The following is a 144,179-nucleotide window of genomic DNA, read 5'->3' as shown; positions in this document are numbered from 1 at the left end:
CAGGGAAGTCCCCTAAAGTGACGTATCTTGAGTCAAATCTTCTAGAGCGCAGAGATGGGTCCTATAGCCCCATGTCTGTGGTACATCAATATATTTGTGCTAACCCAGCCTGAAAGCCCTCTCGACAAGTTTCTTTTTGAAGCTGTATTTGTCTCAATGGGGTAGTTTTATTAGCTGAGAACTGAAATTTGCAGTATCCTTCGTGATTTGACATTTATGCGGTCCTTATATTATTACAGTGCTTTAAAATTACTTGCTGTCTCAGTACCCTTGAGACAAAACTGCCACCTGCTCTCTTTTTTTGACAGGTAAAGAACTGAAACAAAAGATGAAAAGTATCTTTGTAAGGTCTTATAACAATAAAGAGTTAGCAAAAGCTAGTAATTGTTTTTGATTTCAGGTTCTTTGTGATATGTTGCTTTTCCAAAAGTATTTTGTGTGTGTTAGTCACTCAGTCATGTCTGATTCTTTGCAATCCCATGGACTATAACCGGCCAGGCTCCTCTGTCCATGGAATTCTCCAGGCAAGAATACTGGAGTGGGTTGCCATTCCCTTCTCCAGGGGATCTTCCCAACACAGGGATCGACCCCAGGTCTCCTGTATTTCAGGCAGATTCTTTATTGTCTGAGCCACCAGGGAAGCCCTTTCCAAAAGTCTTTAGTGTTGTAAACTCTGATGGGATCTGGGTAAGTCTTCACTTTCCTAAATGTTCAATAATCTAAAGTAAAACCTCTTCACTAGTCAGGACTGGGGACAGAGACATGAAAAATCGGGTTCTTCTTCTAGGGCCTTCACAGAAAGATTCCCTGTGATTTCCTCTGGGTTCCTTACTGGAGACTGACTCAGGGGCCCCAGTGTCATGGCCACAGGGTGGTATTAGGGTCTTGGGTAAGCATTTGCCGTTACATATTGTGTGGACACAGTGCCAGATGCAGAAACAACTTCCACTGTGGGGAATATTAGAGAGAACCTGTTGAATTTTTGAGGGGCAAATTCACATGGCTCATTTCTTGTCAATGTGGACTTCGCTTCCTCTCTCTCCTGCCCAGCTCAAATCTGGAATTTATGTTCCAAGAGTAGCCAACAATGTCTTATAAAGTTGAAAGAAATTGAGTTGTTATCTTCCCCCCCGTCAACCAACTAAGTGGTCTATGTTTTCTTTTACGAATTAGAGTTTGCAATAATAGAACAGCAATGGTAATACTGTTGTTATTCAGTTGCTAAGTCATGCCCCACTGTTTGCAACCCCATGGCCTGTAGTGCACCAGGCTTTCTCGTCCTTCACTATCTCCTGAAGTTTGCTCAAATTCATGTCCGTTGAGTCGGTGATACCATCCAACCATCTCATCCTCTGTTGCCCTCTTCTCCTCCTGCCCTCAATCTTTCCCAGCAATGGTAATATACAGGGGAGGTTATGCCAGTCCAGTGAAGAGGATACATTTTCTTCTTTTTCTTTTTTTTGTTGCTCCACTGGAGAAGGAGAGAGGATCTCAGTGGAGAGAGGCTTTGACAGGTACAGTATAACTTATCAGGCTTTCAAGTAACTGGCTGAGGTTAGCCTCAGTTCAGATATGTCAGAGCTGTCAGAGGCCAGGCCTGAAATCTGTAAGGCATTACAGACTGAAAACCCAGCGAGGACGGCTGAAGGTCTCAGTGGGAATTCCAAGACACAGAAAGAGTCTGGAGTGTCTCCATGCTTGGGCCTGACCCTTGATAATACTTGGAGTTTGCTTTTTTTGTTGTTGTTGCAGGATTACTAAGTTCCCTGGGTTTTTGTTCTTTTGGCTCCTGAAATTGGTCCATTGCACCTCTGGGACAATTCATCATTGTGTGGGGAGAGGCGAGGGATCACCTCCACAGGGTCCACCCCCACCCCCCAGAGCTGGGGGAAGCTTTTCTATTAGAGATTAGCAGGCAGAGCTGACACAATCCTCCACGTTAGCTGGGGAGAGAATGGATGCATGTGAGCAGAGAGAAAGTTTTCAGACGCCTTCTGTTGTTAGTACTGGTTTCAGAGATGCTAGTGGAAGCCAACAATGGTAACGAAATGCGCTGCCTGAATCGCGGCTTCTTTTTCTAACCCGCTCACCAAAGTGAGTGAATGAAATGCTCCCCCAAACAGGCAAGAAAAAATACTTGAGTAGAAAGAAGTGGGATTTGAATTGAAACTTTGGGCCAAATTGACCAGCGGTCCTCAGCCATCCACATAACCTCTTTGACCCTCAGTCTTCCCACAGGTGCAATGGTGATGATGAGGATACTTTGTCAGCTTGATGAAAGACCATGTAGTGATGTTGTCGTCTGTGAGGTGAAATTCCAATGTTGGTTATTAATAGAGGCTTTAGAGTAATTATGAATCAGCACAAACTTTGTGAAATCAACAAAGGATTGGACTGCCATTGGGCTACTCTAATCAAAGTGAGATGGGGGAAAAATGCAGGCTGCAGGAGAAAATGGCCAAAGGAATAGAAATCCCCAACTGAAAGAGTATCTCACAGGGACGTAAGCTGGTCTCCTTCTTTCCACCCCTTGCCTTATTGGAGGGTCTTATAATCGAAGGAGGCTGGAAAATAAATATCCAACAAAATGAGAAATGCCTGTCTAATCCAGCCTTGTGTGTGTGGAGGAGGGGGAGGGAGATTTGAATTTCCCTGGAATAAAGCTTAATGAAGAAATTTTATTTTAAAAATCCTCTGGTGTGACAGGATGGGTGTATTTCCTACCTTTGTAATCTTGGCTTTTTCACAGTCATTCCGTCTCTAAGTAACACCGCAGTTCGGTTCTCTCTGAGAGAGAGAGCCTGCATTGCACGGAGTCATGTTTTGATTTTATTCTGTAACTGAAAATCTGATTATCGCTCTGTCTCTGTCTCTCTGATTGTTGTTCTTTTATTCTTGTTTATCCCGAAGTCAAATTGAAGACTCCAAAGTGCTGCTTCCAGGCTGATCCCTGAGAACTCCATGCTGGTTCTGTATGGAACGCAGCAGAGGTCAGGATGAAGGGAAGGCACGGTGAAAGGAATTAACTCAGATCCACTCTTGTTTCATTTCCCATGGAGTTTCACTGAAGTTTGTGTTTTGAATATAGTCAGTTACACAAAGCCCCATGAAGTGAGAACGTAGGTGGGCCTGCTTGTTTGTGCCTTGAAGCCACGCGTTTTTCAGTTCAAGATATAAATGGTCTCTTTTTTGGGTGAATATCCCTTTCATTAGAGCTTCCCAGGTGGCACAGTGGTAAAGAATCTGCCTGCTGATGCAGAAGATGCAAGCAACACGGGACAGACTTGTATGCTACACATAAAACAAAAACAATTTGCTTTACTTTTAAATTTCTTCACTGTTTTACTTATCTTTGATCTGAAAATGCACACTCCGTGTCCAGTACTGAAATTCTCTCTTTTGTATCATGGAAAGCCTGGCTTCTTTCTCTCTCTGAATACTACCATCCTTCACAGTGAAGCTGTTTTGGACCAAACCAAAACTCATGGAGCTCTTGATAAAATACTCAGGACATAACAAAAACTCAAAAGACCTTCACTGCTGCTCTGCTACTGGGTATTGCAAAAGCGTCACAGCTTATTCATGTACCATTCACTGACAGGTGAGACAGTTCTTTTATCAGTATTCTATGTTCCTTCCCCTAGAAAGTCTCATTTAGTTGGTAAGTGGTAAACTCCAATACTTTGGCCACCTCATGCAAAGAGTTGACTCACTGGAAAAGACTCTGATGCTGGGAAGGATTGGGGGCGGGAGGAGAAGGGACGACAGAGAATGAGATGGCTGGATGGCATCACCGACTCAATGGACATGAGTTTGAGTGAACTCCGGGAGTTGGTGATGGACAGGGAGGCCTGGCGTGCTGTGATTCATGGGGTTGCAAAGAGTCGGACATGACTGAGCGACTGAACTGAACTGAACTGAACCGAAGGTCCCTGCTGTTTAAAATTTAAAAAAAATTGATTATTTGATTATGTTGGGTCTTAGTTTTGTCATGTGGGATCTTTCATTGCAGCCCATAAACTCTCTAGTTGTGGAGCCAGCTTAGTTGCCCCATGGCCTGTGGGATCTTGGGTCCCCCACCAGGAATCGAATCTGTGTGCCCTGCCATGAAAGGTGGATTTCTTTTTCTTTTTTTTTTACTTAATTATTTGGTTGCAGCAGGTGTTAGTTGTGGCCTGCGGAACCTCTAGTTCCATCATGCAGGATTTAGTTCCCTGACCAGGGATCAAACTCAGGCCCCCTGCATTGGGAGCACAGAGTCTCAACCACTGGACCACCAGGGAAGTCTCAGGCCCCTGCTTTTTCCCGGAAGGTTTTTACATGGTTCTGATATGTGGTCAGAGTTAGGAAGCACTGATTTTGTAATACTAGTATGGTTCTTTCATTTCCGTCCACGAACACCTTCCATCCTCCACTTACTGTGACATCCCCGAGAGGCGGAGGTTTCTGTGCTTCTTGCTTTCTTGTGTCTTCCCCAGGGTCTCACATCCAGGGGCCACGCAGTGAGCTGAATGAATGAGGTGAGTGTGTTGTGAACTGAGCTACAACTATACTGAGAAAATCACTCTAAACGAAATGGTTATGTCAGAAACACGTGGCTTTTGTGGATTGTAGTAACACGCAGCACTTCCTCCGTGCCAGGTACGTAACATACTGACTCATTCATCCTCACCATAACCCTCCATGGTAGTTACTTTATTATCCCCATTTGACAGATTAAGAAACTTGAGGCTCAGAGAAGCTGGTGCTGTATTTAAGGTGAAGGCAGGGTTCTAATCCCAGTCTACACATCATTATACTACAAGTGGCTTGAGGAGACCAGCAGATACCACAGTGCCTGTCACAGGGGATCAATAAATATTTGCTGGAGGCGTGTGTGAGTGCTAAGTCACTTCAGTCATGTCCGACCCTTTGCAACCCTATGGACCGTAGCCTGCCAGGCTCCTTTTTCCATGGGATTTTCTAGGCAAGAATACTGGAGTGAGTTGCCATGCCCTCCTCCAGGGGATCTTCTTGACCCAGGGATCCAACCCGTGTCTCTTAGATCTACCTGCATTGGGAGGCAGGTTCTTTACCATAAGTGCCACCTGGGAGGGATGAATTAAAATGTATAGAATAGTCCAGACCTGGACATATTAAATTTTCATAGAGAAGAGGACAATCTGGAAAAGTAATCTAGGTTGAGTTGTGCGAGGCATGACTTCTATGGGCTGGGAATTGGGGTCCCAGGATCCTTCAGGTGTTTTGACAGGATGACCAGATGTCCTATTGGCCTGGGCCGGTCCTACTCGATGCTTGTTGTAATTACTAATAATTACTAATAGGGTCCTCATTTCAAATGCCCTGTTTGGATGGTAAATTATATCAGCACTTTAAGTCTAGAAATGATGTGAAAAGAGACAGACTCTCTGAATACAAGGAGGAGCATCAGATACTATTTCCTTAACTGGTACTCCCAGGAGGTCGACTTCTTTCCCCTTCTGTGCATGAACACTGTGATGGTTCTGTACCTGAGGGTGCTGACTGCCCCTGTGTCTCTACTCTGTAAATCCCAGGATCTAGCTTCCCAAGAAGTCTATATTATTATTATTATTATTTAATTCTTTATTTTTGACCGTGCCAGGTCTTCGTTGCTGCCAGCGGGCTTCTCATGGCAGTGGCTTGCCTTGTTGCAGGGCACTGGCTCTAGAGAGTGGGTTCCGGAGTGGTGGTACACAGGCTTAGTTGCCCCGAGGTATGTGTTATCTTCCCGGATGAAGGATCTAACCCATGTCCCCTGCGTTGGTAGGTGGGTTCTTAACCACTGACCACAGGAAAGTCCACCAGGGAAGTCCGCTCTGTAGTGTTGATAACTCCATGAGATTGACCCAGGCAGCTGGGGTTTGGATTATCCTGCCACATCTCCCTAGAAGGTCATCCATGGTGGGACCTGCCCTGGTGGTCCACTGGTTAAGAATCTACCTTCCAATGCAGGGGATGCAGCTTTGATCCCTGGTCGGGGAAATAAGATACCACGTGCTCCGGGGCAACTAAACCCAGGCACCTCAACTATAGAGAAGCCTAAGCTTTGCAAATTAGACCTGATGCAGCCAAAAACAAAATAAATGATTTTTTTTTTTTTAAACAGCACATCTGTGGTCATCACATCTCATGGATAGTTTTGGGTTTGGAAAATATCCACAGTGTACTGATATGTATAAGTTTATCACCTATAAGACCAGAATCCTTGCCTTAGTATTTGTTAGTTTTGTTACTTCACTTGCTTTTTCTCCCTATGTGTGCATAAAGTCTTTTCTGTGTAAAAACAAAACAAACTCACAAGTAGTATTAACCATAGTGTTGTTGTGGGAATGTAGACTTCTGGCAAAGTAATGAAAAACCACTTTCCAAATGTAAAATTCCATGCCAGTGTTCAAGGGAAACTGCTGGCATGGAGCATGTGCTGGGTACAGCTCCAAAGACAGGCTGTTATCTTAAAACCCAGTTTCCCTAGAGATGACCTTCCTTCCTATTTACCTCCTGGGTCGAAAGAGCTTGAGTTCTTCTGCAAACTCATCTGAAGATACAAATCCCTGAGTGTCACTGAGGCCAGGTGTTTTCCACAGAAGAGTGGAATTTCCCAGCTGAAAAACTTCCTTCCACGCTTGTTCTGCCAAAGCTCTAGGTTACTGACCTACAGGAGGGCATCTTAGGGGTCTGACTTTGCCCCCATTGAAGGCTTGTCCAACATGAGGGGAGGGGCGAGAGGAGAAGAGGAGAAACTTTAGTCACCCATGTGTTGGAAGCTATTGTGAAAACTGGTATCTTAGTGATGTAGGAAATAACCTACTGTATACTTTGCCCTCTTGGTGATTTTTGGGCTTCCCAGGTGGTGCTAGTGGTAACGAACCTGCCTGTCAATGCAGGAGATGGAAGACACGTGGGTCCATGGGGCTTCAAAGAGTCGGACACACCTGAGCACAGCACACACAGGCTATAGTGGACTGTAGCCTGCCGGGCTCCTCTGTCCATGGAATTTCCCAGGTGAAATACTGGAGTGGGTTGCCATTTCCTCCTGCAGGGGATCTTCCTGACCCAGGGACTTGTGTCTCTTTCATCCCCTGCATTGGCAGGCAGATTCTTTATACTATACATGTATACTATACGCCAAGGCACTGACCGCGGCAGCCTGTGGGGGGTCACTGTGGACTCTGGATGGGGCAGGCAAGGGGGTGGGCTGAAGAAGCCAGTAGTGCTTGGGTGTGTAGGAGCATTAAGGGGAAGGGCTGTAGGAATCAGACTGAAGCTTTCTAGCAAAACCCCAGGGCTCTATGGTGTTTTTGGATGTCTGTACCTTTCATGCATTTATGATGTTGGTAGAAAGAAAACCAGAGCTGGCTATTCCCAAATCCTTTAAAACCAGCCCTTTGGAGTTCTCTGTGTTTGCAGATGTAAATGTTAAAGGTCACTAGGGCTTAAAGCACCCTTTTCCCTCAAGCATCTTCCTCATCCCTAGGGGCCAGAGCTGATTCGGGAGAAAGTCCCTTTGCAAGAAACCCAGGGTGGGGGGGTTGGGAAGGGCCATAACCCACCTCCCTCCTTTCTATCCTCACCCCCAAAGCAACCAGCTGCCTGGAGCCCTGGCTTTCTGCTCCTCACTGTGCCCAGAGGGCTGAGCTCTGGTTTTGGGGGAGGCCTCTTTCCCGGCTGGTTGCTAAGGCCGTTGCGGACTCCAGGCCTGTTATCAGGAGGAGCACAGTTTAAACAGGCCTTATCGCTGTGTGTTCAATCAAGGTTTATGAGGGCTGATAAAGGTGTCACCTAGTTGCTTGTGGGTTCATTAAAACTCTATTCCCTGGTGGGATGGAAATGCAAGAGTGTTTGTTTCATTTTAATTTTTTTAAACACAATTTTGGGAATAAATAGATGCTGTTCTGGTGTTAAATATGTCACTTGTGGACAAGCTCATCTGTGTGACCAGATTCATTTGTGCCGGTGAAGGGGTGGATAAAGGCAACCCTCATGGCCAGCTCCCTTGAAAACAATAAACCCGGCTTCACCAACACAGCGATCTTCAATATCATAGGTTATCATAATTGCTCATTTAATAATTCAGTACACATCGCTACCCCTGGCTTAGGGGCACCAATAAGCCATTGTGTGCTTTTAATTTTGTGTCCTTTTATGTTACTGGATCATTATAGCAAAAAAGATGTTTGCTTTAGTCTTTTATTTTAATAAGAGATTTCTAACCAAATGTGTTTGACATTGTTCCTCTATGAGTTTCTCCTCTTCTTTTTCTGTTAAAAAGAAAAAATAAAAGCAAAGTAGCCCATATTACCTTTATTCACCTCTGATTGTGTATAAGTCGTAGGAGCTGCAGGAGCATAAAACCAGCATAAGAAATAGTCTCAGCTCAGAAGGGCTTTGTGCTCTGTGAGCTTTATTACTGCTTCTGGGTGTGTGTTAATCACTCAGTTGTGTCCAACTTTGTGACCCCATGGACTGTAGCCTGCCAGGCTCCTCTGTCCGTGGAATTCTCTAGGCCAGAATACTGGCGTGGGTAGCCATTCCCTTCTCCAGAGGATCTTCCCAACCCAGGGATGGAACCTGGGTCTCTAGCATTGCAGGAAGATTCTTTACTTTCTGAGCTGCCAAGGAAGACCATTACTGCTTCTACTGAGACCCCAATATTGGCCCAGAACTTGCACAGAGAGCACCTCATGGCTCATTTAATATTTTTTTCTGTCTATCAATATTAAGGCAGAATTGCAGAGTAAAAGGTAAGAAATGTTTTGACTTTTTGTGTCTCCCTGTCCCCTCTTCCAGTTCAAAACATGCCATTGCTTTTTTATTATTATTACTTTATTTTTTTATTTATTTTTGTTTTGTTTGCCTGTTTTCTACTTTTTTGGCTGCACCACTCAGCATGCAGGCAGGATCTTAACTTTCTAACCAGGGATCAAACTCATGCCCTCTTCAGTGAAAGTGCGATGTCTTAACCACTGGACTGCCAGGGAAGTTCCTATTTTTATTTTAAATCATGGTGAAATACAACATAAAATTTGCCATCTTAACCATTTTTAAGTGTATTATTCAGTAGAAAGTGAAAGTTGCTTAGTCATGTCAGGATCTTTGTGACCCCATGGACTATAACCCGCCAGGCTCCTCGGTCCATGGAATTCTCCAGGTGAGAATACTGGAGTGGGTAGTCGTTCCCTTCTCCAGGGGATCTTCCTGATCCAGGGATCGAACCAGGATCTCGTGCATTGCAGGCAGCTTCTTTCCCTGAGCTTACCAGGGAGGCCTAGAAATAATAAATGATTAAATCATGTGTTTTGAAAGCATCAGCAGAAGTTTGGAGCGCAGCAGACACTGTCAGTGTTGCGCCCATTGCTTTTCGCTCCCCATTTTCCAGAACATGCCTCCTGATGGATTTTGGGTTTGGTCTGTGCCTGCTTAGGGCTGGCCAGAAATGGTGGGGAGCTCACACGCCTGGGAGCAGCAGTCAGCCAGGGATGGAGGGCATTGGAGGACAAGTTGCTCTGAGGCCAGTTCTTCGTTGTCATCTCCCAGCGCTCCCCAGGGAGATGGAGGGCCAGCTACCCCCACCAACAGCCTGGTCAAACACCCTCGAGAGTGGCTGCCTTCTCCTCTGTGTCTCGTCTCCACCCTCTGACAGACACTTCCTGAGAGTGCCTCCTAAGTAAACTGCCTGGATGCAAATCCTCACTTCAGTGCCTGCTTCTGGGGAGCTGCAACCTATGAACCGTGTAGTGTGCAGCCATCGTCAAACTCAAAGTGTTCACGAGCTTCTTTCTCCTGTCCTCGCCAAGAGTATATCTTCTCTTTCCCGGGATTTGAACCCAAAAGTTGCCTTCTCCTGCCTTCTCCCTCTGTTCCTTGTCCAGTCTTCCCTTTGACCTCTCAAACTTCTCCCTCTCTTGGCCAATAGTCTTCTCATCCCTCCCAATCCCAAAGTCTGCTTCTTTTCTCTCCAGCACCTCCAAGAACTGCATTGTGGGATATGATGAACAGACATTTCTCTATATAAAGTCTGACCATCTGTGGTGGAGAAGAGGTATGCCCCCAAGTTTTTTTTTAAGTATTAAATTTAATTAATATTAAATGAGCCAGTGATTTTATTCCTAAGACAACACACAGCAGAGATGTTCAGAATGTCTCAGGATGCATGTAACAAACCGATCACCTTCAGTGGTTAAGCAGAATTATCAGAAATCACGGAGATGTGAAGAATGGGCAACAAGGGTATGAAACAAGCTCACCATCATTAGTGGCTTATTAACAACAAAGATTTACTTCACACAATTCTGGATGCTGGAAGTCCAAGATTAGGGTGTCGGCATGGTCAAATTACAATGAGGGTCCTTTTCTAGGTTGCAGACGGCTGCCTTCTCATCTGATTGGCACACAGCCGAAAGAGCTCAAGCTAGCTCTCTGGCCTCTTTATATGAGGGCACTAACCCCGTTCATGAGGCTCCATCCTCGTGACCTGATTACCTCTCTTTTAAAAAAATGTATTTACTTGGCTGTGTCAGTTCTTGGCTGTGCCATGTGGGTTCTTTGATCTTCCTTATGACACTCAGCATCTTTAGTTGCAGAATGTAGAATCTAGTTCCCTGACCAGGGATTGAACCCAGACCCCCTGCACTGAGAGCATGAAGTCTTAGTCACCGGACCACCAAGTAAGTCCCTGATTAACTCTTAAAGGCCCCATCTTCAAAGCCCATCACATTGGGATTAGGGTTTCAACATAGGAATTTGAATTTGGGGGTGGGGAAGAGAATAAATAGTCCATAGCAGATATCACCTCACATCCATTAGGATGGTTGCTATCAAAAAGACAGAAAATAAGTGTTGGCAAGAATGTAGAGAAATTGGAATCCTTGTGCGCTGTTGATAAGAATGTAAAATGCTGCAGTTGCTATGGAAAACGGTACCATGGTTCCTCAACAAAGCAAAAACAGAACTATAATATGATCCAGCAATCCCACTTCTGGATTCCCAAAAGAATTGAAAGCAGGGACTAGAACAAGTGTTTTGTGCATTCATGTTCATAGCAGCATTATTCACAATAACCAAACATGGAAGCAACACAAATATCCATCCATGGATATTCATGGATAAACAAAATGTGGTATATATACAATGGAAATAATACAAAGAATGGAAATCCTGCCTCATGTGACCACATGGATGAACCTTGAGGACATCATGCTGAGTGAAATAAGCCAATCACAGTGGGACAATAGGTATCTACGATAGTCAGACTCAGAGAAACAGACAGTGGATTGGTGATTACCAGGGACAGGAGTAGGGAGGGAAATGGGAAGTTACTGGTTCATGGAGATAGTTTCAGTTTTGCAAAATGGAGAGTTCTAGAGATTGGCTATACAATGATATAAATGTATTAATATTTCTTTATTATTGATATTTTTCTGTACCCATCAATTCTAAGATAGATCCCTGCCTGCTCATTCTAACACTTCTAAAATTAGCACCCCGACTCATAATCCACGGGCCATCTTTCAATTGCTGTCGGCCAGCTGTGACAGGCTTTTCCTTCCCTGTGCATGAATGACCTTGAATATTATTCTTGGTAGCCTGACTGGACAGCTGAAATCTCTTGATGTTTCCAGTCAAAAAGGACCATTTGAAAAAGTAATATCCTGATTATTGTCTGAAAAAATTCCCTTCCATTGATATCTTCTGGGAAGGACAAGAGAACACCAGTGTCAAAAGTTGCAGAATGAATATCAGCAGCTTGGAAGAAAATTCTGGAGGTAATGGAGCTTTCCTGTATAGTATAAGGTTGAGTTGTATGAAATTGCCACAATTTTGGTTACAGTCAAATGTCAGCCATTTCATTTGGTTCCTTTTTTAAGAAAAGTTGTAACACAAATATTCTTGATGAGGAGGAAACTGTGCAAAATATGGGTGGTGATGAGTCTAAATTAAAAATCCAGAAGAGTTGGACTCTGAGTATATAAAGAAGATTCAACAATGCCTGAACCAATTCATTTCACTTATATTTTCTCTCTTTATATATAACAAGGATAATACTAAAAAAAAATCATCCTAAGTAAGTCTAGAAGAACTTGCAAAAGTATAAAATTTTACATGAAAAGAAAACATTGTGTCATAGTGTAAATTGGCAATTTTCCCTTCCTTTCATAAGATGATGGGACATCTTACAATCTAAAAGTACTCCAAGTTGGTGAAATATGATATTCATTTACCATGGGCCTCGGATGCAGAGTGAGGTTAGTCATAATTCTTGCTTCATGTCACATTTTCACCCATGGTCTGTAGGAGGCTGATCTCTAATTTTTAGCTAAGAGATATAAATATCTTATTTTAGATATTAGATAATATCTAATTCTTCCTTTTTATCATCTCATGCAAACAGATATTTATCCTTTGTTGGTTTGAGACACTGCAAATATCTTCTCTCATTTTATCATTCTTTAAACTTTGTCTATAGTATCTTTCAGTTCAGTTCAGTTCAGTCGCTCAGTCGTGTCCGACTCTCCGCGACCCCATGAATCACAGCACGCCAGGCCTCCCTGTCCATCACCAACTCCCGGAGTTCACTCAAACTCATGTCCATTGAGTCGGTGATGCCATCCAGCCATCTCATTCTCGGTCGTCCCCTTCTCCTCCTGCCCCCAACCTTTCCCAGCATCAGAGTCTTTTCCAGTGTATCTTTGGTGGAGCAGAAATCCCTAATATGTGTGTGTGCATGTGTTGCTCAGTCATGTCCGACTCTTTGTGACCCCATGGCCTGTAGCCCACCAGGTTCCTCTGTTCATGGAAATCTTCAGGCAAGAATAATGGAGTAGGTAACCATTCCCTTCTCTGGGTGATCTTCTCCACCCAGGGATTAAATCTGGGTCACCCGCATTGAAGGCAGATTCTTAACTGTCTGAGCCACTAGGGAAGCCAGTATTGATATAATTAAGTTGATTTTTCTGTCAATGCCTAATACCTCGTGGTTTTGAAATTTTGTTTTAAGAATGGTTTGACTCTTGGTCACAAAGATTTTCTCCTAGGTTTGTAATCTATCTTGAATTCACCTTTGTGGTGTTAGGTGGCAATTGAGTTTTGTTTTTCTCCCCACAGTGAGCAAATTTTCCCCAGGCATCTACGTAATAATCAGATGTTCCACCATTGGTTTGTGGTACCACCTTCATCATATAAATCCCCACATATGCATTGGTCTAATTCTGTTCTATTGGCCAGTTTGTTCATGCATACATTACACTGCATTCATAAACTGGCATTTAAAATTATCTTAATATATGTTCCCTGGAGGAGGAAATGGCAACCCATTCCAGTATTCTTGCCTGGAAAATCCCATGAACAGAAGAGCCTGGTGAGCTACAGCCCATGGGGTGGCACAGAGTCAGACAGTACTGAGCGCGTGCACTACGCTAATACGTGTTAGACTCTTTAATATATCCCACTCTTTAATACGTTATAAAGGCCATTAGCCATTTCTGTGGATACTTATTCCATATAAATTTTTTAATAAGCTTATGGAATTCTTTGAAAAGTCCAACTGGAATTACACTGAATTTGTAGGTTAATTTGGGGGAAAATTTTGTGCATTCTTTGAGTTTAAATTTATTTCTCACGGAGGATTTATGGATTCTTGACTTAGTTACTTCTTAGGTATTTTACTCTTTTTGTGGCAGTTGTGAGCTGAGCTATTTTTTTTTTTTATTCCCCTGATCATGCAGTTTTATATTCTCTTTAAAAAAATATTATTTACTTATTTGGCTGTGTCAGGTCATAGTTGCGGCATGAGGTATGCTGTGTGCAGGCTCTAGAGTGCATGCTTAGTAGTTGCTGCAACAAAGGCTTAGCTGCTCCTTGGAATGTGGCATCTTAGTTCCCCAACCAGGGATCAGACCTGTGTCCCCTGCATTGGAAGACAGATTCTTAACCACTGGACAACCAGGGAAGAATCCTGTGCTCTATTTTATAAAGTTAGATTTTTCTAGCTGATTACCCATGGTTTGGACCAGAAATTGGCACACTTTTTCTGTCAAGGACCAAGTGGTGAATATTTTATGTTTTGTAATCACATAAGATCTTTGTTGAATATTCTTTGTGTTTTTTTTTTACAACTTTAAAAAATGTAAAAATTATTCTCAGTTGGTGAAGGTTTATAAAAACAGATTTTTGAGGGCATTTGAGACCCTCAGGGTCTTAGTTTTCCACTTCTGGACAGAGAACAATGCTGTTGATTTACCTAAGCTGCTCTTTTAGTCTATAGAATGAAGGACTAACATTTTCAGTTTATTCTATAACTTTGTTGAGCTCTTTTCTTCTAATGGTTTGTTGTTGTTCAGTGGCTAAGCGTCTGACTCTTTGCGACACCATGAACTGCAGCACGCCAGGGTTCCTTGTCCTTCACTATCTCCTGGAGTTTGCTCAAATTCATGTCCACTGAGTCAGTGATGCCATCCAACCATCTCATCCTCTGTCGACCCCTTTTCCTCCTGCCTTCAATTTTTCCCAGCATCAGGATCTTTTCCAATGAATCAGTTCTTTTCATCAGTTCAGTTCAGTTCAGTTCAGTTCAGTCGCTCAGTCGTGTCTGACTCTCCGCGGCCCCATGAATCACAGCACGCCAGGCCTCCCTGTCCATCACCAACTCCCAGAGTTCACTCAAACTCATGTCCACAGAGTCGGTGATGCCATCCAGCCATCTCATTCTCGGTCGTCCCCTTCTCCTCCCGCCCCCAACCCTTCCCAGCATCAGAGTCTTTTCCAGTGAGTCAACTCGTCGCATGAGGTGGCCAAAGTATTGCAGTTTCAGCTTTAGCATCAGTCCTTCCAATGAACACCCAGGATTGATCTCCTTTAGAATGGACTGGTTGGATCTCCTTGCAGTACAACAGCCAAAATATTGGAGCTTCAGCTCTTCTAATGGTTTTGCTGATTATTTTGTTAGTTTTTTATAGATTGTTGATCATTTGCAAGTGATAACATTTTTATGTCTTCCTTTTTCTTTCTCATCCCTTTTTAAAATTCTTGTAGGGTTGGGCAAGACCTTCAGTATAATAACCAGCAACTCTAGTGATAATGGGCAGCCTTATCTTGTTCTTGTCTTAAAGGGAAGGCATCTCCAGTTTCTCAATTAAGTATATATTTACTGACGACATTCATATAAATAACATGTACAAAGTTAAGAAATTTTGCTTCTTTTCCTAATTTTCTAGGCTTGTGAAGAAAAATCATAAGTGATGATTTTTATCAGAAGCTTTTCCTTCATCATTTGAGATAATACAGTTTGCTTTCTGTAGCCCACTATGAGGCGAATGAACTTGATAAATTTGCATAAACTGAATCATACTTGTATTCTTGGGATAAACCTTATTTGATCAGGATTCAATTAGCTATTATTTTATTGAAGATTTTTATATCTATATTCATAAGTGAAAGAGGATTATAAATTTTTCTTTCTTACTATGTCCTTGTCTGATATTGGAATCAAGATTATACTTCCTTCTTGCTTTTTAAATCAAAATGTGTTCTGTTTTGCTTTCCCTGGTGTTTTGAGTTGAAGTGTTATCTCATTTCCTTATAACCTTTCTTATTTCCTGATAAATATGTTTAAAAATATAAATTTCCCTCTAGTACAGCTTTAGCTGTGTCCTCCAGAATTTGATATGTGGTGCTTCATTATCATTTAATTATAAATATTTATTAATTTTCTTTAAAACTGAGTGCTATTAAACACTGTAAAAAAAGTTGCAAAGCATAGTATTATTTTATAATATGCTTTTTAGTTCTATTACATATAGTATTTTTAAGGAAATATGTTGTTTCTAAGTTCTGTTTTTATTACATTATGGTTGGAGACATTTATCGAGCTACTTTTATTCTCTAATAAATAGTCTTGTTTTGTAAATGATAATACCCTATAATTTATTTATGCATTCTGCTACTGATAGACATGCTAGCTTTTTCCAGATTTTGTAAATATAAAAGATACTGCAACAAATACCCTTGGATCTGTTACAATGACTGGAATCCAGAAATATCTCAAATATGTTGCAACCTGATACCATATAAAAGTAGTATTTCACTTTGGGGGAAAAGGTGGTTTATTTAATAAATAATACTGCTGTAATTAGCAATATTTGTGTGGGCAAAAATTTATATTCTTTTCTTATATCATGTATAGAAGTAATCTCCAGCTATAATAACTTAATGTAAAAATTAAAATATCAGGAGAAAAGTTAGTAGACCATTCATATAATTTCAGAGTTGGGGGGAAAAATGTAAGATATTTCAGAAACCTGGAAATAATAAAGGAAAAAAAGTGAACAGATTTGAATATATTATGTAAACATTTTTAACATTTTATGTTTCCATATAACACACATAATGCTAAAATTTTTTCTAAATGTCATCCTAAGGTCAAATAAATGTTTAGGTCCTGGATTTTGTCTGATGAGGACTGGTGAAATCTTAATACAAAGTCTATGTAACCATATCTGTACATAACTATACCTAACTATAGCTATAACTACATAACTATATCTGATATTGTTGTAATGGGATTTTGTTCTAATAATTATGTCTCTTGAAATCACATCTGTGTAGTCTGGAAATTGAACAGACCCTATAAAATAACTCTTCATTGGAGATTATCATGAGGAAAAAGTTTACATAGTTTATACTGCTCCAAGTTCTAAAATGTTTATCTATATGTGTGTGTGTTGAAGTTTCTTTTAGAGAGGATTTTGGAAATTTCATTAAATGAGGGATGGAGGTGGTGTGATGACCAAAAAAGAATTCTGTTTGGCATTTAGGTAGCAAAAATTTAGCTGTGGCTGGCATGCAAACATAGATTTGGATATTTCTTTTAAAATGGTACTCTGTTAACAGACATCAGATTTTGTTTTTTTTTTCTTTGCTCTGATCAGTTGTAAATGGATCAACGAAAGTATTACCTTGCCCACTGGCACAATAAAGAGCATTTACTCTTTTAAATCTTTGGAAAGACATTTATTGCCCTCATTCACTAAGATCAATGGTTATAAATTAGGATGTTTCCTCTGAAGTTAGGTTTATAACCAGAATCTCATTTAATCAGAAAAAGATGATCTAGCTCTAGTCATCTTACCTATGGATAAGGACACTGGGGCCAGGAGAGATTAAGTAAGTTTTCTAAGTTAAGAAGTGCAGGGCTGGGACTGGAAGCTCCTAGGGGCTATTATCTTGATAGTGAACCAGGCTGCCAACAGTAGGTGGCAGAAAAAGACAAAGGCCAAAGGCATTGTCTAAAAGGCACTTAAATTGGGAATAAAATCATTGTCTCTCTTAAGATTTCAAACTGTCCTGGGACTTCCCTGGAAGTCCAGTGGCTACAACTCCAAGCTTCCACTGTAGGGAGGCAAATTTGATCTCTGGTCAGTGAATATATCTCATATGCCAGCATGCCAGTCAAAAAGTAAAAAATAAATTGATTTAAAAAAAAAAGAAAAATAATTCATACTGTCCTAATATATATTTTATGGGCAATGCCCACTTCGTGACACTTTGTTTTGCTTTCTGGGAAAGTCAACTGAAAGCTATTTTCTGCAAGGCAACATCCCAGCTGTACATGCTGTCCTGACCCTTCAAATGTCAGTGTTTGTGTGCGTTTGGGGCATTGTTGAGTGATCTGATATGGGCAGGGAGAAGTAACATAGGTGGGAATGGACAGCGTAAAAAAAGGGGAATGCTGATTTCACACACATGCTGAATCTATCTTACATAGATCAATTACCTACCCAATTTTAATGATTTTGTTATCCTAGCAGAATGTACTTGGGCTTCAGATTCCAGGTTAACTGTAATTTCTTCACACATCAAGTTCAAGAGGCATAATATGCAGGTTTGTAAGTGGAGAAAGCAAGTGGACACTTGTAGAAAAGACTGGCTGTAAAGACGAGTGGGGGGATAATTAGGAGGAGGTATGTGAAAGCTTGGCTGGTGTCTAGCAGGGAGAATTATATGAGGTGTATTGGGGGTGCTCAGTTGCTAAGTCATATCTGACTCTGTGACCTTACAGATTCTTGGTCCATGGGATTCTCCAGGCAAGAATACCAGAGTGAGTTGCCATTTCCTCCTCCAGGGGCTCTTTCCCACCCGACGATGGAACCTGTATCTCATGCATTGGCAGGCGGATTCTTTACCACTCAGCCACCAGTGAAGCCCTTAACCAAGTATAATTCCCTTCTCCAGGGGATCTTTCCGACCCAGGGATCAAACCTAGGTCTCCTGCATTGCATTCTTTACCTCCTGAGCCACCATCTGGGTTCAGTTCTACTGAAACAAAAGATTTCCAATCTTAACTCTTTCTAAGTGAATAAGGACTCAACTTTGTCTGTGAGCATAAACAAGAGTGTCTGCTGTCCAGAGCAGAGCAGGAGAGAAAGCAGAGGGGCCTTCTTCTAACCCCCTCCCAGTTTAATGACATGGCGGAGCAGGGAGGGGCAGAGGCCAAGACACAGTGTTTCCTGGAGCCCCGAGCCCTCTTGGAAGTGGCTTTTGAGCACTTTCCCTTCCTGCAATGAAGGCCAACATTCTTTCACAATTCCACAGCTGACCCTGCTGCACAGATTAATTTATTTTCCCTGAGTCCATCTTGTCAAAAAATTCCAGGGCCAGAAACCTAGCTATTCCAAATCAACTTTTCACCCGAGCATTTCCCAGGGATGTTCTTAAGGGAGTGAGAAACAGGATTTGTTTCAGACCAGGGGACTCGGCTGAGCCAGGACAGGTCAAAGGTCATTGTCCTGCAGCTACTGCCTTGAGTGGAGCTCTCTGTGAACTAAAGCTCTTTTCAGCTAAGCCAGTGAGATGGCAGCTCACAAGGAACATGCCAAGTGCCTACCCGAAACTTCTTATTGGTCCACTATTTTCCCAGGCTCAAGGCCTGCTTAACCCTATCTTCACCAAGATGTTTTCTCTGAGCACTGACTTTCATGGCTGATGGCATGTTTCCCCTCCAAGGATGAAGGTCCTAGTTATACATATCTCTGGACACCTCATAGGGTGTGTAACATAATACCTGACACATCTAAGTCCAATTCTGCGACCCCATGGACTGTAACCCAACAGGCCCTTCTGTCCATGGGATTTTCCAGGCAAGAATACTAGAGTAGGTTGCCATTTTCTTCTCCAGGGGATTGCTCACAAATGCTTGCAGACAATCCTGCAGTCTTCTGGAGCTTGGAACTGTTTCATGTTTTTTGGAGCATAGATCTAATTTGTGGGCAAGTGGGTTCTTTGAAGCCTTAGGGGCCCTGAACTTGCTGGAGGCTTGACTGAGTGTGACCAGGTTTTCATCCTGTCTCTTGGCGCAGTCTGAGGATTCCCTCAGTCCAGCAGATGGACTTAAAACTCTTAAAAACCCATCTATGTCTGTCTCTGCCTTCTTCAGTGTCACTACCATTGAATGGTATTGACTCTGATCGTGATAGTGGTCAAAGGACAACAAGAGAACCGGGAGGCGATTTAGCAAGTGTGGATTCTGCAGCAGTTCCTTGGTTGACGTTCTGTCTCTGCTGCTTAGATGTGTGCCTTTGGGCAGGTTACCTGACCTCTTTGTGTCTTAGTTTTGCATTTGTAAAACAGCGATAATAGTCTCTGTTTCATAGGGATGCTGTGGATAATGAAGTAATGTATACAAAGTTCGTAAAGTGTCCTATGCTCCCTATCATTATTGTTGGTCATATAGCTACCAGTCCTTGAATGCTTACAAAGTGCCAGGCACAAGTAAGGTCATCTCATATATTGCACTTAAATTCTTACAGTGACCTTGTGAGGTGAATATCCTTATACCCATTTTATAGGCAAGGACACTGAGGTTCAGTAACTCAGATCATTCTGCTAATAAGTGGCAGAGCTAGCATTCAAAGCCAGGGCTGCCTGCATCTGAAGCCATACTCTTAACTAGGGAGCTCATACATCTTCTCACGTTAATGTGGTTAATCATAAGTGTGGTACATTAATTCTGGTATCTGACTTTCCTTTTAGTCTGGATTTCAAGGGAACTGCAGATCCCTGATTGTTTTTTTTTTTTTTAATCTCTGCTTCCATGTTCTTTTGTTTCCCATCAGGGGTGGCAAAATTCCTTGCCAACGTCTTTGAGAGAAGCAGAAACTGAGACAACCGTCTCTATCACAGCCTTTGAGTTCTTCAGGTTGGCTGGATGTTTGTGAAGCCTAGGTGGCCTGGACTGGGGGAAGATTTGCAGTTGTACTTTTGTTTTTATTTTCACATTATGACTGGTTAATCCAGTTGTCCAGAGTTGACGCTGCAGACGTAACTGACACACTTCTTCCATCTAACTAGCTATGGTGTCTGCCACAGGTCCAGTAGATCTAGCCTTACTGGGTAAACCTAGAGAGTTATTTACCCTCCATAAAATTGTCTGAAAAGAGTAACAGTTGAATGATCAAGTTTTGGAAGGAATTAAAAATATATGTGAGACTTCCCTGAACATCCAGTGGTTAAGAATCTGCCTGCCAAAGCAGGGAACATGAGTTTGATCCCTGGTCTGGGAAGATTGCACACATCATGGAGGAACAAGGCCTGTGAGCCACAGCTACGGAGCCTGCATGCCTAGATTCTCAGCTCAGCAACAAGAGAAGTCCCCGCAATGAGAAGCCCCCGCGATGAGAAGCCCCCACGATGAGAAGCCCACAAGCCACAACTAGAGAGTATCCCTCGCTTGCCACAACTAAAGAAAGCCCTTTCACAGCAACGAAGTCCCAGCGCAGCCAAAAATAAAGAATAAATAAAATGTAAAAAAATACTGTGATGGCTCTTAGTAGCTCCTCTAAGTATTCCTTTCAGTCTAGAGCTAACAAATATTGGCAAGGTTTTTGTAATTAATAACAGATGGGCGTTTTAATGTATCAAATTTGTCACTAAGTAGAAAACATTCCAATATTCCGCGAGTCCTCCAAACCTGTATAATATCTAAGCTCTAGCCAGGCATTTGCCTGAAAGACATATTCCTCCTCTCAACGCCCGTGTAAGATAGGGAGTGTCTCTACCCTGCACTTGAGAAAACTGAGGTGCAGAGAAGTAGTTTGCCCAAGGTCACAGGGCTGATGGATCAGGAGGGTCAGAATTGACCGCTGTGACTCTAAAGCAGTGTCATCTTTCTATGAAAGGGAGAACACAGATGCCTTTCATTCGTCCATTCATTCATCAAATGTGATGAATGGATGGCTTGAGAATGGTGAGTAGTTAAGACTAGCAGGAGGTGGAAGTTTTGTTTAGGAGTCAGTGAAAGATAAAACTGAAATATTAAGTTAAGGCCAAGTTCTAAAGGACTTTGAAAGTCTTACCAAACCTGGAGAGGTAACACGATAAAAATTTTAAAAGAAGTCTTCCCAGAATGTCTGCTGATGCTTTGAAAGTGCAACGAGGGGGTTATAAAAGGGGGCCAGGACTGGTATCTTGTGGGATTCATGGCAGGTTGGGGAAAAGGATGTAGGAGGAACAGCCTGACTGTGAGAGCTGGAGAGAAGCACATGGAGGAGAGCAGGAGAGCCCCAGAGTTTCATCCAGAAGTTTCCAAATGTGTCCTGCAGCGCAGAGTACTCCTCTGGGATGCCTTGGGGGTGAGGGGAGGGCACCAGGGAGAACAGGGTGCTTATTTTATTTCACGAAATTTGGCCCTTGTTGTTGTTCAGTCACTAAGTCACATCCGACTCTTTTCGACCCCATGGACTGCAGCATGCCAGGCTTCCTTATCCTTCACTATGCCCCAGAGTAAGTTTTCATTTAGAAGAATAATTTTGCAGCTTTGAAAAAAACAGTAGTAAAAGGCTTGGGCCGAAATATCCTAGATGGGCAGATACTGAGATGGTATAATTCTCCCTGTAGGATCCATCTACAACTAGGTGCATATGTGCGCAATCGTGTCTGACTCTTACCAGCTGCATGGACCGACCAGGCTTCTCTGTCCGTATAATTCTCTAGGCAAGAATACCGGAGCAGGTTGCCATTTCCTTTTCCAGGGGATCTTCCTGACCCAGGGATTGAACCCGCGTCTCTTATGTCTTCTGCATTGGCAGGTGGATTCTTTACCACTGAGTCACCTGGGAAGCCCTGTACAACTAGGTACTTAATACATAATCTTTGGGGAAGGATGTGATAACAGTTGGGCAGTCTCTCCAGAGAACTCTGTCCAGCATAGTGTCAGCTTTGCGGAGGTCATCCCCATCCTGTCTCAGGTCCTCCAGAACCTTGGCAAAATCAAAAGGAAATGCCCAGGTGTGATGATACCTGCCCAGCCCCCCGGGGACTGGCTGGTATCAAAACTGCTGCTGCTGCTGCTGCTAAGTCACTTGAGTCGTGTCCGACTCTGTGTGACCCCATAGATGGAAGCCCACCAGGCTCCCCTGTCCCTGGGATTCTCCAGGCAAGAACACTGGAGTGGGTTGCCATTTCCTTCTCCAATGTGTGAAAGTGAAAAGTGAAAGTGAAGTCGCTCAGTCGTGTCCGACCCTTAGCGACCCCACGGACTGCAGCCTACCAGGCTCCTCCATCCATGGGATTTTCTAGGCAAGAGTACTGGAGTGGCTTGCCATTGCCTTCTCCGGTCATCAAAACTAGGACTCTTTATTCTCAGTCCTGATGGAGAGCGGCATTCTGCATTAGAGATGGCATGTGTACAGGTGGGGAGAAGGGTTCTTTATCTGGACGAACCATCTTTTCTTCCTTCTACCTGGGCAGTCGTTTCCTCTCTGTGGCAGGGGGATGGCCTGTTTGAATCGGAACAGAAGGAAGCGTACGGGGCTTGCCGGGGCTCCATCCTGGGGGGTGCCCTAATCCAGGTTTGTCAGGCCCTTGGCAGAGGATGTAAAATGAGCAAGGACACAGGAGAATTGGGGCCTTGGGAGTTGGACTGAAGCTGTTAGAAGATGCAAATTGATAAATAAACATGAAAATAATGAGGCTCTGCTAACAGCTCTGACAAAGGGCAAATTGCTCATCTAACCTCCCTGTCGGCAGGTTGCCTCAGTGGAACAAAGGCGGCTTTTATAGCTTCTGTTTTATTTGTAAACTGGTCAGTTAAATGGATTTATTCTCACCTGCCTCTTAGGGGGAGGGGAGATGGCAGCTAATCCTTTCTCTCTGGGCTCGGGGAAGCGGGTCACCTGATCTGACCAGGAAAGTTCTTGAGGATGTGCCAAATTTGAGCCATGTTGGAGTAACCGCCAGCTCGTCAACAATGGGCTCAGTGTCTGAGGGGAGGGGACTGGGAGGGCCGGGCCTCTCCGGCTGCTGTAACCCTAACTCAGAAGAGGTGGGATCCCCCGGCCCCCAGCCCAGCCTCCCAGCGTGTCGAGGCCTCCTCAGAGGAGCTGGTTGTGAGCGCTCGCTGGTGCTCTCAGAGGCTGCCACGCCGGCTCCTTCGCAATGGAGGCAGCCTTCTCCCCCACTTCCCTCTGAAGAGGGTCCGCCAGGCTCAGGGCTGTCACCTCAGTCATTATTGCAGCTGACCTGCTGGAGGAGCCAGTGGCTCTGGGACCTGACACAGCGCAGAGGAGCCGGCCCCGACCTAGTCATCCGGGACACCTCAGGCCGGTTTTCCGGTGGCCTCTGGTCTACCCCTCCCGCTCGTCACTCTACTGGGTCACCCCACTTCCACCACCTCAGATGTCAAGGAGCCTCTGGCTGGTGGGAGGCACAGTGACTGCTGGGGAAGAGATGGATGTTTTTCTGTCTAACCACCTCCCTAAGACCCGTCCTGCTGCTGTTCCAACCCAGGGGCACAGACTGGGTCTCTTCCAGGTATTAGGATCCCAGAGGTTCTTCACCAGCCGGGGACTTGAGGACCAGGAGGAAACAGAAATCATGACCAGAAACGATTGCCAAAATCCCAAGTCAGGCCCGCAACCAAGGGGTGATTTCAAATACAGATTTGGAATTAATTAGGCATGAGTGGGATGTCACCCAGATGGGGCCTTTGAGATGGGGACGAGGAGGGTTTGGGGGGGACAAGGAGGGTTGAGGGCCTCCCCCACAGTGCCAGCCACTGCAGCGGCTTTAGGTACCCAAGGCTCCACCCTCATTTGACAGGAGGCATCAGGGCAAAATCTCAGACCCAAAGTCTGAAGGATGTGTTAAGACTCACGAAGAATTTTCTCTCTGGCAGCTTAGATGCCTGTTCAAGGCCTTGGCCCACTCCAGGGGACAGTCTGCAGCAGCGGAGGGCGAGGGCTGGCTAAACAAGGTTGTGTGCACGCCTGCTAAGTTGCTTCAGTCGTGTTTGACTCTTGAAGACCCTGTGGACTGTATCCCACCAGGTTTCTCTGTCCAAGGGATTTTCCAGGCAAGAATGCTGAAGTAGGTTGCCATGCCCTCCTCCAGGGGATCTTCCTGACCCAAGGATCAAACCCAAGTCTCCCATGTCTCCTATATTGCAGGTGGATTCTTTATCCGCTGAGCCATCAATATGAGATGATAATGCTAGTCTTTGGTATTTTTGTTTTATTTCTGACTTTAATGGAAACACTTTGTATATGATGTTGGGCTGTGTGTTTAAGATAGATACTCTTTATTGTCTGAGTGTCCCAGTTCTCTAAGTTGGAAATCTATTGAATATATTTTTAATATCTCTTGGGATGAATATTTTTATTAAAAAGTAATCTAAGTTTCCATGTTAATAAATTTTCTAATGTTAAACCATCTGGGTAATCCTAGAACACATACAATTTGGACAGACTAATCTATACCGTAATTTACTGCTTTAATTCAATATTCTGAGATTTCTTTTAGAATTTCCTCCTCTATCGGAGTGATCTTGCTAATATGTAAATGAGAGCACAAGGTCAAGGTTCAGGCTTGCATTGTTTCCTGGGCTTCAGCTCTTCTGCACGTCCTAGAGTCTTCTCACCACATTTAACTCTTCCTTTACCAACAGAACTCTATGCTGAAACCATACTCAGTTGCTCCTGGTTCTCTGCAGACGTCATTTCCTCTTTCATAATACAGTGTTTTCAAAAGCTTGTTTTCTTTACCTGAAAAGCATCCGTAGTCCCCAAGCCTGCCTGCAAAGTCTCATCATCCTTCAAGTCTCACTGGGTCACCATCTTCATGAAGGCTTCCTCCTCCTTCTTCTCAGCAGAGACCCCCACTCCTTCTGTGTACTTTTAACTTTCCAATTACAGGACTTATCACATTGTATGCCAATTATTTGCTTATAAGTCTTTCTTATCCACAAGCTCAATAGCTTCCAAACCCCCAAAGATTTGAGCATCCCAGAGGGTAAGGAAAAGGATTCATGGTGGGGAAAGGGGAGAAAATATTATAATTTTTGTTTATGTTGCTTACTGCCTCCTGTTTACATTGTGTATGTTTTATTTGTGAACGTATATATTATTTCGTGCATGCGTGCTAAAATGCTTCAGTCATGTCTGACTCTTTGCGACCCCATGGACTGTAGCCCTCCAGGCTCCTCTGTCCATGGGATTTCCCAGGCAAGAATACTGGAGTGGGTTGCCATTCTCTCCACCAGGAGATCTTGACTCAAGGGTTGAACTTGCATCTCTTAACATCTCCTGCATCAGCAGGCAGATTTTTTTTACAATGATCGCCACTTGGGAAGCCCAAATATTTTATGTATTTACATAAATATGTTTTATTATATGTGTATCTACATTTACTCATATATACACATATGTAACAGATCACTATTATATATGGTAGGATATGTTTATGATTAATAAATATAATTACATAAACTGGGGGTATCTGCTTGATTTTTTTTAATACTTCATTTATTTATTTAAATTTTATCGACCAATAGTTGATTTACAATGTTGTATTAATTTATTCTATACAGCAAAGTGTCTCAGTCACACACGCACATATTCTTTTTCATATTCTTTTCTATTATGATTTGTCAGAGGGTATTGAATCTAGTTCCCTGTGCGATACAGTGCTCGTGCTCAGTCACTCAACTGTGTCTGACTCTTTTTAAACTGATGGACCAAATGATCAGAAACAGATAGGAGACCACTGCACTAGACTGAGTGGAGTCTTTGAAGGTGGAGTTCAGTTTTCTTTTTCAAGCAATCAGCTCAGTTTTTAAATTTATTGGCTGTGCTGGGTCTTCATGGCAGTGCATGGGTTCTTTTGTTGCAGGGCACAGGCTCAGTAGTTGTGTGCGCGTTTAGTTGGTCCGAGGCATGTGGAATCTTTGTTCCCTGACCAGGAATTGAACCGAGTTGCCTGCATTGGAAGGTGGATGCTTGACCACTGGACCACAAGGAATTCAGGGTTTTTTAAAAGATTATGATTTACTTTCATTTATTTATTATTGGCTGCACTAGGTGTTCATTACTGTGTGCGGGCTTTCTTTAGTTGTGGAGACTGGGGCTTCTCTCAAGCTGTGGTGTGCAGCCTTCTCATTGCAGTGGCTTCTCTTGTTGTGGAACACGGGCTCTAGGGCACATGGGCTTCAGTAGTTGCTCTACGTGGGCTCAGTAGTTGTGCTGTGCAGACTCGGTGTGTGGGATCTTCCAAGACCAAGGATCAAACTGGTGTCCCCTGCATTGCAAGGTGGATTCTCAACCTCTGGACCACCAGGGAAGTCCTGGAATTTGGTTTCAGCCTCGATTTATATCCTCTACCATTACCATTGTAGCCAAGACAAGATATGAACCTGATAATATTTGAAAGGTTGAATGAAAAGGTTGAGAGAAAATAGACAGATGATACGCTTTTGTGCAGGAATTTCCTTAATATAAGAGTTGTTAATAGTAAATTATATAGTGATTTAACTTAAGTGGTGATTATTAAGGTTGATTTTTTACAAGAAAAAAAATCTTTGAAGGGAAAGGAAATGAACCATTGTGAATTAGATTCATGTCATTAACTCTCCACTTTCAAACAGGAAAACAAAGTCAATTTTAAGTGATTTCTTAGATAGCATGTTTATTTTAAGGTTAGGTCCATTTCTGGTAGATAGAAGGTTACTTTTGAGATCTTGGAATTAACTTCTGCTGCCTAAAATGCCCATGATAGCTGACATCTTTCTGCAGTACCTCTGTCATGAGGGATTTGTTAATTGCTGTTTTTACAGTGATCCACTAAGGGAACGGCAGAGGATGAAATGGTTAGATGGCATCACTGACTCAATGGACATGAGTTTGAGCAAACTCAGGGAGATACTGAAGGACAGGGAACTGGCGTGCTGCAGTCCATGGGCTCACAAAGTGTCGGACACAACTGAATCACTGAACATCAACCAATACTTGTAGGAAATATCCAGCTACTAAGACATCATGCCAGATACAAAATATGGCAGCTTGTATGATGATAGGAACCATCTCTCCTGGGGCTGATCTGTAGAATTATTGCAGCACTGTAGAGACTCCTCCCCAATGCTGTGCCCTCAGGTATCATAGTAGAAGCCAAGAGATCATGGCAGACAGCAGAGGTTTGAGGGATGGACAGACCTGAGCATCCTGGCTCCACCACTCATCAGCAGTTTCATAGAACACCTGACATCTGTAAAGAGACAAGAATGACACCTCTGTCACTGGGTCATGGTGAAGATTAACTGAGACACATCGTTCAGAAATCCCTCACACAGCCCTCGGGCTGTAGTGGGTACATTGGTTAAGATGCATTCAGCTGTAAACAAAAAAATCTCAACACACACTGGCCTAAATAATGAGTCGATTGCTTCATATCATCGAAAACCCAGCAGGCAGGCTTCAGGGTTGTTTTAACCCAGTTGTCCAGTCAGGTCATCAAGGCCCTCCAAGATGTTGATCTCATGCCAGACTTTCTCCCTCTTGCTCACAAGGTGGGGGGGTACCCTTGCTGTGCAGGACTGCATGCTTCCTCATCACAGTCGGAAAGAAAGAGAGAATGTTTCCCTCAACCATGGAGCCAAACTCCTGGACTTCCTTCTAATGAAGCTGCATTTGGTCATGTGCTGTCACGCCCTGAACCGGTGGCTGTGAAATGCCAAGTGCTGATTGGCTCAGATCTGCTTTGGGTGCTTATCCCTGAACCAATCACTGTAGCAAGTGGGGAATGAACTAACCCAATTGGCTCCAACCAATCAGGGCTCACACCTTGAGCTGGGGGTGGGTGAATCCCACCCAGACTCCATGCCTGGAAGGGGACAGAACTCTTGCTAGCAAGATACCCACAGGATCACTGCAGCAGGTGCCCAAAAAATGTTGTTGTTATTGCTCTTATCAATAATGAAATCCCACCTTCTGGTGAATGTTTCCTTGAAGCTGATCCTGTGTAGTTCCTGCTTTAAATAGTAACTATTTTCTTTTGGGTTCAAAGAAATATTACACTGCTTTATTCTGACCTATTCCCCAGTCAAAGATCCACATTCTTCAAGTGCTTCTTCAATGAATTGTAAGTGGATTTTTATGTCATAGCTGGCAGAGATCCAAAGCTGTCTGTTCTCTGAAGGTGGTGATAGTGATGGCGGTATCCTCATCCATCTGAAGTAGAAAGAGCTGGAAAAAATTTATAGACCTTCAATTCTTTGGATCTGCCACCCAACCTGCTATGGGGTCTTTTATCACGTGGAGTTACCCTCTGTGGGCCAGCTCCACTGGAGCGAACCTATTACACCTATTAGATGTGAAGCATATTGGGAGCTTTGAAAGAGGATGGACGTGGAGCAAAACCACATGCAGACATCTCGGCAGATGGACGACCTGTGTTTGGGCAGGTCCTGCCAGTCACCGCTGAGCTGTGGGAGAGGGGTCAGGCGGCGGCATGATGCTGGGGGGCGTGGGGGGAGGCAGCTTTTAGACTTCTCGGCCTTGCAGCTGCCAGCTAAAGATAATAACACTGCCAGTGAGGATAAGGAGGAAGCTTGTTGGCTTTGGTTTCTGCAGATCTTGCTCAATCTCTGCGAAGGGCAATGATTGCTTATGTCCTTTATAAGACTTTCGAGTCCTTTCTGTCATGTATCTTTATCCAACAGGGCTTAGAACTCAGTATTTCCTCCGGAGGTGTGGAGGAGACAGATCTTGGGTTACTTTGCCACACACATCTTTTACACCTCACAGGACAATGGAACTCTGCCATCTGTGGTTCATTTCCCCCCGCAGGGATTTAGAAGACATGTGAGAGGCAGCTGTGCTTCCTGAGCGGGAAGCGTCGATGAGGTTATTGGGCAATACTCCGCACTGGAGAAAGCAGAAAGGTTGTGGCTATATTAGTTTCCTATGGTTTGTTGTTGATTTTGTTTAGTTGCTCAGTCATGTCGGCCTCTTTGTGACCCCATGGACTGTAGCCTGCCAGGCTCCTCTGTCCATTGGATTTCCCAGACAGGAATACTATAGCAGTTTGCCATTTCTTTTTCCAGGGGATCTTCCTGACCCTGGCTGGAACCCTCATCTCCTGCATTAGCGGGCAGATTCTTTACTACTCAGCCACCAGGGAACCCCTTCCTATGGCTGTTAAAGCACAAACTCAGTGGCCTAGAATAATACAAATGTATTATTTTATAATCCTGGAAATAAGAAACCTTCAACTCAGTGGGTCAGTAGAGTATTCCTTCTCGAAGCTCTAGGGGAAGATCTATTTCCTTGCCTCTTCCATTTCTAGAAGGTGCCTGCCTTCCTTGACTCAGGGCCTATGTCCTTCATCTTCAAGGCCAGCACTGTAGCACCTTCCAGTTTCTCTCTTTGACCTTTGCTCCCATTATCATATCTACTTTTTCTCTTTTTTCCAAGTTGAATTATAGTTGACTTACAATATTGTGTTAGTTTCAGGTGTATAGCAAAATGATTCAACTGTATATATATATTTTCAGATTCTTTTCCATTATAGGTTATTATAAGACTATAGAATATATAGACTATATAGAATATAAGACTATATTCTAAGAATATGGTTCCCTGTACTATACAGTAAGTCCTTGTTGTTCATTTTATATATAGTAGCGTGTATCTGTTAATCCCATACTCCTAATTTATTCTTCTCTTTCCCTTTCCCTTTGTAACCATAAATTTATTATGTCTGTTTCTGGTTTTTAAATAGGATCATGTATATTATTTTTTAGATTCTACATACAAGTGATAGTATATATTTGTCTTTCTCTGTATGACTTGCTTCACTTAGTATGATAACCTCTAGGTCCATCCATGTTGCGGCAAATGGCATTATTTCATTCTTTTTAACGGCTGAGTAATATTCCATTGTATACATGTACCACATATTCTTTATCCATTCATCTGTTGATGGATACTTGGGTTGCTTCTACATCTTGGTTATTGTATATAGTGCTACAATGAATATTGGGGTGCATGTATCTTTTTGAATTAGAGTTTTCATCTTTTCTGGATATATGCCCAGGAGTGGGATTGCTGGATCATAGGGTAGTTCTATTTTTAGCTTTTAAAGTAATCTCCATACTGTTCTTTGTAGTGGCTGTACCAATTTACATTCTGACCAACAGTTTGGGAGGGTTGTTTTTTCTCTACACCCTTCCTAACATTATTATTTGTAAACTTTTTGATGATGGCTATTCTGACTAGTGTGAAGTGGTACCTCACTGTAGTTTTGACTTGTATATGTCTAATAATTAGTGATGTCGAGCATCTTTTCATGTGCCTGTTAACCATCTGTATATCTTTTTTGGAGAAAATTCTGTTTAGGTCTTCTGTCCATTTTTTGATTTCTTTTTTTTTTTTTTTGATATTGAGTTGTGTGAGCTTTTTGTGTATTTTGGAAATTAAGCCCTTGTCATTTGCATCACTTGCAAATATTTCCTACTAGGCCTTAGGCTGTCTTTTCATTTTGTTTATGGTTTCTTTTGCTGTGCAAAAGCTTGTAAGTTTGATTAGGGCCCATTTGTTTATTTTTGCTTTTATTTCATTTGCTTTGGGAGACTAATCTAAGAAAATATTGCTACAATTTATGTTAGAGAATGTTTTGCCTATGGTCTCTTCTAGGAGTTTTATGATGTCATGTCTTATATTTTGGGGCTTCCCTGGTGGCTTAGATGGTAAAGAATCTGCCTGCAATGTGGGAGACCCAGGTTCAATCCCTGGGTTGGGAAGATCCCCTGGAGAAGGGAATGGCTACCCACTTCAGTATTCTTGCCCAGAGAATCCCATGGACAGAGAGAGGAGCCTGGCGGGCTGTAGTCCATGGGTAGTCTTTAAAAAAAAGAAATCCATTCTGCCAATTGATCTGTTCAGACTATTTTAATTTAATGTAATTATTTCTATGCTTGGATTTTGATAATAACTGCTTTAAAGTCTTTGTAAGGTAATTCTAACATTAGTGTCATCTCAGCATTCGAGTTGAGATTTTCCTAGTTTTTCATAGGACAAGTAGTTTTGTGTCATATTCTGGACATTTTGAATATTATGAATCTCTGGATCTTACTTAAATCCTATGGAAAATGTTGATTATTTTGCTTTAAGAAGTAACTGACCCAGTTGGGTTCAGGTCACAAGTGCCAACCAGTTGGGTTCAGGTCACAAGTGCTAGGTTGTGGTTTCAATGTCAGGTGCACTTTCAGTCTTCACATTGCTCTTCAGAGCCTTCTCGCATGTGTGCCCCCTGGTGGCCAGGGTGGGATGTGAATGGTGGTCCATCTCCATATGTATTTCCACCTCAAATATTTGGGGTCAAGCTCAGACTTGTGCCACTTAAGAGTGAGCCCAGGAATTTATAAGCAATTGTATCAGGTCACTTCCCCAGACTCCTTCCTCTCTTTCATGTCCTCAGTACCTTCTGGTTCCTGGGCTTCCCTTCTCAGTTCTGCAACCAGAAGAAAAACAGAAAAGAGAAAGGAAAATTCTCTCATTCTCTTTGAAAATCCTCTTTCCTGTTCCTTGAGCCAGAACAAGAGGATTTCTCCAGGAGCCCATATCCAGTTTCAGGCTACCTTCTGTCCAGACTGGGCAACGCTGAAGCTGACAGTCTGGTAAACTCACCCTTGGTTCAGAAGTACTTTGATCTCTGGTCTTCCTTCTGAATCCATCTGCTACTATTTACAGAGTCATATTGCTGCTCCATGATTCTGCTCAGGTTATAGCTGCATTCAGGGGAAGAGAGAGGTGCAGTATGATTTCCATCTTCCCTGAAATCTGGGGCTGAGTTTTGAATCACATAGCTTATTTGGTTAGTACCCTATTAAGAGACACGAGCTATTTTTCTTGCCTTTTAAATTGTGGTATTTCTGAGAGTTTTGTCTTCTCTTATTTCCTCATAATAGTGGTTCTCAACTTGGCTTCAAACAAGAATCACCTCTTGAGATTAAATAAATGTCTAGGCTATGTGTGTGTGCTAAGTCGTTGCAGTCGTGTCTGACTCTTTGCGACCCCGTGGACTGTAGCCCGCCAGGCTCCTCTGTCCATAGCATTCTCCAGGCAAGAATACTGGAGTGGGTTGCCCTGCCTTCCTCAGGGGATCTTCCTGACCCAAGGATCTTCCTGACCCAAGGATCTTATGTCTTCGGTATTGATAGGTTCTTTACCACTAGTGCCACCTGGGAAGCCCTTAGGCTATATCCCAGGTAAATTGAACAGAATCCCTGGGAGTAGGACCCAGGCATCAGTATTTACACTTTTTCCTTTTATATTTTACACTGTTTACCCCATTCCCCAATCTTTCAAACCTGCTTTTCCTACAAAAGCCTTGTTTCATGTAGTGTTGTCACCATCCAACAGATGCTCAAGTAGGGCATTTCAGAGTTCGCCTGAACGCAGCTGCCACATCCTGCACATCCAGGCTACTCTCCATCCTAACAACGCTGACTCAGAAATGTTTTCAAACGTGGCTCCATCTTCATTGTCTTAAGTCCATCTTCCATCTGGATTATTGCATAGCCTTGTCGGTTTCCCTCTCATCTCTCTCTCTCTTCTAGGCAATAGCTATTCCTGAGACCAGGGGATCTTCCTAAAAGAAGAATCTTAGTCCCCTTGCAAAACTTCTGTGGCACCTCTTTGCCCATAGTGTAGAGTCTAGACTCGAGCAAGGGACACGAGGCCTGCCATACCTGGCCTTGGACTTCTTCTAACTCTTCTCCCACCACCTGTGCCCCTCTGCTCCCCACATTCTAGGGTCACACAGGCAATTCCTGAAATACCCCAGGCCCTATCGTTTCTTCTTCTTGTTGCTCCTACTGAAATCTCACCCCCTACCTTGATATCACGCTAGTGCTTCCACACGGATGTTGTTGCTGGATCCCATGTGTTTCTCCAACTTTGACTGGAGTATACAGAAGTGTATAATAGTGGCCAGAACTGTGTAAAACTCCACTGAAACTGTCCGCTTGCACGACTGTCATCCTACTAGACTGGGAGCACCTTGAGAGTGAGAACTTATTAATATTTGTCTTTCCGGGGAAGAACACAGTCCCTGACTCAGAGCAGACCCTCAGTGGACATTCAAACAAATAAATGAATTTGTAGCAGATGGTGGCCAAGGAGCAGCTTTGTGAGTTTAGAAACGTGGGAGAAAGAGGATGAAATGTATGTATTAAAGAAAATACAAGAATGTTTACAAAATGGAATGAGATCACCGAAGTTTCTTAGCTAAAAGAGAATAGTCATTTCTGATTTAGGTGAAGATGTTGATACTCTTTTGAAAAGCATCTTGGATATTTTCTCACCTGAAGGAAATGAAGATACCAAGAAAATAGAATGAGTTTGTAAACCAGACATAAACTAAAACTCTAAGGAGCTGAGGAAATGTCTCTGATTTCAGAAGCAGCAGCATCTTGCCATATTTGAATTCAATTCCCAGCTCACCATTTTCTGTTGGGTGAACTTGGGCAGGTTAATTAGCCTTTCTGAGTCTTAGTTCTTAACCTGTATAATGGTATAATAGCTCCTAATTTGTAGGATTATTTCAAGGGTTGAATGAGTTGATATATATTTCTGGCATGTAGTTAAGGGCCCAATAAATTTTTATTTTCTGATGATTGAGGAGACAAGTTGGCAGAAGCCGATGGAAAACTCCTTGGAGAGAGAACCTCTGGATCCCCAAGTCTAGGATGGGCGCACAGCCGAGTGGTTCTCCTCTGGCTTTGACCATGGCCCTAGTTGGTCCAACTGAACTACTTCAATTGAAGCCAAAGAGCTACAAAGCTGACTACCATCCAGCAGGATCCCGACATACAGGGGGAGACTTCATTTCTCATCTAAGTGTCCTTGACAGCTGAAATAATTGAACAATATTTTAACATGCTTTACCTGGATAGGCCCATTTGCCAAGGACATTCTAAAAATATACTGATGGAATTTGAAAAAGAAATCTCCTACTGATTCTAAAGTTCTCTGAAAGTGCTACCTTTTAAATTTATGTCAACAGAAATGGTTGGAGTTTGACATGTCCATTCATAGTATATGAAACATTCAGCTACAAAGGTTACCAGCTTACATTTCCAGCATACAGCTATGATTATATTATTATTGTTGTTGTTCCTTCTGCTGATTTTTATTAATAGACCATCATTATTTACCACTTGTCATAATTATATACTCTGATAACCATGAAAAGTACTGAATAGCTCAATAAATCAATCAAATCAAAGCAAGCAATGTCCCTAAAGGCGATCTTACTGTATCTGTCCATAATCTCTCCTCTTACTGGGTAGGTGAAAAGAAGCTCATCTTGCCAACATCTCGATTTCAATAGGAGGACAAGAAGGACAGAAGGAAAGAAAGAATGTGGACATTAACAGAGACCCTACCATGTGCATTTTCTGTATCTTCTCATCTAAATTTTAGAGGAAAAGTCTTATTATTCCCATTCTTACTGATGAGTAAAATGAGACAACCCACTCCAGTATTCTTACTCGGAGAATCCCATGGACAGAGGAGCCTGGCGGGCCACAGTCCAAAGGGTCGCAAAGAGTCGGACATGACTGAAGTGACTTAGCATGCACTCAAGAGATTAAACAGCTTGCCCAGGCTTACTCACTCACTCAAGAGGCAAAGCTGAGATTTATACAGAAATCAGACCACTCTGAAATGACTTACAGTTCAGGCTGCAATAGCTATTTAATTTTCACCTATTTCTCATTTGTCCCTCTCTAACTTCTTCTCCATCCGTTTTCCCCTTCTCTAGGCTTCCCCACCATTACTTTCAACCGCGTGATAATTCTCCTGCTCCCAGGCAGCAATGCATCTATAGAAATTAATGGAGGACAGACTTGACAATTCATTCAATCCATTTGCAAACTCCACTGTAATGTACATCTGTGTGTGTGTGTATGTGTGTGTGTGTTTACAAGGGAGGCTTACATCTATATTTCAAATTAGCAAGTCAGTCATGAGTTACAGCTCCATGCCAGGGATGTCTTTAGATAGCCAGACACACAGATAATCAAGGCATAGATTAACTCACTCTGACTGTGCAGTAATTTAAAGCGCTCAGCTTATATGGCCAGTCGTGGTGGTGAAACATTCCTACAGCATATGGTAACCTTTAGTAGAAAACTCGTGGTGAGAAGTGCGGGATCCCCATCAGATGTGCAGAGAACATGTGGTTAATATTAGAGTGTGTGTTCACCCTGCAGGTCCACGGGACTCAGTCCGTTTTCTCTCCTTTCCCAAGAAAGCTCAGGACTGGCTTCTCTAGATTTAACCAAACAAAGAAACAAACACCCTCAGATCCATGAGCCTCTTGGAACTGGAACTATTTGTCAGAATTCTCATGCATATTTAAATTAAACAGTAGCAAAGGACTTTCCCAGGTAGCGCTAGTGGTAAAGAATTTGCCTGCCAATGCAAGGGACGTAAGAGACAGGGGTTCGATTCCTGGGTCGGAAAGATCCCCTGGAGGAGGGCAGCGCAATACACTACAGTATTCTTGCCTGGAGAATCCCACAGACAGAGGAGCCTGGTGAGTTACAGTCCACAGGGTTTCGAAGAGTTGGACATGACTTAGCGACTTAGCATTCTCTCAAAGGGCTTTAGGTTGGGAGGCCCTGATTCTATTTTATTATTGCTATTGTATTTAGTCACTAAGTCATGTCCAACTTCTTTGCTATCTCGTGGACTGTAGCCCGCCAGGCTCCTCTGCCCATGGAATTCTCCAGGCAAGAATACTGGAGTGGGTTGCCATTTCCTTCTCCAGTGGATCTTCCTGACCCAGGAATTGAACCAGGGTCTCCTACATTGTGGGCAGTTTCTTTACCTCTGAGCCACCAGGGAGCATCTGGACTCTCATCTCCTCTGAGTGACCTTGGATCAGTCACAGTGACCCCTTAAGGATGTGAACTCGATATTTTCTGAAGGAGCCTCTCCAGCTCTGAAAACAGTGATTCTAATCATTGGGATCAAAAAGAGGAAACCTCCCTGGGCTGGGGATTTGAATTTTAAGGCTCTTAGATGTTTGCTCTCACCGAGGAGCAGAGGTCACCAGGCAAAGCCTCCTGATTTCCCCATGCCACCACGCACTTCCCCCATGTCCTTTTCCTATCCTTCTTAGAAACCCCTGACAAACATCGTCCAGGGCAGGGCTCCCCAAAGCACATGGGGACCTTGTGAAAATGCAGATTCTGGTTCCCATGGTCTGGGGTGGAGCCTGTGACTCTGTATTTCTCACACGCTCCCAGGTCATCCTGGTTCTGTTGATCCACAGACCACACTTTGCGTGGTGTATTAACCTGCTAGGGCTGCCATGACAAAACATCACAGACTGGGGGCTTAAACAACAGAAATGTATTTTCTCAGAGTCTGGAAACTGGAAATTCAAGATCAAGGTGTCAGCAGGGTTTGGTTTCTGGTAAGAACTCTCTCCATGGCCTTTTCTCTGTGCATCTGCATCAGCTAGCTCTTCCTTTTTTTTTTTTTCCAATAAGGAAATTAATGCTATCAAGTCAGGGCTCAACTCATATGATCTCATTTAACTGCAGTTACTTCTTTGAAACCCTCTCTCCAAATATGTGGCTTCCCTGGTAGCTCAGCTGGTAAAGAATCTGCCTGCAATGCAGGAGACCCTGGTTCAATTCCTGGGTCAGGAAGATCAGCTGGAGAAGGGATAGGCTACCCACTCCAGTATTCTTGGGTTTCTCTGGTGGCTCAGATAGTCGCACGATGGGTTAAGGCTTCAACATATGAATTCTCTGGTGGCTCAATTGGTAAAGAATCTGCCTGCAATGTAGGAGACCCTGGTTTGATCCTTTGGTCAGGAACATTCCCCTGGAGAAGAGAGGAAGGGATGGCTACCAACTCCAGTATTCTTGTTTGGAGAATTTCATGGACAGAGGAACCTGGTGGGCTACAGTTCATGGGATTGCGAAGAGTCAGACATGACTTAGCAACTGAACCATCTGAATTTTAGGGAAGAAACAATTCATAGCAGAACAATTCATAACAATTCACAATCTGTTCATAACAGATTGCAAGGGTCTAGAGCAGCTCTGGCCCTAGAAATAACATATAAGTCACATATACAATTTAAAATTTCCCAATAGTCATGTTAAGAAAAGTAAAAGAGAAATGGGCAAAATAAATTTTAATAGTTTTTTAACCTTATATACCTAAAATATTTTCATTTATGCATATAATCAATATAAGCGTTATTGAGTTTTTTTTAAAAAATACTAAATATTTGAAATCTGGTGTGTATTTTACACTTAGAACACATCTCAGTTTGGCCTAGCCACATGTCCAGCACTCAGTAGCCACTTTTAGTTGGAGCTTATGGCATTGGGCAGTGTAGGTACCTGGTATGGGGCCTGAGAGGATACATACGTGGCTGAGGTAGATTCTAGAAAGAATATTTGACCATTAGAGAAGATCCACTTTCACCAACTTCACATATTGGTCATGCTAATCGCTCTTCCTCCATGACCTCTAAGTTTTCCACCTAGAACAGTGTGATGGTTCAAGTCCTCTAACTTTTCCATCTAGAAAGGTGTGATGACTAATTTTTTCTGTCAACACAGCTAGGCTATGATGCCCAGTTATTTGGTCAAACGCCAGTCTAGATCTTGCTGAGAACATGTGCCTTATTTTTAATTTATTTTTGAAATACTTTTTTGATTTGGACCATTTTTTAACTTTTTGCTGAAATTGTTACAGTATTGCTTCTGTTGTTTATGTTCTGTTTTTTTTGGCCATGAGGCATGTGGGATCTTAGATCCCCAACCAGGGATCGAACCTGTATCTCCTGCATTGGAAGGCAGGGTCTAATCACTGGAGTGCCAGGGAAGTCCTAGAAGATATTCTTTATATGTGAGTAACACTGAAACCTGTAGACTTGGCATAAAGCAGGTTTTCCTTCAAAATGTGGGTGGATCTCATCCCATCAGTTGAAGGCCTAAGAGAAAAGACTGAGGCCCTTGAGAAAAGAAAGAATCCTGTCTCAAGAATGCCTTCAACTCAAGATTCCAACATCAGCTCTCACTGAAATTTCCAGCCTGCCCACCTGCCCTGCAGATTTCAGAGTTGCCAGTCCCCAAGGTCACAAAAGCCAAAGCTTTAAGACTAATCTCTCTCTTTCTCTCCATTCATAAACACACACACACACACATCCTATTGGTTCTGTTCTTCTGGGGAACCCTGACTCAACTCTAACAGTGATTCTCAAACTTCACTGTTTATGGGAATCACCTGGGGATTTCATTCAATTGCAACTTCTGCTTCAGTCGTTCTGGGGTAGGACCTGAGACTCTGCATTCCTAAGTTCCCAGGTGATGCTGATGTTGTGGATCTGTTGATGATGCTTTGAGTTGCAACAGTGTCTTTCCTGAGTTCTCAAAGCATTTGGGAGTGAGGCTAGGTCCTCACAGAACTTTCTAAAATGTAAGGAGTCCATGGTTATTTTCTTCGTCAAGAGCAAGTGTTGGGACTTCCAGTGGCTAAGACTCTACACTCTCAGTACAGGAGGCCTGGGTTTAATCCTTGTCTGGGGATCTAGATGCCACATGCCACAGTTAAGAGTTTCCATGCTGGAACTAAAGATTCTGCATGCTGCAACTAAGACCTGTTGCAGCCAAATAAATATATACAAAAAAAGAGCAAGGTTTTTGGCAAATATTTTCTGTCAAAGGCTAGATAGAAAATATCAGGCTTATGGGTTGTATGGTCTTTGTTACAGTTACTCTACCATACCATGCAGCATAAAAGCAATCACAGACAATACTAATGAGCAAGGCTGTGTTCCAATAAAACTCTATTGACAAAAAGCAAAATTCGAGCTGAATTTACTCTATGGACCAGTGTTTGCCAACCACTAATATACAGAATCACATGACAGTGAGGTTCCTTGGGCAGAGTTCCATTTTCCAGAAAATGGAATTTAAAACTCGGATTGCACAAGCCAAGAGTTCACCTTAGCACTTCCAGGATCTCATGCATAAAAGGCATTGGATAGATGCTTCAATTAAAAGTCCCATCTGTTGGCATTATTGAATGAGAGATGGTATTATGAGTTCACGGTGGCAGGTTGCTCAGCAGTTATATCACCTGAGTTTACCTTCTTGGGAATCAGTTGTTATGGGCTGTGCTTCTCACCCCACTGTCCTCTTACCACTATAAGCTCTAAGGGTTGGGAAGGGCATAGGGAGGAGTCAGTGAAGGCTCACAGCTCCTAATGCCATCCTTTTGGATGCCATAGGTCAGGTGCAGAGGGCTATAGGCCAGCCTCAGGACTACAGCTTGGCTAACAGAACAGCCAATTTAATATTTCTGCTTATTTCCCAAGAGCAAAGCAAATTTGGTCTCTATGGTTGCACCCATATTTGCATATAAATAAAATGATATGGGCTCCCTCCCTCTCCAAATATTTCCACATACTGGGTGATGGCTGATGATGATGGAAAATATATATTAGGAAATGATTATAAAGTACTTGGCTAATCAAAATGAGGGCTAAATAACCCTTTGATAAGGCCAAGTCCTGGCAAAAACTGATAGCCTGGGCCCCACTGATCCTTTGTGAGGTCTAGCCTTGGCAGGAACCCCTGTGACAACTACTACCTGTGTTGCCAACAGTCCATACTGACTGGATGGACCCCAGGTGCTGAGCGTGATGGGGACTGTGCAGAACCCAGAAAATTCACAATCCCTGGCTCCTATCTTAAAACTGATCTCACTATGATGGGGTTTCCTAGTCTGCTGGTCAGGTTTTACTAGCTTTTTAGATAGGCACAGGGTAGTTTGTGCCTTTGGAGAAGAATACAGTTTTAAATGTTAAAAGTCCTACTCATCAAAGAGATATTTGTATACCCATGTTCATAGCAGCATTGTTTACAATTGCCAAAAGGTAGGAACAACCCAGATATCCACCAACAGATGAACATATAAACAAGATATGGTATATATGCACAATTGAATATCATTGTCTTAAAAAAAAGAATGAAATTCTAATACATGCATAACATAGATGAATGTGGGAAATGTAAAATAAGCCAGACGCAAAAGGCCAGGTATCATATGGTTCCACTTATATGATGTGCTTAGAAGAGGTATATTCATAAAGATAGAAGGTGAAATGATGGCTGCCAAGAGGCTGGAGGGAGGGGAGAACAGGGAATTAGTGTTTAATGGGGACAGAATTTCAGTTTGGAACAATGAAAAATGTCTGAGATGGATGATGATGATGGTTGCATAACACTGTGAATACTTAATGCCACTGAACTGCGCACTTAAAACTGGTTAAAATGGGGAGAATTTCCTGGTTGTCCAGTGGTTAGGACTCTGCATTTCTACTGCAGGGAGCATGGATTCGACCCTTGGTCAGGGAATGAAGATCCTGCAAGTCAGAAGGCAGAGGCCAAAAAAGAAAAAAATGAGAAAAAAAGATTATACATTATGCATGAAAGTGCAAGTGTTAGTCTCTCGGTCATGTCTGACTCTTTTTGCAACCCCATGGATTGTAGCCCACCAGGCTCCTCTGTCCATGGGATTCTCCAAGCAAGAATACTGGAGTAGGTTGCCATTTCCACCTCCAAATACATTATGCATAGTTTACTGCAATAAAGAAATGTACACACACACACACACCACTAGTCAAAGCATTTTCTTCAATCGTTTCCGTTTAAAGTTAGAAGAACCAAAGACTTCTTCAACTTGAGCCTCACCTTCCCTTTGCTTCTCAATGGCTCACATCCATCCCAGGCGGTCTCTGACCCAGTGCACAGGAACTAAGTCAAAGGCAGGTCAGCCTGACCTCACCTCATCTGTGGCCAGAGAGACAGGCTGATGTCAGGTGTTGGCAAAGCCGGAAGGAATGAGCATGGGAGTCTGTGGGACCAAAACAGGGAGGAAGGCCTCCAAGGTCATAAGAAAGTAATTAATAATTAAAGAGAGATGGCAGCTGGTAGACACGACTGGAACAGGAGATCTCGAGAAGGACAGGAAGCGATCCCTTTTGCATCTGAACAAGGGCAGGCGGAGTTGGGGGTGGGTAGGGGGTCTCTGTGAGGCTCCTGGAAATGTGGATAAACTGCAGCCACAGAGTGGGCTGTGGGTGATTTGTGATGCTGGAAATGGTTTGGTCTAGAGCAAACCTGGAGGCAGCTGCTCCTGGAAACTATGCTCTCTGTGCTTCCCATGTATTTATTCCCTCTTGAAATTCAATCTATTTTCTTAAAAGACCTGGGCCTGCAGTTTCTGATGGACAAATTGGAAAATTTGTGTCTGCGTAGGTTCTTCCCTCACTACTCAGAAACCTCTGGAAATTTGCTTCCTAAAGGCTGAGAGAAGATCTACAGTGATCATGTCGGCTGCCAGATGACTGGGGTGGTCATCTGAGCCCACTGCTCTGCTCTCACCGGAAGAGACACCAAACACTAGGTGCTGAGGGCTCCTGGCAGGCGCCATGGAAAGTGCGGGAAACCCCTGGCCCAGGGCACCGGGGATCTGCAGCTGCTGCAGGTAGCCAGCAGGAAAGGGGAGAAATTGACAGCTGGGCTCAGCTTCCAGTCTCACATTCACCTCCTGGGGTCTCTGCTGCCTCGATTCATGCTGACTCTTGCTGCACTCTCTCTGCAAACCAGTCTGCTATGATTCCCAGGGTCCTTCCAGCCCTGTCTCCTGGCAGGTGAAAATGAGTTTCATTTAAAAATATTTCCCTTGGAATTTCCATTTCAGGCACCAGCAAGGCTTACTCGGACCACAAACAACCCAGGAGAAGCATCTGCAAAAGATACAAGCTGACTTTTCACAGAAAGTATGTGTGGCCAAGATCCATTTAAAGAGATAACCAGGGAATTCCCTGGCCGTCCAGTGGTTGACACTGTACTTCCAATGCAGGGGGCTCGGGTTTGATCCTCGTTAGGGGAATTAAGACCCTGTATGCCACAAGATGTGGCCAAAAAATTTTTCTTTTTTTAAATAAAAAGGTAATCAGTATCCTCAGGGGTCAGTGAGATGCAAATCAAGTTCACTGAGACATCCTTTCAATTGGCAAAAATCCAAAAGTCTGACTACTAACTATCGTGTGTGTGAATGTGTGTGTGTGTGTGTGCTTAGTCATTCCATGGACTGTAGCCCACCAGGCTCCTCTGTCCATGGGGTTTTCCTAGGCAAGAACACTGGAGTGGGATGCCATGTTCTTCTCCAGGGGATCTTCCCTACCCAGAAATCAAACCCACATCTCCTATATCCCCTGCATTTGCAGGTGGATTCTTCATCACTGAGCCACCTGGGAAGCCCATACTAAATGTTGGAGAGGGTGCAAATCTAAAGAGAGATCTGTAACACATAGCAAGTGGGAGTAAAATGTGCAACCACTTTCGTTGGTTCCTAAAGTGGAACGTTGGCAAACTTTGTGAACAAGTTCCCCTCTAGGACATGCACCAAAGAGGGATTCTTGCATAACAACAGCAGTAACAGTACCAGTCATGCACAAGAATGATCAAACAGTCCTGCTGGCAATAGCAGAAAACAAGAAACATCAGGAAAGAGGATGAATACATATTCCCCAACTCTCACCTGTGTGAACTAAACCATACGTAACAATGTGAATGAACCTTCGCATGTATGAAGTGAAGAAATAAATTCCGAAAGATTATAAACAGTATAATACCCTTTTTTAATAACTAAAAATAGTAAAAATAAAAATGTATACTTTAAAATACACATATATGATCTTCTTCAACCACCATTAAGCCGGGGACTGTTGTAGAGTCAACAAAGAGAGTGAGGGTGTGTTTAACAGGAAGGGGATCATGTGGTTAAATGTGGGTTATTGTCCAGTTGCTTGGAGTTGGAGTTGCTTTTATTGGAAATGGTGAATTTGCGAGTTTGAGGATGCTTGTTATATTGGCCTGAGAATATTTGCAAACTTCACTCTTCAAGACCCACTTCTTTTTACTTCATACACCCTTCCTCGCTTTCTATTAACATGCAAACAGCGTAACCCCAGGAGCAACAGGCTATGATTCATGGGTCTTGAATGTGCTTTTAGAACCATCTCAACTGCCTTCCCAAGCTTCTCTCTATAGATTTATTTCACTCCTTGTAACAGCTGCATGGATTTATCTGCACCGTAGTTTATTTAACTTTATTCTTTTCGGAGTAGGCATTTAGACTGTTTCTAGCTTTTGCTTTCACAAAAATGATGCTACAGTAAATAAAAATGCTACAGGGAATATTCTTAGACACTTGGGTAAGTATGCCAGTAGAATTTCTAAAACTGCTGAGTCGAAGTGTGAGTTATTCAGCGAGGTGTGACTTTTTGCAACCCTATGGACTGTAGCCTGCCAGGCTCCTCTGTCTGTGGGATTCTCCAGGCAAGAATATTGGAATGGATTGCCATTCCCTTTTCCAGAGGATCTTTCCCACCCAGGGATCGAACCTGGATCTCCTGCACTGCAGGCAGATTCTTTACCGCCTGAGCCACCAGGGAAGCCCTGGTGTGACTGACAAGACATTCACACAACATACGTGTTTCCAGACTCACTCAAAATGTGTCATAGTGGGTATGATCAGCTATGTCAGGAGGCCAGTTCTTTTTTTTAAAGACTTTTAAAAAATGTGGACCATGTTTAAAGTCTTTATTGAATTTGCTACACTATTGCTTCTGCTTTATGTTTTTGGGCACAGTAGGATCTTAGCTCCCCCACCAGGGATCAAACCTGCACACCCCTGCACTGAAAGGTGAAGTCTTAACCACTGGACCACCAGGGAAGTTCCAGGAAGCCAACTTTTTATGCTTTCTTTGCTTTCCATGAGCTGGTCCCATAGGAGAATGGTTCTGTGACCAGGGGTCAAGGGAAAGTAATGCTCACTCCTAACCTTTAACTTCTCCCCTCTGTGCCCTGGTTGGTGACTCCGTGCTCCTTTTGGAAACAGTAGGTCACCATCTCCCCCTGCCCCTGGCCATCTGCAGGGTCTTAGTGCTAGGAACCGAGAGAGTATGTCTACTCCCCAGTTGCGTGGATGTTCTTAGGATTTGTGAAAATGCCTTTGGGATGAAAGGTGCAAACATATGGAAGTTCACGCTCACAAGTTTGACTCCATAAATAATAGCATCGGGGAGAGGCCGGAATAGAGTCACAATGTCAATAAAAGCGTCATCACTCATTCAGAAGTTTGACGTCTCTGCTTTCAGATTCAGACTTCCCAGGGCTTGGTTTCAAAACGATTGCAACTTGTGTCCACCACCCACTCCACCCAGCCCTGCTTCCCCAAGCTCACATTCATTCGTTCAGCCATGTTTGCAGCTTGATGACAGAAAAGAAGACTCTTGGGACTTCCCTGGTGGTCCAGTGGTTAAGACTCCTAGCTCCCAATGCAGGGGGCACGGGTTCCATTCCTGGTCAGGGAACTAAGATCCCCCATGCCACATGGCGTGACCAAAAAAAAGAAAAAAGAAAAGAAGACTCTTTGCCCTGTCCCACCTTGACCATTTTCATCAAGTTTGGTTCATCATTCCTACAGACAACTTTGCCTCTCTGAGGGTAAATTCTGTTACGATTTAGGGGCAAACATCCTCAGTGCTGGGTGGTGGCCCCACCTGACTGACTTGCCTGGACCTTAGAGAGCCCCTAACTTCCCACAGACCTGGTCACCTGGTACCAGCCTCTGTGGGCTTGAAAGCAGAGCTGGTGTCCACCCATTACCCTGCTGGCTCCAGGGGCTCTAACTTGGGATGATTGATTCTTTGATCTTGTTTTTCCCTTTCAAAATAGAGTGAATAGAAATTAGAGCAGTTTGTTTTCCTGCTGGTAAGTAAAAATATGTGTGTGTTAGTCGCTCAGTCATGTCCGACTCTTTGTGACCGCATGAACTGTAGTCCGCTAGGCTCCTCTGTCCATGGAATTCTCCAGGCAGGAATACTGGAGAGAGTTGTCATTCCCTTCTCCAAGGAATCTTCCCAACCCAGGAATCAAACCTGGGTCTCTTGGAATGTAGGCAGATTCTTTACCATCTAAGACATCAGGGAAGCCCCAAGTAAAAATACACTAGTGTCCAAAGTTAGGATGTGATTGTGTGAGCCACTTGGTACCACAAAACCCTGGGCAAGAGTCAACTCTTTTCAACCTGATGCTGGGGAAAATTGAAGGCGAAAGGAGAAGGGGCAGCAAAGGATGAAGTAGTTATATAGCATCACTGACTCAATGGACATGAATCTGAGCAAACTCCAGGAGACAGTGGAGGACAGGGAGGCCTGGCGTGCTATAGTTCATGGGGCCCCAAGAGTCGGACATGACTTAGCGACTGAACAACGACAACCCTGGGCAAGGCTGACACACAGGCCACCGAGGTGAGCAGTGGCTCCTCAGGTCAGCTTGGACCTGGTGTGGTCCACGGCTCACCTCCTGCATGATGGCAGTTTCTTCCCTGTTCTACCAGGAGCCACAAGCAGGCTGTCTTTGAGGTCAGTGACACCAGGGCCAGGGTTTGAAGATCACTTTTCCAAGTCTAGAGGCCTGTGGTGATGGAGGTTTGGGGGTGAGGGCTTGTTGAAGGAGATTTAAAGTATGTCCAGAGAAGACTCAGACCCTTAGTCTCTCTAACTTGCTAAACAATGTCTAGAACTGATCTGGCCCTAGGTATGACAAAGATTTTATTTTATTTTTTGTATTTATTTATTTGACTGCGCTGAGTCTTAGTTGTAGCATTCAGGATCTTCAGTCTTTATTTTGGCATGCAGGATCTGTACGTTCTGGTGCAGGGGATCTAGTTCCCAGACCAGGGATCAAACCCGGGCTCCCTGCATTGGAGCTCAGAGACTGGACCACCAGGGAAGTCCCATGACAAGGCTTTTAATTAAGGAGGTGCTCTGCATGAAAACTTGAGGGGGAATGGAGAAATAGTGCATGTTCTTTGGTATTAAATATCACCTTTATGAGCATACAATCTCAGTAGACTTGGCAATAATTCAGGAAAACATTAAGAAAGCAAGCTTGATGATGTAATTAATTTTTACATTTAATACTCTAAGTATACAACTATAACATCATGCCATTATAGTTTAAAGGTTACAGTTTACACCATGTAGGTTAGATATAATATATTGAATCTTTGTGTGTCGTTGGTACTAGAAGGGCTTAATATGTATTATTTCATTCAATCCACAAAATAGTCCTAGGAGATAGGCAGTAAAATTTACCCAATTTACACATTGTGCATATAGTAAAGGTCAATAAATATAAGTCTAATAATAATAATTAAAGTAAATTATACTTATTTAGTGTTTATTATATTCAGGGAGATAGATAGACTAAGCATTTGTACACACATTATTGCATTTATTTCTCCTTATCTCATGAGGTGGGCTTCCCTGATGGTTCAGATGGTAAAGAATCTGCCTGCAATGCAGAGGACAAGGGTTTGGTCTCTGGGTTGGGAAGATGTCCTGGAGAAGGGAATGGGTACCCACTCTAGGATTCTTGCCTGGAGAATTCCATGGAGAGAGGAGCATGGTGGACTGCAGTCCACGGTGTTGCAAAGAGTTGGACTCAAGTGAGCGACTAACACTTTCACTTTCATCCCGTAAGACAGATACTATTATTTCTGTGTTCTATTTAACTTCTCAGCTAAGAAGTTAAGTAACGTATCTAGGGCCATGGAACTATTAAAGGCTGAAGCTGAGATTTGCAACATTAATGCATGGGGTAAAGCAAAAGTCATCCTTCGGTTAAGCAACAGGAAACTTAATTTGTCCTTTTGGGTAAAAAGAAATCATTTTCTTTCAATTTCCATTGTATTCATAGATATATAAGGCAAAACCACAGTACAAGTGAACATTTTATTCTCAAGGGAGCTGCTCTCTATCTTAAAGTGACCTGTTGGAAAGTAAATCATGTTTCCCACAGGAGCAATGTTGCAATGAAGAGGCTTGCTCTTGGCCGAGAATTTCACATCAAATAAATCATACTGATGACCGATAATATGGTGAAAGAACAGAACCAAACAATAAAATTATACTATTCCAAAGCAAAAGGAGTTTTGAGCTCAGTGGGGCCTCAGAGGCTCTATAATAAGTAGCTTTAAGAGTGGTTTTTAAGCAGAAGAACCCATTTTCCAACAAACTTGTTAGTCCCATATATATTAATAAAACAGCTAAAAAGTTAGTCAGGCTGGGACTTCCCTGGAGGTCCAGTGGTTAAGACTCTGTGTTTCCACTTCAGAGTGTGTGGGTTTGATCCCTGGTTGAGGAACTAAGATCCCACATACCATGGGGTATGGCAAAAAAAAAAAAAAAATTAAAAATGAGCCAGGCCATTTGTACAAGAATGGGGATTTTATGTATATATGCACATAAACATATATACACTTGTTAAGTGTTTAAAACATATATAATATAAATTTACATATATATATATATATATATATATATATATCTGTTGTTGTTCTTGTTGTTCTATGAAAACCTACAAGACCTTCTAGAACTAACATCCCCAAAAAGATGTCCTTTTCATTCTAGAGGACTTGAATGCAAAAGCAGGAAGTCAAGAGATACCTGGAGTAACAGGCAAATTTGGCCTTGGAGTACAAAACAAAGCAGGTCAAAGGCTAACAGAGTTTTGCCAAGAGAATGCACTGGTCATAGCAAACACCCTCTTCCAACAACAAAAGAGAAGACTCTACACATGGACATCACCAGACGGTCAATACTGAAATCAGATTGATTATATTCTTTGCAGCCAAAGATGGAGAAGCTCTATACAGTCAGCAAAAACAAGACGAGGAGCTGACTGTGGCTTAGATCATGAACTCATTATTGCCAAATTCAGTCTTAAAAATTGAAGAAAGTAGGGAAAACCACTAGACCATTCAGGTAGGACCTAAATCAAATCCCTTTTGATTATACAGTAGAAGTGAGAAATAGATTCAAGGGATTTGATCTGATAGACAGAGTGCCTGAAGAACTATGGATGGAGGTTTGTGACATTGTACAAGAGGCAGTGATCAAGACTATCCCCAAGAAAAAGAAATGCAAAAAGGCAAAATGATTGTCTGAGGAGGACTTACAAATAGCTGAGAAAAGAAGACAAGCTAAAGGCAAAGGAGAAAAGGAAAGATACCCATCTGAATGCAGAGTTCCAAAGAATAGCAAGGAGAGATAAGAAAGTCTTCCTCAGTGATCAATGCAAAGAAATAGAGGAAAATAATAGAATGGGAAAGACTAGAGATCTCTTCAAGAAAATTAGAGATACCAAAGGAACATTTCATGCAAAGATGGGCTCAAAAAAGGACAGAAATGGTATGGACCTAACAGAAGCAGAAGATATTAAGAAGAATTATACAAAAAAGATCTTCATGACCCAGACAATCAGGATGGTGTGATCACTCACCTGGAGTCAGACATCCTGGAATTCGAAGTCAAGTGGACCTCAGGAAATATCACTAGGAACAAAGCTAGTGGAGGTGATGGAATTCCAGTTGAGCAATTTCAAATCATAAAAGATGATGCTGTGAAATTGCTGCATTCAGTATGCCAGCAAAATTTGGAAAACTCAGCAGTGGCCACAGAACTGGAAAAGGTCAATTTTCATTCCAATCCCAAAGAAAGACAATGCCAAAGAATGCTCAAACTACCGCACAGTTGGACTTGTTTCACACGCTAGCAAAGTAATGCTCAAAATTCTCCAAGTCAGGCTTCAACAGTACATGAATCGTGAACTTCCAGATGTTCAAGCTGGTTTTAGAAAAGGCAGAGGAACCAGAGATCAAATTGCCAACATCCGTTGGATCATCAAAAAAGCAAGAGAGTTCAGGAAAAAAACTACTTCTGCTTTATTGACTACACCAAAGCCTTTGACTATGTGGATCACAACAAACTGTGGAAAATTCTGAAAGAGATGGGAATACCAGACCACCTGACCTGCCTCCTGAGAAATCTGTATGCAGGTCAAGAAGCTACAGTTAGAACTGGACATGGAACAATAGACTGGTTCCAAATCAGGAAAGGAGTACGTCAAGGCTGTATATTGTCACCCTGCTTATTTAACTCATATGCAGAGTACATGATGAGAAACGCTGGGCTGAAAGAAGCACAAGCTGGAATCAAGATTGCCGGGAGAAATATCAATAACCTCACATATGCAGATGACACCACCATTATGGCAGAAAGTGAAGAAGAATTAAAGAGCCTCTTGATGAAAGTGAAAGAGGAGAGTGAAAAAGTTGTCTTAAAACTCAACATTCAGAAAACAAAGATCATGGCATCTGGTCCCATCACTTCATGGCAAATAGATGGGAAAACAGTGGAAACAGTGACAGACTTTATTTTGGGAGGTTCCAAAATCACTGCAGATGCTGAGTGCAGCCATGAAATTAAAAGACGTTTACTCCTTGGAAGAAAAGCTATTGCCAACCTAGACAGCATATTAAAAAGCAGAGACATTACTTTGCCAACAAAGGTCCATCTAGTCAAAGCTATGGTTTTTCCAGTAGTCATGTATGGATGTGAGCGTTGGACTATAAAGAAAACTGAACACCAAAGAATTGATGTTTTTGAACTGTGGTGTTGGAGAAGACTCTTGAGAGTCTCTTGGACTACAAGGAGATCCAACCAGTCAATCCTAAAGGAAATCAGTACTGAATATTCACTGGAAGGACTGATGCTGAAGCTGAAGCTCCAATACTTTGGCCACCTGAAGTGAAGAACTGACTCATTGGAAAAGACCTTGATGCTGGTAAAGACTGAACATGGGAGGGGAAGGGGATGACAGAAGATGACAGAGGTTGGATGGCATCACTGACTTGGTGAATATGAGTTTGAGTAAACTCCAGGAGTTGGTGATGGACAGGGAAGCCTGGCGTGCTGTAGTCCATGGGGTCACAAAGAGTTGGACACGACTGAGCTACTGAACTGAACTGATATACTTGCTACGTGTATAAAACACACATATATGTATAATGTATATTATATGTTATATCATATATATATATGTATATATGTGTGTGTGACTCAGGTGGTAAAGAATCCACCTGTAATGTAGGAGGCGGTTCTATCCTTGATTGGGAAGATCCCTTGGAAAAGGGAATGGCAACCCACTCCAGTATCCTTGCCTGGAAAATGCTGTGGACAGAGGAGCCTGGCGAGCTACAGTCCATGGCATTGCAGAGAATTAGATACGATTTAGTAACACTTTCACACATGTTTGTTATGTCTCCAGTACCTCTTAGGGAAACCAAGCAAATGGCAGCAGCAAGTGAATTGGGTTGGAGGAACCCTTACATGCCACTCTATTTCTTTACGTTTTTAAACAACAAGCACACATAAACATATCAAGTGAAGTGGATTTGCTGTGTTCTTTCTTGATTTCTTCCCTTTCCAGCCCTAAAAACTGTCAACAGGCACTGAACCCTTGCAAACTTCCTCTTTCCTGCTACAAAACCGGGTGTGGGCTGTAGGCACCGGAGTTCACTTCTCTAGGTCCTCACTTTCTAATCTGGAAAATGAAGATACAAAGCTCATATGGTTGCTGGGAAGATTTAAAGAGAGTCTGTGTACAGTAGAAATATAAAGAGAGCCACAATGTGAGGTACTTAAAATTTTTTTAGTAGTCACTTTAAAAACCGAGAGGACTGTTGTTGAATATTCTTAGCCATAAAAAGGAATGAAATTGGGTCATTTGTAGAAATGTGGATGGACCTAAAAAGTGTCACACAAAATGATGTAAGTCAGAAAGTGAAAAACAAAGGTCATATATTAATGCATGTATATGAAATCTAGAAAAATGGTATCAGTTCAGTTCAGTTCAGTCACTCAGTCGTGTCCGACTCTTTGCGACCCCATGAATCACAGCACGCCAGGCTTCCCTGTCCATCACCAACTCCCGGAGTGCACTCAAACTCATGTCCATCGAGCCGGTGATGCCATCCAGCCATCTCATTCTCTGTCGTCCCCTTCTCCTCCCGCCCCCAATTCTTCCCAGCATCAGAGACTTTTCCAGTGAGTCAACTCGTCGCATGAGGTGGTCAAAGAATTGGAGTTTCAGCTTTAGCATCAGTCTTTCCAATGAACACCCAAGATTGATCTCCTTTAGAATGGACTGGTTGGATCTCCTTGCAATCCAAGGGACTCTCAAGAGTCTTCTCCAGCACCACAGTTCAAAAGCATCAATTCTTTGGTGATCAGATTTCTTCACAGTCCAACTCTCACATCCATACATGACCACTGGAAAAACCATAGCCTTGACTAGACAGACTTTTGTTGGCAAAGTAATGTCTCTGCTTTTTAATATACTATCTAGGTTGGTCATAACTTTCCTTCCAAAGAGTAAGCGTCTTTTAATTTCATGGCTGCAATCAGCATCCTCAGTGATTTTGGAGCCCAGAAAAATAAAGTCTGACACTGTTTCCACTGTTTTCCCATCTATTTCCCTTGAAGTGATGGGACCAGATACCATGATCTTTGTTTTCTGAATGTTGAGCTTCAAGCCAACCTTTTCACTCTCCTCTTTCAAGATGATCTTATTTGTAAAACAGGAATAGAGACACGGATGTGGAGAACAAATGTACAGATACCAAGGGGGAGGGGTGGTGTGGAAGGAACTGGGAGATTGGAATTGACACATATTCACTATTGATACTATGTATTAAATAGATAACTAATGAGAACATACCATATAGTATAGGGTACTCTGCCTAATGCTGTGATTCATGGGGTCGCGGAGAGTTGGACACGACTGAGCGACTGAACTGAACTGAACTCTGCCTAATGCACTGTGGTGACTTGAATGGGAAAGAAGTCCAAAAGGGAGGGTATATATTTGTAGTGTCTGTTAGTTGCTCAGTCATATCCGACTCCTTGGGACTCCATGGACTGTAGCCTGCCTGGCTCCTCTGTCCATGGAATTCTCCAGGCAAGAGTAGTGGAGTGGGTAGCCATTCCCTTGGGACTTCCCAGGTGGCGCTAGTGGTAAAGAATATGCCTGCAGGAGACCGGGGTTCCATCCCACCCAGGGTTGAGAAGATCACTGGAGGAGGGCATGGCAACGCACTCCAGTATTTGTGCCTGGAGAACCCCATGGACAGAGGGGCCTGGTAGGCTATAGTCCATAGGGTCTCCAGGGGATCTTCCCAAGCTAGGGATTGAATCCAGGTCTTCTGCATTGCAGGCAGATTCTTTACCACCTGAGGCAACAGGGAAGCTCATATATGTATATGGAAGGCTGATCCATGAAACTAACATAACACTCCAATATACTCCAAAAGCAATTATACTCCAATAAGAATTAATTTAAAGAAACGCAAGAGGACCATTGTCAACTATATTTCAATTTAAAAAAGAGAAGAAAGTGGAAAAAAGTGACTTATTAGGAGAGTTAGAATTTTTAAAATATTTTCTGTATATGCAGTAAAAAGCATTTGTGTGTTGTTAAAAAAAGAGAGATGGGTGAAATTAATTTTAATAATGATAGATCTTCTTTAACCTACTGTGTCCAACATAAGATCATTTCAACATGTTATCAATATAAAAGTGATTACTGAGATATCGTACATTCTTTTCTTTATACTAAGTTGTTGAAACCCTCTGGAATTTAACAATTTCTGTTCAGAACAGCCTCCTTACAAGTGCTTAATAGTCTGGTTTTTAGATTATTGAAATCCAGTAGTCTGGATTTTAGTACATACTTAATGAATGCTAGCTATCATCAATGTGGTACCTTTGCGTGTCCCTCTTCTAGGTGAACTTTAGCTTATACCTTAAAGTGAAAGTGAAAGTTGCTCAGTTGGGTCTCTTTGCAACCCCATGGACTATACAGTCCATGGAATTCTCCAGGCAAGAATACTGGAGTGGGTAGCCTTTCCCACCAGGGAAGTACCTCGCTTATACCTTAAGACCCCGCCAGTTGGCCACATCTACTTCTGCTTTATTGACTACACCAAAGCCTTTGACTGTGTGGATCACAACAGACTGTGGAAAATTCTTCAAAAGATGGGACTACTAGACCACATGACCTGTCTCCTGAGAAATCTGTATGCAGGTCAAGAAGCAACAGTTAGAACTGGACATGGAACAACAGACTGGTTCCAAATCGGGAAAGGAGTACGTCAAGGCTGTATATTGTCACCCTGCTTATTTAACTTATTTGCAGAGTACATCACGAGAAACGCTGGGCTGGATGAAGCACAAGCTTGAATCAAGATTGCCGGGAGAAATATCAATAACCTCAGATATGCAGACGACACCACCCTTATGGCAGAAAGTGAAGAGGAACTAAAGAGCCTTTTGATGAAAGTGAAAGAGGAGAGTGAAAAAGTTGGCTTAAAACTCAACATTCTGAAAACTAAGATCATGGCATCTGGTCCCATCACTTCATGGCAAATAGATGGGGAAACACTGGAACAGTGTCAGACTTTATTTTTGTTGGCTCCAAAATCACTGCAGATGGTATTCTAGCCATGAACTTAAAAGATGCTTGTTCCTTGGAAGAAAAGCTATGACCAACCTAGACAGCTTATAAAAAGCAGAGACATTACTTTGACAACAAAGGTCTGTCTAATCAAAGCTATGGTTTTTCCAGTAGTTATGTATGGATGTGAGAGTTGGATTTATAGAAAGCTGAGTACTGAAGAATTGATGCTTTTGAACTGTGGTGTTGAAGACAACTCTTGAGAGGAGAGTCCCTTGGACTGCAAGGAGACCCAGCCAGTCTCTCATAAAGGAAATCAGTCCTGAATATTCATTGGAAGGACTGAAGCTCCAATACTTTGGCCACCTGATGCGAAGAACTGACTCACTGGAAAAGACCCTGATGCTGGGAAAGATTGAAGGCGGGAGGAGAAGGGGATGACAGAGGATGAGATGGTTGGATGTCATCACTGACTCAATGGACATGGGTTTGGGTAAACTCTGGGAGTTGGTGATGGACAGGGAGGCCTGGTGTGCTGTGGTCCATGGGGTTGCAAAGAGTCAGACATGACTGAGTGACTGGACTGAACTGAACTGAATTGGCCACATCCCCTGGAAGGTCTTCTTGAGACATCCTGTCCTGATCTCTCCTCCACCCATTGCTCCCCTGGCATCTATCTCCATTTGTAAATACTTTATTTATCTTCACAGACTCTAAGCTCATTAAGAATTATGGCCCACTTTTTGTTCTTTATAGACCTGGGGTGCCTGGGAGGGACAGAGCAAAGGTGGTTTGAATGAATACATGTCGTTTGAATGAAGAAGGAGTTGCACCCATACTCCTTTGCTTTGAGGACAGAGTGTTATGGCTGCTTGTTTGTTTCTTTTCTTTTTTTGTCACTTAATTTTTATGTACTAGTTGACAGAGCCAGCTCCCTTTTCCTTCTCTAACTTCCTCTCAAGGTCATTTCCCCCAAGCTGGGCTTTGTTGCAGAAAACCCTTGACAAGAAGAGCAAATGTCTTCGTTCAACAGTGGGGCCAGAGAGAAAATCATGAAATGTAAGCAGGCTCACACAAATAAACAAATACCTTTCGTGCACTCTGTTACTTATAGATTATAAACGTTTTGTGGAATGGAAATAGACACTTGTCAATTTGCATTTGGTTCAGGGATTTGAGCCCATAAATAAGAAGGCCTGTGAGACAGTTCAGAAGGCCATTTCAGGGTGCCAAGGAGAGTGGGAGGGATTTTACTGGTCTTCTTTGCAGAGCAGGGGGAACTGGGGGTGGGACACCAGCTCAGCAGGGAGGGGCGGTTTAAGGAGCAGTGTTGCTCTGTCCTCTCACATTCTCTTTATCTGGGCTCTTTAGCCCAGTCCTCACACTGTGTCTTTTCCCCCTGGTTTCTGCCGCTGAGAGTGGCACTGGGGAGAGGTGAGAAGGGACACTGAGGCAGTTCTGACCCAGGGCTCATTTTCACCTTTTGTCAACACCGTGTGTCAAGTCTGGTTGCCATCGGGCCCAGAGCATCCCCGGCTCCTGTAACTTTAAGGAACTGCGGAGTGTCTGCGTTTGATGTGTCTTAACTTTTAACACAAAGCACACCAGGGCTGGTTAATGATCATGAACTGTCATGGCAGCCACTCTGCAAAGGTGACAGTAATGGATGGGGCCTGCGGCACCAAGGGAGGTGGCTGGGTGCGGGGGCAGAAGGTTTATTTAAGCCAAGGCTGATAATAGAGGGGCCTTCTCAGACCAAGCAGCAGGGCTTTAATGGGATAAAAGGGGATGAGAATCCTCTTTCTGCACCGCCCTTGGAGGGGACCGGTCTCGCTTTCCTCATCTGGTCTACCAAATAAAAGCATTCCTTGGAGAGTCATCTATTTGAAATCTTCTCCCAGGAGGGGGAGGGGAGGGAAAGCCCATTTCTATGGTCAACCTTGTCATCTTTCATGATTTGGCCTCATTTACCTTAAAAGTCTATATTTGCTGTGTTTAGCTACGGGAAAAGAAATTGTAGGACAGGACCTGATCAAGAATGAATTCAGGGACTTCCCTGGTAGTACAGCGGCTGAGACTGCGTGCGCCCAATGCAAAAGGCCCGGGTTCGATCGCTGGTTGGGGAACTAGATCCCACATGTTCCTAAGACCTGGCAAAGCCAAATAAAAATAATAATATAATAAAAGAATGAATTCAGTCCTCTGGATAGGCTTAATCCCCTGGGGATTGCCACTGAAATGTGGGCAGGAGTACAGAAGTCTACGTGTCAGGCCGGAACTCCTTGAGTGATTGTATCTGGGAAAATAAAATCTAGTAAAAAAATTTAGTAAAATTTTTTCAGCCATCCTTACTTGGGGATTTATTGGTCATCCCTCCATCTAGTGCCCAAATTAGGGACCCCATTATGTTTCCTTCAGGTAAATATCAAGATACCACCATCAAATGTAAACTTGCCCCTGGTCCCAGCAAACAAGCCACACCGTGTTGTGTAGCTCCCCTCTTGCCTCAGTTGTAGGCTCCTTAAAATAAGCTCTAAGAGAGACATCCTTGGTGGTCCAGTGGTTAAGACTCCTCAATTCCAAGGCATGGGGGGCAGGGGGGTTCCATTCCTGGTTGGGAAACTAAGATCCCACATGTTGCAGTGTGGGCAAAAAAATTATAATAAAATAAACTCTAGTGGCATGGCCTGACCACACACCTATCCTTTGGAGATGCTAAATTCGAAACGTTTAATCTCCCAGGGAGAGACGCTATCAGGTCCACTGATAATTCTATAATCTGAGGGATAATGCCTAATGGAGACGTTTAGTGTCTCCCCATTACTAGATTCAGCATCCCATGGCCCCTCCCTGTAGCCGAACAGCATAAACACCAGGTTTTGGTAAATAAACTCAGGCTATCATGCAACTGTCCCTCACGCACTTAAGCTGTGACTGACAGGTCACTTGGGAAGACTTGGAGTCTAGCGACGAAGCTTTTGGGTGCAGAGGCTCCGAAGTTCCAAGATAAACAAACCTGTCGGTGAGAGTGACCAGAGTGTTAGGTCAGTCCAAGGGTCACTTATAGGTCATCCTGCTGGGAGCTTGGTCTCTGCTTTGTGTTTATCCTGGGAGGGGGGAAACAGGAGGGGCTGGGGGGTGGGCGAAGGATGGGTCTGTACTGGGAAAACATCCCTGGCCTGCTCATCAGAGCCTTTGGAAATGAATCAGCGCCAGCCCTCTCTGAGTAATCCAGTAAAAGGTATGGATGCAGGCTTCTGATTTTTTTTTTTATTGGAATTAAGGAACCAGTTCTTTTGGAAATACAGATTACAGATATTTGGGGCCTGGTTTACTTGAGCTGCTGGAATTTCAAGGGATTTTCAGAGCCCAGAGTGAGTTAATAGTTGACTGTTATGAAATTGTGGTAGTCAAAACTAGAAAAAATGAAGCAATGGGAAACTTTCCCTGTTCTTTTCTATTCCTCTTCTTGATCTTACCAATTTTCCAGGAAAATATTTCCTCAGTTTTACATTCCTTACCAACTGGGGGGCTTTATAAAAGAATGATCCTAAACTTTTTATTTCCTGCGCATGGCTCTTCAAGATTGATAAAGAAGTGAAAGTGAGGGTATGTATTAAGACCTCCTTAGCTGATATTTAGCAAAGACCTTCACCTTCCCACAGACCCCTCTGTGTAGTCACCTTCCAATTCTCTCATTTGGAGGACAGTCTGGCACAAGAAGAAGATGTGACATCAAATGGTGAATGTTTAGAGCTGATGGCATTTTTGGCTTCAAGATTGTAGATGAAAAAGACTTTTAAGTCTAAGATCCAGTGCATTCTCTGGAAACAAACCTTATCTAATAAAAAAAAGTCTAAAGCGACAGTGTTTTCAAATAAACAGAATGCTAGAAGTACTCACAAATAAACTCTTGGGAATATTGGTAGACAGCATTTAAGTAAGCTCAATTTACAAAATATAAATACATTAAAAATGCATTAAAATATACATGTAGAGATACATATCAAGATGCAATTAAAAGAACTGAAATCACATGCAGTATCTATGACCATAATGGAACCAAAAGAGGAATGAAAGGTGACAGGAGAATCTCCAAACATTTGGAAGCTAAACACCAAGAGAAAAATCCTTTTTAAGCTTTAAGAAAAAGAAAGAAAGAAAATTCCTGTTTTGGAAGTCTCAAAAACAAACAAGACCAATATATTGAGCTGAATGAAAATGGAAATATACTATATCAAGATCTGAGTGTTGTGCTGTGCTAAGTCACTTCAGTCGTGTCCGACTCTTTGCAACCCCATGGACTGTATCCACCAGCCGCCTCTGTCCATGAGATTCTCCAGGCAAGAATACTGGCGTGAGTTGCTTGCCCTCCTCCAGGGGATCTTCTCCAACCAGGGATTGAACCCATGTCTCTTATGTCTCTTGCATTGGCAGGTGGGTTCTTTACCACTAGCACCATCTAGGAAGCATATAGCTAAAGTAGTTCTGAGAGGGAAATTTATAGCATCAGATGATTACATTAGAAAAGAACAGGGAATTCCCTGGTGGTCCAGTGGTTAGAAATTTGAACTTCCACTGCAGGGCCCATGGGTTCAATCCCTGGTTGGAGAACTAAGATCCCACAAGTCTTGTGGAGCAGCCAAAAAAGAAAAGAAGACTTCCCTGGTGGCCCAGTGGTTAAGAATTGGCTGCCAATTCAGGGGGCATGGGTTCAATCCCTGCTCTGGGAAAATACCACATGATGTGGGAAACAAAGTCTGTGGGCCACAACTACTGAAGCTCACAAGCCTAGAATGTGTGTTCTGCCACAAGATACCACTGCAGTGAGAAGACCACACCCCACAACTGGAGAGTAGCCCCTGCTTGCTGCAACTAGAGAAAGCCCAAGGTCAGCAATGAAGACCCAGTGCTGCCAAAACTAAATGAAAGAAAAAGAAAAGAGGAAAGGCTCAAATTAATAATCTAAGCTCCCACTTCTAAAAACTAAAAAAAAAAGAAGAGCGAGTAGACTCACAACTAAGGGAGGAAGGAAGTGAGCAGAAAGTGATGAAATTGAAAATAGAAAAACAGTAGAGAAAGTCAAAGAGTTGACTCTTTAAAAAGTCAATAAAATTGACAAACCTCTAATAAGAGAGACAAGAGATAACATACAAATGATCAATACTAGGAGTAAAACAGGCACTGCCATTACATCCTGTTGGCAAGCTGAAAAGAAAAAGAATCTATCAAAAGGATGACAGGAATACTATAGACAGTTCTACACCCATAAATTTATATCTATGACAAGCTAGATGAAATGCAAGTTCCTCAAAAAATACAGACCACCACAACTCATCTGGTATAGAATAGATAATTAACCAGTGGAATCCACAATATTAATAGAGAAGATAAATCATGTAATTGTATTAATCAATTATATCAATGAACATATTTGGCAAAGCTCTACATTCATTCTTTTTTTAAACAAAATTATTTATTTATTTATTTGGCTGTGCTGGGTCTTGGTTGCAGCATGTGAACTCTCAGTTGCGGCATGTGGGATCTAGTTCCCTGACCAGGGATTGAACCTGGGCCCCTTGCTTTGGGAGCACCAAGTTTTAGCCATTGGACCACCAGGTAAGTCCCTGTGCATTCATTCTTGATAAAAATTGTTCAGCAAACCAGCAACAGAGGAGAATCTCCTTACCTCGATAAAGAACATCTATAAACACCTCTCCAGCTGACATTATATTTGACAGTGAAAGTGAAAGTTGCTCAGTCATGTCCGACTCTGCGACCCCATGGACTATACAGTCCATGGAATTCTCCAGGCCAGAATACTGGAGTGGGTAGCCTTTCCCTTCTCCAGGGGGTCTTCCCAACCCAGGGATCGAACTTGCCTCTTCCACATTGCAGGCGGATTCTTTACCAGCTGAGCTATAAGGGAAGCCCATATTTGACAACGAAAGAATGAATATTTTCCCCCTAAAATCAGAAACAAGGTAAGGATGTCTGCTGTGACTACTCATTAATGCTGGAAGATCTACCCAGTGCAAAAAAGCAAGAAAAGGAAATAAAAAGCATACAGATTAAAAAGACAAAAATAAAACTGTCCTTATTAGCAGATCAAAGCCTTCAAAGACTGACCCAAAGGGCTCCTTCCTGAAATTTCTCTGATCCACTTACCTCCACTCTTCTATAAACTCCCAGTGTCCTTGTTTGCTCCTCTCTTAAGATATCACTTTTAACACATGTGAGAGTCTTGGCTTCACTTTTGTTGCCTACCCCATACTATTTTGGATTTGGTCTAAGTAGACAATCTAGAAATATTTGTTGGGTAAGTAAATGAATTATCGATGGTACCCATCAAGCTGTCTGTCAGTTGGTCCTTACAGGTTTGGGGCAGCCCTTGTATAAATGTCCTGGAGAGACTTGGAGGTTAGAATGATAGGTTCTTTTTCTTTTCAACCTGTCAACAAGAAATGCAAGGCATTGGACATTTCTCGTGAAATCCTAGGCTGCTCAGTGGGGAAGTATAGTAAGTCTTTCTACAGGGACCTGTGGATCTCCCAGGTCCAGCCCAGCTGCAGAATTGAAAATTGCACACTTCCCGGGACTTCCTTGGCAGTTCAGTGCAGGGGATGTGAGTTCGATCCCTGGTCGGTCGGGGGACCTAAGATCCCACATGCCATGTGGTGTGGGGGAAAAAAAAAGCCCGCTTCCCAGTTCCAGTTGTCTTATTTGGGAAATACTTTAAAAATCTTACCAACAACCTAATTTCACGTTCTCTGTAGCGTAGGCCCAGGCTTTGAAGAGAAAATGGGAGTAAAGAGAGGGACTCGGATACTCCCCGTTCCAGTGGAATTTGCCCCAAACCTTCCTCAGCATCCCTCCTAGCCTCTGTCTTGCATTCTCGGCTTTTGAAGAGGGAAGGCAACCGCCTCTTAGCTGGGATTATCCGCTGCTTAAACAAACTCAACGTGGGCGTATTGTCCTTTGGAACCTTGGCCCAGGGACACTTAACCAAGTGTCTGCAAACATTTAGATGCGCAAAACTACCCACTGTAAACGCACAGCCATTGTCTTGACTGAAAGTGGCTTGGGGTTGGGGAGGAGGCGGTGAGAGTGGACCCAAGGGAATCCCTCCGCTGGGGCGCTGGGCTGGGGAATTGCACTGCTGGCTGCTGTTTGTTTAAACAACCTGAGTGTAATTGTGATTGTTTGGGATGCCCAAGATGTTTGGGAAAGTGGGGGAAGGGAGGCTGCTTGCTGGGAGAGAGAGTCGCCAGCAGGGACTTTGACGGGTGGCTGGCTGGGTGGCTGTCAGCCTCCTGATTGCAAAGCCAGGGGGAAGGGTGGCCCTTCCGGCTTGACGTGGGCACTGCAGGACTTGGGTCAATAGGTCGGACCTCGAAGTCTACAAAATATGAATGCTAACCCTAGAGGGCTGGATAGGATACAAGGAAGATGTAACTTAAAACCGATGATCTCTTTTTAATCATGACAATTTGAGGGCAGCACGAACACAGGGAAGTTTGTTTGTTTTCAGATCTTATATTTTACAGTCCCATAAAAGTTGGGTCATTAGTTGTAATGACCGACCCAGGTCTCAGCCAGGAAAGGTAAGAATGCAGGCGGAGGAATTTCTTACCAGCGCTTACGTCATTTCTCAGGATGCAGAGGGGCCATCCGGGAGTATTCCATCGGCCGGCCAATCAAAATGTCTGTTTTTTATTGTAACCATCGTACCCTTTCCTTTGACCTAGGGGAAAGGATAGAAGGCGTTAAAAAATGAGAAGAATTTGGGAATAATAGAAGGCATGTCTGCAATGCGGGGCCTGGCCAGCACCTCCCTGAGTCATCGGGCCTCACGTGAACCAGGTTCGCCTGTCAGCGGCACGTGGGTTTGGGGGAGACTGGAAACTAGGTGTGACTCCTTATTAGAGATGCTTACCACAGGAAAGGTTTAGAAAAATGTCGGGGCTCCTATTGCATGGCAACCCCTGCTATGTTGTTTTGTTTTACTACCAGTGAAAACCTGGGACTTCAGTTTGCAGAAAAATAGACAGTGGGAGATTGTGAAGGACAGAGAAGCCTGATGGGCTACAGTCCAGGGGGGTGTCAAAGATTCTGACGACTTAACCACTGAACAGCAACAATGAGTCAGAGGGGTGCAATTAACTTGCCCAGGCAACAAAGAATGAAATGGTCAAACGTGAACGAGAGTTAACATCCTTCTGTTTGGAAAACCCTTCCTCTTTCCACTGCGCCATCCTCAAAATATCTCCCTTACAGAAAGAATGATAATGCAGAATTCATCACTGCAAGTTGGAAAACAAAGGACTCTGTTTTGATATGCTAATAGAACATCACACACAGAGACCTTGAGCTAAAAAAAACAAGCATTAAGGAAAGGATAGAAATGTTAATATCTAGAAAACCTGCTGATCTTTTGATTATTTGTAATTAGAGTGCTTGTCACCTCTTGAAGATGGCTATTTTTTTTAAACTTTTTTTTTAATGTGGACCATTTTTAAAGCCTTTATTGATTTGTTGCACTATTGCTTCTGTTTTATGTTTTGGTCTTTTGGCCATGAGGCATGTGGGATCATGGCAACCCCACGAGGGACTGAGCCCGTACTCCCTGCATTGGAAGGTGAAGTCTTAACCACTGGACCACCAGGGAAGTCCTGGCCATGGGTCTTTGAGATTGCCCCTTATACTTACTTGCCTAAAAAAGTTAGAGTCAAGTATTTTCTAACAGTTTTAATAGAACAAAATCTCTTTCCCTGTTAACACGAACATCTCCTTAAGGTGAAAACAGCTTTGTGAAGTTTAAAGAACTCATAGTGGTCTTTTGATGAATACTTTTAAGACATTGCTTTCAAAGAAAAAGGTTTTCTATACTTCCTGAGCAGCCCCGGTTTGTGCACACCTGAAGGCCAGCCACTTTTGTTACTCTGGGTGGCCAGGATCATTTCATGGGCACAGCGAACCACAGAGCAAACAGCCGTGTCGCAGAGCACAGAACAGCTACTGTTCTTATCCCATTTGGCAACTCTATTCTCCTAGGCTCTGAGGGCTTCTTGAGCTATGAGCCAAAGAGCTTTTCAAAATCAGACCGTGACCATGCTTGTTTCAGTGGAAGCTGGGAGCTTCTTCTAGCACTTCAGGTCTTTGACACCGGAAGGCTGCCTGGCTCCAAACACTTAAAAATGAAAGGACTCGGCTAAGTCAAGGGAATATTTACAATATGGATAAAAGTAAACACGGTGGGGCTGGCAGTAGGGTACTAGAGAGTCAGACAGTGTCCTTTTTTATCAAGCTCTGCAGTTTGTAAAGGATGTGGAGGGTGAGTTTTGGGGATTTCGGAGGGGCCGTGGAGTGAGCGCTGCTCTTAGTTGGACACTGCTGGCCTCCCTCTGCACCACGGAGACCACATGGACCCCAGGAATGCACCTCCCATTGGCCAAGCTGGGGATCTGAATTATGATGGGGTGAGCCAGATTTTCCATCTGTTTTCATTGTGTGAAAATGTCGTGCTGGTAAATTTTAGGATAATAGTGGTTTTTTTTTTTTTTTTTTGCATTCTACTGTTCTCAGTAAGGCGGACATGGATCCTTAAAAGGTTAGGAAAGTTTTCTTAGATTAGATGGAGTTTCCTTTCATACTCTTAAAAATTTTTTTTTTTTTTGCCAAATTCATTTTTGTTTATTTATTTGGCTGAGCTGATCTTCATTGCTGCGAGAGGGCTCTCTCGAGTTGCGGCGAGTGAGGGCTACTTTTTAGTTGGAGTGCATGGGCTTCTCATTGATAGGGGCTTCTCTTGTTTCGGAGCATGGGCTCTAGAGTGCGGGCTCAGTAGTTGTGGCAAATGGGCTTAGTTGCCCCGTGGCATGTGTGGTCTTCCCCAAACAGGAATAGAACCAGGCCCCATGCATTGGGAGAGCGGAGTCTTAGCCATTGGACCACCAGGGAAGTTTCTTTTTTAAACTTAAAAGTTACTCTTTTAAAGGATGCCACCTCCTCCTTAAACCCCCAGCTCAGCTCCCCAAATTCTGAACTCCAAACACTGGAAAGGTTTAAACTTTGTTGCTTTTAATGATGGCCATTTACAATGGACAAACATGTCAGTAATGGGCGTTCTTTCCTGAAGGTTTGTTTAGAAGTGAAAACAATGTGGCTAGTCATAAAAGTTTCTATTTATTTTAGGCTGGGTAGCTCACTTGTTCAGAGGAGGGATGGCCCTTGTCAGCAGACAATTAAGATTTCTCATGATGTATATAATGAATTTCATGGCTGAAAACTGAATAGGGACTAATGTCTATAGTTCACAGCTCAGGAAGAATAATCACCATTTTAATGGACTCAAGTTCTGTTGCACAGAATAATTGCCAGTTAGTTTAAATAAGACCCTGCTTCTTAATGATCAGAATATATATGGATATATGAAAATACACTGAATCCGGAGGACTCGGATATCTGACTGGAGCAACTGGGTAGATGGTGACACCATTTCCCATAGAAGGATCCTGGGAAAAGTTTGTCCTGTGTTTCCTCCCTGTTTTGATTGTTTCCAAAATGTCAGACTTCTTTTATTAGTGAGTATTTGCAAAATGATTAAGGAAATAGGGAGAACACATTGGGGTGTGTATGTGTGTATTTCAAGTCCAGTGCTGAAAATTGTGTACTCTGGATTCAAAGTTCAAATCCCACTTTCACCACTTACTACTCCTGTGATGTTGAGCAAATGGATTTATCTTTCTGTGATTCAGTATTCTAACATATAAAATAAGTATAATTATAGAAATAAATGGGGCATCCCAGGTGGCTCAGTGGTAAAGAATACGCCTGCCAAGCAGGAGATGTGGGTTCAGTTCTTGGGTTGGGAAGATCCCCTGGAGAAAGAAATGGCAGCCCACTCCATTATTCTTGCCTGGGAAATCCCATGGACAGAGAAGCCCAGTGGGCTTCAGTCTGTGAGGTCACAACGGGGTCAGACACGACTTAGTTTAAATAACAAGACAACAACAACGTAGAAATAAACAAGATCATATATATATATATATATTTAAACTCATGTGTTGAACTCATAGTAGATGCTCAGTGAATAAAAGCCATGTTTAGTAGTAGTTACAGTAAAAGTAGTAATAGATCTCCTTGGGAATAACTCAGGGGACAGTCTAAAGAGGTTAGGTGTGTTCTGATGGGCAAACCAGGCAGGAGAGAACACTAAGTACCAATTCCCAAACGTTGCCTGTGGCAACGAAAAACGGGAAGGAAGAAAGCTTTGACTGTGGTGTCTTGGGAAAAAAAAATGATGGGCTGGGCTAGGGAGAGATTGGGGAATAATCCTGGAATTTGGAGCAAATTCCTTGAGCCCTAATGTCATCATTTGTAAAAATGGGGATTAAAAATATCTAAATGACAGGGTCATTGTGATGGTAGGTAGTGTAATTATGCAAACCGCTTGGATGGATATGCAGGAAATGTTTGTTTTCTAAATAGGATCTGCCTTGTACTGAATAATGAATCATTGAAGGTTCACAGTGTTTCTGGAGACCAGAGCAGCCTTTGAAATCCACCCGGAAGGATAGGTCACTCCCAGCCTGGTCACAGAACTTCCATCCAGGTGGCCTTTCGGACTTGTGTTTTAGGAGCAGGAACCACAAACTCCTGTCTCTGCTGGCTGGGCCCTTTCTTAGGCCCGTTGTTCTGAGAGGCCTTGTGATATTTGTTCATCTAATCCATTAGCAGAAAAGACAGCTGGATATCCTTCACTTGAACCCCTGGCTCGGGTCCCACAAAGAAAAGACGTGTCCTTCCTGCAGTGGCCGTTCGCTCTGCCTGGACTTGCTGCTCTCTGGCTGCTCTGGAAGACCTGGGGCAGGGGTTCAGGGAGAGAGGTCTGATGTCTCTAGTTCTTCAGGCCTCTGTGGACTTGGTTCATTCCTCTCTGGTGCAATCGGGACCCGGGAAGGCGCTGGGCCAATCTTGTCGCTGGAGAGCTTGCCACCTCCTCTCCTATCCTCACCCTTGGGAGTACACCGGACCTGGGGACCTTAACCGAGGGTCTCCAGCTCAGCTCTGGGAGCAGGATGTGAGTCGCCACTTTGAAAATGACCTGTGGGTCTTAGCGGGCAGGAGGCCAGGTGTCTGTCACCCCATCCTCCTCTGCACCTTTAACATCCCCTTCACTTAGTTCTTTCAGCCATCATTATTTTTAATAATGCCTTTCAACTGTGGTGCTGGAGAAGACTCCTAAAAGTCCCTTGGATAGCAAAGATACCAAACCAGTCAATCTTAAGAGAAATCAAACCTGAATACTCGTTGGAACGACTGATGCTGAAGCTAAAGCTCCAGTATTTTGGTCATTTGATGCAAACAGCCGACTCATTGGAAAAGTCCCTGATGCTGGGAAAGATTGAGGGCAGAAGGAGAAGAGAGCATCAGAGGATGAGATGGCTGGATGGCATCACTGATGCAACGGACATGAACTTGGGCAAACTTCAGGAGATGGCGAGGGACAGGGAAGCCTGACACGCTGCAGTTCATGGGGTCACAAAGAGTTGGACATGACTGGGCAACTGAACAACAGCAACATTTTTAACCAAGGCCAACAGAAAGATGGGCTTCCCAGGTGGCACTAGTGATTAAGAACCTGCCTGCCAATGCAAAAGACAAAAGAGCAGTGCTGCCAAAACAAAAGTGTCTAAGGTTCACAGAGGTGTGATTCTTTCCATTAAAAAAAAAAAATATATATATATATATATTTACTTTTAATTGAAGGATAATTTCTTTACAATATTATGTTGGTTTCTGCTATATATCAGCATAAATCAGCCGTAGGTATACATATGTCCCCTCCCTCTTGAACTTTCCTCCTACCTCCTACCCCATCCTACCCCTCTAGGCTGTCATAGAGCATCAGATTTGAGCTCCCAAATGGTGAAGCCAGGATCCAAAGCTACTTTTCCTGACTGCAGATGCCCTGTTTACTACTCATCACCCTGCCTGCTGCCTTCCCTAAGCCTCCCTGCTACTGTATGGCGACCACACTCTTGACCCCCAAGGTAACCAGCCCTCTGCCTAGCAAGGCAACCAACCTCATTTCTCTGCTCTGTCTCCTGGGCAGGGGATCCCCCTGCTCTCTCCTTTCCCCACTGAGAACACCCTATGTTCAGTCCCCCATTCCCTGGGCCTTGGTCTGTGTCCCTCCAAACCTCATTATTCCTGCTCCTTGGGCTCTTGCGCTCTCTAGACGGCTGCCCATTGGTAATCTTTTGCTGTATTCACTGCTTTATCTTCTGAGTATTCTGTTTAATTGTGTCTTCCTGTTTCTCCCTTCCAACCTACACACATATTCCAGCTAGGTCATCGGGTCCCCAAAGGCCTCCAGCACCAGGATAAGTTATGGCAGCTAAAATGTTCTCCTCCTTAGAGCTGTGAAGGCTGTGTCCCTTTCTCGCTGACCTACAACATCCTGCTCCTACTCTGTGAGACATTGGCGACTCACCACTCATTACCCCCACTATTCATACTTTTGCTTTCATGCCCGCTCAGTTGCTAAGTCATGTCCGACTCTTTTGTGACCCCATGGACCATAACCTGCTAGACTCCTCTGTCCATGGGATTCTTCAGACGAGAATGCTGGAGTGGGTAGCCATTTCCTTCACCAGGGGATCGTCGCAACCCAGGGATTGAACCTGTGTCACCTGGATTGCAAGCGAATTCTTTACCCGCTGAGCCATCGGGGAAACCCTACTTTCATAACTAATTCTGAAATGCCTGTTTTTCTGAGGTTCTCTATGGGACTGGGTTGCCAGAGGAGAAAAGGTGTTAGAGTCAGTAAGTTTAATCAGTGACATAAGTAAAGTATAGAACTCCAAGGAACAACTCTGGAAAGGCCTCTCTGGGGTCTGCTCTTAATGGAAGCAACAGGCCTACCATGTAACAGGCCCTCAAATGTTCCTGCTCACACCTACAGGCATAATGTTTATTATGTGCTGACAGCAGGCAGGGCTCAAAAGTTTCTCCTGCGGTTTATGGGTGTTCATGTTACTGAAATGAAATATCTGAGTATCATTACATATGTACACACACACACGTACGCACATACATATATTTATCTATTTTTCTTGTCTTTCCTTTTTCTTTTTTGGTATATGAAATCAGAAAGGCCTGGCTAGTTTCAGATCCCTCCTCTGCTATTCACTTGCTCTGGGCCGGTGGGTCCTTCCCTTCACCTCCCATTTCTCATCTGTAAGATGTGAACAGTATGCTTTCCTTGAAGGGATGTTGAGAGGCATGACTGACATAAGGTGTGTGGTCAGGGCCCAGCAGCATCTCCAGGAAGCTTGTAGAAATGCAGACTCTCAGGCCCCACCCCAGGACTGCAGTCAGAATCTGCATTTCATAGAATTTGCATTTAACAAGATTCCCAGATAATTCAAAAGAATCCCTGTTCTCAAGGAAGTAATAATCAGAGTATTATCAGATCTATGTGGGGAGGAGAAGAGCATTTATAGAGTTCTTTTCAGCCTTTCTGAGGTGTCTTTGGATTCAGAGTGGTGTTGGTTGGACTTGAGTCTTGAGGCTCAGAGAGGGCTTTCCTGGTGGCTCAGATGGTAAAGAATCCGCCTGCAATGAAGGAGACATGGGTTCGATCCCTGGGTTGGGAAGATCTCCTGGAGAAGAGAATTCTCTAGTATTCCTCCCTAGAGAATGCCATGGATAGAGGAGCCTGGCAGGCTACAGCTACAAAGATTTGGACACGACTGAGCGACTAACACTTTCACTTCAGTTTTCAAAGTTCAGAGACTTAGCCTTGCTGGCAGATAGATTCTCAGACAGATCTGGGAGTAGGTATGGAAGTTGTGTGGGCTGTTGGTGGAAGGAGAAGTAGGAAAGGCAGGAAGGGTATGAGAAAGGGGAGGTATGTGACCTGGAGGAAGAGTTTTCTGGAAGCTTTGGGAGCAAAGGGAGAAGATACACAGAAATGAGCCTACTTACACAGAATTTGCTAGAGCAAAATATTTATGAAAGTCACAATAGCTTATTCATTAAACTCAATCCAGTATGATATTTTCACATATACATGAGATGGTAATAAAGCAAAACTATGATCAGTTGAGAATCACAGGTGTTGGAACTGGAAGAGAATTTTAGGGATTGTTGTTGGTCTAAGGCTTTTGGGCCCTGAAGCCCAATAGTTTTAGGACTTTTCACTTCTGCAGTGTGATCATTAAGCCTTTTCTCTGGGCTGTAGAAATGAGAAAATAAAAATCCGTGAATTCAAAAGTTGTTATGCAGATTCAGTGTTTGGATGGTACCTAGCACAGGCCTGCTCCTAATTAAACAGAACATAGTTTTAGCACAGCCAATGACCTACAAAAGGTAAAGAGGGGAAAATCATCATCAATACTACTAGTAGTATTAATAAATATTAAGACAATAAGTTTAAATGTTCTGTGATGACATGGGAAAAATGGGAAAAAAATCCAAAAAAGAGGGGTATGTGTATATGTGTAGCTGATTCACTTTGCTGTATGGCAGAAAGTAACACAACATTGTAAAGCAACTATACTTCAATAAAATTTTAAAAAGAAAAAACACCAAGTTTAAGATTTTAGGAATTGAATAAATTTCTTGTTGCTATCAATCTGGGTAATGGTGATGATTATTATAACAAACCAACAGAAATCACAACAATAATATGATGTCATAAATAACACTTGCAGCCAACATTGAGAGTTTACTATATGCCAAGCACTAAATAAAGCACTTTACTTGGATTATTTCGTTTGATTCTACAACCATATATGTTGCTGCTAGTACTACCCCCAGTTTATAGATGAAGAAACTGAGGCCTAGAGAGTTTAGTAATTGGCCTTCGGCCCAGAGATTATAAATGAAGTTGGAATTTGAATTCAGACCAAGTGCTTCGTAAACTGTTCTCTTAAACTCTGCATTAGCTCCATGCTCAAAAACCAACGAACAGAATGTTCTTTCCATTGGGTGGCAACATATGTACGTGCTGTTTGTTTTCTGGCCTGATTCTCTAGTATATTTAAAAGAAAAAGCCCTGGTGCAGATAAAGAGGAGAGAGTTGCTTTACCTCTGAGAGGAGAAGGGGGAGAGGAGAAGGGGAAGAACGTTTGTTAACCCTCTGAGTGCTGGGCCTGTGCATGATCTCATTAATGTTCATGGTCCTCCATGCATGTGACCAGTGTATTCAGGGGGCACAGCACAACTAAGGTACAGAGGAGTTCAGCCACTTGTTCAACTTTATAGGTTACTAAGTGAAGGAGCTGGGATTTTAACCTGAGACCAAAGCCTAAGCAAGCTCAGAAAAGGCCTAGATTCATGACTTGTATTTGTTCCTAAAGGAAAATTACACCCCTCCCAATTTCGTAAAGTCCCTAAGCCCTGGTTCCACTCCCCAAATCCTCCATCATAAAATCTACTAATAGGGACTTCCTTGGTGGCACAGTGGATAAGAATCCGCCTGCCAGTGCAACGTACGTGTGTTCAATCCCTGGTCTGGGAAGATTCCGCATGCTATATAGCAACTAAGCTTGTGTCCCCACAACTACAAGTCTGTGCTCCAGAGCCCATGAGCAACAATTACTGAGGCTGTGAGCTGCAACTACTGAAGCCCGTGTGCCCTAGAGCCTGTGCTCCACAACAAGAGAAGCCACCGCAGTGAGAAGCCCTTGAACCTCAACAAACAGTAGTCTCCGCTCACCCCAGCTAGACAAAGCCCGTGCACAGCAACAAAGACTCACTGCAGCCAAAAATAAATAAATGAAATTAAAATAAACCCAACAAACTTTAAAAAAAATCTATAAATAATTTGAAGAAACTTCCCGTAGAATTGTCTGAAATCTTATCCTGGAAGGGTACCCACAAAAATACTCCTTTCTAGAAATAGTTTATTCTTGACTTGCGGTTCATCCCTTTCTAGTAAGAATTTCAAGTAGCTTACATAGAATCAGCTGGACTGTAAAACAATGGGAAACTAAGGTAGGAAAAAGAAGTTTAGGCCAAGAAAGGGCCCTGAATCTGGTGAAATGGTCTGAGGCATCTTTAATTGAAATGGAATATTTATTGCTCCCAGAGGGACTAAAAGCAGAAAAATCCAAGTAGCTTCCAGGGGGATTCCTCACAAATCCATGGATCATGTGAATTACTCTAGGAAATGGGGGCTATTTCAAGGCACATTCTGGCCTTCAAACCAAAGTCTGGGGTGGGTTTCAGACCCTTCTCTTGTCTGGTAGGTCTCAGGATGAGAGGAGGGTTTGGCTGAAGAACCATAAGCCTTAAGATGTGTGCCGTGCAGTGCTTAGTTGCCAGCGCTCAGTTGTATCTGTCTCTTTGCAACCCCATGGATCATAGCCCACCAGGCTCCTCTGTCCAGGGGGATTCTTCAGACAAGAATACTGGAGTGGGTTGTCATGCCCTCCTCCAGAAGATCTTCTCAACCTGGGAATTGAATCAGGGTCTCCTGCACGGCAGGCGGATTCTCTACCAGCTGAGCTACCAGGGAAGCCTTCAAGTTGTATAGTAGTCCTTAAGTCCTTTCTTCCGTTCTGCTTTGGTACCAGTTGTATGTGATGTTTCACTAAAATTTCTTTTCTTCGTAATGTGTTCTCTTCACTGACCGAATGTGTCAATTCCACCAGAGGGTCAAGTACAGCTCTTTCCACAATGCACAAAGCTTTCTCTCCAAAAAAGATGCAACTCCCAAGCTTTGGGCAAAGGGGTCCACCCACAGTGCTTCTCTCATTTACAACTATCAGAAAAATAGGGCAGGAACCAGCCTACATCACATGGACTCCACCTTGTGTCAACAGCCCTCACAAACCGAGGGGCCCAGCAGCAGCCTTTGACACCACCTGGTACTGTACACTGGAACCAGCTCGCCCGCTCGGCAGAAAGGAAAACAGGTGCCGGCCCTGTTCCGATGGCCGGCCGATAACGCCACCCCTCCAGTCAGGGCGCCATTGTTCTTCTCCTGCTCCTTGCCTCCTTCATTCCAAGCAGCTCTGATAAGTCTGTGCACAGGGCAGGCTTGTGTTTGAGTTGGGACTGTCAAACCCATTACTCAAAGAGAGGACGTGGACGTGCTTTGGGAAGGGCAAACTCTGGTCTGAAGGAGTCAGAGAGAATATAGATGATTTATGATTAACTAAATGGCCACACTGTTGAGTTTGGTCTCACTGACCGCTGTTTGAGTCATGCCTCCTTTGTGGGGTTGGTGTGTCTCCATTGAGGTGTGAGTCAAAAGTGACCAAAGACAAAGTCAGGCAAGAAATTAATGAGTGATGGCCATTACGGCAGTCCGGCACGTTGTCTCCCAGTAAAGGGAGAGGGACCCATTCAACAGGTACTACCTGAATGGGTCTTCTACCTGCAATGCAGGAGACAAAAGAGAGGCAGATTTGATTCCTGGGTGAGAAGATCCCCTGGGGAAGTAAATGGCAACCCGCTCCAGTATACTCGACTGGGAAATTCCATGGACACAGGAGCCTGTGGGGTACAGTCTGTGAGGTCACAAAGAGTTGGACACAACGGAGCGACTAAACACACACACATTCACACACACACACACCTGAATGAGTCTAACTGGGTTAGATACTACCTGTGTCGCTGGAAATGTAGGGAAACTTATTTGTAAGAGTGTTTGAGTGAGGTTAATACTGCAAGGAGATCCAACCAGTCCATTCTAAGGGAGATCAATCCTGGGTGTTCATTGGAAGGACTGATGCTAAAGCTGAAACTGCAATACTTTAGCCACCTCATGCGACGAGTTGACTCACTGGAAAAGACTCTGATGCTGGGAAGGGTTGGGGGCGGGAGGAGAAGGGGACGACCGAGAATGAGATGGCTGGATGGCATCACCGGCTCGATGGACATGAGTTTGAGTGAACTCCGGGAGTTGGTGATGGACAGGGAGGCCTGGCGTGCTGTGATTCATGGGGTCGCGGAGAGTCGGACATGACTGAGCGACTGAACTGAACTGAACTGAATATTCCCCTTAACTGTCTCCACTATCAAAACTTTAGGCTCCTTTGTGATATTTCATTAGGAGTGAAGAAGCAAAAAAAGAGGGTGTTTTCTGGTACCAGCTGGTGTTAGAGCCACAAAGGGTGGGAGCTGGCAGAGGTGTGGGGTTGGCTGTGTGACTTGCCAAATACCCTGGGAGTCTTACATTTTTTTTTTTTTTTTCTGGTTTGGCCTCTTGGAGTATGTTAGTTTTAAAGAGTTTTCCTCCAGATTTGGCAAGTTGAGTAAAATGTGTGAGCACATTAAAAAAGCCAAAGGGTTACACTAAAGAAGGCTGTCTTATTATTTCATTTTGTGCTGACCACAGCTCTGTGAGTTTGCAATGTCAACTGCTACCATCTTCATTTTTAATTTGTGTAAATTAAGGCCCAGAGAGGTGAGGGTGCCCATCAAAGTCACACAGCTGGCAAAAAGCTGACCTGGGAGTAGGACCCAGCTCTCTGACCTTGGGTCAGCCTGGCTGCTATGGCGGTAGTATCAAATTTAGGAGGCTATGTAGGGAAGATAGGAATTTGACTTACAATTTCCTTTATCACTTGAGGACTTCTCTGGTGGACCAGTGGTTAGGAATCTGCATGCCAAAGCAGAAGACAGGTTTGATCCCTGGTCTGGAAAGATCCCACATGCTGAGGAGCGACTAAGCCCACGAGCTGCAACCACTGAACCCACATGCTACAATTACAGAAGCCTGTGCACCCAAGATCTGCAATGAGAGAAGCCACGTCAATGAGAAACCCGTGAGCTGCAATGCAGAGTAGCCCCTGATCACCGCAACAAGAGAAAGCCTGCACACGACCATAAAAGTCCAGCACAGCCAAAAATAAATCAATTTTAAAAATTTCCATTATCAGTTCAGAAAATGTCCTTTTTCACTTATGAAATGAAATAGGCTCTTTTCTAAATTAAAAATCCCTGATGTGGAAACATCCTACACATGAGAAACACCAGCTTTTTCCCCCGCTGGAATCCCCCAGAACAAAAAGTATTCCCTGAGTGAGCAAGTTCTGTGGCAGCACATGGTGTATGTGTGTGTAACTTTCTCCCAAGTTCCCAGTTCTAAGATGGAATTCAGAACACCTTTGCCCTTGAAAACACTTTAACAAGTTAATTTCCCAGGGTAGCCTTTGTAATTTTACTTCAACTGTAACCCATAGTTAAAACATCATGATTTGCCAAGAAGTTATTTCCAGTATTACATATTTTTTCTCGCAGATTCACAAAGGATATTTAGGAACTTGCTATTAAATAGGCTTTGTGAACTAGTGCGGAGACTTAAAGCCCATTTGTAACACTGTTTCTGTTACTAGAGGTGTTATGGGTGCCAAAAAGCCAGCTTACACATTTTAAGAGCACTGACAGGTTGCCTCTAGAAGCCTGTGTAGCTGTCTATACTGACTCAACTGCTATTTCTGAAGACTGACTTCCCTTATTGTAAATTTCCCTGGTACCCAAGGGCATTATCAGGCTGGAGTGTGCTATCATTTATGCTAGAAGGTAAGTAACAGGAAAACACATCAAATGTAAAAACAGATGGTAGATCCCAAGCTCTCTGAAGTCTTGTTCCTGATTATTCTCAATTAATCTGTCATCTTCTGTGGTCTTGGCATTTTCTCTTAGAATTTTCCAGTGTTTTAGACACCAACCCCAAGCCCCTCTGTGGTCCTGCATTCTCTAAAAGTGAAGAGAAGAAAAGACTTCTGAGAAGCCTTGTGTAGAAATTGTAGAGTATCAGGGGTTCAAAAGCCCTGTTGTCAGGCATGACTACTCATTTCTCCATCTATCTGGTGAGCCTAGTCTATCAGAGAAGAAGAAACAAAGAGTGGTAGTTGTTAAGTAACGTTTGGTATTCCTGTGATACTGATGCTTGTTACATTTTGATTTGTAAACTCTACTAGCTCCAGTATAACAACGAACTGTTTAGTTGTAGGTGGAGAGCTTAATCGTTGCTCATTTTTGCTATCCTGAAAAATTATCTTTAAAGGTGACCTAGTTGATAAGACCAGAGAAAGCAGTGGCACCCCACTCCCGTACTCTTGCCTGGAAAATCCCATGGATGGAGGAGCCTGGTAGGCTGCAGTTCATGGGGTCGCTAAGAGTCGGACACGACTGAGCGACTTCACTTTCATTTTTCACTTTCATGCATTGGAGAAGGAAATGGCAACCCACTCCAGTGCTCTTGCCTGGAGAATCCCAGGGACGGGGGAGCCTGGTGGGCTGCCGTCTATGGGGTCACACAGAGTCAGACATGACTGAAGCGACTTAGCAGCAGCAGCAGTTGATAAGACTATCCAACATTTTACTTTCGATCTTCTACCTTAGTTCACTGAAGAATACAGTATTTACAAAACAGTATTTTTTTGCTGTTAGAAATTGAAAATATACTTCCCTTTGATCTGTTATCTTAGACACTCTACATTTGAATTTACATTTAAGACCAAACATCCATTTTGTTACCTTTAATATTACTTTGTTACTAATATCTGGTCCCATCACTTCATGGGAAATAGATGGAAAAACAGTGGAAACAATGTCAGACTTTATTTTTTGGGGCTCCAAAATCACTGCGGATGCTGATTGTAGCCATGAAATTAAAAGATGCTTACTCCTTGGAAGGAAAGTTATGACCAACCTAGATAGTATATTAAAAAGCAGAGACATTACTTTGCCAACCAAGGTTCGTCTAGTCAAGGCTATGGTTTTTCCCATGGTCATGTATGGATGTGAGAGTTGGACTGTGAAGAAAGCTGATCGCTGAAGAATTGACGCTTTTGAACTGTGGTGCTGGAGAAGACTCTTGAGAGTCCCTTGGACTGCAAGGAGATCCAACCAGTCCATTCTAAAGGAGATCAATCCTGGGTGTTCATTGGAAAGACTGATGCTAAAGCTGAAACTGCAATACTTTGGCCACCTCATGCGACGAGTTGACTCACTGGAAAAGACTCTGATGCTGGGAGGGATTGGGGGCGGGAGGAGAAGGGGACGACAGAGAATGAGATGGCTGGATGTCATCACCGATTCGATGGACATGAGTTTGAGTGAACTCCCGGAGTTGGTGATGGACAGGGAGACCTGGCGTGCTGTGATTCACGGGGTCGCGCAGAGTCGGACACGACTGAGCGACTGAACCGAACTGAATATTACTTTAATTATTGCAATAATTCTTCCTAGGATTCCATATAATATGTAAAAGAGTTATGTCAGAACTTTTAACAATTGAATTTATTTGCTGTGCTTTGTTTATATTTGGCTTGTTGAAACTTTAAAGATGATCATCCTACATTTATATAACTGTGATTAAAAAGAATAATAACTACAGGGCTTCCCTGGTGGCTCAGGGATAAAGAATCTGCCTGCCAGTGTAGGAGATATGGGTTTGATTCCTGGTCCAGAAAGATCCTGCATGCCTCGGAGCAGCTAAGCCCATTTGCTACAACTATTGAGCCTGTGCTCTAGAGCCCAGAAGCTGCAGTTACTGAGCCCCTATGCCCTAGAGCCCGTGCTCCACAACAGAGGCCGCTGCAATGAGAAGCCCAAACACTGCACCTCCGGAGTAGACCCTGCTCACCGCAATTCGAGAAAAGCTTGTGCACCAACGAAGACCCAGCACAGCCAAAAATAAATAAATAAAAGTAAAAAATAATAACTACGATTTATGGCCATTGTGTGAATTCTCCCAGCCACTGGACCAATAGTACAGCAATTAATATTTGGACACTCACAAAATATGAAAAGATGGAGATTTGTCTAAAGTTTTGAATCCTCTTAACATTGTCATTTTCTCATATCCTGCCATGCAGACTGGATTTCAAAACCAGGAATCAAATTTATGTAGTTGCTCACATCTGACTTGAACAAATAAATAAGGGTCTGAGTTATTGCTTTGCCAGCTAACTTTAGCCCTGGAGCCATCTTCCCATCATAATTTTCCCTTCTGCTTGCTTCGTTAACCCCCTCCCCCCGCTTTGTGATCACTGTCTTCCCTTTACTGTTGCAAACATTTTTTCTCATACTTGTAGGCCAAGAACCTATTAATTAGGAGCTGGTCTGGGGGCCCCAATGGGAGCTTGTTTGGACCTGGCTCATGAAGCGTTCTCACTCGAGTTGATTCATGGTGTGGCCAGGGTCCAATGGTTCAGTTTTGCTGCAGCCTTTCTGTGAAGGAGCCCGAGCCTGGGGCTGGGGAGCATGGCTGGCTTTTGGCTCTGCTGAGCCTTCCTAATGTGTTTGTAAATCTTTTGAGCTCTGTAAGTAGCCCAGCTTACTAGATGGCTTAAGCACAGAGCTGGAAATCAGCCACTCTCAAGTTCTCATTCTAATATTCCTTGTCCAGACGTGAATGTATCCATTTATAAAATAGTTATGAAAATGAGTCCCTTCCCGAAGTCCCTAGTCAGGTATTTTCCTATCCAGCCACTCTTTGGGGACTATGCTTGTGTGGAATAACTTCACTTTCTTCTTATAAATCTGGCATTTCAAGGTCCCTCCCATCTGACTCCAACCTAATTCTTCCTATTTTCATGCTTCCATGTTTTGTTCTGTCTTAAAGGAACTTCACTCTATTTCTTTGCGTGTGTGTGTCTTTAAAAAGAAATTTTTTTTATTGGCATATAGTTGATTTAGAATATTGCGTTAATTTCAGGTGTACAGCAAAGTGAATCACTTACGTACATATATCTGCTCTCTCTCTCTCTCTTTTTAGATTCTTTTCCCATATAGGCCATCACAGAGTATTGAGTAGAGTTCCTTGTGCTATACTGTAGGTTCTTATTAATCATCTATCTTATATATAGTAGTGTGTATATGTCAATACCAATCTCCCCATTTAGCCCTCCCACATTTTCTCTCCTAGTAACCATAAGTTTGTTTTCTACATCCATGACTCTGCTTCTGTTTTTAAAATAAGTTCATTGTATCCCCCCCTTTTTTAAGATTCCACATACAAGCAATATCATATGATATTTGCCTTCCTCTGACTTACTTCACTCAGTATGACAATCTCTAGGTCATGTTGCTGCAAGTGGCATTATTTGTTATTTTTTATGACTGAGTAATATTCCACAGTATATATGTACCACATCTTCTGTTGATGGCCATTTAGGTTGCTTCCATGTCTTGGTTCTTGTAAACAGTGCCGCTGCTCTATTGCTTGACTCTGCTCTTTCTGGCTCAAAATCCTGACTCTCTCGAATTTGGGCAAACTCTCCAGAAAATGCCTCCCAGAATCACAGGTTGTTGGAAACAGAAGGAACCTGGAAGATCAGAGAAGCTTCAAGGAGACAGGGTGGAATGTTCTGGAACAATGAGGTTACCCTCCTCAGATCGCTTGCTGCTGTTTGAGAGCTTTACTTCAAACAACACAGCAAGTTACTTTGGGGTGTGCTAAGGGAGGCCTGGCGTGCTGTGATTCATGGGGTCGCAAAGAGTTGGACACGACTGAGCGACTGAACTGAACTGAACTGAACTGAAGGTAGCGCTAATGGTAAAGAGCCCATCTGCCAATGCAGGAGATGTTGAGTTGAGGGTTCGATCCCTGAGTCTGGAAGATCCCCTGGAGGAGGGCATGGCAACACACTCCAGTATTCTTGCCTGGAGAATCCTGTAGACAGAGGAGACCGGCGTGCTACAGTACACAGGGTCTCACAGAGTCGGAGCGACTGAAGCGGCCTGGCACACAGGCACCCATTCAAGTGACTCTGGGTTTTCTTCTTTTGTTATGTGTCTTATTCACTTCACCCCTATTGTGCTATGAGTCAAGACATTCTATGCTTATATTTTGAAACAAATGACTCCTGAAACAAAACTATTTCCTCTCTAGAGAGGGCTAAATCTTTAAAGCATGAATGAAGTGAAGGTGATATTTATAAAACTCTTTGGAATGAAGGGTGAAAGGGCCTTTAAGCAAACACTCAATAATGGAAAAATCAATGAAAATGTCCTTAGGAAAAGAAACTGGCCAATCTGTCTTTCTTTGTAGGTCTCAAATTTCTTTGCTCAAACAGCTTGTCTTGTCTCTGATATTTGCAAGGTCTGCTATTAGAAAATGTAACATTAAAATGGCAGAACAGTGAATGGCTTTTCAGCTTTGTCAACCACTTGTTTTATCTGTCAATGAATTTTCACATTATTCTGCTTTTGAAAACTGCATCTATGTTATTAAAAACATGAGCATTTATGGATGAGCATTTTAGAGGGTTATCCTGTAAATATTAAATTACTGGTTAGCTTACTTTATTGAAACTTCACGGAACAGTCTCAGATGCAACCCGTGACCTAGGACAGGGATAGAAAAAGGCAAAGATGAACAACAGGTGTAAAATGAATTTTAAAATGGTGGACATTAAAATGAATTGAGTATCTGAAAGAAATTGCACTGCAACTGCAGCCAACACTCACTGATTGGCACCATTAGTCTCCAGTTCTGGCCTCAATTTTAGCTGATACTACAGCAGATTGATGGGCTCCCCAGGTGGCTCAGCAGTAAAGAAACTGCCTGCCATGCAAGAGATGCAGGAGACATGGGTTCGATCCCTGGGTTGGGAAGATCCTCTGGAGGAGGCCATGGCAACCTACTCCAGTATTCTTACCTGGAGAATCCAATGGACAGAGGAGCCTGGTGGGCTACAGTCCATGAGGTTGCAGGGTTGGACACGACTAAAGAAACTGAGCACACACAGCAGATGGACAATGAACATTAATTGTAAGGAAATTCATGCATGTGCAAGGTTATTCTTTGTAGGATTTAAAATAGCAAAATTTCAAAATAATCTCGATGTTTCTCAATAAGGATCAGGTAAATAGATCATGGTACAAAGTTCAAATCTTCATATATTGATATGGAAAAATTTCCAAGTCATATTGTTTAATTAAAAATAAAAAAGTAAGGACTTCCCTGATGGTCAGTGGTTGAGAAGCCGCCTGCCAACGCGGGGGACATGGGTTCAGTCCCTGACCTGGGAAGACTTGACATGTCTGTGAGCTCCAATGACTGAAGACTGCATGCCTAGAGCCTGTGCTCCACAACAAAAGAAGCCACTGCAACGAGAAGCCCGTGCACCTCAGTGAAGAGTGGCCCCTGCTCACCGCAACTAGAGAAAGCCCTCACACGTAACGGAGACCCAGTACAGCCAAAGATTAATTAATGAAATGATAATTTTAAAAAGCAAGATGTTAACCAATAGGTATGGTATGTGATCTTTTGTGTAAAACAAACCAAGTGCTAGATATTTGTGTCTACTTGTATGTGCATGGGATAATTCAGGAAGAACACACGAGACTGATACAGATAACCAGTTGCTTGGGGGGCGGACATTGAAAGACTAGGCTGTAGGAGCCTGGCAGGCTACAGTCCATAGGGTCGCAAAGAATCAGACATGACTGAAGTGACTTAGCACGCAAGGGAGCCATTTTTCACTGTGTACCTTTTCGTAGGGTTGGCAACTCTGCAGTGGGTCAACTTGGCTCGGCAGAATGACATTTCTCAGAATTTGTTTTCCTCTATGTTCCAATTCAGTAGGTCCCCAAAGAGATTACTGTGTGAGCTTTGGAGGGTGGATGTGAAGCAGAAGCTGTTTGGTAGTTCAACACATTGTTGCTTATCTCCTGGCTGCCCTAGTAGGTGTGGGACTGCAGCCTTGCTCTCAGTGAGTCACTTTCTTTTGGGATCCTTTTTCAGCCTTTCTGACTTCTGAGCCAATATGAATCCTGTGTTCAGCTGTGTGATGAGGGCTCCAGTTTCTCCTGCAGGACACCAGCCTCAGAGGCAGTAAGAATCGACACATGTTTCAATCCATCCTCATGGGTTCTAGCACATTCTTGTGGGTTCCTTGATCTCCACTTTGCATCCAGCTTCCTGCGGATCTCAAACTCTGGCATCAGATATGAAGACAATAGTCTTACAGAAATCACTTAACTGTGCTGTGTTGTGCTTAGTTGCTCAATCGTGTCTGACTCTTTGCAACCCCACAGGCTATAGCCCGCCAGACTCCTCTGTCCATAGAATTTTCTAGGCATGAATACTGGAGTGGGTAGCCATTCCCTTCTCCAGAGGATCTTTCCGACCCAGTGATCGAACCCAGGTCTCCCACATTTCAGGCAGATTCTTCACTGTCTTAGCCACCAGGTAGGCCTATGACCTATCTTTATTAAAGTCCAGTAACACTGGAAATCTAATTATTTATCCTCCTCAGCTCTTTCTTGTTTGTGCAAGTCCACTTCTTTCATATGGTGCGGCGTGGTAACGGAGACAAAAAAAGGAGAAAAGATGAACAAACAAATAAATATCTAGTTATAGAAATAAATAGGATGGAGGAAATGAACATGACGCTAGGAAGAGAGTAAAGGGTTGGGGGTGGCTGGGGAGGAATTTAGAGGGTGGTCAGGGAAGGCGTCTCTGAAGACATTGACATTATGATTTGAGATGGAGTTGGCCTTTGAAGGGGAGGCAAGGGTGTTTGGAGAACTGAAAGGAAGCCATTGATGCTGGAGTGAGGTGGACAAGCAGGAGCCAGGCTCCAGATGAGACTGCACGGGCAGGTGTGGCCAGTCCCACAGGGTCTTTTAAGGCAGCTCAGATCTTGACATTTTATCTGAAGTGCACCGAAGGCCATTGGGAGTAGGGGCTGGGGGAGAGTGACATAGTGTCTGTAGCCTGCCTTGGAAAATATCACTGTGCATGCTTAATATAACACTGTGAAATAACACTGCATGCTTCGTTTAAAATGGATTAAGGGGTGCAGGTAGGAGTCAAGGTAGGAGGACAGTTGGGGCTATTGGAGCAGTTCAGGTGGCAGATGTGGGTGACTTTTTAAAATTATTAACTTACATATATGTTAATATATAAAATATGTATAATATAAATATGTTTTAATATAGTTAATATATATTATAATTTAAAATTATTAAATTTTATATATGTTAATATATATATAATATATATTTAAGATATATATTATATATATATAAACTAGGGCTACTCCCTAGTTGCAGTGTACAGGCTTCTCATTGATGTGGTTTCTTCTGTTGCAGAGCATGGGCTGTAGGGCACAAGCTTTAGTAGTTGCAGCATGTGGGCTCAGTAGTTATTGCAGAAGGGCTTAGTTCTTCCAAGGCATGTGGGATCTTCCTAGACCAGGGATGTTTCCTGCATTGGCAGGACAATTCTTTATCACTGAGCCACCAGGGAAGCCTGATGTGGGTGACTTTGACTGGAGGGAGCAGTAGTGGAGCTGAAAAGAAGTGGATGGAGTTGGCATTTATTTGGGAGGTAGACTAGATAGGATCTGTGCAGGACTGGGTGTGAGGGGGTGAAGGAGAAGGATACGGGACCCATGGGAGGGAGTAGTACTCACCTTCCCTAACCCCCGCAATTGCGTCTGATTGCATGTTGATTTCCTTGTATTGGCCGTCCTAGGATATGTCCATGTGCATCTCTGCTGAGGGACTGAGAGGCTCTGTAACACTTAGACAGGAAATGGGGAGGCAGTTTGAAAAAAGGTCCACATTTACTTCAGAGCATCGCTCCCAGGTTGTGGGGGAAGGATGGTAACAATTAAAATGATGACAATGGCAATAACGATGATGATGGCTAGCACTGGTTGAGTGCTTACTACATGCCAGGAACACATCACACGCTACGAGAAGGGAAGGATGTTGTCCTAAGTCTCAAGGTAGCAGGTGGATTAGGTAGATGTGACCCAGACAGCTTGGCTCTAGAGTTCATTGTTTCTCCCATTCTACTATTTGATTAGCTCTGTGACTATAGGTAGACGGATCTTCACTGAAATTGCCATCCAGCACCCCATTTGGGGGTGGAACTGGTAAAATCAAGTTCAGATTCATCAGTATTTGAGACAGAACTGATAATTTTAGGGCCAAATTAAAAATAATCAATACCACCAACAATCAGACAGCAAAAGCCTAAAAAATTGGAAAGGGGTCTATCCTAGCCTCAGAAGTGGATCACTGTCAAAGCCCAGGGTTCCCACTGGCTCTTGCCAAGCTGGTCACTCCCCTCATCTTGGGCTCCCACTCTCCCCCTGCCCTGTGATGAGGGTGAGTCAGCTTTGAAACCTTCAGCTGGGAGCTAATCATTAACTGGCCTGACTTTGGCGCCTCCCGGGCCTTAGCTCCCACCCCAGCTCAGACACAGGACAGTCTGGGACTTCCCTCCCATCCCCCAAACCTTGGCGATGGCAAGCCTGTACGCTTTTAATTACAGGGAGATCACCTTATCTGGCCAGTCCTTTTCTCCATTAATTTACACCTTCCGTTATCTTTTCCATCTATTGTCTCTGCACTGACTGGTCTCCTTGGAGGGGCTCCCGCGCTGTCGCTGCCTCTGTGCTTGGACAGCCTGGCCCCCGGCTGACCCCTCCGGCATCCTCATTTGTCTCCCTGCCAGCACTCCTACCCTGACCCCATCCAGGCCCTCTTTGAACTACCTTTGTTCGCCTCCGCCTTCACCTAGAGCTCTCCTTTCTCTGTTTTTAGCAAGGTCCCTGCCCGTTCCGGGAATTCTCCTGACTCCAGGAGACACGGTTTCTGGGAGCAGAGCTCCTGTATGTCCCCCAAAAGGTGAGAAGGGGAAGTGGTTGTTTGCGTAGCTGGAGGAGTGGGCCTGGAGAACACAGAAGAGGTGGGGCCTCGGGATTCCCAATCACACGAAAGGGATCAGACAGGGAGGTGGGAAGCAGAATCAGCTTTAACTCACATCTCCCAGAAGCAGGCAGGCGTCGAGCAACTACTGTGTGCCTGTGCTGTGTGATGTGTGAAAGACGAGGCCAGAGGAGCCCTGGTCTGCCACTGACTGCCCCTTTGCTACCCTGGACACTGAGGAGGAGCTTGGCCTTGTCAGGCAAAAAACTACCCAGACATTGACTCCCGGTGGGGGCTGGCCTGTGAAGAATGCCCAGCTCCTTGTTTCTGATTGGTTTTGTCTTGGCCTGTGCCAGCTCTCAAGCTTCCCATTAACCTCCCCTGTTGCCAGCCTCTTTCAACCGGCAGGTGTTGACACCTGCAGGGGTTTCTATGCCTCCTTTTTCTCTACGTGCCTCTAAGTCTGCAATTTCTCCCCAGAATTCCGGTGTTGGGCCAGTCCTGGGCATTCTGTCACTTCCTGCGAATTGAAAAAGAAAGTATGTCCTTTCTGTTGTCATCCATGCTTGCTGTGGCCTGCAGGGGAGGGGCAGGCTCACCTGCTTGATGGAGGGGACTCCCCAGTGCCCAGGATGGGCACCCAGGCCGGGCACCCTGCTGGGTTCATGAGGAAGGCCAAGCACTTGCCAAGGCCTGTTTGTTTTTAGGCCAGAAGCTTGAGATTTTTAAAAAAATCCAAAAAACCCAAACCCTGGACTCCAGAGGGATACATACACAACTGTCATCAGTGAGTGTCCTGGAGGAGGCCTGTGTGGCTGGAGCGGGACTGGGTGGGAGAGCCAAGCTTAAGGGTGATGGAGGCCTTGCGAAAGGTCTTTGGCTCTTGTTCTGCATGAGCTGGGGGCCATGGGAAGGTTTTAAGCAGAGGCGTGACACCGTCTAACTTATGTTTTAAAAGAACTGCTCTGGCTGTTGTTGGAGGATAGACTGAGGGGTCCTGATGGGCGAGGGGAGCCACCTGGGAGGCCATCGCCATAACATAGGAGGGTGGTGATGGCTTGGACCTTGGGTGACCATGGTGTGGTAAGGCAGGATCAGATTCTGGGTCTGTTTTGAGGAGGGGGACTGGCAGGGCTGTCTCGTGGGTCGGAGGTGGTGTAGGAGAGAAAGAGAGGAGGCAGGAATGACTTCAGGAGCTTGGCCTGAACATCTAGCTGGATGGAGTAGCCATGTCTGGAAATGCGAAGATAGAAAACCACCTCCTGGGCCACGCCTGCATCCTCTTCTGACTCCACAGCAGCTGTAGCCACAGAGTGATGGAGGGAAGGAAGCATCTTTGATGCCTGGCATGGGGCCTCAAGCGTGGTCAGCAGGCACTGTGGAAGCAACAGAAAAAGGTGAAAGAACAGAGAAAGACAGCAGATATTTGCTTCATGGTGTGTGAGCAGGTCTCGGGCTTCTGAGGGCTGAAGGCCCTAGAGTTTGGGACAATGGGTCAAGGAAATGGTGAGGCTAGTATGAGCATATAGAATCGTTTTGGATTCTTGTTTTGGTGTTTGCTGTCTCCAATTCATTAAAAAAATTGTGAAGCTGTTACAATAATGTCTACTAACAAGAGCTTATCACAGAGATGTTGTAAAGATAAATAAGGTGCTCACTTATGTGTTTATGTATTAGTTGCTCAGTCGTGTCTGACTCTTTGTGACTCCACGTACTGTAGGCAACCAGGCTCCTCTGTCCATGGGATTCTCCAGGCAAGAATACTGGAGTGGGTTGCCATGCCCTTCTCCAGGAGATCTTCCCAACCTAAGGATCAAACCTGCGCCTCCTGCATTTTCAGGTGTTTCTTTACTGCTGAGCCACTGGAGAAACCCCACTTATAAGCATGTATATATCTGAACAAATTTTAGGGTTGATGCTGTATAAAAACAAGGTGCTATTCCAGGGGAAAACCAACCACCTTAGTCAGCTTTACTTTCTCAGCAATCTTAGCTATTTCAACTATTTCAAGGACAAAGAAGTCAGCAAAGAAAGGATATCCAATGATACTCAGGGATTTTCCAAATTGAAGAGCTTCAGAGGTCCTCTTTAGGAGCCTAGAACTCTTAGTTTAGAAACAATGGTAACTGGCTTGTCTGGTAGCCAGGCCACAGCAGGAGTCAGTAAAGTGAGTGGTGAATAGCATGAGCTCTGCATTCAACAGTATCACTTCCCCCTTGCCTCCAGCTGTGTGAAGAAGGGCAAGCCAATTTCTAAGATTCTGTATCCATATCTGTAAATGGAGGATAATGATAATACCTGCTTCATAGGGGAATAATTTCTTCATTTAATCCTGAAGTGCTTAGTACAGTGCCAAGTGTGTGGTACCTGCCTAATAAATAGCTATTAATTTTAGCATTAATTGTCATTATTATAATATCAGCAACAAATTAATCCTATAAGTTGGAATGCTAGAAGCAATAAATTAAAAATAAATAAATAAAATAAATTAAAAAATTTATTTTTAAAATTGATTGTTATTGGAGCACAGTTGATTTAGAGTATTGTATTAGTTTCAGGTGTATAGCAAAGCGAATGAGTTACACATATGCATATATCTACTTTTTTTAAGATTGTTTTCCCATATTGGTCATTACAGACTATTCAGTAGAGTTTCCTATTCTATATAGCAGGTTCTTATTAGGTATCTATTTTATGTATGTGTGTGTGCTAAGTCACTTCAGTTGTGTCTAACTCTTTGCAACCCTATGGACCGTAGCCCGCCAGGCTCCTCTATCCATGGGATTCTCCAGGCGAGAATACTGGAGTGGATTGCCATCTTCTCCAGGGGATCTTTTTCACCCAGGAATTGAACCTGTGCCTCATAGGTCTCCTGCATTGGTGGGGGGTTCTTTACCACTAGCACCACCTGGGAAGCCCATTTTATATATAGTAGGAAATGGCAACCCACTCCAGTGTTCTTGCCTGGAGAATCCCAGGGACGGGGGAGCCTGGTGGGTTTCCGTCTATGGGGTCACACAGAGTCGAACACGACTGAAGTGACTTAGCAGCAGCAGCAGCAGCAGTGTATATATGTTAATCTTAATCTCCTGATTTATGTCCCCCTCGCCCTGCTAAAAGCAAATTTTAAAAGTTACAGCCTAACATTGAGAGAAAGAGGGAAGAATTATTTTTAAAAAAAGCATAAAATTTAAAAATAATAAAATCATGTCAGTGTAAAGGAAAATAGCTTAGTGCACTTCCATAGCACTTGGAGGCATTATGTTGAACAATCATTATATAATTAATAATACCCCGAGTCACTGAGGTAATAATTTTCAGGCAGGGGCAAGGCAGCACGCTGTGTTAAAAGGTGTATTTTATAGCTGAAGCAGTTTTTGTGCAGGTACTTGTACGAAACACATTATGAACCAATAATGCCAGATAAATGAAACTCCCTTGTTTGAAAAGTTCCAGGGGTTTACCCCAATGATGACTTAAAAAATTATTTACACATGGGATATGATTGTTTTTGGCTAAATATGTTTAGGGTACATCACAATCTCCTTACATATAAGCCAATGAAGTCATCTCATGTTTTAAACATGTTGGGTACAGAACCTTAAAACTTTGCACAGTTTCCCATGAGATGGATAGAATTAATTGCAGTGGGTGGTGAATGAAATTCTCAGGGTGTAAGTCAAAGACAGAACTGGTTAGAGACATCAGTTTTCAAATATGTTAACAACACACCACACACACATGCACACACGCACTGTCACATGACACTTCTCTCAGGAAAACATTATTGTCAAACCACAAATTAGGATCTATCGGATGAGAAGTATAGATATCCTGAAGGGGGCAGTGGAACAGAATATTTACACTATGGAACTTCCTCAATCACGTCCTTGCCTGATGTGTGTTTTTCCCATTATCTGGACAAAATTTGGGTTTCCAAGGGTCACCTGGTCTCTCCAACTTGGGCTCTTGGGCTCATTTCTTGCTCTTTATCTATTCCAATAATTCCATCTGAGAAATATACTCAATATCGTTTAATAACCTATAATGGAAAAAAATCTGAAAAAGAATATATATATACTCAGTGTGTCCAACTCTTGGCAACCCGGTGGGCTCCTCTGTCCATGGGATTTCCCAGGCAAGAATACTGCAGTGGGTTGCCATTTCATACTTCAGGGGATCTTTCCGATCCAGGGATCGAAACTGTGTCTCTTATGTCTCCTGCATTGGTAGGTGGATTCTTTAACCACTGTGCCATCTGGGAAGACCCATATATACACATATAACTGAATCACTTTGCTGTATACCTGAAACTAACACAACATTGTAAATCAAGTATAATTCAATTTTAAAAAATAAAGAGGAAAAAAAATTCCCTCTGACCCCAGTCAGGGCCCCTGTTGGGCTCTTCTGTGGCTGGCAGGGACGCATCTCAGTCTCTTCAAATCTCAGCCTCTAACTGATAATTTGGTCCCTGACAGGCTCTCAGTAAATGTGTCAAATGGGATTGAATTAGCAGTTCTGAGAATTCGCTGCACCTCCTCACTTCCTGAGCCACCTGGGCTAGTACCTCCATGCAGACGGCCTTGTCCTGCCTTCCTCTCCTGGGGACGAAGGGCCTGGCCAGCGATGGCCACAGGAGCCGGCTGTTCTCTTGTGGATTTCCTGAAGCCGCATTTTTCCCTGATGCTTGGCTGTGTGAATGATTCCTTCCCCTCCTGGTGCTAAAACCTTGGATTGGAAAATGAAATCAAGAGAGGGGGTGGGAAGGAGGGAGGGGAAGGAAAGCAGCTACAAGCAGAACAAGGTCACCCATCTGCGGACACGGTCCACACTGCTTATCTGTGACGCCACCGACCCCAAGGTCCCTTCATTAAAACAGTTGAATCACCTCAATGATAAAATGAACTAAATTCCGGCCTTCTGCCTTAGACATAACAGAGCTTGTCTTGATACAGAGGCTGCCCTCCTGATGGGCATGTGGCTCCTCTCCTCCCTGAAGCCCTGAAGGCGGAGAGGAAACCCAGCCGAGGGCGGGGAGGCTGGGGGCGAACTGCACAGGGACAGGCTCCCTCCTGCATGAGTCGCAGGGCTCGTGACAGTTTTCCCACCTGGGCAGTCAGACAAGCCTGTCTGCAAGGTTCTGCTTCCTGGGCGGGTGAGAGACAGAGCTCCTGCTTTCTGACAGGCCTGGGACAATACCTCGCCATTCCACACCTCTGCAGGGGACAGACTCCCTGAAGCCAGGAAGCCAGAGCGCCTTGAAGGCTGTGATCTGTGTACCCAGAGGAGACAGGGAGAAGTGTGTGGGCAAACTCTGCCCTTGATAGAGGGGCTGGGACAGGAGGGCAAGTTCATCCAGGAGTTGCGTGACCCTGGGCAAGTTGTCGGGTCTCAATTTCTCCAGTGGTGAAATAGGGACAGTGACCACTATGTCCTAAGATTTAAGTGTATATGAAGGTTCTAGCATCTGCTTGGAATACTGTGGTGCTCAAGTAATGTTTGGTGGTTCAATGATTGCTAAACAAACCTGTTAGATAAATATTAATGCAACTACCAAAAGTTAAAGCAGGGGTGAGGCTGATGTAGAATTTCCTTCAGATTTTTAAAACACATGGAAGCATGATGAATGTTATTATGCACTTTCCATTTCCCTCTAGCTTTCCTGAGATATAGTTGACATACAACATTGTATAAATTGGAGGTATACAATGTGATGATCTGATAGACGTATCAGTTCAGTTCAGGTCAGTCTCTCAGTCATGTCTGTCTCTTTGCGACCCCATGAACCGCAGCACGCCAGGCCTCCCTGTCCATCACCAACTCCCGGAGTCCACCCAAACCCATGTCCATTGAGTTGGTGATGCCATCCAATCATCTCATCCTCTGTCGTCCCCTTCCCTTCCTGCCCTCAATCTTTCCCAGCATTGGGGTCTTTTCAAATGAGTCAGCTCTTCACATCAGGTGGCCTAATATCGGAGTTTCAGCTTCAACATCAGTCCTTCCAATGAACACCCAGGACTGATCTCCTTTAGGATGAACTGGTCGTATCTCCTTGTAGCCCAAGGGACTCTCAAGAGTCTTCTCCAATGCCACAGTTCAAAAGCATCAATTCTTCGGCGATCAGCTTTCTTCACAGTCCAACTCTCACGTCCATACATGACCACTGGAAAAACCATAGCCTTGACTAGACAGACCTTTGTTGACAAAGTAATGTCTCTGCTTTTTAATATGCTGTCTAGGTTGGTCATAACTTTCCTTCCAAGGAGTAAGCGTCTTTTAATTTCATGGCTGCAATCAGCATCCACAGTGATTTTGGAGCCCAGAAAAATAAAGTCAGCCACTGTTTCCCCTGTTTCCCCATCTATTTGCCATGAAGTGATGGGATTGGATGCCATGATTTTAGTTTTCTGAATGTTGAACTTTAAGCCAACTTTTTCACTCTCCTTTTTCACTTTCATTAAGAAGCTCTTTAGTTCTTCACTTTCTGCCGAAAGGGTAGTGTCATCTACATATCTGAGGTTATTCTCCCATCAATCTTGATTCCAGCTTGTGCTTCTTCCAGCCCAGCATTTCTCATGATGTATACATTGTGAAAGAATGATCACAATACTGTTAACGCGGCCATCACCTCATAGAATCACTTTTGTGTGTGTGCATACATGTATGTGTGTGTGAGGTGAGAATATTTAAGAGCTACTGTCTTAGCAACTTTAAAGTATATAACACAGTGTCATAAACTGTAGTCACCATGCCATGATTAGATCTCCAAAACTTACTCAACTGGAAGTTTATACCCTTTGGCCAGTGTCTCCCCATTTCCCCCATCCCAGCCCCTGGTAACCACCTCCCTACTCTCTATGTGTCTGGCTTTTTTAGTCCACATGTAAGTGAGATCATTTAGTATTTGCCTTTCTCTGTCTGACTTAACTTCACTTAGCCTAATGCCCTTAGGGTCCATCCATTTTGCTGCAAAAGGCAGGATTTAATCAGGCATAAAAAGAAGAAAATTCATTTTTTAATCTAATGATATATTTTGGAGATGACGTGAAATCAGTTCCTATAGATCTGTCTCATTCTTTGTAAAACACGACTGCATGAGACTCATGAACCTATTACAGGAAACTCTATCCATTGACAAGTACCTATAAATCTTTTGCTATTCTACCTTGTGACCATGAAGAGCCTTGAACATCTTTCTTGGCATACGTGCGTCAGTATACTTCTAGTCCTACACTTTCCAAGAGTGTAACTAGCAACTTGGGTAAAAATACAGAAGGGCACACTTGTCATTTTGTGAAATGGGGGGATAGTATAAATGGTGGGCACCGTATCAGTGGACTTGGCCATTCTTTTCTTCACTCTAGTCCTAGTGTTCGAGTTAGGTATGTGCGTGCTCAGCTGTGTCCGACTCTTTGCAGCCTCCTGGACTGTCGCCAGGCTCCTCGGTCCATGGGATTCTTCAGGCAAGAACACTGGGGTGGCTTGCCAACCACTCCGCCAGGGGATCTTGCTGACCCAGAGATTGAACCCTTGTCTGTTGTGTTTTCTGCATTGGCAGGCAGATTCTTTACCACTAGCGGAACCTGGGAAGCCCATATAGTTGTATATCTGTATATAAATGATATAGATATAACATATGTGTTTCCATGTTATCTCTACCCTTTATATATTGAGTACCTTATAATAATAACAGTACCAATATGCCAGATACTGTTGCAGGTACTCGGGTTCCATCAGTAAATGAAACCAACCAAGGTCCCTGCCAAGGTGGTAAGCTAGAAAGGGGAGACTGACACCAATAAACACAACAAATAAGGAAATTATATAGTGTGTCAAACGGAAATAAGTACCGTGGAAAACCGGGAAAAGGTAGAAGAGAGATGAGGGATTCTAGAGTCCAGGTGTGACCCTGATGCTCATTTCATGATATATTTGTGTGATTTAAAGCATGACACATAATGGTAAAAGACATTTCAAATGACTGAATGATTTGAATTACATTCAAATGAATGAAATGAAATGAATGAAAATTTCCTAACTGACCAGGTCTGCAAACTCTCACTAGCCTAGCCACCCTCTGCTGGGAAAATGCCAAGATGCCAGCATTCCATTTAAGATGTGTCATCCACAGGGCAGGACAGGACGGTTGTATTCTTGCAGATGGTGACATCATGCTGTTGTCACAGATGAATTTACTGTCATCAGAAACCCCTGGGAAGGGGTTCACAGACTTAGAAAACAGACTTATGGTTTCAGGGGTTGGGTGGGGAAGGATGGGGGGAAGGGATAGTTAGGGAGTTTGGGAAGGCTGTGTACATATGGCTATATTCAAAATGGATAACCAACAAGGACCCACTGTACAGCACATGGAGTTCTGCTCAATGTTATGTGGAAGCCTGGATGGGAGAAGGTCTGGGAGAGAATGGATACATGTATATGAATGGCTGAGTCCCTTCACTGTTCACCTGAAACTGTCACAGCATTACCACAGCTATACCCCAATAAGAAATAAAAAGTTTAAAGTTTGAAGAAAAAAAAAGAAACCCTTAGGGTAGATGTTTTTCAGAAATAGCTATTATTCCAAATAATCCTTATTCTGTTCCACTTAGGATTATATTTTTCATCTTTAGTACAGCACTTGACCACCAGGGAAATCCCGACAACTGCTTTCTTGTTGACAGAGAAACTGGACTTTTCTCCCTCTCAAATGGAATTTATATACCTCAAAGGGAGAAAAGGTTTGTAGCAGAAAACAACAGGCCTGGACTCCCCTAGTGGTCCAGGGGTTAAGAATCTGCCTGCCTATGCAGGGGACGCGGGTTCGATCCCTGGCCTGGGAGCTAGGATCCCACGTGGCGTGAAGCAACTAAGCCTGTGGACCGCAACTACCAAGCCCACACTCAGTGTGCACGCTCCTTGACAAGAGAGGTCACTGCAATGAGAAGCCCTCGTGCAGCAACAAAGCCAAAAAATTAATAAATAAGTACATAAATAATTTAAAAAAAAAAAAAGAAAGAAAGCGACAGACCTTAGGCAGGGGTGCGTAGCATAATAACATTTCTCCTTCTGCGCTTCCAGAGGCAGATGAACAACCAGGAAACAGCGGATCTGTGACAAGGGGAATCTTTACTTTTTTTTTCGTTTTGCCCCAACCCTGAGCTGTGCACTTGAATAATCCTGGTTTCCGGAGAGCAGGCTACTGTAATGATAATCCAGGAAGTAAACTGCTCTTTGAAAAGCAAAGGAGAAACCAATCGACTAAGTATTTATTTATATTTAATGCTCCAGGGCTTCTGTTTCCAGCTTTGAAGAGTTCCTGGCAAATGCTTCTTGAAGTCATTAATCCCAGGGGCAAATCTAAATGTCTTCGGGGTTGCTCCTGGTCCCTGGAGCCTGGCACACTGTGTGTTTATAACCCATGAGCTTCCCAGAAAGAGACGTGTGTAGGGAGGGGCTGGTGGCAGCAGAAAAGACAATAAGGAGTAGATCTGGTTTGAGTCTCTGCTGGAATCTCTGGTCAGAAATGAATTCTCTGGGATGGATGGATGGATTTGGTTTTTTCAAATGCCGATGACCTGCCCAGAGCTTTGCCCAGAAGTCAAACACTGACCCCTTGACTCACCCCATCTGTCTGGCTCTGGTTCAGTCTGGAGATCCCTGGTGACTGACGTTAGCCCTAGCCCACATCAGGGTCGGGTGGTGGACGTTTAGTTGCTCAGTCGTGTCCAACTCTTTGCGACCCCATTGACTGTAGACCACCAGGCTCCTCTGTCCATGGGATTTTTCCAGGCAAGGTTACTGGAGTTGGCTGCCATTTTCTTCCTCGGGGATCTTCCCAACCCAGGGATCGAACCTGGGTCTCCTGCACTATAGGCAGATTCTTTCCCTACTGAGCTGCCAGAACTGACTTCAAAAGCACTTACTTTTTTTTTGTAATGTCCAAGCAATCTTTGTTCATGACAGAAAAGTTAGAACCTGCAAACAAGCAAGAAAAAGAAATAGAAAAGAAATCCTACATGGTTCTCTCAAAGATAATCATGCTTGCTACATTTTACTTATTTATGCATACACAGAGACATATAAACAAAAAGGTATGATTCTGTGCATATTGTTTTATAGCCTGTTTCCCTCACTTTAACAGTGTTTTATCATAGACCAGTAAATATATACCAAGACCACTGTTTTTAAAGGGAATTCCCTGGCAGCCCAATGGTTAGAACTCCCTGCTTTCACCGCCATGGGCCTGGGTTCCATCCCTGGTTGGGGAACTAAGATCTTGCAAGCTGCCCAGCACTGCCAATAAATAAATAAATAAATAAATAAAGACTGTACAGATCATCACTGAATGTGTGCTCAGTCGCTCAGTCGTGTCTGACTCCTTGCGGCCCCATGGAGTGTAGCCTGCCAGCCTCCTCTGCCCATGGAATTTCCCAGGCAGGGATAATGGCATGGGTCACCATTTCCTTCTCCAGGGAATCTTTCCAACCCAGAGATCGAACCTGCGTCTCTTGCATTGGCAGACGGATTCTTTTACCACTAGCGCCACCTGAATGGCTGTATCAAAATACATTTAGCCAGTTCCTCTATTTGGTGATTTAATGGCTACAGTCATTTGCTAGGGCTGATTTAACATAGTACCACAGACCGGGTGGCTTAACAACAGGAATTTGTTTCCTCTGAGTGCTGGAGGCTGGAAGTCCCAGATGAAAGTGTCAGCAGGGCTGGTTTCTTCTGAGGCTGCTGTTCTCGGCCTGTGGATGGCTGCCTTTAACTTGTGTCCTCCCACGGTCTTCCCTCTGTCCTGTCTGTGTCCTAATCTCCTCTTCTTATAGGGCCACCAATCATACTGGATCAGGGCCCACCCTAATGACCTTACTATAACTTCAGTTCAGTTCAGTTCAGTCGCTCAGTCGTGTCCGACTCTTTGAGACCCCAGGAATCGCAGCACGCCAGGCTTTCCTGTCCATCACCAACTCCCGGAGTTCACCCAAACTCATGTGCATCAAGTTGGTGATGCAATCTAGCCATCTCATCCTCTGTCATTCCTTTCTCCTCCTGCCCCCAATCCCTCCCAGCATCAGGGTCTTTTCCAATGAGTCAACTCTTCGCATGAGGTGGCCAAGGTATTGGAGTTTCAGCCTCAGCATCAGTCCTTCCAGTGAACACGCAGGACTGGTCTCCTTTAGGATGGACTGGTTACTTAACTACTTCCTTAAAAGCCCCTGTCTCCAGAATGGAGCACTCCTATGCTGTTGGTACAGCTACTATGGAGAATGGAATGGAGGTTCCTTAGAAAACTAAAAATAGAGCTACCATATGACCCTGCAATCCCACTTGTGGGCGTATATCTGGAGGAAAACATAATTCAAGAGGATACTTGTACCCCAATGTTCATTGCAGCAGTATTTACAATAGCCAAGATATGGAGGCCACCTAAATGTCCATCGACAGAGGAATGGATAAAGATGTGGTGCATATACACAGTGGACTGTTACTCAGCTGTTAAAAAGAATGAAATGTCATTGGCAGCAACATGGATGGCCCTAGAGAGTGTCATAATGAGTGAAGTAAGTCAGGAAAGGAGAAATATCATATGACATCCTTTACATGTGGAATCGAAAAAGAAATGACGCAAATGAACTTACTTATAAAACAGAAAGAGACTCACAGACTTAGAAAACGAACTTATGGCTGACAGGGGCAAGGGATAGTTAGGGAGTCTGGTATGGTCATGTACACACTGCTGTATTTAAAATGGATAACCAACAAGGACCTACTGTATTGCACAGGGAACTTGCTCAATGTTATTTGGCAGCTTGGATGGGAGGGGGCATTTGGGGGAGAATGGATACATGTATATGTATGGCTGAGTCCCTTCCAGGACATTGTCAATTGGCTATACTCCAATACAAAATAAAAAGTTAAAAAAAAACAAACCCTATCTCCAAATACAGTCACATTCTGAGATACTGAAGCTTATGACTTCAATATGCAAATTGTGAGGGACATCCTCCAGTCCATTTTTAGAAGGCTTCTCATGGGCCAGGAACTGTGCTGAGCGCTTCACATAAGTCATCTCATTTAATCCCTTAATAACCCTAAGATGTAGGTACTATTACTAACCCCATTTCACAGAGAGTGACACCGTGGCACAGAGAGGTTCAGTAACTAACCTCAAGTCACACAGCTAATAAGCAATGGAGTTGCATTCAAACCAGCCAGTTCAGCTTGAGTCTGTGCTTTTAGGCATTTTGATGCCCTTGTAATTAACCTTGTAAGTTACAACTCTACTTATTATTTCCTTTATACTAAATTGATTCCTTAGGATAACATTTCAGGGTGAACGTGTATGAGTATTTTAAGCATTTTAAAAAATGTATTTTGTTTATTTATTGACTGCTCCCATAAATATTAGTTGCAGCACGCAAGCTGTTTTTGCTGTGGCATGTGAATTCTTAAGAATTCGGCGTGAGGGATCTAGTTCCCTCCGTGACCAGGGATCTAACCTGGGCCCCTTGCATTGGGAGTGCAGAGTCTTAGACACTGGACCATCAGGGAGGTCCCTAGCACTTTAGTACTTTAAATACAAAATTGCCTCCTGCAACACGAGTTGCATTTGCATTTCTAGCGGCAGTGGATGAGAGGGGCTGCAAGCCAACTCTTGATGGTTGGGTTCAAATCCCTGGTGCAGTATCGTGTGTCTATGTACATTCACGTCTGAGTCTTCATAAAACTGAAGACAGGCGCAGACCTAGGAACCATGAGCCACGATCAGGCTCTGTGAAGTTCGTCTCCTAGACCTTCATTCTTAGTTTGTCCATCCTGTTGTGCAAAGAAGAATACAAAGCAGTTACAAATGAGGTGGGCAGTTTGATGAATTATGCGCAAGATAAATTTTATCTTGGAAGTGAAAAGAGAAATCTCATATAAATGCTTTTTGGTGTATTTTTTCCCCTTAAGTTGGGTTTATGGAGATACATTTTGCAGACAGTAAAATTCACCTGTTTTAATTAACTTATTTTTTAAACTACTATTTTTTTTTTTAACTGTATTGGAGTATAGCCAGTTAATGAACAATGTTGTGACCGCTTCAGGTGACACTCAGGTTGCTGATGTCTCGTTGCAGAAACAATACACTGAGAGACAAAGTGATAGATGAGCGGTGGATTCACTTAGAGGGAAACACACCCCACAGAGTGTGGGCCATCTCACAAGGAGAGGCCAAGTCACGGTTCTGGATATGGTTCTCTGAATTTTGATACTCACGTGCAGTCGTATAACCACAGCCACAATCAAGACATGGGACATTTCTATCAAAAGTTTATTTGTGGGGACCTCCTTGGTGGTCCAGAGGTTAAGACTGCGCTTCCAGGGCAGGGGACATGGGTTTGATCCTTGGTTGGGGAACTAAGGGTTCTATGCCCTTAGGGCTCTGTGGCACAGCCAAAAAAAAAAAAAACAAACAAGTTCCTTTGGGCTCTTCTGTCATCAGGCTCCATCCCCAGACCCTGGCAACTACTGATCTGTGCTCATGGATTTGCCTTTTCTGGGATGTTTCATAAGTGGGATCTTACACTGTGTGGCCTTTGGAATCTGGTTTCTTTCATTTCACCTGGACTTCCCAAGTAGCTCTAGTGGTAAAGAACCCGCCTGCCAATGCAGGAGACACAGGAGACCCAGGTTTGATCCCTGGGTCAGGAAGATCCCCTGGAGGAGGAAATGACAACCCACTTCAGTATTCTTGCCTGGAGAATTCCAAGGACAGGGGAGCCTGGCAGGTTATAGTCTATAGGGTCGCAAAGAGTCAGACATGACTGAGCACATTTTTTCACTTAGCACAAAGCTTCTGAGATTCACCACTTTGCTGTGTGCATCCTCTTACCACTGGGCAGTGTGGATGGAGTAGCATGGCAGTAAGCCTGGATATACCACAGGTTATTTTATTTTATCCATCCACCAGCTGAGCAGATACTTTCCAGCTTTTTACAATTGTGAATAAAAGCCGCTATAAACACTCCTGCACATGTTTTTGTGTGAACGTGTTTTCATTAATCTTGGGTATATACCTAGAAGTAGAATTGCTAAGTCATGTGGTAAGAGTATGCTTAATTTATAAGAAAATGCCAAACTCTTTTCTGAAGTGACTGTATCATTTTGCATTCCCATCACCCATGTGTTAGAATTCCAGTTTCTTTGTTTTCTCATCAGAACTTGACATGGGCAAATTTCCTTTCCTTTCTTTCTCTCCCTCCCCTACCCCTTTCTTTTTGGTTTAGTCATTTGAATAGGTATTTCTGGTTTGTAAATAAGTTAATTTGTACCATGGTTTTTAGATTATACATATAAGTGATAGCATATGCTATTTGTCATTCTCTTTTTGACTTACTTCACTTAGTATGATAATCTCTAGGTCTGTTGCAAATGGCATTCTTTCTTTTTTATGGCCGAGTAATATTCCATTGTATATATGTACCACATATACTTTATCCAGTCCTCTGATGCCATTTCGGTTGCTTCCATGTCCTGGCTATTGTAAATAGTGCTGTGATGTATCTTTTCAAATTGCAGTTTTCTCTGTGTATGACTAAGAGTGGGATTGCTGTATCATATGGTAATTCTTATTTCTAGTTCCTTAAAAGGAATCTCCATACTATTTTCCACACAGGCAGCACCAATTTACATTCCCACCTGCAGTGAATATCTTTCAAAGTGTTCATTGCCATTCACATGTCTTCTTTGGTGAAGTACATGTTCAGATATTTTGCCCATTTTTAAGTTAGGTTGTTTGTTTTCTTATTATAGAGTTGTGAGAGTTCTTTACACATTTTGGATACCAATCCTTTATCAGCTGTGTACTTTTCTGTCAGTCTGTGACTTGTTTTTTAATTTTCTCAACTACATCTTTAGAAGAGAAGGCATTAAAACTTTGATAAAGTCCAGTTTATGAACTTAAAAAAAAAAAACCAGTTTGTGCTTTTCTGTCCTACCTAAAAATTTTTGCCTAACCCAAGGCCATAAATATTTTCTCCTGTTTCCTTTTAGAAATTTTATAGCTTTAGCTTTAGGGTTGTGGTCTGTTTAGAGTTAATTTTTGTATATGATGCAAGGGATGGGTTGAAATTCTTTTTTTTTTGGCTTATGAGTATTCAGCTCTTCTAGCTCTATTTGTTGAAGCGTGAGGGTGTCTTATGATTTCTGATACTTAATAAATCAGTAAGGAATGTGAATTGTTTCTGCTGGAGAGCAGCGGGGATGAGACCTGGAGGCAACTGCTGGGAGTCTCTAGTTCTGTGGAAGTCATGCTGAGCCCCGCCTTCTTCCTCCTGCTCAGCCTTCAGATGTGAAGTGAAGGATGCTGGGAAGGAGGACTCCCACCTGGAACACCTTTCAGGGGCTCAGTAAAGGTGGTACCTGAGGGACTTCCATGGTGGTTCAGTGCTTAAGACTCTGAGCTCCTAATACAGGGGTGTGGGTTCGATCCCTGGTCAGGTAACTAAGGTCCCACATGCTATGCAGCATGGCTCCAAAATTAAAAAAAAAAAAAAATTTAAAGATTAAAAACAACAAAAAAGATGGCACCTGAGATTGAGGGTGTTCTGGAGGCCCGTGTGGGAGGTGAGGAAAGCCTGTTTGCAGCCACCTTTGGCACCCCATGGATGCATTTCTGTGTCCCAAGAATCACAGATGACTCTGCTCCTTCCTTGTTCAGGTGGAGACCCCAAGACTGAGAGAGGCCAAGGCACTTCTTCACGGTCATGTGGCAAGTGAGTCCCACAGACTCTGATTCTGTGTTCTGCTGATTGAATATCCAGTTGCCTCCCAGATTGTCCACTGACGTGACTCTTAGCTTTTCAAAGTCACTGTGTCCAAGTCAGAATTCCTTCTTCTCCCTCCCACCCTTCACTTCCCCCCACCCTTCTAGCTCTTTGGTTTCCTTTTAATTTTTGGCCACGCCCCACGGCACGTGGGACCTTAGTTCCCCAGCCAGGGATCGGACCTGCACCCCTTGCATTGGAAGATGGAGTTTTAACCACCAGACTGCCAGGGGAGTCCCCAGCTGCTCTCCATCTTGAGTCTTCTGTTAGTAAGGCTTTACCAACCACCCAGCGAAAAGCTGGGGACGATTGAAGGCAAAAGGAGAAGAGGGTGGTAGAGGATGAGATGGTTAGATAGAATCACGACTCAACGGACATGAAGTTGAGCAAACTCCAGGAGATAGTGAAGGACAGGGAAGCCTGGTGTGTTGCAGTTTATGAGGTCACGAAGAGTTGGACACGACTTAGCAACTGAACACCAACCAACCACCCAGCTGCCCAAACAAGGAACCAGGAAGCTCCTAGACATGCCCTCCCTTTCCTCCCACACCAGCTTAGCACAAAGATGAACTGCATCCTCCTTCCCAGACCCTCTGAATGGTATGTCTTCCTTTTCACCCCTCCCAGTACTCCCTTGGTTCAGAAAGACACCACCTAGCATCTGGACGTTGGACATGTCCTTCCAGGTGGCTCCCCTTCTCCCCAGGCTTCCACCTATCGCTTGCACCATCGCCAGTTGATCTTTCCAGGATGCAGTCTTGATAACATCCCTTCTCAGCTTCAAACTCTTGTGGCTCTGTGTCGCTTCCTTGATAAAGATTAGACTCTCTAGCTTGGCAGGCTCAGACAACAAAGCATCTGCCTGCCATGAAGATCCCTGGTTCAATCCCTGGGTCTGGACTATTCTCTGGAGAAGGGAATGGCTACCCACTCCAGTACTCTTGCCTGGAAAATTCCATGGACAGAGGTGGCTGGTGGGCTAGAGTCCATAGGGTTGCAAAGAGTTGGACATGACTGAGTGAGTAACACAGCAACAAGTCCAGCTTGGTGCTTGGTTCTGACACAAGCTTGGGCTACACACCCTGTCGCCCCTTGTACTTTAGCAATAAAAGGCTCTTATCGTATGTCTGCTTCTCTTCCTGTCTGACCGCAATCTCACTGCAACAGCATGTTTACACACCTGTCTTCCTTACTAGACTGCGACATGCTTGAGGGCAGGGCCTGTATTTTCCCTATAGAAGCACATTGCCCAGGACCTGGCATGAGCTCTCTGCGGTCCAGTCATTCACTCGATAAACATTTGTTTAACGTCCACCATCACACGTCAGATTTATAGCAATATTAGGGTGTCCTGTTGTCCCTTTGCCTCTTAATAATTTTAAACTGAAGATCAGGAGGGCTGAGTTTTAGGATAGTCCGAATCCTGACTACCTTGGAGTTATTTTCTGCAGTGAAGAATGGTTGTCAATGAAAACGCCATCAGTGAGAATAATCCTGTTTTGTGCTTAGTTGACCATTTTGAGGTCTGGAAAACATGATAAATCAAGCAACAAGGCGTTGGGGGTCTTTCAGGCTGCTTTGGGAAGAGGATGAAGTGCTAATGATGAAAGACAAGTCTATTCCAAACAGAATTCATTATTTTGCCACCATCTCTCCACCCCATAGGCTTACCATGGGGACTCAGTGGCAAAGAATCTGCCTGCAATGCAGGAGACACAGGTTTGATCCTTGAGTCAGAAAGATCCCCTGGAGAAGGAACAATCTACTCCAGTATTCTTGCCTGGAGAATCCCATGGATAAAGGAGCCTGGTAGGCGACAGTCCATAGAGTCGCAGAGTCAGACACAGCTGAAGCGACTTATAGCACACACGTGCGCAAATCTTCATTTCAGTGCTTGGTCTTCTCTAGTTGTGGCAATCGGGCCCAGTAGATGTGGCACGCTAGCTTAGCTGCCCCTTGGCATGTGGGATCTAAGTTCCTGGACTGCGGGTTGGACCTCTGTGCTTTGCACTGGGAGGTGGATTCTCAACGAATGGACCATCAGGGAAGTCTCTTTGTCTTCTTTTTCTGGGTAGAAGCTCCCATGCAGCACAATTACTGGTAAAGCTGCCCCCTCCCTCCCTCCATTCATTCATTCGCTATAAGGCTGGTATCTGTTTTACGTAATGCCTACACCCAGTACAGGGACTTCGCAGACAAAAGCCATCCTTGGGGGCTGGGCCGAGTGTAAAGTCTTAGCTCACTGCCTTGCTGCCATCGATGCCCTGACTTCCTTCCTGAACACCTCCTTGGGTTGTTTCCTTCCTCTTCCTTCCTTCTTTAGAATAACCTCTCTCAGACTTCCCAGGTGGCGCAGTGGGTAAGAATCCACCTGCCAACGCAGAGGATATGGATTCGATCCCTGGTACGGGAAGATTCCACATGCTGTGGAGCAACAAAGCCCGTGTCCCATAGCTACTGAAATCTGCGTGCTCTATAGGGTCTGCGACAAAGAGCAGTCCCCACTCTCGCAAACTAGAGAAAGCCCTCAAGTACCAATGGAGGCCCAGCATAGCCATAAATAAATGAAATTATGTGTGTTTTTAAGAAAGAATACCCTCTCTCACCTTTAACTAGGAACTTCCCTGTATAAAATCCCGATCTGTTCTGAAGTTTGGCCTTCCAGAAACAGACCACTGAAACTTCCACAGACAAACCTCCCCACCGTGACCAAGGCTCAGGTTTCCATGTGGAGAACAGTCTCATAGGCACGTCTCTTTTTTTCCCCAACAGTTTCATCTCTTCCTCAAAAATGAACAACCAGTCATTTGAGGAGTGAGAAAGACTGAGTAGGAGGGAAATCTGCAGCAAAAAGAGGCTAATTTGAGGACCTGGAGAAAAAGAAATCCTGAGGAGATCTCTCAGAGGAACTCAGGGGTCGGAGATTTCAGCAGATTGCTCGTGACCTTCGCGTTCCTCCTGATCCTGTTCACCCCCAGCCCATCTCTCAGGACCATCCCCTTCAGCGCCACCCCCTTCCCCCTTTCCACTACCTTCCACATCCTGCCTGTCACCCGTCTGTCACCATTCTGTCTTACTTCTTCAAAATGTCTCTAAGGGACTTCCCTGGTGGTTCAGTGGTTGAGACTCTGGTCTGCCACTGCAGGGGGGCGCGGATTGGATCCCCAGTCTGGGAAGTAAGATCCCATATGCTGAAGGCCAGAAAAAAAAGAGGGAAGGCAGAGAGAACACGGGGCCACCCACAGCGCTGGAGTCATTAACCTCTGCCTCACCTGTTAAAAAAAAAGTCTCTAAGATTAGCCATTTCTTTTCCACCCCATCTCTTTCCATCACTGAGGCTGGTCTTGCTCCTCTGCCTTGGTTCTGCCTCTAGTCACCATCAGTCCTCCAAATACACCCCTCTAATGGTGCCCCATCCTGGGTTAAAGAAATGTCAGCCCCTGGCAGCGGGGGGCAGGAGAGGGAGGGACAGGGATATGCTTCCTTCCCACTCTGCACACTGGGTTCTTACTCCCCCTGAAAGAAACCCTTCATTGCAAGCTTCCAGAGGGTTCCCGTCGCATGCAGCCACCCCCTCCACTACCTAAGATGGTCCTTTCTCTGATCCTCCTGCCTGCATCCTACCTACCATCCACAAACCATCCTCTCCAGCACATCCTCTCATCTCCTGCTTTGCTTGCACACGGAACATACCCGCCCCAGCTGTGAATTGTGACCATCCTGCTACTGGTTAGAACATCACTTTCAACCAAAAGCCTTTGCAAAATTCACAGAGCCTTGTGATCTGTAACATCAATTGTAAAAACCCAAATGGAGCGAACTTAAGGCAGATTTCTAAGGGCAGGGATGGAAGTTAAGCATCAGATTGTTTCAAGTGATCCCACGGTTGTTAGTTTTGTCCTCCCCATCTGTCTGCAGCTGCCAGAGGGACGTCAGGTCTCCTACAGAGTGTGACTCGGGGCGGGGCTCAGGGGACCGCTCACTAAACACACCTTAATTGATTTATTGATTTCTTCATTCTGCCTTCAACAAACATTTATTTACTGCCTGCAGAGAATTCCCAAGTAGACTCTTACTTCTCTGCCCAAACTGCACTGAAATTCTGCTAAAGCCCTCCAGTGCCTGCCTGAAAGGGAACTTGGGCAAACAGAAGCAGCCGGATGGAGAGCAGGTCTGGCTGCCTCCAGCTCCCCTCAAGCTGCTCCTGGCTGCAAGGGCTGGGACGTGTGGGGCAGAAAGTGCACTTGCCACGTGCTGTTTGCTCAGCAATAACCCTCCTGAAGCACATGTCTGTTGGTGAGAACTCGGCCTGAAAAAGTCAACAGACGGCTTCTGGCTGCTTCCCCAGGAGCGTCGGGCTACTGATGCCTATAACGCACATCCGGGACTTCCTGTCCTCCGTTTAGCAATTGCAAAGGGAATCCTGGCTTAGCCTCCCCTTCTCACGGGCCTGTGGTTGTGGCTTCCTTGAGGGAGGCGGCTTGGAAACCTGTTTCTAGAAGTGGCTCCTCCAACTGCTGCCCCTCCCCACCTGGCTGAAGCTCCCTGGATGCTCAAACCAGAAGCCACATCTGAGTGGATATGTGGACAGTGGATGCTGAGGGCCAGGGGGTGGTACTGAGGCAAAGGAAGGGTCATGGGAGAATTTATTGGCAATAGTGCTCAGTCGTGTCTGACTCTCTGTGACCCCATGGACTGTAGCCTCCCCAGGCTCCTCTGCCCATGGGATTTCCCAGGCAAAAATACTGGAGTGGGTTGCCATTTCCTCCTCCAGGGGATCTTCCTGACACAGGGATCGAACCCATGTCTCCTGCATTGGCAGGCAGATTCTTTACCATTGAGACACCAGGGAAGCCCTGGCAACAGAAATGAACTCATATCTTTGGTTCACATGGAAAGACCTAGTCAATGATTACATATTTTTATTATTTACCTGGTAAAAAGTCCCTTTTAAAAAAAAAGAGAGAGAGAGAGAGAGACGGACAGGAGGTTTGATGCTTCCCCTGAATTTAAGGCTCTATCTAGTGCTTTTGTGGCCATCTTTGTCCCTCTGTGAAATCTCTGGCTTCTGGGCTGGGCTCCGAGCAGGGAAATCACTGGGGAGGGCTGAGGCCTGCCGACCTTGGCCTGGAAGAGTGTCCACTTGGAGCAGAAAGTTTGGAGCCAGAGGCAGGCTGCGGCCCAGCGAGGTGATTCTCCCAGCCTCCAGATGACAAAGGTTGCATTTACACCTGGCCAGGAGGTTTAATCATCTACCATTTCCAAACACAGCAGGCTAACAACCGGCTGGCCTGAAAATCATAAATTAAAAAAAAAAAAATCACCAACAAGAGGCAGCGTAAGAGGAAAAAGCGAAGAAGTGGGTCAGTGTCCTTGCTCGTGAGGGCCCTGGCTAGGGGGACTTTGGATAGGAGCACTGTAGAGGGCCGCCATGGTGGGGCCCTGGGTGAGGGTCTTGGGTGGGCAGCTTTGAGTAGGAGGCCTATGGAGGGGGGCCATGGGTGGAGGCTACTGGGGGTTGTGGGTAGCACCTTGGTGAAGAGTTGGGGGTGGTGTCCCTTGGAATGCCCAGGGCGAGAGGCTGAATAGTGTTCTCCAGGTGAGCAGACTCAGCCCAGTTGTCACAGGCCCCATGAGAAAATGGCCACCTGCCCCACGGGCTGTCTTTCTCACGTGGCTCTGAGCAAAGACGTCTCTGCCATAGAGATCTTCCTTCAGAGGCTTGCAGAGAGGGCTGTGCCCTGTTGCCAGCTCTTCTATGCCATCGCCTTCTGGTTAGAGGTGGTCCAGCTAGGCACTAGGCAGTCTGCCTTAGGGTTGCCTGCTCCTTGCCTCATGCCAGGCAGTCTGGGTTCAAGTTTCAACTGCAACATTCACTTGTGGCCTTGAGCAGGTAACTTCAGCTCCCTAAGCCTCAGTTTCCCCACCTATAAACTGTGGATGGTACCTGTCCCTGCTTCATAGTTGCCAGGGAGAAATGAGATCACTTGGGGTTGCTACCGCTTGGAAAAATGCAAGATTTGTTTGGGGCGTGAATGGTCAACTTAGGTGCAGAGTGATAGTGGCTGTGCTCAAGGTGTGTGAACCAAAACGATGCTGAATCTCCAGGTGGAAGAAACTAGGCGGCACTTGTACTTAGGGAATGGTGTTTATACGTTAATTTTTCATGCATTGCTTTGAACCACTGAGAAAGAGCTATAGAACCTCACTGATGAATAGGAGCTCCATCATAAAATTTTTATGGCAGAGGAATGAACCATCTTTTCAGTGATTAGCAATAAATATTATTGAATGTCTGCTATATACATGACACGCTGGGCAGTGCAGGGGACGTGGCAGAATTGATCCAGGCCCTCCTCCCTCAATAAATTTACCATCTTGATAGGGGACAAGACATACATGTAAATAGATAACCAACAACTCAAGATAACATATGTCAAATGCCAGAAGAGTGGTATCCTAGACAAACGAACTTGTGTCTTATCTTCCACTCACTTCATGAAAACAGAAACCACATCTGTCTTGTTCACCATGAGGTCCCCTCTGCCCACGTCTGCATTATCGCTGAGACTTACTGAGCATTTACTGTCATCCAGGCACCTTTGCCCTTTCTCGGCATTAACTCCTCTAAGCTTATAATACAGACTATAATGGAGATACGTCAAGAGTTGCCCCCTGCCCCCTACCTTTTTTTTTTTTTCAGCTGCGCCATGAAGCTTGCAGGATTTTAGTAATAGTTCCTGGACCAGAAATGGAATCTGTGTCGCTGGCAGTGGAAGCACGGAGTCCTGACCCTTTGACAGCCAGTCAAGTCCCAATATCCCCGTTTTTTAAGAAAAGTGAGGCACAGGGAGATGGAAAACTTGCTTTTGTAACGTCAGCTGCTGTCTTCCTGGGCTTGGTGCTGTGTCTAGCATGGGGGACAGGAAAACATGTTCGTAGGGGCCCCCCCAACATCCCAGGCGCTGTGCTAGGTCTTTTAAGTGAACAGTCTCACGTCATCTTCACACAATACTTACTTCAGGAGAATCTCATGTTGCTCATGTTAAGGAACAAGTGGGTCAGCGAGGTCAAGGTCACGCCCAAGTCCTGGGTTGGTAGGGGGCACTGCCTGAATCTCCTCCCTAACCTAGGGACTGGGGACTTCCTAGGTGGCACTAGTGGTAAAGAACCCACCTGCCAATGCAGGAGACCTTATAGATGCAAGTTTGATCCCTGGGTTGGAAGGATCCCCTGGAGAAGGGCAAGGCAACCCAGTCCAGTATTCTTGCCTGGAGAATCCCATGGACAGAGGAGCCTGGTGGGGCTACAGACCATGTGGTCTCAAAGATTCAGAAGTGACTAAAGTGACTTACTTAGCATGCATGCACTCACCAAGGGACTGACCTGGGTCAGTGCAAGTGTTTGGAGTTCAGAGGATGGAGTGGTGAAGGAAGTCTTCTCCCAGAAAGAGTGGATGGATTCTCAGGAAGGAACCAGATTCAGATCAGTGGGGAGCGTGAGAAAGAGGAGGAAATGCAGTGGGAAGGCTGTATAGGACCCTTGTTGGGTGTTCGTGGCAGCCGAGGGCATGTGTGGGTTGGCAGGGGCTGGGACAGGGCAGAAGGGAGATCGGGGATAGATTATAAAAGGCCTTGAGTGCCAGGCAAAGGAGGTGAGTTCCTGAAGGACGAGACTCCACAGAAGTAAGCTGGCCACGTTTGGAGGGCTTAATGTATCTGGATCTCTGGCCGGGTCCAAACAAACGATAAGCCTGGCATGGCCTTTCGTTTCTTCAAGCTTTAGTTATATTGAGTTACATAACATCTTTAATCAAGGCCACTGGAAAATTACACAAAACGTTTGTTTCATATGGCATGGGAAAATGTAAAAGCCTTGCAGAGGGATGCCAGTGCCTCCCTCCCTTTCTTTCTTCTCCTACTTTTCAGTTACCAGGCGCTCTGAAGTTGCACTGCCCTGTGACTGTGGAAATGTCACAGGGTATGGACTTGGAAGGCAGCGGGAGAGCTCAGTGCTGCCAGAAAGCGGTCATTTCAGCAACAGGGACCCTGGCGTCCCGGCCCCAGAGCTCTCTGTGTCACTCGCACTAGTTTGGGCTCCAATTGCGTGTACGACCTTTAACACTGATGCTGACGACTCCAAGGTTTTGTTTTTCCACCTGTGCAAAGGAAGACCTAGTTCTGCTGCCTTTGCTCGAATGAGCGAGGGGGTTTGCTCAAGGCCAGTGGGAACGCGGACATCACGCAAGCAGCAGCGTTACCACCCTGGGTAGAACCAGATGGTGGAAGCGCTTCCCTGTTGGCTCCATTATGAAGGCAGCATCTCACTCAGCAGCCAGACCTGCTCTTTCTGTTAATGGGAAGCCTGGATGGGGATGGAGGCAGGGGGAGGAAGCGGCCATGGAATAAAGACATCTAGACCGCTTATTGCTCTTTTGTTCGTGTTCCTTATTTTCTTTGCTGTTTCCTGGACCTGTGTGTGTGTGCTCATTTGTGTCTGACTCTTAGCAACCCCATGGGCTGTAGCCCGCCAGGCTCTTCTGTCCATGGGATTTTTTTCAGGCAAGAATACTGGAGTGGGTTGCCATTTTCTCCTCCAGGAGATCTTCCCAACCCAAGGATCGAACCCAGGCCTCTTACATCTCCTACATTGGCACACAGATTCTTTACCACTAGCGCCACCTGGGAGGCCCCTCCAGACCTTTGGAAAGTTAAAAAAACAAAAAATGTAAGTGGGGTATCTGACAGCTTGTTCTTCGATGAAAAGTATCTAAACTTAGCCAATGGTAAAAGTCAGAAGATGGTGCTGCTATTTAGCTCTCTAATTTAGTATGGAAATCTTTGTATTTTTTTTTTTGATTGTTTTATTTTTTGGCCACACCTTGAGGCAGGTGGGATCTTTGTTCTCCCAACAGGGATTGAACCTACACACCCTTTAGTGGAAGTGAAGAGTCTTAACCACTGAACTGAAGGGAAGTCCTTGCATTTCTTTTTAGGAAAATAATTTTTTTTTTTTAAGGACAAAGGGCAAAAATAGTTCCTTAAATTACCAAAAAACAATTGCTAAAATGTCCTCATTAACTGTTGCAAAATCTTCTCTCACTGTTCTAAGCCTCAGAAAAGTCAAATCTCAAGGAGACATGGGGTGGATGGCAGGTCACGTGGAACTTACGGCGGAGGGGCAGACTCAGCTGAAAATAGGTTTGGGATTTTCCTCAAAACTCTACATATTTTCCAAATGGATATTTGGAAACCTTTGATTAGGCAAGCCAGCTTTCTTGTTTTCCTGTCCCCTTACAAGACTCAAACTCAGTTGGCCACCCACTGATACAAATCTGTAAATAAACTCAATCCTCCCTTTGAACACACTAGTCCCTTGCTTGCTATCTTATGAAGATGTTTGGGGAAGAGGCTCAGCAGAGGCCAGTGTGTCTGCCCTTTGCTAAGCAGACCTGGAAGGCGATAGGTCTCTTGGAGAGAACTCAGGGAAGCACAGACCACAAAACATGCCTCCGGAATCTGGCTCCCTGACCCCTTCCTGTGACTGCACCGCTGTTTGTGTGGGTGGGTGGGTGGTGTGGAGTGTTTGTAGTGTGTGTGGGTGTTGATAGTGGAAGATGCTGATTCTGTAGAGATCGATATTTTCATTGAGGCTTGTGCCTTGTGGTAGGATGGGAGAAAGTGGACAACAGAATTTTTAAAAATATTATTTGGAGACTTCCCTGGCAATCCAGTGGTTAAGACTCTACCCTCCTAATGCGGGAGGCACAGGTTCAATCTCAGGTTGGGAAACTAAGATCCTGCATGCTGTATGGTGGGGCTAAAAAATAAATAGAATAAAAATATTTTTATTGAGATATAATTGACATATAACATTATATTAGTATGAGGTGTACAACATAATGATTTGATGTTTGTGTGTACTGGGAAATGATCACTACGTCCATTGCCACAAATGGCTACAAATCTTTTTTTCTTGTGATGAGAACTTTTAAGATCTACCTTCATAACATCTGTCAAATGTACTACTGAGTATTGAGTATTATTGATTATAATCAATACCGAGTATATTCAGTATAATCAGTACTATTATTGATTATAATAACCACAGTGTACATCTCCATGACTAATTAAAATTTTTTTTTAAAAGTTATCATATTGCCTAAATACAAGTTTTCTTTCTGCTCCCTTCCCGCACCTTCCAGTGTTCCACATTTTTTCTCATTTCTTCATTTCACTATTTTCTTTAAATGGCTCCTTTTTGCTCCCATCTTCTTTAATTTTCTTATCATCATCTCTTTCTTCTCTATTTTTTACTTTTTTATTTTCCTCCTGTTTCTCCTCATCCTACCATTACACTTTCTGGCTCCCTCTCATCATTTTCTCTCTTGCTACTCTCCCTGGAAGCTGGAAGTTGAAGAACTTGATCTTTACCTAGAGCAGAGCCAGAAGCATCAGTTACACTGGTATCATGCTTCTTTAAAATAAAGACTGCCAGCATGAGAGATTGGTGGAGTTTATTGTGGTACCTGTGCCCAGGCTCCACTTTTGTTCTGAATTCTGAACTGACCTCGTGATTTTAAGAGCTACTCATTAAATGGAGGTGGCTATCTTTTGCTATCTTTCTATCTGGGCTTCGCAGGTGGCGCTAGTGGTAAAGAACTTGCCTGCCAATGCAGGAGAGGTAGAGACGTGGGTTTGATTCCTGGGTCAGGAAGATCCCCTGGAGTAGAGTGGCAGCCTGCTCCAGTATTCTTGCCTGGAGAATCCTGTGGACAGAGGAGCCTTGTGGGCTACTGTCAGTGGGGTTGCACAGAGTTGGATACAACTGAAGCAACTTAGCAGGCTTACATGATAGCCAATCTTCCTAGCAGGTGGTGAGCTGGATAGGAGCAAAAGTGCCAAGTGGGTGATAAGAATTTGATGAGAAAGTTGTGTTGGAGCCAGTTCAGGCTGATTTGCATTCTCTTTACCTGATGGTTACAGTGGGGATCCCCAGAGTTTTATGAACGTGAAGGGAAACTTTAAGAGTAATTTGTGCAAAGTAAGATGTCACAATTGCATAAAACTGGTAAAATAATCAAGCTGGGGGTATGGGAGTCCGGAGAACAGAGATGATCTAAGCTAAGGACTGTCTGAAAGCATTTTCCGTTTTCAGTGTTCAGCAACTCCGAACCCCTAGTTGCTATTTCCTATTTGTCTCTACATTCATGTTCTCCTGCCAGCAAAGTCTGGGCTTCAGCACAGTAGTCATGGCTCAAGGGTGAGACTAGGTCTGAATTCCAGCAAGATAACCTCTCCAAGGGCTCACTTACCTCGACCACAAATAGGTACAATAGGGCCTGTTGTTAAAGTAGATGATCCGAGGTAAATGCTGGGTGCTGCGTCTGACCACAATTGGTGCTCAGATTGTAATCATTAGTATTACACACTATTGAGGAAGTCCTGGGTCTCAGGAGGACTTACTCTTCCTCCCTCCTTCAGGGAGAGTCAGAGGAATCCAAGCTCCACCCCAGGCCAGAGCCCAGGCTGGTTTTGCCCTCTTCAGGGTGAGCCAAAAACTATGTTGAGGGGAAGACTTAAAAAAAATAAAAAAGTTTTTTGGGACTTCCCTGGTGGTCCAGTGGTTAAGACTTCACACGTCTACTCCAGGAGGGTAGGGATTCAATTCCTGGTTGGTGAACTGAGGTCCCGCATGCTGGGTGGTGTGGCCAAAAAATAGAGAATAAGCTTTAAAAATACAATTACCAAAAAATGTTTTCTTTTAGTATTGAGATAGACGCTTCCCCTTTTATCAGTTATCTATTACTGTGTAACAAGTCAACTCCAAATGGCCTCAAACAATAACCATTTTTAGTTACTCGTGACTCTGTGGGCTCAGCTGGACAGTTCTCCTGGTCTTGTCTGGGTCTGCTGATGGGTCAGTGGGGTGAGGGCTCTCTTCCTGTGGTCTGCCGTCCTCGAAGGCAAGCTCGGGCTTTCCCCAAGGAGGCAGCATTATCCAAAGGCAATAGCAGAAGCTGCAATACGTTTTGAAGCCTAGACTGGAACGTTGCCCTTCTGCCACAACCAGCTGAATCAGATTCAGACTCTAGGTAAACAGGCTTTAACTTTTGATGCTGAAACACAGCCAAGCCCCTCTGAGAAGGGATGTGAATGCAGGAGGGGGAGGAATTATTGTGCCCACTTTTGGCCTATGATTTATATACCAAAGTCCAACTCTGGCCATAGTCAAGTACATCCCTCCTCCAGAGAAAACACTTCTTGGGACTTCCCTGATGGTCCAGTGGCTAAGAATCTGCCTTCCAGTGCAGGGGCCATGGGTTTGATCCCTGGTCAGGGAACCAAGATCCCACATGCCTGGGGCAGCTAAGCTGGAGAGTCAAAACTAGAGAAGGCTTCGGGCTGTACTGAATACCCAGTGCAGCCAAAACAAACAGCAAAAATGCAAATCAAGCGAAGGGGTATAAGACGGTGATGGCAGAATCATCTCAGCCGTTTTTGCCAAAACCTATCCCAACCTTATTCTTCAACATAATGTTTCTCTTTCCCCTCCCAATTCTATATATCACATAAAAAAATCATTCCTCCTCGTATTTGTTAACCTGTGCATCATGTCCTGAGCTGCTTCCACCATTCAACTCTCCCCTGGGAAAAAATGGTCAGGCATCCACTTAAAGCCGGAACTCCTCTGCGTTGCTCCCTATTCCACACCTTTCTCTTGAAAAGCCAATAAAAAGGTGAGGCAGGGCTGTAGCAAATTCCCTCTCGGGTGCTCCTGTCTATTTTTCATAAGAGTTCACACACACAAGTCACTGTTTAACTTCCCATGTATTATATTTTACTTTCTGATGTCTTAGTCACTTCCAGAGTCCTGAGAATAAAGTTGAGGGGATAGGTGAAAATGACTGTCTCTCGTATTCCTCCCACTCTCTGGCTTAGATGGAAAGAAAACTAGCCATTCCCAAGTCCCCATGGCCTCTCCTACTTGAGTTAGAATGTGCATAAAATATCGTATTCAACGGTTGCTTCAACTGTTCATGGATATTATGATGATCTTAAAGTTTTTCAGTCCACCAATTGTTAGAAGCTGTGAAGTTGTTTTCTTAAGGCGTAAAAATACATTAGTCGTGATGAATAAAAATATGTAAAAGAACGTCCTCTTTCATAAAGGTGAAATGATTTCAAACCTTTAGAAGTGACCAGAAATCAAGTGGTAAATTTGGAGCATTACAAGGGAAAATGAAAAAGGCTCATTTGTATATTAAGTTATTTTGCAATTTTCCTCCAATAAAGGAAGAAAACCCCCAAAGGCCTTCCACCCAAAACAACCTCAACAATGCTGAGTTTTTCTCTGCACCCTGACTGTCCTTGGTCTACATTCCCAGCTGATTTTTGTGACCCAAATATTTGTTTACTTCCAGAAGAAACATGTAAAAGGAAACACTCAAGGGCACCTCTTTCAACACTGACCTTCACAACATTTTGGCTCATTCAGCTCAGCTACTTAAGAACCAACCAGACACCCAAACTCTGAAGGGGTTTGGGGGAGGCCACAGGAGTGAGAACAATAGCCCTTGTGCACTTTAAAAAATATATTTTATTAAAAAAATTAAAAAAAATTTTTTGCCTTCACTGTGCAGCATGAGGGACCTCAAATGAACCCATGCCCTGTGAGGCAGGGTCTTCATTACTGGACCACTCTCATGGCAAAAAGCAAAGAGGAAATGAAGAGCCTTTTGATGACCGTGAAAGAAGAGAGTGAAAAAACTGGCTTGAAACTCAACATTCAAAAAACTAATATCATGGCATCTAGTTCCATCACTTCTGGCAAATAGATGGGGGACAAGTGGAAATAGTGACATTTTCTTGGGTTCCAAAATCACTGTGGATGGTGACTTCATCCTTGAAAGAAAAGCTATGACAAACCTAGACAGCATATTAAAAGCAGAGACATCACTTTGTTGACAAAGCTCTGTTCAGTCAAATCTATGGTTTTTCCAGTAGTCATGTATGGATGTGAGAGTTGGACCATAAAGAAGGCTAAATGCCGAAGAATTGATGTTTTTGAACTGTGGTGCTGCAGAAGACTCTGAGAGTCCCTTGGACTGCAAGGGGATCAAACCAGTCCATCCTAAAGGAAATCAACCTCGAATATTCATTGGAAGGACTGATGCTGAAGTTGAAGCTCCAATACTTTGGCCACCTGATGTGAAGAGCCAGTTCACTGGAAAAGCCCCTGATGCTGAGAAAGATTATGGGTAGTAGGAGAAGGGGACAACAGAGGATGAGATGGCTAGATGACATCACCGACTCAATGGACATACATTTGAGCAAACCCCAGGAAATAGTGAAGGACACGGAAGCCTGATGTGCTTCAGTCCATGGGGTTGCAAAGAGTCGGACATGACTTAACAACTGAACAACCACCACCACCACTGGACCGCCAGGGAAGTCCAGCCCTTGTGTGCTGCAACAAGCATCTCTCACAACGCTACACAACTCTGTAAAGTGAAGTGAAGTCGCTCGGTTGTGTCTGACCCTTTGCGACCCCATGGATTGTAGCCTACCAGGCTCCTCCATCCCTGGGATTTTCCAGGCAAGAATACTGGAATGGGTTGCCATTTCCTTTTCCAGGAGATTTTCCCGATGCAGGGATTGATCCCGGGTCTCCTGCATTATATACAGACGCTTTACCATCTGAGTCACCAGGGAAGTCAACTCTGTAAAACCTGGGACATGTTCCCCACCAACTTGAATTAGCTTCTTAATCTTTGTCAGGCAGTTGTATCATATGGATATGGTGTCAGGGCGTCATAGTTCAAATCTGGACTCAGGAGCCTGAGTGCCTGGCTTTGAATCCAGGATCACGGTGAAGCTGTGTAACTTTGGACAAGTTGTCCCACCTCTCCACATCTCAGTTTTTTCATCTGTACAATGGCTGTAAGAATAGTACCTCCCTGACTGTGATTGTGAGGATGATGTAATTAGAAGCTTGCCTGGTACTCAGAAATGTTGTATGTATTCAATAAATTAGTTCAGAATGAGAGGAGATTTTAAACATCTCTTTGATGAATCTATGCATCCAAAGGGAACATGAATACATTAAAATATCCGATCAACATGAAGGGGTGTTGTGAAGACAGGCTTTGTTTCCAGTAAGTGTCCTTACTGAGAAAAGTTTTCTGGGGTATAAGACGAGATGGTGTAATTATTTTAATGACTATAAAATAGTATGTATAATACATAATACTTTAGGACTCTCCTTGAGGAAAAAGGACGTATTATTCCATTTCCTTAGGTATTCCACTCTCCTGTGGATGATCATTAATGTTTTGTTTTTTTCTTTCTTTTTTTGGCTACATGGTGCAGCCTGTGGGAATCTTAGTTCCGCAACCAGGGGTTGAACCCAAATCCCCTGCAGCAGAAGCTAAGAGTCTCAGCCACTGGACTGCCAGGGAAGTCCTAATCATTAACGTTAAGTGGATAAGAGCTTTGGAGTGAGATATACATGTGTCACTCACACTCTGTTAACTTTTGAGCTGGCCTCAGTTTGCTCATCTGTAAAATGGATGGGAGTTTAATGAAAGCATTAGAAGAGACAAACAAGTAAGTGTTTTAATAGTTGGCTTAATAAAATCTATTATTATTGTTATTATAAATGTTTCCCATAATCTCAGATCATTCTTTCCAGACTCAAGCTCTGTGAAAGTGGTTACTTTATCTCATTCCTACAAAGGTCACTTATGATAATCAGCAAGTGGTGGTTGTTGATAATATAATGATGATTGATACCAGAAATTCTGGAACTTTTTTGGAGGGCCAAAGGCAGAACAAGAAAAATTCTGGCCTGGAACATCCCAGAAGATCCATTCTGAGGCCAAAGGGAAGTGGAGATATGAAGGAAGCCTGTGCTTTTCATTTCCAAAAAAATTCTTTGGTCAAGAGCCCCATTCTTGATCAAAAGGAGCGATTTATTACCTGACTCATGTTACTGTTGAAATACGGGTCTGTGATATTATATTTAAACTTAGTGTTTTCAAGATCTTATTTTCTACCTTTACATGAACAATAATTAATGTTAAGGGCTTCCTGAGTAACTCAGACAGTAACGAATCTGCCTGCAATGCAGGAGATCTGGGTTCAATCCCTGGGTTGGCAAGATCCCCTGGAGAAGGAAATGGCAACCCATTCCAACACAGAGGAGCCTGGCGGGCTACAGTCAATGGGGTCTCAAAAGAGTCGGATACCACTGAGTGACTAAGCCACCAAATGAAAAAAGTCCTATTCTTGGCTTTGCCAATGAGTGGCTGGGAAAACCATCTGCCTTATTTTGAGCCCTGGTTTCCTCATTTAAAAATTGCGAGGTTATCATGAAGATCCTCTCTACCTCCGAGATGCTTGGGGAAGTCCCAGATGAAACTAGTTCCAACCAGGTCATCCACTTCTCAGACCTGGAAAGGAAACCAAACAGCCAAGATGAGGAATTTCCTTTCAACAAATATCTTGTAATTATGCTGATTTTTAAGCCGCATAATCAGTCTAAAAGCAAATCCCATCTCAATGGAATTTATAAAAGGATTAGGAAATGGAGAAGACTGGGGGCATGTTAGCAAGTCCATTCGATTTCACTTCCCTTCCTCCTTTACTATTTTTTTAACTGAATAGGGTGGCGAGCACAAACAACTCACTGACTTCTGCACCTGTATTTAATTTTCTGTATTCCTGGCTGGCTAGTATCTGACCTACTTTTAAGATGCTCATCCCTTCCATCGTGATTCACATGACTTTTGTCATCACAGACTATGGAGATTAAATGAATGAACCAGGGCTGCTGGTGATGTATCCAGTGTCCAGCTCGTCAAAATCACCTCCCTGGCTACCCACTCCAGTATTCTTCTCTGGAGAATTCCATGGACAGAGGAGCCTGGCAGGCTACAGTCCATAGGGTCACAAAGAGTGGAAAACGACTGAGTGACTAACATTTGCCCTGACATTTAGCCAGACTCTGGATCACATTGTCCTGTACAAAAATAAGGCACTTTGAAGGGGATGATGTCCAGTTTTGGGCTTTTGGCTTTTGGAGAAGATAGGAAGTTAATTGATTTAAAAATAGTGCAGATATTTGTGTAGCTCTTCCAGTGTTGGAGCACCCTCATAGGCATGACCATCCTGTTTTCACTTCTCCAAGATAGGTCCTGTGAGCACACTTCTTTTGTAAATAACTTATTTGTGTGCATGCTCAGCCGCTCAGTCATGTCCAGTGGGCTACAGCCTGCTAGGCTCCTTTGTCCATGAAATTCTCCAGGCAAGAATACTAGAGTGGGTGCCGTTTCCTCCTCCAGGGGATCTTTCTGACCCAGGGATCGAACCCTTGTCTCCTAAGGCTCCTGCATTAGCGACAGATTCTTTACCACTGAGCCACCTGGGAAGCCTAATGGTCCATTTAGGGTCGTATATATCAAGTCCCTCAGCTCTGGCTGGTGAGGGAGATGAGCATATCCTTTAGAAGTTAATTCTGCAGATAAATAAGAGAGACACTACAGAAGCCCACATCCCACAAAAGGCAGGAGACGGGGAAGCGTGGAGAATAGTAACCCTTTCATCTTCAAGGCAGGAAAAAATATTGCATGGGTCCAGGACAAACAAGCCATAAATTTCAGGCTTGAGCCCCACCAGAGCTGGCTCCTAAATATGGCCCAAATCAATGCTGTCAGGACTGAGTCACTCTGCAGTCAAACGACATGAAAGGGAAGCTCTTCTCTATAGCCAGTGTCAGCTCTGAAGCTCCCGGCTGCTGGACCTGTCTCTTCCATCTCCACCTTCGATGCTTAAGGGTTCCAGCTTTGGAAAGTGACAAAGAAGTAGAAAATCGATGGTGACCAAGAAGGTCTTATACACTGGGGGGAACAGGGTCCCCCTGGAGCCAGAACTTATTGGTTGTAAACCCTTCAGAGCTAGACTGAGAGAAAGAAACAGATTTCTGGGGGTGGGGGTGGTGGTGGTGGTGGTGGAGGGGGTGGATTCTGTTGTTTATGGCTTTTGGTGTTAGAAGACCAAAATGAGCCTGTAAAGCTCTGGCTGTTAGAGATTACAAGGAGAATCACTTTGGTGTAGCCAGATACATCCCCTGCTTCTCTTTATTTTCTTTATTTTTTTAAATCCCAGATTTTCTATGCTGAGAGTATCAGAAATTATGTAGACAGATTTATAGGTTCAGATCCTGTGTGTATTTTAAATAGTGAGGGCCAACGTTTATTAAGCACTTACTCCTGCCAAGACTATTGTAAATGTAATAGCCTGGGTGGTGGGTACCATTATTATTGCTATGTCCATTTTATAGACGAGAAAAATGAGACACAGGAGTTGAGTACAGTTGAGTTCCCCGGCTGTCCAGTGGTTAAGACTCCTCACCACCAATGCAGGGGGCGAGAGTTTGACCCCTGGTCAGAGAAATAAGATCCCACTCGCTGGACAGCGTGGCCAAAAGGAAAATAAAGAAAGAAAGATAGAAATGGAGTACAGTTGGTAAGTAGTAAAATTGGAATTTGAACCCAGGTCATGTGTTTCCAGAATCTGCCCACATAACTACTAATTTATAGTGCTTTTTAGTGGCATATAGGCCAGGTTTGCATTCATAAGACAGGTAAAAAAAAATCAAACCATGTAGTGGAAAATTCCTCACAAAGGTGACCTTGGGGACTCAGATTGTGAGTTCAAAGCCAAAAGGAATTGATAGGCCACCTCTTTTTTCTTTTTAATTAATTAATTTATTTTAATTGGAGACTAATAACTTTACAATATTGTAGTGGTTTTTGCCGTCCATTGACATGAATCAGCCACGGGTGTACATGTGTTCCCCATCCTGAAGCCCCCTCCCACCTCCCTCCCCCATAGGCCACTTCTTACGTTGCCTGTCACAGACCAAGATGTCAGAGGGCAGAGGGCAGCCTGGTCCCCAGCCTCACACCCCCAGATGCAACCCACTAGGCACGCTCACAGAAAAACACAGCCTGTCTCCTGTGGGGTTGAAAGTGTGCTGTTGTGTTGCCTGTGGTGGTGGGGAGCAGAGGCAACCAAGGTGTCAAACGCTAGGGGCCAAGGTTAAGTTAGAGAGTGTTAGTTGCTCAGTCGGGTCTGACACTTTGGGACTCATGAATCTGGCAGGTTCCTCTGTCCATGGGATTCTCTAGGCAAGAATACTGGAGTAGGTTGTCATTCCCTTCTCCAGGGGATCGTCTCCACCCAGGAATCGAACCCGGGTCCCCTGCATAGAAGGTGGATTCCTTATGATCTGAGCCACCAGGGAAGGCCAAGGTATGTCAACACTGGTGGATATGAACTATGGAATTCTGTCTGGCTTTCGGAAGAGAGAAATTTGATATAGATACACTAGCATGTATTTAAAAAGCACACTGTCAGTTGAAACGTAAGAAGTGGAACAAAGTCTCTGAGACCTCCACCATTAATTAAAATAGATGAAAAATATGGGGATTTCCCTGGATGCCCAGTGGGTAAGCTTCTGTGCTTCCACTGGTAGGGGCATGAGTTTGATCCCTGGTCTGATAACCAAGATCCCACAAGCCAATGGTGCAGCCAAAAAACTAAAACCAATTAGGAAGAAAATATGTACACAAAACACCACAATGTATTTTACAAAGACATGTATCCTTAGAGGCTTAAGAAGGGGAAAGGATTTGGAATCAGATTCTTAAAAAAATAATAATAAAAAGAGAAGAGAAACTATTTGAAAGTGACATGGTCCACGCTGGGAATGTGGATGGTAAGTTGTTAAATGTCATAGCACTCATTCTGTCATTCACTCAGGCACCTAACCCATTATACACAGCCAAGGGGATGAGAGACAGCAGCGGGGGTGGGGTGGGGTGGGGAGTGCAATGACTCTGGGGCCAGGGGACTAGTCCTGCTTCCACACAGATTGGCTGGGGGACCTTGGTTAACCCTTTAAGGACTGAATTTCCTAATTTACAAATTGGAAGTGACATCTAATTAATTTAATAGGATTGTGTGTGAAGAATGTATGCAAAGCTCCTTGCATGCATTTCTTGATCCAGAGCTTATATAGAAAGCCCATGGTTAAACAGTGGGGCTTCCCTGCTGGCTTAAATGGAGAAGAATCTGCCTGCAATACAGGAGACCTGGGTTTGATCTCCAGGTGGGGAAGATGTCCTGGAGAAGGGAATGGCTACTCACTCTAGTATTCTTGACCTAAGAATCCCGTGGACAGAGGAGCCTGGCGGGCTACAATCCATGGAGTTGAAAAGAGCTGGACATGACTGACTGATGCTAAGTAATAGTAAGCAGTAACTGTAAACTCTGCTATTCTGGTGATTGAAACAAAGTCCCTGCAGTCTGACGGAAGAGATAACTTTAGACAAATCAGTGTACCAAAAAGCTGAATTATCAAAATTAGTGCAACAAAGGTATCAAAACTGCTACCAGATCGTTTGAAAAGTTCAGGACTTATCATGGGGTCTCACTGATAGGACTTCAGAGATTACTAAGCTATTGAAAAATTTAGATGCCAAATTGAGGAGAGCAACCGTGAACACAACAGCGTCCAACCTTCTCATGGTTTGTGAGAGTGATGACACTCGTAGGCCAGTGAATGTTGAGGTCCAGCCGGGGCACCAATACAGGGGTCAGAGGAGGGTAGGGGTCTCAGAAAGTAGCCTGTAGGCTGGTAGGATCACTGACTCGATGGACAAGATTTGAGCAAGCTCCGGGAGTTGGTGATGGACAGGGAAGCCTGGCATGCTGCAGTCCACGAGGTTGCAAAGAATCAGAGACAACTGAGCGACTGAACTGAACTGAACTGAGGCTGGTATGAGGGCTGGAGGGATGGAGGGAAGTGTGGATGAAATAAACAGAATAAACATTGGAGGGATGAGAACATAAGATCTGACCAGGGACTGAGAGGAGACCCCATGGCTAGAGAAAGTGATCTTGTTCAACCCTGCCCCCTTTGGATAAACAGAAGACTTTCAGATCCTCCCTACCCCCACACAGCAGTCCTGAAGACTTTCATTTACCTCTCTGAATTGGGGCTGGCTCCTAACTATCTTCTGTGGATCTCCATTCACACAGATGTTATCGGTTTTTCTTTCTGTAATTATTGTTGGGACAAGGGTGGAGGCATTTGTTTTCATTCCTCCTGACCCCACCCCTACATAAAATTATCATACAAACTATGCTTTTCAAGTTTCACCCACCCTTCCCCGGAAATTCAGAATCCCCCCTCCCTACCACTGTCTAATCCTAGACCATTGATTGCAAAATAAGTTGTATGGGTCGGGGAGAGATAAGAAGGTAGGTTAGGGCCAGATAAGAGGGCCTTAGATGTTGCTAAAGTCCCTGCTACTGTAACTACCCCCACCCAAAGCACAAATTCTTCCTACAGGAAGTGGGCAAAGAGGGCCCTTTAAGGGCACACAGGAGTGGAAGAAGCCTACCTCTGAGGGACCCATTTCAGCTCTCAGCCCTTGTTGGATGAGCAGGAGGGAGTCAGATAGATGAAAGAATTTGGTCTGGTCAACCCTGAGGCTGGGGACTTGAGATGCTTGTTGAGACAAGATCTGTCTCAGCCCACTGGATTTTTTGATTCCAGAAAACTGGAAGAAAATAATTCTTCCCATTTTGTAAGCTCTACAACCTTTGCTCCTTAAAGAGAACCTTAACTTCATGTCTTCGGTTTTAACTTACCGTCCTGGGTGGGTGGGTATGGGGGGAGAAGGGATTCTCCAAATCATTTCAATATTACAAATGGCAGAATATAAAATGAATGCTCTGAGCCAGGATAAGATGCTTATTATAAAGAAGCTCAAGTCCTTCTTGCTTTGGGCTAGATGGAGACCCAGGTTCGACCCCTGGGTCGGGAAGATAACCTGGAGAAGGGACTGTATCTACCCAGTGTGGTGGCACTAGCCATCTATGCTGATTGCAAAGAAGTATTTCTTAGTAAATACAGTTTGTTTGGTATGCAGGATCTTCGGTACATGGAGTCCATAGTAAAAGGTAGTGGCTGAACAAAGATTGGGATCCCTTATTTTAAAAAGTTTGTTGAGGGACTTCTCTGGTGGTCCAGTGGTAAAGACTCTGTGATTCCAGTGCAGAGAGCATTGGTTCGATCCTTAGACAGGGAGCGAAGATCCCACACACTGCAGACAAAAAATAAAATTAAAAAAAAATTTTAAAAAGCTGTTTATATTGAGAATGCTCTAGATTCACAACTTGTTTCTCTAATTTAGAAGGATCCATTCTTTGACCATTAATAAGACATAAATACTAAAAAATAAAAAGTTTGTTGAATAATTGAAGGAGAATCCAGTTCTGCTAAGCAATGGGGGATGAGGACACTGGAGAGAGGCAGAAGCCTGGCAGAGTGCCTTCTATCCAGGGAAGAGTCGCAGTCAAGACCACTGCATCTGGGAGAGAAGAAGGCAAGGCAGAGGTGTCCTGCCACACCTCTGATTGTCTTTGAGTGGTGGTCACTGTGTATAACCAACCTTAGGAAGAGTGCTGAGTCTCCAGCAGGCTTCCACTTCTATATCTGGTGTCAGTTGGAACCTGCCCACTCGATGTACATGTTTGCAAGTACAAACTCCTCAGCCTAGAACCCCCCCTCCCCATCCTGCTCCCACAGACCAGAGCAGCCATGTTCAGATTATCTCTGATCGAGATTTGATATGTATTCTCTCTCTTTTTTTTTTTTTTTTTTGGCTGTGCTGGTTCTTTGTTGCAGCGTCCAGTCTTCTCTAGTTGTGGTGTATGGTCTTAGTTGCCCCAAGGCACATGGGATTTTAGTTCTCTGACCAGGGATCAACTCATTGGAAGGCGGATTCTTAACCACTGGACCACCAGGGAAGTCTCTCTCATTCAATTTTGAATTTTGATGATAAGACTTCATCCACCCATTTTATCCAGTCATTTAACAAATGTCTTTGTGCAAGGTATTGTGGGGTCTGGGGTCCTCCATCTCTGAGCCCAAGGTCTGTGAAGTGGAAGATTCCCTAAGCATTGTACTACCAGCTCAGTGTCAGTGACAGGATGATGGAACTTGATACTGGAGCAACTGCAGTGATGAACTGAAATTAACCAGGGTTTGTCCCGGTGGTTGAAAGTGAAAAAGTGAAGTCGCTCAGTCGTGTCTGACTCTTTGTGACCCCATGCACTGTAGCCCACCAGGCTCCTCCATCCATGGGATTTTCCAGGCAAGGGTAGTAGAGTGGGTTGCCATTTCCTTCTCCAGGGAATCTTCCCAACCAGGGGATTGAACCCGGGTCTCCCACATTGTAGCAAACACTTTACCATCTGAACCACCAAGCTTCCTAAGCCTGACTGGCTAGGAGGAGAGGGGCCTGGCTGGGGTGGGCAGACAACTATGCTGCTGAGGGATGGCTGGATAATTAGGTTTAAAGAGTCATGGGCAGAGTAGACCTGAGATAATGGTCTTTCCCAGAGGTGTAGCTCCCACAGCTTCTGCTTATATACCCAGATTTGGGCTCCCACCCATCCTGTTTCAAGTGGACCAAGTAAGGGTTGGGAGTGGGTCTTGAGCACAAGATTCTTACACATAATGCTTTTCTGTGTTGTGGGCATCCTAGTGGACAGTACTCAGGGGGCTAGAGATCCCAGGGCCCTTCACCATCTTGCCTTTGTCCCCTAAAATCCCCCAAGTCTAGGTGATCAAGCTTCTGACAGGTGTCGCCTGCCGACAGAGCGCTTGCCTGCGCTGCTGGAAGGCTGAGGGCGGGCTTCCTGGTGTGTCAGCTGCCCCCAGCGCTTCCTGGAGGGCAGTGTGTGAGCATCAGTGCACTTGACCGAGAACAAGTCCCTGTCTGCTTTCAGCCGTAGCCAGCGGGGCCGGCCAACCGGAGGCTTCCTTGAGGGTGAGGAAGAAAGAAAACAGTGGCCCCATTGAGGACCTACCAAGCCAGCTCCTGCTTTGGCACCTAAAACGGTCAGTTTTAGCTGATCAGCTTCATTTCGCAACTCAGTTATGTGATTCCCAAGCGCTGCCTCTTATCTCTAGAGAGAGGTGTGAAAACAGAGCCCACTTGGCACAGACTAGCTGCCCACAGGAGGGGCTTTGTGTCAGGCTCAAGCCTGGTAGGGTGGAAAGGGACACAGGAGGCCGCCTCCCTAGGCTTCCTGCCTGCATTCTAACATTTTTGCTTCCTTTCATTCACATCAGATCAGACACAAGTTCACTTGCACTAAAAAGTAGACCCTTGGAGGAGGAAATGGCAACCCACTCCAGTATTCTTGCCTGGGAAATGCCATGGACTGAGGAGCCTCGTGGGCTACAGTCGAACCAGGCAAAGAGTCGGACACGATTTAGCATGCACGAACTCAAGAGGCACAGTATTACTAAAGGACAGTGTACGAAAACAGAAAAAAAAAAAAAAGAATAAAAAGGGAGACCCTATAAGGGAAGAGAGGACACTCAGGCTACAATATGGGGCTCTGACCTTGGCCTGGGGTGAACCTGTAGCCCCAAACTAACTGCTCAAATAGCTCATGGATGCCTCCTTCCCAAGGGGTGGTGAGGTTCTCACATGGATCTGCAGTCGCGCTGAGCACCGCCTCTGGGGAGTGAGAAGCTGGGTGGCGCCTGGCCAGCAGGCTCACAAAGCATCCTTGTTCACGTTCCTTTAGATGCTCCTGTGTGGCTCAGCGGAGCAGAGGAGGGTCTGTTTACGCCACTGGCTCCCGCTGATCCTCCTGGGGGAGGGCGTGACAATGCTGGCCTCTGTTAGTCTCTGGGGTGTGTGGGGAGTGCCGGGACGAGAGGCTTGAGGGTGTCCTGTGAGTCTCCTTGGTTGGGGTGATACCGAGTTACATCCCTGGTGGGTGAGCTCATTCCTGGGCCTCTGAAAATAAGTTTCTGACTAGGTCTGGGGGGCCAGAGAAGGCAATGGCAAGCCACTCCAGTACTCTTGCCTAGAAAATCCCATGGATGGAGGAGCCTGGTAGGCTGCAGTCCATGGGATCGCTATGAGTCGGACATGACTGAGTGACTTCACTTTCACTTTTCACTTTCACACATTGGAGAAGGAAATGGCAACCCACTCCAGTGTTCTTGCCCGGAGAATCCCAGGGACAGGGGAGCCTGGTGGGCTGCCGTCTATGGGGTCGCACAGAGTCGGACATGACTGAAGTGACTTAGCAGCAGCAGCAGGTCTGGGGGGCAGAGGGAAAAATTCAGTCATCAGATTCGTTGAGAAGCCTATGGTTTTCTTGTGATGAGTTGTGATGAGCAGAGTTTCTCAGAGCCAAGTCCCTGGGAAATGGCAGGGGCGGTGTTCAGAAGTTCCTTCAAAATGTCTCTGAGAGAGATCTATGAGCCTGAAACCCACCTTTCTCCAAAGTCACTTTAATCATAGCAACGTTGTCTCATGCTGGAAAACTCCAGCAGTTGTTTTGCTGAAGTTTTAGTTTCCCCCCTCCAGAAACGCTGTGGGCATTTCAGGCTCTTTGACCTGGCTAAAGGGCTTATAAACTGAGTAAAGAGAAGCTAGATCAGAGGTAAAGCCCCAGGTCAGAGAGGACCCCAGGCCAGTGCCCTCAAAGGGCTCAATAGCTGAGTCACTCTTAAATCCCCTCCCACTTTCTTCCAGGAACTGGGCTTACCCTGAGGCTCTGCCCTGAGAGGTGCTCCCTGCTACATTCTTACAGGACTTTCTTTCAGCAAACCCAGGAGTCCAACACAGCTTTTTGCTGATCCTCTTCATCAACAGTGATGTGGAGCATTTGGAGAAGTGACCTAAAAAGTATCCTTTCAAGCATTCACATCTTTCTCCCTCAAAGCCTACCTCCCAGCCTAGCAAGGCCCAGCACCCTGCTTAGACATTGCAAATTCTCCAGTTTGGCGGAGGGTCCCGCACTGGGTCCCTTTATGCAGAGCTCTGGGACCTCAGCCTACCACCTCATCTCTGGTCAGGGGTCCCTTCAACCAGGCTCCACCCCACAGCTAGAGTGAGTTTCTGAAATGAAAATGTGCATGTCATTATCTAGCTGAGAAGGGTTTGATAATTTCCTGTAGTTTTTGAAAAAAGCCGTCACACGACATTCAGAGTCTTTGAGGATCTGGCAACCCCTCCCCTTTCCTTATCCTGTGCCGCTTGCATGTCGAGTTTCTTCAGGTCATCTCTGCTCCATGTTTCTGGCTGTCTTACGCAATCCTACAGCTAGGAATGACTGTTCTACTGAGACCAGATCTGCCTTTTCTTCCAGTTTGAGTGAATGAGGGTAGGCATGCTGTCTTATGTCTCTTTTTTTTTTTTTAATTATTATTTTATGTGTCTTTATATTCTAGCACCTTACAGAGGTGGCAAAATATAGGTGCTCAGTAATTGTCTTCTCAATCATTTTAAATAGAAATCTTTCAGTATGCATTAGATATACCTTCTTAAACAAAGCGTTTTGACAACATGTACTATCTTAGAACTGCTCAATTATCTTTCTAAAAAGGATATTGTGGAGAGGACATGGGGCCTGAAGTCCTTGTACTCCAGACCTGGAAAAGAAAAGATTTTTCAGAGGGCATTCTTGTATTAACAGCTTTAAACGATGAGTTTGAGTGAAGAATTCCACTCTAGGATTCTATCTTAAGCGCAGTTCTGGGGAACAACGTATTGGAGCAGATGGATGGTCAAAAGATCCAGGGAAATTGACAGCACAGAAAATAATGTAACTATTTATAAGAAGCCTGTATATTTGTATGTCTACAATGGTGGGATGTCCATGGTATTAGATGAGAAAAAAGTGATTTGGATAAGAGTCTGAACGAGATAATCCTCAAAAATTTGCATGTAGCCTTTTAGTGTCTATAAGAAGAGATCTGGAAGGATACACATCAAATGGAAGACCAGGTTCATTCTTGGGAATGGGATACAGAAAAGAGTGGAAGGAATTGTCGTTTTTACTTGCAGTGTTTTGGAGTGGTTTGAGTGCCGGATTACCCCTGCCCACTGAGGGAGCTAAATGGTTAGTGACCTTAAAGCTCTAACATTATTAGCATTGACATGATTGATTTTTCTCTGCCTCTTCTCTGCCTTGGCTGTCTGTGGTCACCAGTCTACCTGTATCGGTCACCATCCTGCCTTTTTAATTAATTAATTTATTTACTTATGGCTGCACTGAATCTTCATTGATGCACATGGGCTTTCTCTAGTCACAGCGAGTGAGGCCTACTCTGTTTTCGGTGCGGGGTTTCTCATCACAGTGGCTTCTCTTTTTGCAGAGCTCAGTGCACCTGGCTTAGTTGTTCCGTGGAATGTGGAATCTTCCTGAACGAGGGATCGAACTCGTGTCCCCTGCCCGTGACAGGCAGATTCTTAACCACTGGACCTCCAGCGAGGTCCTATATTGTGTTTAAATAGGGGATTCTGGTAGATGGGGAAGGTTTTACAAGAAGCAAAGTCACAGCCCAGCAGTGGATAAGGTGATGATGAAGGAGACCCCCATGGTCAGGGCTTTCTTCTGACACGACATTGAGATGGCTGGTATGGATCTGAGGCTCAGCAGCCTGTGTTTGAGGAGTGTCAGGCTCTATAACAGCACATTGTTCTTGGCAGTCGTGCTATTGGGGAGAAAGAGCTCATGTGCAGGTATATGCTGGGGGAAGAAACATAGAAATACCAATCGCCGCCATTCACAAGAGCTCACGTGTCTGCCTTAGACAGGGCACTTTCTATACACACCTCCATCTAAGCCAAGATTAATTCTCATCCATGAAGCCTATAGATTAAAATAAAATCTTTCTTTTCCTTCCCTGTGACACAAAAATTAAAGTTCACAGAGAATGAGTGTTAAAAGCAGGTCTGTTGTTGTTCAGTTGCTAAGTCGTGTCCAACTCTTCGTGACTCCCTGGACTGTACCCTGCCAGGCTCCTCTGTCCATGAGATTCCCCAGGCAAGAATACTGGAGTGGGTTGCCGTTTCCTCCTCCAGGAGATATTCCCAAACAAAGGACCGAACTGTATCTCCTGTCTTGGCAGGAGGATTCTTTACCACTGAGCCACCAGGGAAGTCCCAAAGCAGGTCTGGTTGTGTCCAGATTTCATGTGCATTACCACTCCATGGATGGCATCACCGACTCAATGGACATGAGTCTGAGCAAACTCCAGGAGATACTGAAGGAGAGGGAAGCCTGGCTTGCTGCAGTCCATGGGGGTTGCAAAGAGTTAGACATGACTTAGCAACTGAACAGTAACCACTCCATGGCCTAAGTTCATGAATCCTGGAGGGTAGACAGCAAAAGAACAGAGCTAGTCACTGTAGCCACAGTTGCATGGGAATTTGGGGGTTTAGGGAAAATGTTGATGTGAAGATGCTATAACACAAAGAGGCAGTGCAGTGTGATGGAAAGGGCACAGGCCTCATGGGCTGACAGATCTGATCTGACTCTTGCCTCTAACTTGATAACAGAAGCAGAAGATATTAAGAAAAGTTGGCAAGAATACACAGAAGAACTGTACAAAAAAGATCTTCACGACCCAGATAATCACAATGGTGTGATCACTCACCTAGAGCCAGACACCCTGGAATGTGAAGTCAAGTGGGCCTTGGTAGCATCAGTACGAACAAAGCTAGTGGAGGTGATGGAATTCCAGTTGAGCTATTTCAAATCCTAAAAAATGATGCTGTGAAAGTGCTGCACTCAATATGTCAGTAAATTTGGAAAACTCATCAGTGGGCACAGGACTGAAAAACATCAGTTTTCATTCCAATCCGAAAGAAAGACAATGCCAAAGAATGCTCAAACTACCACACAGTTACACTCATCTCACACGCTAGTAAAGTCATGCTCAAAATTCTCCAAGCCAGGCTTCAGCAATATGTGAACCGTGAACTCCCAGATGTTCAAGCAGGTTTTAGAAAAGGCAGAGGCACCAGAGATCAAATTGCCAACATCTGCTGGATCATGGAGAAAGCAAGAGAGTTCCAGAAAAACATCTATTTCTGCTTTATTGACTATGCCAAAGCCTTTGACTGTGTGGATCACAATAAACTGTGGAAAATTCTGAAAGAGCTGGGAATACCAGACCACCTGACCTGCCTCCTGAGAAACCTGTATGCAGGTCAGGAAGCAACAGTCAGAACTGGACATGGAACAGCAGACTGTTTCCAAATAGGAAAAGGAGTATGTCAAGGCTGTATATTGTAACCCTGCTTATTTAACTTATATGCAGAGTACATCATGAGAAACACTGGGCTGGAAGAAACACAAGCTAGAATCAAGATTGCCAGGAGAAATATCAATAACCTCAGATATGCAGATGACACCACCCTTATGGCAGAAAGCAAGAAGAATTAAAGAGCCTCTTGATAAAAGTGAAAGAGAAGAGTGAAAAAGTTGGCTTAAAGCTCAAAATTCGGAAAACTAAGATCACGGCATCTGGTACCATCACTTCATGGCAAATAGATGGGGAAACAGTGGAAACAGTGTCAGACTTTATTTTTGTGGGCTCCGAAATCACTGCACATGGTGATTGCAGTCATTAAATTAAAAGATGTTTACTCCTTGGAAAGAAAGTTATGACCAACTTAGACAGCATATTAAAAAGCAGAGACATTATTTTGTCAACAAAGGTCCATCTAGTCAAGGCTATGGTTTTTCCAGTGGTCATGTATGGATGTGAGAGTTGGACAATAAAGAAAGCTGAGTGCCGAAGAACTGATGGTTTTGAACTGTGGTGTTGGAGAAGACTCTTGGGAGTCCCTGGGACAGCAAGATCCAACTGGTCCATCCTAAAGGAAATCAGTCCTGAATGTTCATTGGTAGGACTGATGTTGAAGCTGAAACTCCAATATTTTGGCCACCTGATGTGAAGAACTGACTCATTTGAAAAGACCCTGATGCTGGGAAAGATTGAACGTGGGAGGAGAAGGGGATGACAGAAGATGAGATAGTTGGATGGCATCACCGACTTGATGGACATGAGTTTGAGTAAACTCCAGGAGTTGGTGATGGACAGAGAGCCCTGGCGTGCTGTAGTCCATGGGGTCGCAAAGAGTCGGACACAACTGAGTGACTGAACTGAACTGATAACATGTGGGCCCGTGCCTCTCTGAGCCTCAGTGTGAAAGAGAAAGTCGCTCAGTCATGTCTGACTCTATGCGACCCCAAGGAATTCTCCAGGCCAGAATACTGGAGTGGGTAACCTTTCCCTTCTCCAGGGGATCTTCCCAACCCAGGAATCGAACCCAGGTCTCCTGCATTGCAGGTGGATTCTTTACCAGCTGAGTCACAAGGGAAGTCCCAGTGTAGTCATCGGTAAAGTGGAACAACAGCCCCTATCTCACAGGGCTGGCCTACTCAAGCACTCAGTTCTACCCAACTCACAGGAAGTCAACGATTGGCCATGTGGATCTGGAGCCTGCCTCCTGCTCCAGCACTAACATGCTAGCCTGTAATGAGCAGCAGAGCTCCCTGGGCCCTTTCACAGGCAGTGTATCCCATTCGACCTTCTCCAGGAACCAGGATGCTACCTTCTCCTCCCTTTAATCTCCCTGCTTCAGGCAAGAGTTGTTTACACTCAAATCTTTTCTTCCTCACTGCCATTTACACCTCAAACCTCTGGAATCTGGTTTGGACCCACAGCTTGGTATTGAACTGCTCCGGTCAAGGTCACTTAAGACCTGCTTGGGGCAACATTAAATAGATACTTTTCTGTCCCTGTCATACCTGACTCCACAGTGATATTCTTCCTTTAGGGGCTGGCTCTCCCTCTGGCTATTCCTTGGTGGGTCAAATGGTAAAGAATCTGCCTGCGATGCTGGAGACTCAGGTTCAGTCTCTGGGTCTGGAAGATCCCCTGGAGGAGGACATGGCAACCCACTCCATTGTTCTTGCCTGGAGAATTCCACGGACAGAGGAACCTGGTGGGCTATGGTCCATGGGGTCACAAAGAGTCCGACATGACTGAGCAACTAACACTTTCTCCCTCTGGCCTGGTTTTCTTCCTGCCTCTCCAGCTGCTGCCTCTCCGTCTCCTTCACAGGCTTCTCTTCCCCACTGTCCCTTCCATATGATTGTTTCTTGGGTCTATCCCAGACCCTACCCTGATAACTCCGTGTTCCTTAGTAGCTAGCTCCAGGACCCACGGATCTCTCTTCACCCAGCAGCAGGAGTCACCTCCAGATCTGACAGGACCATCCCTCCATTAAACCCACCGTTGGCTCTTAGAATACAGACCACAGTCTTTACTCAACCTGGCCACCAGGTCCTGCCACCAGGCTCTTTACTGCTTTGCAGGCCTCATCTTGCCCCAAACCAATTTCCAGTCTTAGTTAAAGGATCTCTTCTTCAGGAAGCCTTTCCCCCCTTTTTTTATTCTTCTCCTAAGTAATTATTTATTTGGCTACGCCAGGTCTTAGTTGGGCTTCCCAGATGGCACTAGTGGTAAAGAACCTGCCTGTCAATGGAGGAGATGTAAAGAGACGTGGGTTCGATCCCTGGGTTGGGAAGATGCCCTGGAGGAGGGCATGGCAACCCACTCCAGTATTCTTGCCTGAAGAATCCCATGGACGGAGGAGTCTGGCGGGCTACAGTCCGTGGGGTCGCAAAGAGTCGGACACGACTGAAGGGTCTTAGCTCACAGGTATGCATCTTAGTTGCAGCTTGCAGGATCTTTAGTTGCAGCATATGAACTCTTTCAGTTGCAGCATGTAGGATCTAGTTCCCTGACCAGGGATCGAACCCAGGACCCCTGCATTGAGAGTGAGAAGTCTTAGCCATTGGACCACCAGGGAAGTCCTACTCAGGAAGCCTTTTCTGATACCCCACACCAGGCTGTTTTTCTCCACACCCTGTACCTCTCCTTCCTAGCATTTATCATAATTGTAGTAATTACTTGTGTAATCATTTGTTTAATATTTTCAAATAATTCCCCCCAAAGTGTAGACTCGTTGAAAGTGGTCCCCACGGGTCCTGTGCATCCCCGCTATGCCCAGTACCTCTAAGTGGTCACTCAGTTCAAGCCCTGCCTCCTTCTCTTCCCCAGCTGACTGGCTGCTTCCTCTCTCACTCATGTCTCCATCCATCCTCCAAACTGCAGACTTATCTTTCCCAACAGAAACCTCGATCGTATCATCTCCCTACTTAAAAAACCTCCCCTGGCCTCCCACTGCCCCAGATAAAGCTGAGAGTCCATTCTGCTTCTCTCCAGGCTCAGGTTTTAAAAATAAGCGCACTCTTGGAATTCTAAGTCCTGTTGCCTTTAACTGAACTCCTAGTCCCTATAATTGGTTCTCCCCTCTGCCCAGTTTCTTGCTGCTGAGAATGGAGACATCCCCACCCACTCACTCACCCATTTGTCCAGATTCTTGGTCACCTTCGCCTGGCTGGGGTTTGTTACCCATGTGCCTGGTGAAGGAAAGTCCTGTCCTCCCCAGTCCCAGGAGAAGCTCAGTATCTGGGACATGTCTGTCTCCTCTGCTGGCTGGCAAGCTTCTTGCAAGCAGGGCCAGGACTTGCTCAAGCACGGGGTCCTCAAGCCTCTAAAACACAGCCTGGCACACAGAGCAGATGCTCGGTAATGTTTGCTGAGTGAAGATATCCCTGGCTTCTATGGTCTGTGGTTCGCAAGCCACTTGCAAGAGAGAACACATGCTCTATTATGTATTATTTGGTGGTATCGGAGGTGGGGGTGAGTGAGAGGAGAAAGTACTTTTCAGGATGTTCATCTCTCTCCTCTATCATTTTATTTTTTATTTGGCCAAACCACATAGCAAGTGGGATCTTAGTTCCCTGACCAGGAATCAGAACTGTGGTCCCTGCATTGAAAACAGGGAGCCTTAGCCTCTATATTGCCAGTTTGGAAGTTCCATCTCTAACTCTCCTTTCAATGCACGTTATTTCTCCTTTTGCTAAGATAAAATGAAATATCCTTCTGCATGCTCTCTCTGCTCTCCTAATTGTGAGTGCTGGGTGGAAGATGTATAAAATAGCTGCTGTTGTTTTCTGTCCTAGACATCAGGGAAGAGCCATGTCCTAGGAGAAGAACACTTTCAATACTTCGGGACTGGATCACAGGGCCTTGGTGCCAATGTGACCTGAACTCTGCAGGTTCTGCCCTGCCCAACTCACCTCCTAAACTCAGCTTCAGTTTAGCCTTCCCCGAAGTCATCAACATACCCCTGCTCTATAGACGTCGTTCTCCACCCAGACTGAGATGTAGAATCGCCAGGAGGTTAAGAAATACAGGTGCCCCAGGTGTCATTTGGACAAGAATTTCTGGGCTGGGCTTGTTGTTGTTCAGTCCCTAAGTCATGTTCTACTCTTTGCGACTCTATGAACTGCAGCATGCCAGGCTTCCCTGTCCTTCACTATCTCCCAGAGTTTGGTTAAACTCAAGTCCGTTGAGTCGGTTATGCCATCCAACCATCTCATCCTCTATCGTCCCCTTCTCCTTTTGCCCTCAATCTTTCCCAGCATCAGGGTCTTTTCCAGTGAGTTGGCTCTTTGCATCAGGTGGCCATAGTATTGGAGCTTCAGCTTCAGCATCAGTCCTTCCAATGAATATTCAGGGTCGATTTCCTTTAGGAAGGACTGATTTGATCTTCTTTTTGTCCGAGGGACTCTCAAGAGTCTTCTTCAGCAGTACAGTTCAAAAGTATCCATTCTTTGGCACTCAGTCTTCTTTATGGTCCAACTCTCAAATCTGTACATGTATTGGGTTTTGGTTTGAGTTTGAGTAATTTTCAGAATGTCTCAGCTCCTTCTAATGCACAGCCACCGCAGAGAACCATCATTATGTGCTCTGCTGCTCCTCCTGACAGCTCCTCCCTAAAAGGTGCCACTTACTTCATAACTTCTCTCCGGAGGGACCCAAATCCAAATGGTCCTTTCATGGGATCCTGGGTGATGCTGCCTGTGGACCACTCTCATGACAGCTCATTATGGTTATTTGGGATGAAGGTCCTCTCCAGGTCATCAGCTTCTGGACTACCCTTGGTAGCATGGATCAGAAAGCCCAGGGTACCGTGGGAGTTTAATGACTGTTAATTAGACTGAATGCATTGGAAACCTCAGCTGTTTTTGGATTCTGATTGGTTGTCAGAGAGTTAGACTCCTTTCTTCATCCACACTGACTGCAGGAAGTCCCGCTGGACACAAACATGAATTGTAGGATTGTTCTGAGGGTCTTAGAATGCACTTGGAATGGTCCAGGCCAACAAATATGAAGATGCTAAAGTGGTAAAATGAACACTTCTGGCAAAAAGATCAATCAACTGATGAACCTCATAGACTTTATCCTTAAGAAAAGGTCTCCTCGAGTCCCAGTTGCTTTGGCATCTGAAACTTCCTTTTTCAAACGGAGAACCAGCTGTCATACCTCCCATCATTTTCCACTTTAAATATGCCATCTCAACAGACTTCTAGCCACTTTGCTATGACCAAGCACTTTTTCCTTTTCTGACCGTGCCATGTGGCTTTTGGAATCTTAGTTCCCTGCCGCCGGATCCAATCCGGGCCCTAGCAGTGAAAGTGCCGAATGCTAACCACTGGTCCACCAGGGAAGACCCTCATGCACATTTTTTAGTGCTGACTCCTTCCTCACACTCTTCCCTGACCTGGGATGGATTCCAAGCTCAGTGTAAAGATCCTATCTACCAACCAAGGTCAAATTCAAATGTCAGCTCCTGGAGGTTCCCCACCAGAAATAATCTCCTTCTCAACTGTGCTTCTCAAATACTTTCTTACTATTTAATCACTCATTCATTCTGTAAATATTTCTTAAGCACCAAACATGTACCAGCTTCACTTATCTCATTCTATATTATATTTTTGTTTTCTCTTCTTGAGGAAAATGGCTGAATCTTGTTCCTTTTCCTCTCTCCTCTGTCGTTCATTCTAAGAATAGGACTCTTCATAAGGTCATGTGCAATAAGAATCCAGTTGACTGAACTGGATCTTGTTAACAACATTCTCAATAATGTGAACTGAGCATGAATTTTCTTCTGGATAAAAGTCTAGATTGATCTATTTTGATTGATTAAGGCTGTGTAAGCCACAACATCTATGGAAGGTTAGGAAGTGATTTTAATTTTTTATCTTATATATTTATTTTTAGACTTTCTTGATAGCTCAGTCAGTAAAGAATCTGCCTGCAGTGTAGAAGACTCCGGTTCGATCCCTGGGTTTGGAAGATTCCCTGGAGAAGGAAATGGCAACCCACTCCAGTATTGTTGCCTGGGAAATCTCATGGACAGAGGAGCCTGGTGGACTACAGTCTATGGGATCGAACGAGTTGGACACGACTTAGAGACTAAACCACAAACCATATTTATTTTTATTGAAGTACAGTTGATTTTGATCTTGTCAGGTGACTCAGTGGTAAAGAATCCACCTGCCAAGCAGGGTCTGGTTCGATACCTGGGTTGGGAAGATCTTCTGGAGGAGGAAATGGCAACCCACTCCAGTATTCTTGCCTGGAGAATTCCATGGGCAGAGGAACCTGGCGGGCTGCAATCCATGGGGTTGCAAAGAGTTGGACACAACTGAGTGACTAACACTTTTCACATTAACTGCAGATTTAGAGTACAACAAACCCAAGCCCCATGTCCCTTACAAGATCTGGCCCAAGTTTACAAGGTCAGGTTCTGCCTTTCTCCTTCCCAACTCAGAGAGTGCTTTCAGCTCTCAGGGACTTGTCAAGGACAAGAGAAGAAAAGAGAGAGGCACATAGCAAAACTATGACAAAACCTGGGAGGAATGAAGTTGTTGTGTAGAAGGGTGGCCTTCAGGTGAGTTTGTACAAAACCTAATTTCTGTGGGCAACAGTTTTTACAGAGTCAAGATGAATTGGCATGTTAGTACAAAGATTTTTTTCTTCCTTCTACAAATGATCAAGGAAAATGGATTTTTAAAATGTAAACATTCTCTTGTAGTATTTACAGCTTCTCTAATGTCGGGGGACAAAGGTCTTGGAGTTTAAAGTAAAAAGCAGGCCCAGGGAGATAAGAGTTCTTTTACAGTTTGATTGTAATCTAAATATAACAGGAAAATCACTCTCTACATAAAGCACCATGATGGATAAATACCTGGGTGAGATTATTGCGTCTTTCCCCCTTTTTCCTTCCTTTTTCTTTCTTATAAGTTTTCTTTGTCTTTGAGAAAGGCCTTTCGTGATGAAGACAAATAGCGGTTGAATGAAAAGCCAGTGTTGGGCTTTGCTGATTGAGGGTTTGGGGAAATGATTTGTTCGGGCAGAGAAACTAATAGATTAAATGCGAGACCTCAGAGATCACCCAGTTCAATCCTTCATCTTGCACATAAGGCACCGAGGCTAAAGCCTCATCTCCTACCCTTTCAGGATTCACCTGTGTCAGGAGACATTAAGGAATACACTTATTTTTCCAGCAACGAAGTGCTGTAATGAAAATGCCCTTAGGAAAGAAATCCTTCAGTCACCTCTAATAACCTCTGCTGTCTGCATTGCCTTTGGTAGCAAAGTCAGTCACTGATGGAAAGTTCGTTGTTGAGGGAAGGTTGTTATTCTCCCCCAGGCGTCCAGTTTAACATCTAGTGAACTTGGGTGATGCTGAGCCTGAAAGTGTGGTTAATCCTTTGTGCGTGCATGCTTAGTTGCATCTGACTCTCTTGAGACCCCATGGACTGCAGCCTGCTAGCCTCCTCTGTCCGTGGGATTTCCCAGGCAAGACTACTAAAGTGGCTTGCCATTTCCTCCTCCAGGGGATCTTCCCAATCCAGGAATTGAACCCATGTCTCCTGCATTGGCAAGTGCTGAGCCAGCTGGGAAGCCCAGTTAATCCATTGGAAATATTCTATTTTTAGGTTTTGTCCCTGCCCCCTCATTGCCTGAAGTCTCACCCCACGGGAGAGCATTTGGTGAGCCTCATGGGGGTGCTACTGATGCTGCTGGCTTCCAGGGGCTCAGGGCACGAGGCTGTGGGCTCACACACTCAGTGTGACAGGCAGACTTCTGCTCTAGTCGGCTCTGGGGCTGCTGACAGCACTTGGCTCTGTCCACTGGCGCCAGCAGCCAACCTCAGTCTCTGTTAACGCTGTCTGTCAAGAGATGGGGCCCCGGGGTGGGGGTGGGGGTGCGGCAGAGGCTCCTCTGTGAGACGGGTGAGCCCCCTTCAGCCCTGGAACACAGTGGTGAGTTTCTCCATATTCTCCCAGTGGGCAGAGGGGTCCGGCCATCCTCCCGGCTCCTTGCCTGGACTTCCTATTAGCAATTCTTTCAGAGCTGCTTCCCAATCTGCCTGCCCCCATGGAGCTCTTGGATGACAGTTACTGTGTCTCATTTATCTCTGAATCCTGGTGTTTAACCCCCGGTGAGTACTTAATAGATGTTTGTTGCAAGAAGTGATGTTAACTGGTCATTTGAGTCTGTGGAAAACCAAGCCAAACCATGCCTTTCGTTTTGATCACTTATTAGTAAATGGAAATGAACCTGTCCTACTCCAGTGCCAAGGAGTGCTGGAATCGCAGCTTCCAGTTAACTATTAACATGACAAATGGAAGGGAGTCACTCAACCCCAGTGTGCTTGCCAGTGGCCCCATGATGGCAACTAGACACTCCTCTTCTCCAGCAGGCACTGGGAGAAAGTCAATGACCTCAGAGTCATCTTGGATATTTTGTTGCAGTTGGTAATGCCCAGCTGGCATTGGGTAATGCATAGGTGAAACTCAATGGTTGGTTTAGTCATTCTTGGTTTAACCACCCTCTCCTGTGTATACTCTCTGTGTATCTCAAAGAGCTTCTCCCTGTAGGGGAGAGAAAGACTCAACACTTTCCAGTCAAATCTCTTGGTTTCTTTGACACTCTTTTCCAAAGTCTTTTATTGATTATGAAAACACTGACTCATCTCCTGCTTCCTTCTCTATTAACAATCTTCAAAAGATTGTCTGGACAAAAGTTTACATTCTCCAAGAGAAACTACTCTTAAAATATATATATATATATATACATATATAGTGAGTGATGTGTGTTAGTTGCTCAGTCACGTCCGTCTCTTTGTGACCCCATGGACTGTAGCCCACCAGGCTACTCTGTCCATGGGATTCTCCAGGCAAGAACACTGGAGTGGGTAGTCATTCCCTTCTCCAGGGGATCTTCCCAACCCAGGGATCAAACCTGGGTCTCCTGCATTATAGGTGGATTCTTTACTGTCTGAGCCACCAGGGAAGCCCCTAGGCTGCTGACAGGACTTGGCTGTCAATTAAATATATATATATATTTAATATAATTTATTTATGTTTGGCTGTGCAACATGCGGAATCTTAGTTCCTGGACCAGGGATCGAACCCATGCCCACTGGAGTGGAAGTGTGGAGTCTTAACCACTGGACCTCCAGGGAAGCCCCTAGAGAAACTACTCTGTACCATAGGTATGTTTGTGACGCCAGCAGCCAAACTCACAAAATGTGTTCGGAGCCCCAAATGCTTATTTTATTTAAGAAAATAAGCAATGGATACAAAGTATATTTTGGAAAATGCACCCCATGACCCCCTGCAAAATATTACTGGGTGGAGAGCAAATTCTACCCTTGCCCTCATGCTTTTGGGAGGGAGACTCAGGCCAGGGGAGGGGGAGGGCTTTATTTGCTCAGCATCCAACGCCAGACCACGCTCGTGACTGACCGAAATGCGCTGTGAATAGCAAGTATATCACAAGGGTTCTCAAATATGAAAGCGGAGCTGGAACAAAGAGCAGGCACCAGCCAGACTTCCTCTGTTAAAGATTATCCAGCGTGTCCCCTGGGTGCCAACATTCCCATAAATCCCAGCAGCTCTATCTCACCTAGGCTCACTTAACGGCTTTGAAACCCTGCCCGGGACCTACTAGCATTCCATCAAGCGACCTCATCACAGGGGAATGAACTTTATCTCTGAGACTGTAAGTGTGTTTGCTTGAAAGATGATTTACCACGCTCAACAATGACCAAATTTTCTAAATTGAACTTGATCTCTTGCTATTAATATCATTATATATCTCACAGTTTCATCTCAAGGACTAGATCAACTCAGGGAGTGTAAATCTCTCTCTAGGTTGGCTTTAAAATGAGTCTACAGGCCGATTCCTAGTTTCAGGGAAGGTTTTTTTGTTTGGGAAGGTGGAAACCCAAACTGCTGCCGGGTCAGTTAAGAAAGTTGGAAGAATCTTCCTCCCGACCTCTGCCCTACCTTCCTCCTTCCAGATCCTAATTCCTTGTCTCTGTGGCCTTTGGAAAGTGAGGCTTTCTAAGTCCGCGGTTTATGACAGAGACCACTAGTTTTTTTTTTTTTTGCTTAGGCCACTAGGAGAAGCCAGTCACTGTGGCTCCATTGAACTCACAGGAGGGCCAGACCCCTCACCAGTCACTCTCTTTTAAAAAATTATTTATTTTTGGCCTGTCATGCCGTGTGTAGGAACTCATTCCCTGACTAGGGATTGAACCTGTGCCCCTGCATTGGGAGTGTGGACTCTTAACCCCTGGGCTACCAGGGAGGTCCCACTCACCCTCTTAATTGTTCTGTCCCTTTAGTGGCGACTCCAGCGGCTTCTAATCACACAGCCTGATGCTGAGAAGAAAATGGCCCATGTGCCTTGTTGAATAGCATTCCCTTTGCTGCACTTGCTTTACGGCATGTACGATCCCATTAAAGAATAAGGGCTAACCCGTGAAAATTACTAGAGAACAAATGTAAGATGCAGGGGCTTCTCTGACGGCTCAGCAAGTAAAGAATCCACCTGCAGTGCAGGAGACACAGGAGATGCAGGTTTGATCCCTGGATCAGGAAGACCCCCTGGAGCAGGAAATGGCAACCCACTCCAGGATTCTTGCTGACCCAGGGATCAAACCCGAGTCTCCAGCTTGGCACACAGGTTTTTTAGCTGGTGCCACTGAGCCCCAGGGCAGACCCAAGATCTAACATGTTGTGCGGCAAAAACAAAAAAATAAAAACAGAAGAGTTGTGCTTCTGAAATTGGGCAGCAGACAGATCTTGGGTGAGAGCTGGATTGGAGAACCACAAGGGTGCTTTTCAACTCTAAAACATGGTCCCTTCCAGACGCACAGCTAGCTGTGAATGGGCCCTGAATGCCCAACGGACAGTATGTCAACCTGAGGTGACTTACCTTTCTTTAGCTGAGGTCACTTATTACAGGTGGCAGCAAGGCCCGCAGGGTCAGACACGGCTGGGATTCTAACTCCACTCTTATGAGCTCAGATTCATGACTTACACTCTATGTGGTGTAAGTTGCTCAGTTGTGTCCAACTCTTTGCAACCCCATGGACTGTAGCCTGCCAGGCTCCTCTGTCCACGGAATTCTCCAGGTAAGAATACTGGAGTGAGTTGCCATTTCCTTCTCCAGGAGATCTTCCCAACCTAGGGATTGAACCCAGGTCTCCTGCATTGTCGGCAGCTTCTTTACCATCTGAGCCACCAGAGAAGCCCTTTATAGAGTGGGCACAATGATGTCCTCTTCCCAGAGTTAATCTGCAGGAAAATATGAAGTAACATGCGGAATGCTGGGGGCTCCATAAATCGTGGTTTCCTGTTCTTCCTGTTTCTCTCTTCTGGTGGGCTCTCCTTCCTCCTGTCTTTTATTTTGCCTGGCTGCAACTTCCTTTCTCACCTCCCCCCACTCACCCCAAATTGTCCCTGGGCTTCGTTTGAAGGACCCAAGTGTGTGTACGGAAAGATTAACCTGTCCTTCTTATAAAGGAGGAACGTATTCAAAATGGAGCACATCAAAAGTGAACGTAGGTGACAAATGTTTATATTTGGAAAGTGCTTCTGCTTTGATCCTGGTTTCTATTTTTTGAGAGCTTGACAAATGTGCCCTTGAGGCCTTGGCTTCAAACATCTTCAGTCAGCAGAGCACTTTGGAGGAGGTGAACTCATTTGATCCTGTTCCTCCCAGGCCAGGGGATCCTCGGCCACCGGGTAGACCTCTGCCCATCTCCCTGCATGCTGCCCTGAGCCAGCGTGGCCTTGGGGCCACCTGCCTCCTTCAGGTCCAGCTCTCAAGGCTGCAAAGTGCAGATGCTGTGGTGGCCCTGATCCCTCCTCCAGAGGCTCTGGAGTGTTCTTGCTGTCGTGAATGGCTCCCTGGGTCCTCTGTCTTCTTTGAGGTCACCCTGAACACTTGCCAAATCCCGTTTGACCCATCCCCTGGGAAGATGATTCCCCAATGGGGAATTTCTCAGGGGTGGATACTGGAGGAACTAAATTTGGGGAAAAGCCTCTCTAGAATTAGAGAAAGAAATGGCAGCCCACTCCAGTATTCCTGCCTGGAGAATCCCATGGACAGAGGAGCCCGGCAGGTTATGGTTCGTGAAGTCACAGTCAGACACGACTGAGCGACTAACGCTGTCTAGAAAATCAGCCACAGGACCGATCATGCCCAGGTTTCCTAGACTTTCTGGACAGAATTTATGGAACCTGTTTTGCCCCATGTTAGGTTATAAAACGATACCATGTGTGAGGTGAGCATAACAGAGGTGCTCACAAGCCCGGGCTGGTTCTCGGTGCCCCTGTCCTGGGGAAGCCATGGCTGGAAGCCGTAAGGAAGATTTTCACTGGAAGCTCTCCTTGTCCACAACATGGTTTCTTTCAGTTCAGACCAATTTCTTCCCACTTTCAGACCTTTGCAATGAAAACAGGACACTGAGATGGTGTCTGCCATTCCTGTCAGGAGAATGTTCGGCGACTGAGGACAGGACTCACCCTGAGCATTTGCAGCTGATAGACTTCAGTGCCAGGAATCGGTTGTGTGGGTGAAGGAATGGCTGAGACACCTAACCGAGGACAGTGAGGCAGCCAAGGGGTTAGCTGGAGCAGGAAGCCCCCACCGCTCCAGGCTGGAGGGACCAAAGAAGGAGCTGGCATTACTTGAGAGCAGGACTGGGTCATCTGGCAGAAGCTGGGACCACAGTGAGCCCATCTTGTAGGAGGTGGAGCAGGAGGAGTTGCCTCCTTTACTGGCAAAGAGGGAATTGGGGAGAAATGCTCGTCCTCCTTCCCATTTCCAACTGGAAGCTCTCAGGGGCCCTTGCTGAACCCAGACAGAAGCCAATGTTTTATGTTTAATTTTTATTTACGTATTTATTTTTGGAATATAATTGCTTTACAACGTTGTGTGAGTTTCTACTGTACAACCACGTGAATCAGCTGTGAGTATACCCATATCCCCTCCTCTGGAGCTTCCCTCCCAACCACTCACCCCCACCCCGCCCCTCTAGGTCATCACAGCACCAGGCTGAGCTCGCTGTGCTGGACAGCAGCTCCCCATTAGCTATCTGTTTCACACCCGGTGGTACATTTATGTCAGTGCTGCTCTCCCAGTTCACCCCACCCTCGTCTTCCCCTTTCCCTGTCCATTCTCTATGTCTGCATCCCTATTCCCGCCCTGCAAATAGGTCCATCTGTACCATTTTTCTAGATTCCACATGTATGCGTTAATACGCAATATTTGTTTTTCTCTTTCTGACTTACTTCACACTGTACGACACACTCTAGGTACATCCACCTCAATACCAATGACCCAATTTTGTCTGACAGAAGCCAGTTGACTCAGATCCTGGGAACCACAGCCAGCAGGGCCAACCACTGTCCACACCCTGAAGAGTGAGAGCAGGGCAGGGGAGAGCAAGAAGGCAGTCTGGCTCCCAGGGGTCAGAAGCCTGCTTTGGGACTTCCTCCTTCTTGGAAAACCAGAAAGCCACAGGACAAGGGGAGAAGGCCAAGGTCCTGGAAAGAGCAGGATACGAGATCCTGCCAAGCCTGTGCTAAGTGCAGACAGAGCAACTCTCCCTTGGTGGTGGCGGTGGGGAGGGTGTTGCTCAGCAGGCACCAGTGTCCTCGCAGAAACACTCTTCCCTAAATAACTTTTCCGGCTCCCTCACTGATGACTGCGACCTTCCTCCCCCCACCCCTCTATTCTCAGAACGGCTGGCTTTGGCAGGTGACATTTCCAAGAATGTTCTGGCTGGGATTAGCAGGTTGTGAATTCCCCCAGGAGGTCACTGAGAAATGTGACTTGTGCATGCCTTGATAACTGAGAGGCACGGTTGTTTGGCTTCTTATGGTAAACACTGGGTTGTGGTGACATTTGGGGCATGAGGACACCTTCGATTATCGGAATCTGCAGTCTAGTCCCCATCTTTTATTTGAACACTCCTGTGCAGCCCTATCGGAGAAGGCAATGGCACCCCACTCCAGTACTCTTGCCTGGAAAATCCCATGGACGGAGGAGCCTGGTGGGCTGCAGTCCGTGGGGTCACTAAGAGTCGGACACGACTGAGCAACTTTACTTTCACTTTTCACTTTCATGCATTGGAGAAGGAAATGGCAACCCACTCCAGTGTTCTTGCCTGGAGAACCCCAGGGACGGGGGAGTCTGGTGGGCTGCCGTCTATGGGGTCACACAGAGTCGGACACGACTGAAGTGACTTAGCAGCAGCAGCAGCAGCAGCATGCAGCCCTATAGGAACTGCCTGCTATCTAGTTGCGTCTTGTGTGTGATGTGTGAGAATAGAGTTATTGAGAAGTGGGGGGTGGGGGCATGGGTTATTAGGCAACTGTTTGGAAAGGCAGGGTTGCAGAGTTTATACTGCTGGGTCACCTTGGGAAAGATGGTCTGCTGCTCTGGATCTTGGTCCTCTTTCTTTGGCAAATGGAGTTATAGATGCTTCCTAATAACTTTGCCACCCTCACACAATTTGTGATTTCGAACTGTGGTGCTGGAGAAGACTCTTGAGAGTCCATTGGACTGCAAGGAGACCAAACCAGTCAAATATAAAGGAAATCAACCCTGAATATTCACTGGAGGGACTGATGCTGAAGCTGAAGCTCCAATATTTGGCCACCTGTTGCAAAGAACTGACTCATTGGAAATGACCCTGATGCTGGGAAAGATTGAAAGCAGGAGGAGAAGGGGATGACAGAGGATGAGATGGTTGGATAGCATCACCAATTCAATGGGCATGAGTTTGAGCAAGCTCTGGGAATGATGATGGACAGGGAAGCCAGGCATGCTGCAGTCCACGGAGTCACAGAGTTTGACATGACTGAGTGACTGAACTGAACTGAACCGAAAGCTAGAGAGGAGAAATACAGGAGAAGCCTGAAGCATCTTGCAGTGCCAGAAAATAAGGAAGTAAAACAAAATGATGAGGCACATCAAAGGGACACAAGACCTAATCTGAGAGAGCTCCCAGTGGCCAAAGCTGGAACAATTTGAACAATAAGACAATGTAGTATTGGATTGGAATGTTCATTGAAATGGGCTTCCCTCATAGCTCAGTCAGTAAAGAATCTGCCTGTAATGCAGGACACCTGGATTCGATTCCTGGGTCAGGAAGATACTCTGGAGAAGGAAAAGGCAACCTACTCTAGTATTCTCGCCTAGAGAATCCCATGGACAGAGGAGCCTGGCAGGCTGCTGTCCATGGAATTGCAAGAGTCAACATGAGTTAGCGACTAAACCACCACCATTCATTGGGAGGACTGGTGCTGAAGCTGAAGCTCCAATACTTTGGCCACCTGATCCAAAGAGCTGGCACATTGGAAAAGACCCTAATGCTGGGAAAGATTGAAGGCAAAAGAAGAAGGCGGCAGAGGATGAAATGGTTGAATGGCATCATTGACTCAATGGACATGAGTTTGAGCAAACTCTGGGAGATAAAGGACAGGGAAGCCTGGAGTGCTGTAGTCCATGGGGTTACAAAGAGTCGGACATGACTGAGCAACTGAACAACAACAAACCACAAATGGGATTATAACCAAAAGCATAAAATAAATATCCCTGAGTCCATATTGATATAAATAAACGAGGAGAGAAGGGGCAAATCTTTGTAGAAGAATTCCAAATAATTTATATAGATGCTTCCACTGGGAGGTGGAGCTAAGCTCCCTTCCATATTTCACCTGGAGTGTGGGCTGTGCAGAGTGGCTTGTTTCTGACTTCCTTCCAAAGGGTAGAAG

This window comes from Moschus berezovskii, chromosome 28 (assembly GCF_049115385.1).
Source record: "Moschus berezovskii isolate FMDL1 chromosome 28, NW_MosBer_1.0, whole genome shotgun sequence".
NCBI lineage: Eukaryota > Metazoa > Chordata > Mammalia > Artiodactyla > Moschidae > Moschus > Moschus berezovskii.
This window is presented reverse-complemented; position numbering follows the sequence as displayed.